Raw genomic sequence first — 144,179 nt, 5'->3', positions numbered from 1 at the left:
CTAATCTGGTCATTTTTAAACCCTGTGTTTTATTCAGGAATCTATCTTGACAGCTATTTGTGTCTGTAGGCCAGATTAACCACTTTTTCCAATCAGGATGTGTTCTGTTGAAATGTAAAATGTGTGACACGTCGAACTCAATATCTGTGGTTGTATTCTCAGCTATTGGCTTTGGTATGGACGGTGTTCTAAGGTCTTTGATCTTAGCTAGGCCAAGACAAGATGTTTGGTGTATTGTGTCATTTAAAAATAACATTTGTTCTGGTATCATGCAGGTTCTAAATAGTGCTTCTATGCCTTGCACCTGCCAATCTTTTGTACCCCAAATTGTTTTCGTTTCAATATTATTTTTCCAATAATCGAAACCAAATGTCATCATTTTGTCATAAAATGCTTCTGAATATATCAATTTAGAATTTGTCAGCATTGTTTTCATTCCTGTTTTATCTAACAGTTTATAATAAAACGTTTCTGCATCACTGGTGTTAAACCCTGAAAAATATTTGAATTTCTCAAAAAATGCTTTAGAACTGCTTTTAGGTGGTGTAGAACAATGTTCCCATTGATTATACATAAAAACATTTCTAGGCTGTGCAGATTTATGCAAGTAATGATCCCCATAGTGGGTGTAACAGAATAACTGCTCATAACTAGATGAACCTTGTAAATAATCATGATCTGTGAATCTAGCTGACATTACTAAATCAGACATCATGTCATTAATACTGTTAAAGTCCCAATCATCAGAGAATGTACTTGGTGTCACAAAGTCACTTAAGGAAACCTTCAGTTGATGCGGATACTTCAGGATTTCGACCGGACCATATATCTCAGTCTGTTTTCTCCCATACTACCCCACCAGGTATTGGAATTGCTGTGACATTTACTGTTGACAGTTCTCTTTTCTTCACGTGGGATGATCTGTGTGGTTTCAGGACTAGGTTGATGTTCTGACTTGCTGTGTCCATTCAATTGTAATAAACTTTCCTAAAATTAAAACTAACATTAGGCATAGTAGGAGTATGAATACCCCTGAAATAATCCAATGCTCAATCAACGGTGAATCCAGATATAATTCTTTGATTTGTTGAAGGAGTCCTGTTGTATTTTCTTTAGAATACTTTTTTATTTCTGGCATTACTTCGTGGTCGTTCAGATCTTCAGAGAAGTTGTCGAAGTTGTTGAAATAACCAGAGGCAGTTCTGTCAATTGATGGGATTGTTCTTTCAATCTGTCTCTCGGTAGCACTTTCTGATGCCACATCGTTGTAGACTGGTGTTGTTTCTTGACGAACTGTTTCAATCTGTGTTTCAAGAGGCACGAGTTCCATGGCATTATTGCATAGTCCTTCATTGTGCACTGCAGGCTGATCGAATGTGATTAGTCTTTCAGTTTGAACCTCTTGGATTGTTGCAAGTTTGGGTATTCTGTTGTTTCTTGGGAGTCCACTGGGCCTACTGTTGATTATAGGCCACATGCTTGTGGTTTTACCAGATCGATAGACACGACTCTGTTCTCCTTTTTACCAGCAAGGGGCGGTAGCACAACTGATCTTGTTCCGGTGACTGCCAAGACAGGTACTGCTTTTCTGTAAGAAGGCCCAAATTCCTTCTTAACCGCGATCTTTTCTCTGACTAGATCCCCAATCTTTGGAATCCAGACAGGCCTTGCTGGGGCTGTTGCGGGTGGTGCCTCGTCAGTGGTACTTGGCTGTTGCTTTAACTTTATGTTGCTTAATGATTTTCTTGTTTCATTCAGTTCCTGTAAAACAGCCAAACGATCCTTTACATCAAAGTGCTTTCTTTCTTCTTGTACCACTGACATCTGACTATCGAGGTCCTGAACGCGCATTCTAATTCCGAACAATAGTTCGTATGGGCTGAAACCTTTTAGAGAATTTCTTGGCATGTTGTTAAGACTAGTCTGGACACTTATTAAATGTTTGACCCACCCAGCGCCTGAACCTAATACCTTCGCTGTTATAGATTGCTTTATGTCACGGTTTTTTCTTTCTACCACACTATTCCCTTCGGGATGCGACGGACAAGAATACCGCAACTCAATTCCCATGCTGGCCATGGCCTCCTTATAGGCTCGAGAGCTGAAAGCAGGACCCTGGTCAGAATGGAACGTGGTAATTGCGTATGTGCCGATAAAGACTCGCAAATCTTTTATAACCGTTCTAGTGTCAGCCGAGCGCTGGGGGCCTCATTTTTAAAGTGCTTTCCGTCTTAACTAATTAATAGGACGCAGGTTGGGGTGCAGGCAGCGTTACGCTCTTTCTGACTGGTAGCCGGTAGCAAGGTTCGCTACTGCGATCCCTATTGCAGTTTTCACAGTTGTTTGCATATATTTGGTGTTCTACACTCATTCCCGGCCACCAATATACTGATTGTAATTCAGTCAGAGAAACCTTAATTGTTTGGTGTCTCAGACCCAAACCCATATGTGCATCTGCTATTAAAAATATTCTCCTGTTCGTGTTTGGAATTACTCTATCCCCCACTCCAGGGATTCGAGCAAAAGGAACGGAGTTTGCATCGATTATGTATGCATAATTGAGTGGATAGTTTACGGGTAGTGCTGCACAGTCGCCTTTTACGGTCGTTTTTACTGCCAGCATGGTTTCCCCGTCTATGTATTTATCTGTACGCTTTTTTGTGGCTACGGAAGCCGGTTTAGTTGCTTCCGCGGTGGCTGTATTAGCCAATGAATTCCCTGCAACGTGAACGCCATCACGTCGAAGACTCTGTGCGTGAATCACGTGAGTCTTTTGTAGTTCTTTGTGTAAAAGAGCTACCTCGTTCCAGAGCTTTTTATGCTTTATTGTGGCACCTGTGTCATCTTTGTAGTTGTTTTCGATCCAACTCTGCAGTTTATTGTTGTAAGAGTTGACGCAAAAATGAGAATCGCACACTATAAGTGTGGGGAATTCGCGTTCTGCATTTTCGAGCGCCATCTTTAAACATCTGATTTCAGTTCTTTGAGCCGAACAGTACTTTACTGATTCAGTTTTTGTTATTTTCGGTTTGATTTTACCGCACAGCCAACGACATTTAATGATCGCACATGCTGCATCGTAGGATTTTCTCTCTACGTTGAAATGCTGTACAGAGCTATCTGTATAGATTATACAGGCATATAATGGGAGAGGCAGAATTTCGATTGGCAGAGGATATTCTTCTTCATACTCTAAATCATTCAGTTCTTCGTATTGCGGGGCGAAATAGTATTTTACGTCTTCCGCTCCTAGAGAATCTATGCACTGTATCCATTTTGGATCCAGTGACACTGTAGGCAGGTTTACTGGGCTGAATAGCGCTTCGAAGGCGGATTCCGCTGTGAGGATGTTAATCCTTTTGCCGTGTGCTAGTTCTCGTTCATTTGCTAATGCGATTTGCACTGCGTTCACAGTTCTTTCTGTGTGACTGAATGTTTTTTCTGCTTGTGTGTACAAGTGAGATTTAATTGAAATTGGTACCTTTTCTCCCTCATTAGAGGTTAGGTATGTGAATCCGCATCTTCCTGGGATGACTCGGATTACAAGATCGATCGTGTTGTCACGTGTATCTAATTTTGTTTTTGCTAACATGTCTGTTTGCAGTGATCTCAAAATTTCTGTGTGTTTTTGAGTCCAATTGAGTTGTTTAAAATCAGGTTTAATTAGTTCGTAGAGAGGTTTAACCCTCTCTGCGTAATTTAGGATGTAAGTTCTTCCGAAATTCAGAAAACCTAGAATGGATTGTAAATTCTTCAGCGTTCTTGGAGCCTGGAGTACAGCGCACTTCTCTAAGAAGTTGTCCGCTAGGCTTTTCCCTTCACTTGATAATTCGTACCCTAAAAATAGTACTGTCAGATGGGCAATTCGGGACTTTTTAAAGTTGAATTTGTAACCCTCTGCTGCGAACCCAAGTATAATGGTGTTCACTCTTTTCAAGTGAGTATCCAAGTCGTCGTCTGTGAGATAAATATCATCTACGTAAGATAATGCTTCATCATCATAGATTTGTAGCAACTCTGTTACCCTAGCTGAGAATAGTCCTGGGCTGTTCTTGAACCCCTGTGGGAGTCGACAGAATTTTTTCTGCGACCCAAATGCGGAGAAAGCGGTCAAATATCTGCTTTCTGGTGCCATGTTTTGACAAAAGAAACCGTTAGAAATGTCTAATGTCGTTTTGTATTTTTTCCTAACTATGTTATTCATTAGGGCTGCACTATGCGAGTTTTGTACTGCAAAGGTTTTGCAACATGTATTAAGATGTCTGTAGTCCAAAACTAGACAATATGAATTGTCTGGCTTGGAGACAGGAAACAAAGGATTGTTCATTTGAGAGGTGCATGTTTCAATCACCCCCTGGTACTCAAGTTGATCTAAGATCTCCCTGACTTGTTTTTTAGCTTCTTGCTTTATGGGATACTGCCGTTGGGCAGTTGGTTCACTTTTTAGTTGGATTTTGTGAGGAGAGTCCTCATCCCATCCTACATGATTTTTATATAATGCAGGTGCCTGGGCTACTGCCCATTTCCGTGCATATGTATATTTTTTGTGAATCGGTATGTGATTCGAGAAGGCAGGCATAATTACTTCTTCGCCACGAGGGCACTCCCTGACAAACTCCGGGGGCCAATCTTTTTCAGCTAACAGAATATCATAGCCTTTTGAGAGTTTATCCCAAAATAGACCCTTAATTTTCCTAGTCTTATCACCCTCCATACGCAATGTTATTTCGTATATTTTATGGGGCTCGCTAAGTCTGGTGTCGGCAGTTTCAACCTGAATGTACTCATTCGTGTCCACTGTCTCCAGATGACTCATCAAGATTTTGCGCGCTATACTGATTTCTGCTGCACTGTCCAACATTGTCAATGCCCACTCCCCGTTTTTCAACTGTGTCCTCAGTATTCTCGGCATGGTTGATTACTCTAATACTGGCTACCTTCTTTTTCTGAAATTGAGATTTCTTATTTTGAGCAGGTTCCTTGTCTTTGGACTTGGTGTGCTCTCCTGGGTCTGACCGTCCTCTTCTTTCCGAATTCTGTGGAAAAGATCGAGAGGGACGTGTATCAATACTTTGATATCTATCAGGTTTTTTCAGATTATCCCTATTTCTAAGGTTATATCTTTTCTCAGAGGGCTCCCTCTGGGGAGACTGGCGTTCTCGAGTCGGAGTTCTTTCCCTCCGTCGAGGAGACCTTCCTCTGGACTGGAAAACTTTTTCCTTGGGAGTGGATTGTTTATTTCCATCCCAGCTTTTTTTAGGAGTGTTTAAATTATTTTTAATAAATAATTTTTCAGGATTTTCGAGCAGTTGGGGCTTAACTGGTTTTCCACCCAAGCTGTCTCTACCTAACTCTTCATAGCATTTTTCTATGATTTTTGCAAGCTCAACAGGATCTTTTATATCTGTTTCCCTCAACTTCTGGCGAATCGCCACAGATGCTGCTTCTCCCTTTATGTTGGCTAATAATATAGCCGTGACCTGCTTGAAATCTTTCAGTAATTTCATACCCAGATTTAAAGCGGGCTCTGGACCGAATTCATTTTGAATCTGTTTTAGCACTTCTGGTATTACCGCCATAGACGGCACACCGTGTGTTTTTGTGTAAATGGAAGCAAAGACTGTACCCCAAGTGTCACAGTCCTCCACGTGTGATGCGATTCCCATAGGAAAGCAAATGGTCAAGATTCTGTGTTTCTCAATAGGGGTAGTATCAGGAAATACTGCCTCTATTTGAGTGATTTTCTGTGCTAACCAGAAAGGAATTTGTTCCCGTTTTACGGGTGTTTTACCAAGACATGACTGTATGTTCTGTGGTGTAATTTTATTTGTGTTCCCCTGATAAGGGGTCAGCTGGTGTGAATTAACAGCTGGCTGGACTATTGCAGTCCGCATTACATATTGGACTAATTGCCTATGTATTTTTATTAATGTGTTTAGCTGTACTAACAGCTCTTCTCTTGACATTCTTGCAATGTCAGGATGTGGTGTGTAGCTGGCTAGAACCGGCCACGTTGCTCCTGGTCTACCTAGTGGACCGAGCCTAGTTATGTGATCATTGTGTTTTAGGGCGCCATTAAACCAGAGCAGGTGCTCTTGAAATTTAAGTGGGATTTCAATCTCCTTGAAAGGAGCGTACTCTCCCGGAGGTTCCTCTATTTTGTAATAGGGAAACTCTTGTGTTGCAGCGTTTGCCGCTGGAAAGTTTATCCATGAATAGAATACCTCTGTCTGCCGATACTCGTGAGCCTCTATCACGAAAATTACTGTACCACCCTGAGGTGTCAGTCCGTTTTCTATAAGTTTTAAAGTTATAGATCTTCTTAAGTGAACCCGGATGATAATAGCATCCGGGTCTGCTTGTTCGGGACCTTGCTGAGTCGCATCTACTGCGGCCCCAGAGGTTCCGTTTTCTACTGACATGTCAAAAAATGCAGGTTTGCAGAGTAGGTCTCCAAGGAGACAAAGATTAGGTGCACAATATTTTGGAACACTGTATCCTTCAACGTTGAATAAACCGGAGTTTTACATAGGAATCTCTTCCTACTAAGGTCGGGCGGATTTTAACCTTTCACCCACTCCAGACGTCTATTGGAGTTTTTACGGGAGAAAGGGGTCTGTGAAATATGCACGACTGAGTTACTCTACAAGTCTTGCGTTAGTTTATCGCCTTACCAAACGTTTGGGCGCCATGTAGTGTAGTTCCTAGTTTCCCACTAGGCCCTGCGCATTGGAATAACATAAACAGTAGTATCGACGTGGAACTGCTTATATTCCAGGCCTCCACTGACTATGCTAAACTTAATTGGGTTGTGTTACCAACTAGCTCAGAGGTCACTGGAAACTTTCTTCTCTGCATAGGAAGTGATCAGCTTCCTTGGCACAGACAAGAAGGGATTCAGTTTTCCAACAACCGTGCAACATGACAACTTTGCTCCTCAGATTAAGAGTCGATCTCTAGGGTCGTGTGAAACAATAGACATAGATTTCACTCAGTCAGTCTAGTGCAGTTTACTTTCACGAGATGTAGAGAATAGAGAGACGGGCGTGTATCAATAAAGGGTTAACATTTATTGAACAGTCTTTCTTCTCGTACAAGAGAAATGTATTGCCACAATTGCAATAACTGTTATTATAAAAAGTACGTACAGTAAGATAAGTATTGCGAAATAGAACTGTAAAAGCATTGATATGGTTTCTTAGCCATACAATGGTTTAAAAGTAATAAAACATATATACAGTCATATATACATTAGGCTAACATACTCAACTGGTGCTTCTAACTAAGCCTACCCCAGTGTGCCTGACCTAAGCCTAACACGTGAAAAGGGGAGTAAGTAAGTAGCTTAAGTTAAGTTGGTTTTGCCAAGGTTTGTTTCAAGAATTCTCATCTAAGGGTTTAGTCAACACCATACCTCTGAATAGAATGATGGAGGATTGGTATCTCCTTCAGGGGTCTCTCTCGATATCCCAGTCACCCGCGAGGGTAAACTGGAAGCGCCGGGACTGGATTTCTCTGCACGAGAAAGGCAGCGGCTCTCTTCAGCGCGTCGAGGAAGGAGGCGGGGGACAGCGTCCGCGGGCAGCTGGAATCTGCTGGATGTCTTCGCAGAGGACGGCTGCTCGGCTCCTCAAGCGTACTGCACCATAGGTCGCGCTGTAGCGGCGATAATGGTAATCAGCAGCTTCACCACCACAGGATAGCAGGCTGCAGCGACAGAGTGCTAGATTTACCAACACAGGGTCATGCAGGCAGCCAGCATCAGCAACAGTAGCTTGTAGCTCACAGCTCACATTGCTTAAGGCAACGTTGGTAATATTTATACCTGACAGGTGCCGGGTTTGACGCAAGTTTGCTGGACATAAGACGTCAATTAAAGATGTCACTAGGAAGTGACAGTTATCAGTTGCTCATTAGAGTTCCATTACTAATCAAAACATAGCAAGCGGGGATTTCCAGGTTTGCTAAGTTTTTATCTTGTTGAAGAACTCGGAGTGTTATCTAGGAATATCAGATAGTGACTGCTGCTCTGTCATTGCACTAATTGGTCGCAAAGGAAGTAGCAGAGAGTCATGCTGGAATGTGGCTCTGTTCGTGTGAGGCCAGAGATGACTTTTCAGAAAATCGCACTTGAACGGTTATGCCAATATAGGGAATAAATGGATTTATAGCCGAATAGGGGCATAAGGTCACAGTATCGATCAGGAACCTAGATAAGCACGCAACACAACGCAGTCTCATCCTCCTGCTTCAACGTACTTCGCATTCTCAAAAAGATCTTCCGCTGGATCCCCCTCGAGACAAGAAAGACTGTCACCCACGCACTGGTCACGAGTCGACTGGATTATGGTAACACACTATACGCCGGAATCACAACAAAATTACACAAAAAACTCCAACGCATCCAAAACGCATCAGCGAGACAGAAGCAGTGCCAACTAGTCTCATTAGACTGTGCCCTCACCATGTGTGACACAGTCCCCCCCTACACTGCCTTTAATGTATGCAAGGCACCTCTAAGGCAGGCCGCCTCAGCCCTAGAGGCAGGGTGCTTAATAAAGGTGTGGACATAAGTGCAAGCCTTTAAGTCCCTATTGTGTTCCCCCATTGGAAACCACTGTGTTGGCTGTCCATAGGATAACATGGCCAAAAATAAAGGAAGATACCTTGATTCTATGAAAAAGGGACTGGATAGCAAGGTAAGCAAAATCCCCAAATGTCCCTTTTCACTGAACTATATTATGGGTAAACCATATCCAAGAGCCTGTGAAAAAATTGATTGTGTTATATATTCATACCATCCAACCATTTTTTATAATAAATTGTAACAGAACCTTATTTATCTGCTGTGAGGTTATAAACGAGTTAACTTACAATATACAACATTTTATTTATTTATTATTGTAAAAACAAATTTGGAAGATGCGAAGAATGACAATTCAATGACTATTCAATTTTTCAATAAGTTAAAAACATCTTCTCACAGAGAGATTGTGATGCAAATACATAAACGTATTACAAATAAAAGCTTGTTACGAAAAAATGTCTGCGGCGTTTAGGTGAACAATTATCACAGTGCAGGCAATGTTGAAAAATGCAGAGTGACTGGTGATAGCTGAATAAAATGGTATATCAGATTTAATCTCTGGTCTTTAGATTCTAAATGAGATCAGTGCCCTCATCTATAACAACTTTTACTTGGACCGCTGGCTGCTCTATCCTACTAGCTGGAGGTTTGCTTTAAATCAAAGATAATTCTCCACATATACCTTGTTGGCTGAGTTTTTCCTTCTGACTACGGGCTATCAAGCCATTGAAAGATTCAAGATGACTTACATATTGGGCCTTGTAACAACTGAAAAATTTTGTCCTGAAGAAGGTGAAGGAATAATTGTTCACTGAAACACCGCGTCAACATTTTTTCGTAACGAGCTTTTATTTGTAATACGTTTTAAATGTATTTGCATCACAATCTCTATGTGAGAAGATGTTTTCAACTTATTTGAAAAATTGAATTGTCATTCTCCGCATCTTCCAATTTTGTTTTTACAATAATAAAATAAATTGTATATTGGAAGTTATTAACTTGTTTGTTTATCACCTCACAGCAGATAAATAAAATTCTGTTACATTTTATTATAAAAAATTGTTGGATGGTATAAATAATATAGAACACATGATCCATTTTTTGACAAGCTCTTAGATATGGAGGGTTTACCCATAATATAGTTCCATGAAAAGGGACATTTTGTGATTTTTCCTTACATAGGATAACATGAGCATGATGGTACCAGTAAAATAAGTCATGTTTGGTATCAACCAACAAGCCTTCTTACCCGAAGTATTTCTCTGCCCTGGGTAACGTGGCATGCACCCAGAGGGCACCTCCGAAGTTGCCCGAAGCTGTATTATGCTCTGTCTGACCAGCTTGCACTTTCCTGCACCTGCTGCTTTCAAGGCAGGATTCTGATGACCTGCCAGGTAGCGTGATCCCTTCCAGGTGTTGGAGAGACAGGCTGAACAGGAAGGAGGTCACACTGCCCTCATGGCTAGTGAATTGGAACACCAGAGCGGTGAGCTTCAAAGGCTACACCACCTCTCATATGCATCTAGGCTTTCCCCATGAAGAGGAACGACCCTCCCCTTGCCACAGGCATGCTTGCACCTGGGCATGGTGGGAAATTAACTATGCAGAAGGTGTTAATCACCAGGAAGGATGGGCACCAATCTACGGTGGGCAGCCTGGTAAGTTCACCTAAAATTGAATTCTGTTGTCTTGAAGAGGGCAGAAATTGTGGGTTTTGGGTAGGAAAGGTAACATATGCCACTGGATGTTGTCACCTTGGGGGCAGACTGGCTGCAGAGACAAGCTGCCCATTGACACCCCTAACTCTCCCTAAATTTAGATTTAAGGGATCCCAAACACCAGAACCGAACAACTTCAAAGGAGGACGAAGAGGTGACCCATTTCGATAACAGGACTTCATCTACCCAAACCTTCCCTGCCCACCCGCAGCACAAATCATAAGAGATACTATGTCCCTGAGGTAACCGACTTGGAACTGAGTGAATAACCGTTGTCTGTGGCCAAAACTCGACACTCCTGTTGAGAGGGACCCTTGTGGAAGCCAGAAGCACCATCCGTCTCACCTGCAATAGTCCCCTGCAAACTGCAGGTAAAATCGCTGAATCACAGCATCGCTGGCCATCGGGCCTTCCGAGGGATTGCCCAAATCCAGGTGGTCCAATGCATTGTGGGACTTCTAGTCTTACCTGCCTCAAAGTCTCAGGCTGCTATGTTACTTCCCTGGGCCTAGTAAAATTCCCAAAACGTTCTGTTATGCTTACTGCTGTCAAGGCTTGTTGGCCAGCAGTCCGGTAACTGACCCCACCCCCACCTTGATGCTGTATCTATGGAGAACACTGTGCAACCATCATCCAATGTCAGTACATGTTGTGTTTTTGCATTTTTTTCATGCAGCACAGTGTAAGCTGTGAAAATGGCACTACCCTTGGCTGCTGTTCAGGACCCAGGACAACCAGAACATCTCTACACTTGGATTCCACAGGCTAGGTAAAATTAATCTGGCTGTGGCCTGGTCCTGGGACCCACATGGGCTTACCCCGATAAGGGTTTCAAGTGTCAAGTGATACACAAAAATAACATTGAGGTCAATGGCAAAATCTACTAAAGAATCTATGTATCTTAGTGCATTGATTTAATATTGTTTCAAAAATCTATAACTGGTTATATTTATGATATACCATTTGTTTTGGTGTCTAAGAAAAATACGTTCTATTTTTTATAAATTGATGTTTGGATTTCTCAAGTTGTGTCCATTACTTATCGCCTTTGTTGGTACTCTGAAATGCTTACACATGTTTTGCCTCACTGCTCTTTGCCACTCTACCAGGACTGAGCTAAGGATTTATTAGAGTGAATCTAAGGACCATCCTTGGAGGTATTGTGATATTACATGCTGTTGGAAATGGTCCTTTTTGCAGGGTTCTCCCCGAACCTTTTGCTTCTTCCTCCTATTTTTTCTCTGACTTGTTTGTGTTGGTTTTAGGACTCTGGGCACTTTGCCACTGCTAATCAGTTCTAAAGTGCATATGCTCTCTGTGTAAATTGTGTTATGGATTAGTGTTTCAATGATTGGGTATTTGATTTACTTGTTAGTCCCCATTAAAGTGTACTTAGGGTGCCAGGGCCTGTGAATCAATTGCTACTAGTGGGCCTGCAGCACTGATTGTGTAAATGTAAATTGATACTTGTATAGCGCACTACTCACCCGCAAGGGTCTCAAGGCGCTTGTACGAATACCGCTGTGGAACCCATCCTGGCTTTCCCGGTGAGGCGTCTACTCCTGGGCACCCCAAAGGTGGAGGCCAGACATCCTTAGCGTTGTGGGGGCCGTTGTGGAGATTAAGCAAGCTATTGCCCAGAGTTGCAGAGTGGGACTCCATGATTGGAATAGGCACTGAGGCGAGAATGATCAGGTCCGTGGAATTTTGAGCCCAAGACCCGCTGAGGCGGGGAATTGAACCCTGGTCCCGGGCCAGACCTCTGCATCAGGGTCTGCCGCTCTAACCATTAAGCCACACTTCTCCACCCAAATGAGTATCCCTAAAAAGGTAACTCAGACCTGCCATTGCAGAGTCTTCGCGCAGTTTGTAACTGCCATCTCGACTCGGCCAATGCACACAATTGCCAGTCTCTAAACCTTCCCATTTCTACATGTTAGTCACCCTAAGGTAGGCCTAAGGTAACCCTGTGGGCAGGGTGCAGTGTATGTGAAAGGTAGGACATGCCCTGGTGTGTGTGGCATGTCCTGATAGTGAATTACAGCCTATTTAGTTTTTACTATTGCAAGTCTGCCTGTTCCCCATAGGACAGAATGGGAAGTTTGTTTATAACATCTTATAAGCATAACTGGCACTGGGAACTAGGTGGGAAATTACAATTTAGTATGCCTAAACTCAGAATCTAATGATGCATCTTTTGGTAAAGGTGATTTTTACATTCTGTGTTTGAAAATACCACTTTTAAGAAGTAGGTATTTTCTTGCTCAGTCATTCCATGTGCCTCTTCTGGCATGTGGATTGCCAGTCTGGGTTTTGGGCGACAGGTGGCTAGGAAGCAAGGGTGGCTCCCGATAGTCTAGGTAGATCAGGAAAGGGCTGAATAGACCTGCGCTGCAATGGGGGAAGAGGGAGGAGATTTCCTTGCACCTCAAAGGGCCTGGTCTGCCTCTGACAATGCCGTCTCCACCCCCTGCCCGGAAATCACACTAGAGAAGGCAGAATTGGTTCTGGCTGGGCACAGCCACCCTCTGCCTAGAGGGTCAAAGGCATTTTGGATACAAATACTGGGGCCCAGACCCCTGAACTTTAGAACTCTTTTGGATCAAGAAGACTGCCAAGAAGAAGAGCTGGAGAAGCTGTGAGAAGGAACTACCACTTTGCTGTGTGCTTTGCTGTGTTGGCCTACAGTGGCTGCTTCTGTCTTGGGCAGTGAAAGGATTGGACTGAACGACTGAACTTTCTGCAATCTACTTTTGTGAATGTCTCCAAGGGCTTGAGGTAGAGCTTGCCCCCTGTTCATGAAGTCTCAGGAACAGCAAAGACTTCAAGCTCTTCTGCCCTCAGCACTGGGGACTGTGTGTTTTGAGCTGCAACAGAAGATAAGCAACACAACAACATCTATGATGCCGCTGCTGACTCTGTGTCATGAAGGCACTGCAGAGGGCAACGCCGCACCGCAACCATGGTCACACCGACAATGCCGCCACCAAGCCGTTGCTCGTACCGCGACCTGTGGGCACTGCACCGCATTCCGCACTGCCTTGCTTCATGACTACTCCTTGGCACTGCAGAGGGCACCGCTGCAATGCCACACCGTGACCCTGGTCTCACCGATGATGCCTGCTGACGCCGCCACCGAGCAGCTGCTCGCACCATGACCTGTGGGCACTGCACTCCGCATCACCTCACTTCAGGACAACACCTTGGCCTCCCTACCGACGTCCATCCACGCCAAAATGTATGCCGCTGCTTGCACCGTAGTTAGAGGGGACCGCTCGTGATATTACACAACACAGCGCCCTCATCCCGCACCGCAGCCTTGGCCTACCCACTCCGGCGCCATCAACTCCAGTTTATCAGCCGACGACAGTGCTTCTGCAACAACGACGCTGCTTGCACCGTGACCTGCTAGCCCCGTGACAATCACTGCCTTCATCTCGCACCGCGACCCTGGTCTCACTGATGACGCCGCCACCGAGCTGCTGCTCGCAACGCGACTTGAGGGCAACGCACGCCGCACTGCTGCTTTACGCACCGCAGCACACAACGCCTGCCAACCCCAGCGCTCCTGACTCCAACAGGGAGGAGATCAACCTGCAACACGTGTGACTTCAAGGGCCCCAACGACTCCTGCACAGACCTCCGGAACCAACGCCTGTGTTTTTGGAAGCTCAACAAGAGGTCGCCTACCCCCTGCATTTCTAAAAGGTACCAATTGTGCATCGTTCCGACACCGTAGCTGGACAGCGACACCGCGTTCAGCCAGAACTGTTTGGATTTGTTTGCTCATGACGCCGTGATAGCCCCGGACAGAGCTATTGACATCAAGGAACTATTTTTATAGCATATTTTGATAAGTGAAGATTTTGAAGTGCTGTATTGTGGATTTTTATCATTGTTATTCTTGTCTTAAGTATATCAAAATATTGGATATTTTCCTAAACTGGTTGGGGTCCTTTTGTAGTACTTACACTGTATTACTGGTGGTTATGTGCAAATGCTTTACACACTGCCTCTAAGATAAGCCTGACTGCTCGTGCCAAGCTACCAAGGGGGTGAGTAGGGGTTATTTTAGTAGTGTAACTCCCTTATCCTGACTAGAGTGGTGTTTTCTGCCTGGCTTTGGCACATTCCCTAGCCTGCCAAAAATCTCATTTCTAACATTGGTTGTCAGCAGTGAGAATAGGACTTGCATTTGAACTTGACTTACAGTGATTGGTGTGCACCACTGCCATATCGCAGACCATTATGTGCCACATACTGGTTCTTTTTATTTTTGGCCTATTTTTTTATCTTACCAGTTTGAACTTGCTACTTCATCATGCCTGAATCAATTGCATCATCTGTTGCATCCTTGGAAGTGGCCTTTGAGGAAGAGAGGCTAGAAACCTACAATGTGAAGGAATTGAAGCCGATCTGCAAAAACCTCAAAATCCAAATCAGGGGCCTCACCAGAAAAGAGGAGCTACAAAAGGCGCTGAGGGCCTGGGTAGCAGCCAGACATGCTAATGAGCTGTCTGGAGATCTATCATGGAGGCAGAGAAGCCTATTCCAAGGGTGGAGGTGCTTTTGGGAGGGGGCACCCTCTAAACCAGGCAGGAGCAGTCTGTCCCCAGAGGAGCTGGAGGACAGTCTGGAAGCAAGGAAGTTCGAGTTGGAAAAACTCAGGATGGAAAGTGAGAGGGAAGATAAAAGAATAGCCATGGATGAAAGGAGGATGATGTTAGACCATGAGTTTAAAATGAGAGAGCTGGACTGGGAAGCCAGTGGGGCTAGGCCCAGCCCAGATGGTGGCAGCAAAAGAGTTGGGTCCAGTACTGAGGATAGGTAGACACACACACAGATTTGGGGCCCTGCTTCAAGGAGGGAGTTGACATGCACCAGGGGGTTCAGGATTGTGAGGTAACTCCAGTGGTGCTCAGAGTCCCTGAGGTGGATTGGGGAACTGGCACAGGGGACACTTTTTTGGTAGTGGGAGATACACTCTACGGACTCTAGATGAGAGGTACAGGGAGAGGGGTTCCCCCATGATAGAAGCTCTGGTAAGTGAGTACGGAGATGAGCCAGAAGAGTGTGGGTTAAAAGACAGCAAAAGTCAGACACTGTCTCACCAGTCTTGTGAGAAATATGTGGGGGTACTTTTCTGAGGCACTGGATGATTGGGTGAAGGGTCGTTTGGTTAACACCTGTGTGGGGCTGTGTGATTCAATTGTTGGAGAGCATATTTTAGGTCCCTGTTTCCAGAGCAATGCAACACCCACTGGAGTGTGGGTTCTCCGACTGGAGGGAGCTTGCACGGAGGCATACCTTTTGGTGGATTCCAGAGGGTCTGGAGAAGCATCTCGGGGTGACGCAGAAGGAAGTGGCTTAGGTATTTTCCAACCAAGGGTGGTCGGAAAGGTTTGTGGTAGCCCAGATAGGTCCCGGTGTCGTGGGAAGGGTGTAGGGACTCACGTCCTGTCACTACGTCGAAAGAGTGGGAATGGGCTGCGGCCCAAGGTGCCAGAAACCCGGTCCCAGAGCCTGGGTGGTTCCAGGAGGGAACACCCGGTAGGGAGCCTAGGCTGTACTGGTAGGCCATCCATTGAGGGGGATCCCCTAGTCTCAGGAGAATGGGGAGTGTCTGTAAACAGAGCTCCAGTGGTTCAGGTGTCTGGTATGGCCGCTCCTAAGTGGCAGGTGCAGAAGTCCAGATTGAGGGGTGAGAGGGGGATACGTTCCCTAGTGGGTGAACCAGTGGGTCAGGGGCCAGCCAGAATGGCAGAGCCTCCTAGGAGTGACCATGGTGACACCACTTCTATCCTGGGGGATCTTCACGCACTGTAATATGGACAGGTGTTGGGAGATCTGCGCAGGCAGACTGTCACACAACACATGAATCATGTGTTACCCTCAGGGGGGCATGCGGGCTCCCAAGGAAGTCTTGGTGCCCCGGGCAGGTGCTCAGCCGCAAGGGTTAGTCCCTGGGTTGGAAGGCCAGGTTCAGGTCCTGCTTGACCTGGAGGGCAGGACGACTGTAAGCAGTGTCCTGACCTGTTTATCTTCTAGGGGTACCACTTCAGGTGGAAGGGTGCAGAACTCTGGAACGGGGTGCAGAGGGAGGGAGTCCTCACCTCTGACCCCGGTTCAACCCGAGATCCTAAGGTGGTGGATCAGTTGCAGGGTCAAGGCCCAGAACTGGTGGGAGAATTGTGTTGGAGGTCTGGTTCCAGCGTCCTGATAGTTTTGGTTCTGAGGGTGCTTCTCCCGGGAGTAAGTGCGGAACCCCGGAAGGAGAGGTAAGGGGAGGAGACCCTCGCCTGAGACCTCTGGTCCGCTTGAGAGTACAGACCCTGGGTTGGAGGACCAGGTTTAGGGTGTCTCCCCTGACCTGGGGGAAGGGGCGACTGCTAATAGTGCCCCTACCAGTTTGTCTTCTGGGGGTGCTGCCTCAGGTGGGAGTGTACAGAGCCCCAGGGACAAGGACCGGGTGTGGGAGAGCCCACCTCAGTCCCTTGTTCAGCCTCGGGGTAAAGACCCTGGACTGAGGTACCAGTTGCAGGTTAGCTCCCCTGAACTGGTGGGTGAATGAGCAGGACACCTGCAACAGGTGGCCTGACCATTCTGGAAGGAGGTAACAATCCAGGTGGGAGGGTACAGAGCCACAGGGAGAAGAAGATGGTGTGGGGGAGCACACCCCGCCTCCTGTCCCCTTGCAGGGTACAGACCCGAGGCGGGTGGACCAGTGTTAGGATGCCATACCTGACTTGGCAGGGGGGAAGGTAGAGAAAGGGTGCCAGGCTCCTGGGGCTACCGCCCCCCAATCTCTGATGCCACAACAGTTGGAGTGGCCTGAAAAGCATAAGACCTGGCTCTCATCACTGGCAGTTGTCAGTGGCCACTGTGGCTGCCACCCTTAGGGACAGAGTTGCCCCTGGGAGAGGGAAAGGAGTCACCCCCCGGGGGTGGACTGTGCCACAACCTTGTGTTGGCCATGTGGGTACTGTCTGCCTGTTGGGACACATCTGTGAGCAAAGTCAGTTTAGGTGCTGCACAGATGCGGTCCACAGGTGAGGAGAAGAGTTCCCCATGGGTCAGCTTAGTGGACCCTGAGAGTATGGATAGAGTGATCCAACTAGCTTCAGGAAGGCGTAGAACGGGAAGAAAACCCTGCTGTTGCGGGCCAGGTACATGTTCTATTGCCCCAAGCAGGAATGTCCATAAAGGTATGGATTGGTCTACCCTGGCTTTAGGCTGGAAGGGGGTTGTGGTGGAAATGCCCCTTTTTGCAGGGTTATCCTCAAACGTTTTGCTTCTTCCTTCTATTTTTTCCTGACTTATTTGTGTTGGTTTCAGGACTCTGAGCACTTTACCACTGTTAATCAGTTCTAAAATGCATATGTTCTCTGTGTTAATTGTGTTATGGATCAGTGTTTCCATGATTGGGTATTTGATTTACTTGTTAGCCCCTAGTAATGTACACTGAGTGTGCCAGGGCCTGTTTAATCAAATGTTACTAGTGGGCCTGAAGCACTGATTGTGCCACCCACGTGAGTAGTCCTAAAATGGTAACTCAGACCTGCCAATGGCAAAGTCTGCGCGCAGTTTGTAACTGCCATGTCAACTTGGCCAGTGCACACACTTGCCAGTCCCTAAACCTTCCCTTTTCTACACGTTCGTCACCCCTAAGGTAGGCCCAAGGTACCCCTGTGAGCAGGGTGCAGTGCATGTGAAAGTTGGGACATGCCCTGGTGTGAGTGGCATGTCCTGATAGTGAATTACAGCCCATTTAGTTTTTCACTATTGCAAGGCTGCATGTTCTCCATAGGACAGAATGGGAAGTTTGTTTATAACATCTTATAAGCATAACTGGCACTGGGAACTAGGTGGGAAAATAACATTTAGTGTGCCTGAACTCAGAATCTAATGATGCATCTCTAAGTAAAGGTGATGTTTACATTCTGTGTTTGAAAATACCACTTTTAGGAAGTAGGTATTTTCTTGCTCAGTCATCCTGTGTGCCTCTGCTGGAATGAGGATTGCCTGTCTGGGTTTTGGACGACAGATGGCTAGAAAGCAAGGCTGGCTCCCGGAAGTCTAGATAGGTCAGGAAAGGGCTGAATAGACCTGGGCTGCGATGGGGGGGGGGGAGGAGATTTCCCTGCACCTCAAAGGGCCTGCTCTGCCTCTGACAATGCTGTCTCCACCCCCTGCTGCAAAATCACACCAGAGAAGGCAGGGCACAGACATCCTCTGCCTAGAGTATCAAATCATTTTTGGATACAAATACTGGGTCCCAGACCCCTGAACTTTAGAACTCTTTTGGATTAAGAAGACCGCCAAGAAGAATAGCTGGAGAAGCTGTGAGGAGGAACTACCACATTGCTGTGTGCTTTGCTGTGTTGGGCAGCAGTGGCTCCTTCTGTCTTGGGCAGTGAAAGGACTGGACTGAACTTTCTGCAATCTACTTTTGTGAGTTCCTCCAAGGGCTTGAGGTAGAGCTTGCCCCCTGTTCAAGAAGTCTCAGGAACAGCAAAGACTTCAAGCTCTTCTGCCCTCAGCACCAGTGACTGTTTGTTTTGTGCTGCAACAGAAGAAAAGCAACCCGACGACGTCTACTACGCCGCTGCTGACTCCGTGTCCCTAACGCACCACAGAGAGCACCGCTGCAATGCCGCAACGCAACACTGGTCTCACTGACGACGCCTGCTGATGCTGCCGCTGAGCAGCTGCTCGCACCGTGACCTGTGGGCACCCCACTCTGTACCGCCTCACTTCATGACGACGCCTTGGCACTGCAGAGGGCACCGCCACACTTTGACCCTGGTGTCACAGATGACGCCTGCTGACACCGCCACCGAGCCGCTGCTCGCACCTCGACCTGTGGGCACCACACTACGCACTGCACCACATCACAACGTCACCTTGGCACCACAGAGGGCACTGCCGCAACGCTGCACTGTGACCCTGGTGTCACCTACGATGCCTGCTGATGCCGCCACCGAGCCGCTGCTCCCACCGCGACCTGTGGGCACCGCACTCCGCACCACCTCGCTTCACGACAACACCTAGACCTCCCCGATGACACCACTCCATGCCGAAATCAACGCCGCTGCTTGCACTGTGGTTCAAGGGCACCACTCGTAAAGTTACACAATGCACCGCCTTCATCCCGCACCGCAGCCTTGGCCTACCGACGCCGGCACCATTGACTCCAGTGCATCAGCCGACAACAGCGCTGCTTGCAACGTGACCTGCCAGCACCGTGATGAGCACTGCCTTTATCTCGCTCCGTGACCCTGGTCTCACTGATGATGCCATCTGATGCCGCCACCAAGCCGCTGCTCGCACCGCGACCTGAGAGCCCCGCACCCCGCACCGCTGCACTTCACATCGCAGCACACAATGCCTGTCGACGCCAGCGCTCCTGACTCCAACAGAGAGGAAATCGACCTGCAATGCGTGTGACTTCAAGGGCCCCGACGACTCCTGCACTGACCTCTGGAACCAAAGCATGTGCACGCCGTGTTTTCGGAAGCTCAACGAGAGGTCGCCGATGCCCTGCATTTCTAAAAGGTACTTTTTGCTGGTCTTCCCGACACCGTAGCTGGCCTGCGACGCCGCAGTCGGCCAGAACTGTTTGGATTTGTTTGCTCATGACGCCGTGATAGCCCCGGACAGAGCTATCGACATCAAAGAACTATTTTTAAAGCATATTTTGATAAGTGAAGATTTTGAAGTACTGTATTGTGGATTTTTATTGTTTTTGATCTTGTCTTGCGTATATAAAAGTATTGGATATTTTTCTAAACTGGGTCCTTTTGTAGTGCTGAAACTGTATTACTGTTGAATATGTGCAAATGCTTAAGACACTGCCTCTAAGATAAGCCTGACTGCTCGTGCCAAGCTACTTGAGGGGGTGAGCAGGGGTTATTTTAGGAGTGTTTCTCTCTTATCCTGACTAGAGTGATAGTTTGTGCCTGGCTTTGGCACATGCCCTAGTTCATTTATTAACAGAAAAATAACTGTGGGTCTAAAACAATCTGCCTGTGTTCTCTGTACATGTAAAACCTATACTGTGTGTATCCTATGTGTAATATGGAGTACAACAGGATATTTCACAATGTGAAAAGATTCCATCAGTTAACGTTCTGTACCGCCCTTTTCATCATCTGGGCCACTTCACATAGTGAAGAGTCCATGTTGTGACCACTTCTCAAGGTTCTGACAATGAAGTGTGTAACCCAGTGTGAGCTAAAATTTTATCAATTTGAAAGTGGCATGTACTGGTAACTGAGAGCAGTGCATAGAAAAAAGTGAAAGTGATCAGAGTGAACTGTTATTAAAATTGGAGAGTGAAGGGAAAAAAACTTTATTCAGTGACCCTCAACTTCCTTTTTTTTTTTTTTTAAGTTTTATTGTTTTATTACAGGGAAATACAGCAATACAAATGAACCAGCAGCAGAAGAAAAAGTGATTTTTTTTCGGATGCCTACAGAACATAAGAAAATCATAAAAAGTCCTGAGGTTGATTAAATCCAATTCGCAATTGGGGCCCAAATTTTCTCCCCCAGAATTCTTCTTTTGATACCTTTTAACTTATATATGGCAGACTCAATATTATACATAAACAATAATTTTTCACGCCAAGTAAAAAAAGAAGGGGGATCTGGATTGATCCACTCCCTAGTAATACATGCTCTGGCCACTGCCATACAAATAAATAAAAAGTAAGTTACAGATCTTGATCTAGAAATAGAAGAGTCAATTCCTAACAACACCATCTCGATGTTTACTGAAATATCACAATTAAGAACAACTGCAAGAAAACTTTCAATTTGTTGAAAAAAACTCCTAAGTTTAGGACATTGAAAAAACATATGCAAATCATTAGCTGCATACAACCCGCAGTGACTACAGGTCGTTCCAGTGGTAGAGCTCCACTTGACAACCTTGCTGGGGGTATAGTAAAGATCGTGTATGCACATAAAGTGCTGAGATTTCATCATCCCTGTGATTAAGCACCATGAAGCACATTTAACTGAAGACAAAACATCAATACCAGGGAGACCTAATTTAGTAGCCCATTTAAGCTGACATTGTTCCATATCGTCTCCACATTCTTGAATCAAACTTGTAGAAAGAGGACCTATAGGCGTTTTTTTATAGAGAAGCTCCAATAAAGAAATTTTTGTCATTCTCGCTGAAGTAATAAATGTATGGCTCTGTAGGTAACTGCGGATCTGAAGGAATTTGAAAAAATCATTTCTTGCCAACGAAAATTTAGTCTGTAGTTCTTGAAAAGATGCAATTTGACCATTGTTAAACAAATCACCTAGATATAATAGTCCTTTCTGTTCCCACCTGTAGACCGTGAGATCACAGAAAATATTTGGCAGAAGCCTGGGAGACACTAAAGGGGTGTAAGGATTTAGTTTAGATATGGACAAAAACTTACATACTTTCTGCCAAGCTCCAAAGGCCGACTTCATCGTCTTATACTTTGTCTTTTTATGGTAGCTCGGCTCTATAACCTTAAGAAAACTGCCTTTCACTTCTTCACCCATAATCAATTCATAAATAGATGGAGTTTGACATTCGGTAATTTCTGCTCTGTCACCAATTATGAGAGGTCTAATAAATTGAACTCAACTTCCAATGGCTAAAAAAACAGTGCAAGAATATATATCAGTTGTTTAAACAAATAGCTACTGGTTGGAATATTCAGGTCAACATGTTTCTGCAGTTTTAGCAATCCAAATAGGTATCTACTGCTTTCATCAGGACCGTGGTTTATATGCTACTGCTTTATATATCGAAGTGCAAAACAGAATGAAATATTTACTATATCACCTGATTTGTCTTTTCAGTCCTCCTTCGTACTGAAGAGATGTCCAAAATGGGAGGAATCAGGGCAAAACAGGACACAGGGAACACAATGGTAGAAATAACATTATTCATCTTGTTAGATTACCAACAAGCAGCTGTTCTCGTAGTAACAGCTTGTGTGTTAATTCAATATACACTACCCATCTAAGTCTATTGGGCTACCCTCCGGCTCACCTTTGGTGTCGGAGGAACGTGCTTTTCCTCACCTGGCCACGGCTCAGGTTTCTGGGGCACCGCTCTGTTTACAGAAAAACACATGTATGAGGAAAGAAACGCGATAGCTGAGTCTTGATTGTTCACTCTTTAAAAAAAAAGAATATAGTACAGTGAGCCTTTTCGTTAAATGCACTATGCCTAATAATTATTCATGCGGGACTTAGAGATAGGAAGGAGTTCTTCTCTGTCAGTGTTCCCATGGTCTCCATAGCGGTACACGTTTGTGCATGTAGACAAACAACTCTATTCTTATCAATAGCCCTGTATCCCGCAAGCGGCGGAATATCGCTATTGTTGTCTCGATGGCCAGAATATGAAGCCTCTGGCACCAGCGCACCCTTAGAGTGCATGAATACACACGAGTGTTGTTCACCGAATTGCTCGCCTGTTTCAAGAACCAGCAAAACGGCTGGTTCTCACACGCGAGCCAGTATTTAGAAGCAGAAGGATACTATGGAGAATGGGACAGCACTCACCTATCCGTCGGTACTCCTCACGTCCATCTTGGCCGTTTGAGGAGGTACCCTAGTTCCCCAAAAATCCAATTTCTAACACATGGTAAGGCTACTCAGCCTTACCACATAATTTTCCACTTTCCTACACTGCTGCTCCCATAAAAAGTTGTGTGGATGTCAATGTAGTTTTGAAACCTGGACCAGGGAATTCAGTTTGCATCAGGTTAAGCTTTGGAACCGATTCATTGGTAAGGTACCATCAGTGGCATTCAAAGAGGTTATGTCGTGCATCTTTGGCACCCTTCTGGCGTGCCTTCTGACCCCAAGGAGGCCTCCAGGTGAACTAGCATTGGTTCAACCTCAACATTCTATGCCTCTTGACTTTGCTGTGGGGGGTCAATCAATCAATCAAAGACATTTATAGAGCGCGCTACCTACCCGTAGGGTCTCAAGGCGCTGGGGGTGGGGGGTTGCCGCTACTGCTCGAACAACCAGGTCTTCAGCTTCTTCCTGAAGGAGAGGTGGTCTTGGGTCAGGCGCAGGTCGGTCGGGAGGGAGTTCCAGGTCTTGGCGGCCAGGTAGGAGAAGGACCTTCCTCCTGTAGTCGCTCTTCGGATGCGGGGGACGGCGGCGAGGGCGTGGTTGGCTGATCGGAGGTGGCGCTTGGGAGCGTAGAAGTTGACTCAGCTGTTGAGGTAGCTCGGGCCTTGGTCATGTAGGGCTTTGTGTGCGTGGGTGAGGAGGCGGAAGGTGATTCTTTTGTTGACGGGGAGCCAGTGAAGGTCTCTCAGATGTCCGGAGATGTGGCTGGTTCGTGGGATGTCGAGGATGAGTCTGGCTGAGGCGTTCTGGATCCGCTGGAGTCTCTTCTGGAGCTTGGCGGTGGTACCGGCGTAGAGGGCGTTGCCGTAGTCCAGTCGGCTGGTGACGAGGGCCTGGGTGACGGTCTTCCTGGTCTCGGTGGGGATCCACCAGAAGATCTTCCGTAGCATGCGCAGGATGTTGAAGCACGCCGAGGAGACGTTGTTGACTTGCCTGGTCATGGAGAGGGAGGAGTCCAGGATGAAGCCCAGGTTGCGTGCATGGTCTGTCGGTTTGGGTGCGGTGCCCAGGGCGGGGGGCCACCAGGAGTCGTCCCAGGCGGAGGGTGAGGAGCCCAGGATGAGGACCTCCGTCTTGTCCGAGTTCAGGTTCAGGCGGCTGGTCGTCATCCACTCGGCTACCTCTTTCATCCCTTCGTGCAGGTTGGCTCTGGCGGCGGCGGGGTCGTTGGTCAGGGAGAGGATCAGCTGGGTGTCGTCGGCGTAGGAGATTATGTTGAGGTTGTGCTGGCGTGCGATGGCCGCGAGGGGGCTCATGTAGACGTTGAAGAGGGTGGGGCTCAGCGAGGATCCTTGAGGGACGCCGCAGATGACTTCGGTGGCCTCTGACTTGTACGGTGGTAGGCGGACTCTCTGTGTTCTTCCGTCGAGGAAGGAGATGATCCATTCCAGCGCCTTGTCCTGGATTCCGACGTTGCTGAGGCGCTGTACTAGGGTGCGGTGGCAGACAGTGTCGAATGCCGCGGAGAGGTCGAGGAGGATGAGGGCCGCTGTTTCTCCGTTGTCCATCAGGGCTCGGATGTCATCGGTGGCGGCGATGAGGGCGGTCTCGGTGCTGTGATTGGCTCGGAAGCCGGACTGTGAGGGGTCGAGGGATCCATTCGTCTCGAGGAAGGCGGCCATCTGCTTGTTGACGGTCTTCTCGATGACTTTGGCTGGAAACGGGAGGAGCGAAATGGGGCGGTAATTCTTGAGTTCGGTGGGGTCCGCTGTGGGTTTCTTGAGAAGAGCGCTGAGTTCGGCGTGCTTCCAGCTCTCAGGGAAGGTGGCGGTGTCGAAGGATGTGTTGATGATGTCTCGCAGGTGGGGTGCGATGACAGCGTCAGCCTTGTTGAAGACGTGGTGAGGGCAGGGGTCAGTCGGTGATCCGGAGTGGATGGAGTTTATCGTGCGGATGGTGTCTTCGGTGCTGATCGGGGTCCAGGCGTGGAGGGTGGTGGTGGGGGGTGGTTGTTCGGTCTTGGTGTGCGTTGGTTGGTTGTTGAAGCTGTTGTGTATGTCCGCGATCTTGTTGTGGAAGTATGAAGCGAGGGAGTTGCAAAGGTCTTGCGATGGGGTGATGTCGTTGTTTCCTGCGCTGGGGTTGGATAGCTCTTTCACAATGTTGAAGAGTTCCTTGCAGTTGTGTGCGCTGTTGTCCAGCCGGTCTTTGAAAGCAGTTTTCTTGGTGGCGCGGATCAGCTGGTGGTGCTTCCGGGTGGCCAGCTTGAAGGTGGTCCTGTTGTCCGGTGTAGGTTCCCTTCTCCAGACTTTCTCGAGGGCTCGGCAGTTCTTCTTGGAGTTCTTGAGTTCGTCGGTGAACCACGGGGCTTTCTTGCTGCCGGATCTGCTGGGCGGGGTCCTCAGCGGGGCGAGTTCGTCCGCGCAGTTGCTGATCCACTTCGTGAGGTTGTCGGCGGCCTGGCTGGGGTTCGCTGAGCTGGCGGGAGGGTGCTGGCTCAGGGAAGCGGCCAGTTGGTCTGCTGTGATCTTGTTCCAGCTTCTGCGGGCGGCCTGATGCTGGTGGTGGTGGGTCGTCGTCCTCTTGAAGGTGAAGTGGACGCAGCTGTGGTCCGTCCATTGAAGCTCTGTGGCGTGGCTGAAGTCGATGTCTGTGCTGGAAGAGAAGACTGCGTCGAGTGTGTGTCCGGCGAGGTGGGTGGGGGTGGACACCAGCTGCTTGAGTCCAAGATTGGCGAGGTTGTCGAGCAGGGTGCTGGTGTTGCGGTCGTTGTTGTTCTCCAGGTGGAAGTTGAGGTCCCCCAGGAGGATGTAGTCGGCGGAGGGGAGGGCATGCGGGCTGACGAAGTCGGCGATGTCCTCGCTGAATTGGGTGCGTGGTCCCGGAGGTCGGTAGATCAGGGTGCCTCTGAGGGTGGTGTTCGGGTCGGTGTGAATCTGGAAATGCAGGTGTTCGGCGGTGGTCATGGTGTTGTCGGTGCTGGTCGTGAGACGGATGGTGTTCCTGTGGATGATGGCGATGCCTCCTCCCATCTGGTTGGCGTTGCGGTCCCTCCGGACGATCTTGTAGCCCTCTGGGATAGCGATGGCGATGTCGGGAGCTGAAGAGGCGTTCATCCAGGTCTCCGTGAGGAAGGCAACGTCAGGGGCAGTGGTGTCTAGGAGGTTCCAGAGTTCGATGGCGTGTCTGTGGACGGATCGGGTGTTGAGTAGGATGCACTTGAGGTGGGTGCTGCTGGTGTTCGACTTGGCGGGTGCTGGTGCGAGGCAGGTCCGGATTCTGGTGCTAATGCCCAACTCTACTTTGAATCCAGTGCCTTGATGTTTGTGCCTGGGACCGCACACCAGTGACTGCAGACAGGAGGAAGAACCGATTTATTTTCATACTTTGAAGCAAACCTGGCACAACCTCATCCTTTGGAGCTGGTCCAACCTTATTTCGACTTAGATAGGCCTCTGCCTTTATCAAAAATACTCTGTTCTTTTTACTTCAGATTCAGAACAGTCAACATGGCGATAGAGATCACTAGGATGATGCACCCCATTTTTATGATGACCCCCCTTTTTTTTTAATGAAATCTTATCTGAATGATGCAAGTGTATTAGACACTACCGGAATACTGGGTTGAGCTCTCCCTCTTGTGCCTGCATCGAGGAATCCACTTCTGTTGCTGTAGTGATCAACCTGGCTGAAGAACTACACCTGCAACGTCCATCTTTTGAAGCAAAGATTAATATATTGATGGACATCCTGGGCAGATTTCCACAGAACCACTTCTCACTTTAAATGAAGCGACGATGGACACACTGATGGGACTTTAGTCAAGCTGAACTCCTGCCCACCAGTCAAGAGGCTGGTTCACCTGAGTTTTAGACCTCTGTGTCGTAGTGAAGCAATGAACACCAGGTAAGTCGTCGTAAGTTTTATTTGGGAAACAGCTGAGACATCAAGCAAAGCAGCGGCAGCAGAGATCTCCAAGACACCAATTGACAATATTGGAACTCCCAATCCAGAACACTCACGCAGTGAGGCTCTGAAAAGTGACATTCTAAACAAGCATAAGCTACTACATGAGTCTTCCCTTAAACTTACAATGCAAAGGGAAAAGGAAAGAAAAGAAAAGAAAAAAGAAAAAAGGGAATACCTTTGGAGGGAAAAAGAAAGTTCGCAAAAACAACAACAGATGCAGCATTAAAAACGTAAACTCTAAAATGCGGAGGAACTTGCCTAGCTCAAGTACTCCGCATAAGAACGAGATAATTAGTATGATTGGTACTACCAAAACTACTACCTCCACTCCCACTACCAGAACAACTCTCACCATTATTCTCACCACCAACATCCTCAGGAAGCACACAACTCTTAACCAAAAACCAATTGTTCCACCACTGTTCATTGTCGAGCTTAACAGAATTCTCTCTTACATCCACAACCTTAAAAGGTTCACCAAAGTTGAAAGATCCTTTCCTAACATGGACAGGTTTTTTAACACAAATCAAGTCACCCACAGTGATTTACACACTTTTGACACTTTTTTTAGCATCAAAATACGTTTTTTGCTTACTTTGGGCCAGTTTGACATGACTTCTAACACTCTCATCTGTCCAATGAGTGCCCTAAACACACCTGCTCATCCAGCTAGGGCAAAAGGCAGTGGCAGCTCTCCGACCACGTAATAAATCATAAGGTGAGACATCCATGGTTGATTGGGGAGTGGTACGGTAAAACCAAAGCATGCTTTTCACAGAATTTGCAACAACACATTTGTTGGCAAGAGCCCACTGAATACATTCGCCAAGCACTCTGTTCGCGCTCGACCAGGTCATTGGACTGGGGGTTGTAAAGAGAACTTTTGAGGTTCTTAAGCCCACAGGTGTTAAGAAACTCTTCAACTTCACGCGCAACAAACTGGGCACCATTGTCCATGACTAGGAATTCAAGAAAACCTTCCTTCATAAACACGTCATTAAGGAATTCGACAACAGGTCTGGATGTCACCTCCCTCACAAATTTGACCTCGGGCAACTTGGAATAGTAGTCCATGAGAACTAAAGCAAATTTAGAAGAAGGAAGAAGGGCATGAAAGGGACCCACAATATTGAGCCCCAGCTTCACCCATGGCGCAGATGGCAAATCAATGGGGGAAAGGGGAGGAGTGCGCGATTTGCTAGACTTGGACAGCTGGAACAAATCACACATAATTTGACCATTTCATCAACCTCTCTGTCCATAGAAGGCCACCAGAAAGAAAGACACACCCTTCTTTTTGTTAACGTGGAACCATTATGTCCTTCATGAGCATCCATTGTGCTTGCATGCATGGGTTTGTATCCCATCCTCGTCGCCACAAAGGATGTCGTAGTGAAGAAATTGCAACCAGGTAAGTCGTCGTAAGTTTTATTTGGAAAACAGCTGAGACATCAAGCAAAGCAGTGGCAGCAGAGATCTCCAAAACACCAACTGACAACATTGGAACTCCTGATCCAGAACACTCACGCAGTGAGGCTCTGAACAGTGACATTTCAAACAAGCACACGCTACTACACTCTGCCCTCAATTTCTTCCTGGAAAAAGGCTCAACTCCAGATGCTCATGTTGGCCCAAGTTCTAAATGCCCTGGATTTAGAAGACCATGGTGGCACTGGGCTTGCTGGATGTTTAGTTTCACATTCCTGTCCTGTGTCACCTGTTTTCAAGGTGGAGCATGGAAATTTTCAGTTGTGTCTCCTTTTAGCCGTACTGGTGACTCTTGGGTGTTCATGAATGTGATGGTAGTTGCAGAGTGTCTTTGGATGTTGGGTACACCAATCTTCTACCTCGAAGGAGGGCTTGCTATAGTCAGTTGGCAAACATCTCCAGATGATGATGAACCTCTGAGCACCCACGGGCCAAATGCATACCTGAGTCTTTTGCAGATGCTTCCATTTATCTGAGCCATTCCTTATACAGTGCAATTTCAAGCCTTCTCTCTAGATCCATGATTCTAGGAAATTCTGGCTATGATTGCATTGTTTCAGCCTCACAACTGGGTCTCAGTCGTAGTTATGAGACATCTTAGCTTCCTACTAGTGATCTACACCAGATAGCACATGCAGGCTCTGCAGTGGGATAAAACGTCTCAGAGGGTTCAGCACCTAGGAAATCTATTGCATTCCATCTAGATTTTTGCTTGGACTGCAAAAGACCTGCCGTGATGACTGCTTGACTGGCAGCAGAACCCTCACCTTACTTCTGTGATCACCATCAGCTCAGTGTGGGGAGATATCACTATTTGGTTGTATGCTCATCTGGGAGAGCTGAAGATCAGGACTCTGGTCTTCAACTGAGACCCAGCTCCATATTAATCCGTTAGAGTTGCGGGCCATCCACTTGGTGTTGAAGACTTTCCTACCATGCATCAAAGTGAGGCTGGTCCAGGTATGTATGAATTCCATCACTGTCATGTGGTACTGCAACAAGCAGAACGGATAGAATCCTAGGGGCAGATTTATGAAGGACTTGCGCCACCCGTGCGTCACTTTTTCCCATGTTAAAAATGACGCACCGGCGGCGCAAGGCCTTCATAAATCTTCCCCCTACATCCCCAAGCCAGAGGCCGTGCACCTCTGCAATTGGCTGAGGTGCCATGGCATCTCCCTTGTTGTGAGCCACCTGGTGGTGATCTGATCTTTTAAAGTCAGGGAAGATTAACTCCATCAGCGATGCCTCTCGGATCACAAATAGCAGCTACTTCATGTGGTAGTGCAAGGTGTCTTCCAGTAAGGGGACATCCCTGGCTAGTTCTCTTCTCCAAGGCTGAGAACGTGCAGCATAAATACATTTGCACACTAGAGTTCCCAAGTAGGCAAAGACACATTCCACTTAGAGTGCAACGCTGGGCTCTTCAATGCCTTCCTGCTACCGCCTCTCCTGTATTAGAGCAGACGTTAACTTGTGGGGACCCCATGGATCCATTTTTTCTGTTTATGAATCTCACAGGGTCTAATTAAAGCTTATACTCTCATTCTGTAGATAATGTGACACTGCTCTCATTTTGAGAGGCCCATGCAGACTTCAGAGGTATTTACAAGTAAACATTTCTCAGCAGTGGCCACCACACTGATGACATACAAACTAATCCATAAAGAGATTACTGTTATGTTTAAATATGTTTTATTGATTTCAGTGATAAAGGGAAACAGTATAGACCATCTCACCTACATCCACCAGCCGGTGAGGGACAAGAGAAAGTGAGTGAGCGATTAAGTATAGCTCTAACAGTAAATAGAGAAGGGAGGAAGTATAGGGAGAAGGGGGCAGCTAACTTATCAAATTGTGAAGGCATCCTACGTTTAGTAAACCTGACGTTGCCTATCTCATAGTGCGGATAATGCCCATACCCCTACACAAGTGTTCACCTCACACCTGCAGAACACATCATTGATTGAAGTACGTGCAGGTACACGGGGCAAGTCAGTTCTCTAAATTCCTCTGAGAGGAACTGTGAGTAGGGGCCCCATGTTTTGCCAAATTGGGGGAAGTCTTTGGTTGGTGACAACTGTGACTTTTTCAATGCCCAGAAGGTCCCAGATTTTATGAAGCCAATCTAAGTGGGTGGGTATTGTGGCCATGCCCCAGCGTGCTAATTAGGTGTGTTTGGTGGCACATAAAAGTAAAGTGATAGAACACCTCATGCAGATTTCAGGGGATATGCTGTGTCACATGTTTCCAGCATATCTTCCCATATGCATAAGATGGAGAGATGGAGTTTAGTGTCCCTGAACTCAGAATTTAATAACACATCTTTTTGTGAAGATGGTTTCTGAATTGTGTGCTTAGAAACCTCGCTTTTAGAAGTGGCTGGTTTCTTGTCTTAAACCGTCCTGTGTGCCTCTGCTTGTTTGTGTATTGACCATCTGGGTTTGGATGTGACAGGGTCTGGGGAATGTCCTGACCTCAGAGAGGGGCAGGTGAGAAAGCAACAGGATGGCCTGCATTGATGTGAAGGGGGAGGAGTAGCCCCCCTGGATGTGAAGAGGGCTGTGTTGCTGCCACTAAAGGATGGCTCCACCTCTTGCTGAACGTCTTGGGCCCAGACCTGCACTATCAAAGGAAGAGGGTGTGCACTGGCAGGAAGACACCCAGGTCTGGTATGGACTGGGGTCAGGGCCCCCTGAACACAAAGACGTCAAAAGCATTTAGGGGTATAAGTGTTAGAGCTGAAACCCCTGAATTTAAGACTGAAATCCAAATGGAAAAAGGATTGAACCTACTTCGTGCTCAAGAGGAGCCTCTGCCAAAGAAGAACAGCAGAAGAGACTAAAGACAAGGACTGCCCTTCCTGTGTTTTCTGGGGCTGGCCTGCAGTTTTCTGGTTTGACTAAGGAGAAGACGAGGGGGCATATTATCAAGGGGGGTTATCTCCGCTTTTTTGGCTTTAAAAGCCAAGAAAGTGGAGATAAAATTATCTCCCTATTACCTAGCTGTCGCTAACACCAGTTAGCTACAGCTAGTAGGAGATAGCGACCATCTTGGGCCCCACTTTGCATGTCAGTGATATTTATCACTAATGACATGCAAAGTGGGCGTGCCAAGATGTTAGTGACTGAAAACAGTCGCTAACATCGCTATCTCCTATTACCAACTTTTGGAGGTGTTCGCGCTAAGCCCGAATATCTCCAAAAGCTAACACCTGCCCTGAGCAGTTCTTAGCCATGCTATCCAATGGGAGGTGGATAACATGGCTAAGAGCATTAGCTCGGTAATGCATGAATATCGCTGACTTTTCAGCGATATTCATGCATTGCGGCGATTTTTATCGCATTTGCGATAAACCTTGGTAATACCAAGGTTTATTTGCGGTAAAACTCGCCGCAGCTCAGCGGTAAATTTTTGTCTCTAACCAAGCAATAGCGATAATTATCGCTATTGCTTGGTAATATGCCCCAAGGGACTTTGCTGTGTGGTGTGTCCCCCTGCTTGTGAGAACTTTGCTGTGTGCTGTGCCCTGAAGTAGTGTGTCTACAAGGGCCCGAGGAGAGCTGGTCCCATGTTGTGGAAACTCAGGAACATAAAAGTTTCCAACCGTGTCTGAGCAACGCTTGGTGTGTGGTGCTTTTGCATGCCTGAGACTGCTGTGTGGTCCGTGGTACTGTTTACGAGGTGCCCTGTGATCGCATTGTCCCCGCAGCATGAAACATCGTCCAAGCTGCTGTATTGCTGTTTGTGGCCCGAGCCGTTATAGTAACTGAGGCTGCGAGTGAGGGTCACTGCCGCCAGCCCAAGCCGCAACGTGCTACAGGATTTCTGAGACTACCGTGTGGTCCGTGGTTCTGTTTTCGAGGTGCCTCATGATCACATTGGCCCCGCAGGGTGAAACATCGTCCACGCTACTGTATTGCTGTTTGTGGCCCGAGCCGTCATCGTAGCTGCGGCTGTGAGTGAGGATCACCACCGCCGGCCCAAGTCGCAACGTGCTAAAGGATTTCTTGAAGCTAAGAAAGCTGCAAGGTGAAAGGGATCATGAGTGTTGGTCACCGAGAGGAATCTGCCCAAGATCGTCAACAAAGGAGAAGGCTGTCCTGTAACCCGTCCGGCTACAACGTCGCCCAACAACGGAGCTGAACGTCATCGGGGCAGCCCAGCAGGATGTCCAACAAGCGGGGAGAGGGAGAGAGCGAGGCAGCGCACCCCCCTCAGGTAAGGCTTAGACTCCAATTGGGAGCCGTAAGCGTGTGTGGCCTGGGGAGGCGTGCATGATTACAAGAGTGCTCCGATCTCTCTCCCGCTGAACCACGTTAGACGCGCTGAGTTCCCGAGCGGCCAGTACCTGCCCAGCAGTACCGGGGCCGCCCCTTTATGATCCTTGTCTCTGGTGATGGTGCCTAGTGGGGGCCCGAGTTGACAGCGCAGATTGGTGTACAGATTTATTCCTTGCATTACGAACTGACTGATTCTTGCATTACGAATCACATTATTCCTTGCATTACGAACTGCCTGATTTTTGCATTATGAATCACATTATTCTTGCATTACGAACTGCCTGATTCTTGCAATACGAATTGCATTTTTCTTGCATTACGAACTGCCTGATTTTTGCATTACGAATAGCATTATTCTTGCATTACGAACTGCCTGATTATTCTTGCATTACGAATCTCATTATTCTTGCATTACGACCTGCTTTATTCCTGCGTTACTGTTAGACCTGACATCATTGGCCTGAGTCTCTCCTCCATTTTTTTCTGTTTGCCTCCTCTGTTTACGATGTTTTTGCTGATATATTGCTTTGGGCACTGTGCCACTGCTGATCAGTGCCACAGTGCAAGTGCTCCCTATGTGAAATTGCTTTATTGATTGAATTCCATGTTTGGGTTATTTGGTTTACTGTCAGTCCCTAGTCTAGTGCACCAGGAGTGCCAGGGCTTGTAAATACAAATGCTGCTAGTGGGCTTGCAGCACGTGTTGTGCCACCCACAGAAGCGGCCTGGTAAAATATGTCTAAAGGTCTGCCATTGCTAGACCTACGTGCAGTCTGGTACTGTCACGCAGACTGTGCAAGTACACCTACTTGCCAGTCCCTAAACCTTCCCTTAACTTCATGTTAGTCACCCCTATGGTAGGCCCACGGGCAGGGTGCATTGTAAGCATAAGGTAGGACACGCCTGACTAGGTCGGCATGTCCTAATAGTGAATTACAGCCATATTCGTTTTTCACTATTGTAAGGTTACCTGCTCTCCATAAGTTAGAATGGGCTGCCAGGATTATTAATGGTATAATCCTAGCGGGCTCGGGGAGCATGGTACAATGTCGAGTTTGGTATCCCTGAACTCAAGGTTTAATAACGCATCCGTTGGTGTGGATTTTTTTTGGACACTAGGTTTGAAAATATCACTTTTAGAAAGTGGCTATTTTCTTGTCTAACTATTACTGGTTTCTGCTGGTTTGGTGTGTGTGTGACAGGGGCTGGGTGGCTCCAGAGTTCTGAATGAGTCAGTGTGGGGTGAGTGAGGCATTTGCATTGAGAGTAGGGGAAGAGTAGCTCCTGATAGCCTGCCCTGCCTGACACAATGCTGGCTCCACCTCCTGCTGGGCGACTGATAGCTCTGCTCCTGCCAGTGACAATACTGGCTCCACCTCCTGCTGGGCGTCTAAGGACCCTGCCCTGCACAGTGAATAGGCCAGGTGCCTCTGCCTGGCTACACCCACAACAAACCCAGGATGAGGGGAATTCCCCTGCATGGACAAAGGGATCAAAGCAGAAAAGGGGTATAAGAGAAGGACCCCTGAACCAAGAATTTAGATCACTTCTGACAAGGAAACCTGAACCAAGGACAAGAAGCCTGCTGATCCAAGGACTTGTCTACCCCTTCTGCCAGTGTGCTGTTTTCTAGGGGGAATCCTGCAGTCACTTCTTTATTTTTGCCAAGGAACCAGGAGAGAGGAACTGTGTGTGTACTCTCAAGCTTTGCTAAGGAAAATCTCCAAGGGTTGGAAGAGTGCCAGCCTCCTGTTGAAGTCACAGGGTCAAAGGACTTCATTTATTTGCTGTAAGTGCTTGTTGCTGGAACCTGAAAATCCAGCATCTCTGAAGAATCTAGCAATCTCGACGCCGACGGACGCCGCCGAATCCAGCTCGACATCGTGAGTAACGGCACCAGTGTCCCGCTTCCTCAACGCCGGCCGCCGGGCCCGATCGATGCAAGCAGCGACGCCAGTGAGTAGCGAGTTCGGCTCCAGCTCCAAGTGACCCCGTGTCGACGACGCCGCTGATCGCATCGACCCCGAGCCCTCTCGACGCCGTGAGCGCTGCTCACTCTTGCAACATCATCATCGACATCGACGACAATGCTGTATCCTGCTTCACCTCGTGAGCGCTGCTCCTGCCTGACATCTGTCGACGCCGCTGCAGATCGCCCCGACTCCGAGGCCCGATCGACGCCGAAGACGCGACGCCAGACATCTCGACGCCGCTGATCATCGTGTGCTTCGCTTTTCCAAGGTACTGTGTTGTGGGGGTCTGTGCGACTCCGGGCTCGACGTAGCGCTCCTCGCGGTCGACGCCGAACCTTTGGATTAACTTTGCCTCGACGTCGTGTGACTCCTGTGTGGGTTACATTGTTGCCAAGAACTGTGATTTAAAGAAGAAGAGTTGCTTTTGTTACTAAAGACTTTGTGCTAAGAAGAAACGACGCTTGAACTATTATTTTTCCTTCCAAGAGTATTTATTAAGATTGTGGTATATTTTTGTCGTTATTTGGTCTTGTGCTAAACCTTATATAAAAATCTTTATTTGTATAATACTACTGTGTCATGTCCATTTGTAGTGTATTCACTTTATTACTGTATGTGGTCATAAATGCTTAACGCACTGCCTCTGAGATAAGCCTGTCTGCTTTGCCAAGTTACCAAGGGGGTGAGCAGGGGTTATCTAAATGTGTGATCCCCTTGCCCTGACTAGAGGAGGTGAGTCCCTATTTGTCAGAAGTGTATACCTCTGCCAACTAGAGACAGCCAAGTCTAACAGTTACGAACTGCATTAGTACATGCATTAAGGAGTGTGTCAATACTACAGTACAAACTGCATAGCATTGCAATAGGACAGCATGAGATCATTGTGAACTGTTCATTAATACCGCAGGAACCTATAAGTGATTGCGGGCCTAATAACCGGCAGAGTGATGTATTACAAATACGCACATGTTGGATTTCTATCGTTTGATCTCATCATATTCCTTTTGATAAAGATACCGCTATTTTTATAAAAACCAGTGTGGTGTCCATTTGTGGTGTTATCACTGTGTTACTGGGAGTGTGGTTGCAAATACTTTACACCTTGCCTTGGAGATAAGCCTGGCTGATCGTGCCAAGCTATCGGAGGGTGAGCAGGGGTTATCTAAGAGGGTGTCCCTCCTTTCCCTGACTAGAAGCAAGGGTCTCTATTTGGACTAAGGTACCTACCTCAGCCAACTAGAGACCCCCAGTTCTAACAGTGGGCTTAACATTAGTTTGGACGTTTTAAGATCTATTAATAGTTTTTTCTAATTTTAAAGTGAATTGTTTCGCAAGCCCAATGATCAGAGTTTAAAGGTAGATACTTGCTACATCCAGCTGAGCACGTTAAAATAAAACAGGGAACTGAACTGACGCCATATGAGTTGTGTGTGTGGAGCGGGGTACCAGGAGTAAAGTGTGTCTTTTCATGAGCATCGCTTCGGGTACATTGTGCTGCTGGCTGCTAAAAATGATGGTACTATGTCCAAATCTGACGTCAGTATCCTTCCCAGGCACCACCCATACAGTGTTGTAAAAACAAATTGGCAACAGTCCCTAGGCGGTGACCCAGTTGGTGAGTGGTTAAATTACGATTTCTTTATAGGGATTCTCATGAACCTAAAATCATTCAATCTCAAGAACAAATGAAACATGACTACCCTGAGCCTGACCCAGGCCTAACCGCAAGCGGGTTGAGTAATGAGACTTATTTCTCAATATGCTGCCCACACCCTGTGCTTTCCTGATATTGGTGTGCGGTCGCACATTAACACAGGGGGACCGTAAATATATCTCCCCACCCTTGGAAGTCCTATTTCCCCAATGGAAGGAAAGTTACACAATCGCTTATATTTCGTGAATGCAAGTCAGCATAGAGGCTTAGCACAAAGAAGTGAAACTGTGACTGCCCCTTCTGATTTCCTCTTTGTGCCCCATTGTGTAAGTTTTCTAAACATATATATCAGTAGAGTAGTGTTGTATCGCAAAGTACCTTAAACAGAAACTGAAGGCTCTCAGGTTCCACTTGAAGGCGTACAAAATGGAACCTCGCAGTTCTCGCAGGTCCTGCCTGTTGGCAATCTTCATTCTAATCTCTATTCCAAAAGGATTTTCTACAGACCAGGCTGAGTCAGACTGCTGTGCTAGTAAGTGCCCTTTCATTGTCTTTCCTCACCTCAGACTTGCCAGGTTCTCTATGAAAATGTCCCAATGTTTTCCCTTCAAAGCAACCGAAATTTTGATCCAACCTCAACAGGGTATATTCTTAGACTGATAGGGGCCCCTTTTTCCTAACCTTGCGATCTCTTGTCATTCTAACACTTCACGGAGATTCCTTATTATTCATTCAATTCTACTGGATGGTAATAATTTTGAACATTGTGGGCTTTGTCTCTCTGACATTAGTAGGGCTACCATATTCATCCATCGTCTCTGGGTTCCTGTAGGCTTATCTCCCTCCACTGTCTTGGGCAGTCAGAATGGTGCAGACGTTTCTTTTTTTCTGTATGTTATAAATGGGCTGACAAGTGGTTGTTTGCTTTTTATCTTCATACGTTGACCTCTACCCTTCTGGAGGTATTTCGCTGTCCCCTTATTTCCTTCAGTTCTTGGAGTGTCTCCATCCGCTTCCTGTCTCTCTGAACACGGTCATTCCATCTGGATTATGAGTTTGTGTGAATTTCTATTTTTTCGCCTTCGCATTGGGGGAGTTTGTGTTCTATTTGTTCTAAAGGTAGTTTCAGCTTGTGGCGTTCGGGATTAAAAGGAAGAGCCAATCCTGTCTGCCCCCTGAAAGCTGCAAGTACCTAAGTCTTTCCATGTACAACATATTTACGTTTTTTGCAGTCATGAAATTGTTTGCACAGTAATGAATGTACAAGTTTGGTAAATAAAAACCCAGGCTTGAAGTCACACGTGCTGCATGGCAACACCTAGCTAAGCCCATTTGCCGATATTTCAGCGGCATAACCCCTTCCCTTTTCTTGTGCAGAGCTGAAGGGGGTGTCCCTGTGCAGCACGGACAAGAACATCTTTCTCCAGGGACAGCCAGGAATGCCCGGTGTGCCAGGAATTCCAGGAACCAACGGGAATGCTGGCGTCAAGGGTGAACCTGGAGCCCCAGGCCCCAGAGGTGAGAAGGAAGTGGGAAATCCATGGGCTAGGACTATTAAGATGGCGACAGAAAGTGGGGGCGGATGGCGTGTGACAGAAATATAGGTGGCATCATTTCGAGAGGCTGGTTGATAGATTGGAATCAACTCGATATATTGTCAACATGTTAGTAAATGACCGTTTTAAAAATAATACATGCTGTTCCACTAGGGCACAAGCTTCTAGGCTGAGAAAGAATGATTGGTCCAAGATCACACTCCCTGGCAGAAACTAGACCTGAAGATTTTGTACTCACCCCTAAGCTTGAAATGTAGATATTGTGTTATTTAACAACATGTAAAACAGATCCCAATGACCCGAGGGTCAGACTGAAGCCCCTCCCCCCCCATCCTTACATGGCCCAGCGTCTGCCAGGTAGAGAGCAGTCTCTGATCTGCCCACCCAGGGGCGGCCTTAGGCATGTGAAAGCACTGCGCCCCTGCACAGGGACACCAAACCCCAGGCGCCTCCACGCCAATATATATCCTTAATATAATAATCCTCTGAGGATGGATACGCTCCCTGCCCAGGGCCGCCATGAGCTTCGAGCCGCCCCAGGCCCACCGTTCCATGACCTGGGCATTACCATCTTATTTTCACCCTTCCTGTACTACCAGTGTATCTCACTCCCTCCTTCTCCACCTTTCTCAAATCTCTGTTGGACCCTCCTAGTGACCCTTGTCTGGATGTCATTCATGAATTTGGGACCTTACAAATTCCACCGCACACTTTTACCTCTTTAATAATGCCATCACACTATGCTCCTGGGGGGAATTTCCTCATCAAGAGCTTTCAGTTGTTATACATCATACAACATTATGATGCTGTTATTGTTTGTATCTAATAAATTTGACTCTGCAATGTCGATTACAATGAAGTCACGTTGAAGGACGCAACATTATTACTGCAACAATTTCATTATTACCCATGACAATTCCAAAGATGTCGAATTACATGTATTCTTTAATTTATATAACTGTGTCCCAATAATCTCTTAGTACTCATCCCTGAACCCTCAAAACCCAAACTACCCCTTAATGCTACCCTTCACTTTGCTCCTAAAAAACCCTTACTGCTCCTTTACGCTATCATTCCCTAAACCCTAAAAGCCCTAACTACCCCTAGAGTTACTAATTGCTGAACCCTAGCAACCCCCTACTACCTCTGAACACTACCCTTCCTTGAACTTTAAAACCCATTACTACTCCTTAACGCTTCCCTTCCCTAAACCGTAAAAACCCCTTACTATCACTTCCCTGAACCAAAAAACTTCCTATTATCCCTTATTGCTACCATTCTAATAACCCTAATAAAACCCTTACTACACTCTTACCCTACTCGTTCCTAAATTAAAATAACACCAAACTCCCCCTTAATGTGACCTTTCCCTGAACCCTAAAACCCCTTAGTTCTCTTTTTGCTACTCTCCCCTGGACTCTAAAAAATCCTTTCTACCCCTTGACACTGCCCTTCCCTGAACCCTAACCGGCCCTACCTGCCCATTAACGCCGCCAGTCCCTTAGCAGAAGCCGGCAGCACAAGTGTAACAGTCTGCAGTGCTGATGGGGGATGGGTGGCATATATTCCATATTTATTTTACTGTCAGGTGACAAATCCAACACATGCTCCTTGTTCATTTTATACGTGACGTCATCATGAAGAAGCCCTGTTAGCCTTGCTATATAAATACAACAAATAATAATCATTAGTGAAGAAGCACACCTAATCATTTCTTCTCTTGGACTTCATAATCCGTTTTCTGAGATGCACTCAATTGTGTTAATGCTGTTGGTCAGGTACTACACACGGGCCGCTGAAAGTCTTCTTGCTGTACTGCCCTGCGCTAATGTGAAAGGGCAGAAATGCACCCCATTTAAGTAATATGGTGCACACCTGTCCTTTTCCCCTCTGCTTGTGCACAATTTGCTGCATAGCGCCAACACAGGCACCCCTGCACCATGGTGCAAGGGTGTCTTCATTGAATGCTACATTGTTTTTGTGCAGGAAGAGGCACATTCCGGCACAAAAACAATCCCGAGAGGTGTTTTCTTCTTTCTGTGTGTTGCAGAATGCAGCACACATGGAAAAAGGAAAAACAAGGAGAAATCAAAATAGTTCTCCTTGTTACGCCTACTCTGGGGAGGAGTAAGATTTTGGCGCTGCCTCAGCTTTACATGATTAAGTAATTCTGGGGCAGCTTTACTGCCATGGGTGTTGCGTGGGAAAACCCACCCCATTCTCTATGTAATATTTTCCCTGGGGCAGAGTAAGGCAATGCAGCGATTTGCACTTCTTTGTATTACTCCATATCTATGAGGCCATGCACAGCCATGCAAAGTGGCTTTGCGTGGCCTGATACATGTGGTTGAGAGTTTTGCGCTACAGCAGCGTCAGAAAAAGTGACGCTCCGCGGAAATAGTCTCTCATAAATAGGCCGCACAATGAGCAAGGAAAGGTCAGGAATGCGCGGCAGAATGTTAAATACGGTGCATTCCTGCCCTTTCACTTTCAAGCAGCACAGCAAGTTGGCTTCCTGCACTGTGTGAAAGTTTGATAAATGTGCCCCTCTGTGTCTATGGAAGGTTCAGGAAAGCAGCCTGTTTAGAGCCAGCCCAGGGCGTTGACTGCCCAAGAAAGCTGTTGCACCGGTGAGTGGGCTACTATAGTAAGGGAATGTAGGGGGAGTGCATTGTGGTGGGCGAGAGGGTTTGGTAGAGAGAGTGTGTGCACCTATTGTTGCATGTGTGTGTGTGTGCATGTGTTCTCCCACTTTTATATGTGTAGTCAGAAATATGTCCACAAACTTTTAATCAATTTTCAGCTCTACAGCCTTTAATTCACACAAAGAGGGATGTTTGCTATAACCCACTGGAATGCCACAGATTCCTTCTGCCACCTGTTGGTGGGCCAGGAGCGTCTCTCTTGAAGTCAACAGCCCTGTTCCAGCCACTGGGGTCATCAGCACAGGGCTCTGGGGCCCAGGCCTAACCTTGATTACTAACACTGGCTGGTCGAGATCTGGTGTGATCTAACTGGCCAGGGTACCTTGACAGGCAAGGTGAAAGTCACGACCCACCTAAGGGCCCTTGGTCAGTCCCGGTAAGCAAAGAGGGCGCTGCACCTGAGCGTCAGCACCCCGGTGTGCTCTGATGTGCTTAGAGCACAACACCTCTTGTCCCCTGAGGTGCTTGGCTCTCATGGAAAAGATGAGTGCAGAGCCGCCCCTGTCAGACCCTCTGCTGCTCGATCAAACCCGCTAGCTCCCTTTCCTTGGTAGGAACTGTGAGGGACCATCCCCAGGAGAGGCAGAAGTCCGCAGAGAGGCAGCCTTATGAAGACTAGAGTGTCTGAGAGCAACAAGCAAAATCAACCATCATAATTTGGGAAACTTTCGGTGGGCAGTATTTACTCGACTGGCAATAAATAGTCCCTCTGGAGTCTGGAGGCTTCAACGGCAAATCACATTTTCGAATTCCTCCACAACACACCAGGCACAAAGCATGCCAGAAGAACTCATCGAGGTCCACTCACCATTTTTTGGGAAGGTTGGTGCAGGCTGACCTAGGGGAATGCAAGTGGAGGGCAAAGTTCAAGGCTGCCAAAACATACAGCTTTGAGGGAGAGGAGTGTGGTGTTTTGGGCACCTATGAGCAGCACCCTGTCCCATCAACGAAGGGGTGGATTGGGGCTTGCATGTGTGAGCAGAAGGTGTATGCTGGGAGAAATGTTTCTTATATTTTGTAGGAAGCTGAGCTGATACCAGGCTGTCTGGGCATTCTTGGTACCATGTTTCTCTAAAAAATTCAAGTTTTAATATATGAGCCCAGGAAATTGGCATTTGAGGAGAGGGAAGGGGAGAAGCCGTTGAGCTTCATCATGTTCTCCCCATGAGTGTGAGAAAGGAGAGTATCTGAACAGGTGAGGGGCGGAGAACTGGGTTGTTGCAAGTTTGTAAATTCGAGTGGAGACACGTGAGAAAGCCTCTCGTGGCTTCTGGGTTCAGGGGTCAGCATTGTACATGTATGTGGTGGAGATGAGACTGATAAAACAACAACAAGACCTGATGACATGAGGCAGGGTGAGTGGAAGACTAGGTGAATAGACTGGCCTTACTCTTTTTGAGTGGCAATGAAGAGGAGAGCGGTGAATGATAGAAGAGTTCATTATTTATGGAGCTGGTGGCGCCCGGTGCGACAATGTTTGTTGGCACCCTCCAATGACCACCTCCACCACAGATTCCCTCACCACCACCCTTTAACTGTGCCCGAGTCTCCATAACCACTCTGTCTCAGATGCATATATAGCGCCACTCACACCAGTGTAGGGTGTCAGAGCACTTTGCATCACACTCACATTACACAGAGACAATCAATCATACGTGTGTAACCCATCATATAGAAAATGTTACATAAGACTGAGGACTACAAGGTGTAGGAGTCACATGTCATCACTACTGGTAGGAGGTATAGTTTAATAGTGCTTGGTCTAGAGAAGCACAAACTCGGATTGTAAAAAGGAACACGATAGTTGGGGTGTTCTCTTTAATAATGTGAATAGATTTCTGCCCAAATTAATCCATTTGCAACAATAATCTTTGCTCAGATCTGTACTTTGCAGAAAACAAGTACCGAGCAGATACAAAGTGCACAAAGTGCATAGAATGTAAATAGGTCAGTGGGTTTTACTCCTTTTTAAAATGGACATCATTTTGTTACTTGCAATTTATAAGTTCAAATCTTATATTAGAATTTTAGCTTATAAATTGTAAGTAACAAAATAATGTCCATTTTAAAAGGAGTAACCCACTGACCTATTTACATTCTATGCACTTTGTAATCTGCTCGGTACTTGTTTTCAGCAACAGGTGTATTAACCCTCTGCGCTACTTTATAGTCAGTCAAAACCCCAACTAAACAAAGCTTCATCCCTCTTCAGGAAGAACATTAATCACAGGATTTATCCTGACACTTTTTTGTTGCCTGGAAATTGATGGAGGGAACTAACTTGGCAGCAGGTGCTTTAGAATAAAAATAAACTTGCAAACACACTCCCGCCCGCCCCGCCCTCCAACCCCCCCCCCCCCCCCCCCCCCCCACGGAAGCCAGCACCCAGTGTGGTGGCACTGGTCGCACCACCCGAGAGCCGGCCCGCCCAGCCATGACTAATTTTGTGCAGCAGGTAGGTGAATGCTGATTCAGTGCTTAATTTGAGCCGGTGGTTTCCGGTGCTCGGCACCAGCACTTAATTGTCAGCACCTGGCAGCCACATGGGAGGGCAGTCTGCCTAATTTATTTATGAGCATAACAAAAGCTGTTTATTCATTCAATATACTTTAACAATGGCTAATAGCTGCCACAGAAGCCATTCTTATAGCTTTGGGGGCCTGAAATATTATTGTACCACTTGTAAGATTGTAATGGATTGTAGTCGTGTTGGGACAGTCATTGGCAGCGCTGGCAGGGACAATGGACAATACAAGCTGCAGTGTCCTCTTGATGAGGGCCCAGGCACCTACTTTTTCACAAATTAAGCACTGATGGTGATGTGTCATTGAAGAAGATTTTGCCAAAGTGGGTGAGGATGTGAGGGGGAGCCAAGTTTCTGTGATGAACATGTAGCCTGGGAAGGCGGATGCCAAGGAGGACGGGTGCTTGTGTGTTAGCATGGTGTTCATTGGTGAGCACAAGAGTGCGGCAGGAAGGGGGTTGTGGTTGCTCATCGTGTTCAACCAATAGTTAGGGTTGCTTATGACTGAGCTGGGTAATAATTTGCTGTGTGTGTTATGTACAATGGGATGTGGTGATATACAAGGATGGGTTTTGTCACAGTGTCATGACAGAGGCGGTAGGGGTGCAGAAGATCAAGGTGCTCTGGGCAGTGGTTTCAGAATGTACTGACACTAGTTACTCAGAGGCAATCTGTGCGTGGTTGGTTTATGTGAAAACATGGCAGCAGCTTCTGCTCAGGAGGTCTTGGGGGATCATAAGAGAATAGTAGCTGTAGTTCCTCAAATGCAGGTGGGATCAGTAAGTCAACTGATGGAGGGTGGGAGTTCCTTCACATCCTTTCAGTGCTGTCTGCTGTCTTCAAAGCTGCAGGACAGGATTCAGTGTCAAAAGAAAGCAATACATATAGTCTTGAAATTCTAATGTTCTTTCTCTCACAGGTGAGCAGGGTATTGGCGGGGTCCCCGGAAAGTTTGGCCCACAAGGACCCAAAGGAGAAAAAGGTCAGTACATGCTCATACACTAGAAAGAACACTACATTGTATTTATTGTGTATTATTTATTAAAAGCGGCATCCAGCGAAAGGGCAAAAATATTTCCTTTTCCCAATCCTACATCACCGCCAACCAGGCTTCGGAATCTGTTTGATTATGAATTTTGGGGTTTGCAACATATTGTGACATCTTTCACTGGATGGCTCCTATATTGCGCCTTTCACTGGGGTTGTGGAATGCTGTGCATAGGAGGTAGGTGGTCCAAGGGACCACTGAAGCAGCCAGTAATAAGAGTAGACCTGAAGCAGACATTCGAATGGGGCACCTTTGCCTTCTGCCCGTTGCAGAAGGGTCGTGTCTAGCCATGGTTTTTGCTCATCTCTCTGGCTCACTAGGGCAGCCACGTGACACAAGATACCAATGCACTGACACACACGACTCATCTGAAGGCCGAGTCTGGTGGCTTAGTGGACTACTGTGTCCACTGTAGGGGTCTGTGTTTGACCACATGGTCACAGCTTCAAATCCCAGCAGATCCACTTAGCCTTACGTCCTTCTGAGGTCGAAAAAGTGAGTACCATTGAGTTGGGTAACAATAAACATCTGTTGTCCAGCGCCAAGATATCCTTAGGTGAACGTGTGCTTTACAAACACTCGTTATGTTACCTGTATTACAGCTGACCACCCCAGCAGTGTAACAAAGGTCCCTGCTGCCCCTGCAGAGCGTAGGACCCCCGAGCTCCCGAGAGCACCCTCAGCACAGTGCCCTTGCCTGAGAGCTTCAGAGTGAGATTGAAAGGGGGTCCCTCCATGTACTTTGCAGTCCCCCCCTCAAGTTTTGTCACGACACTGGACCACCCTTATCTGTTCCAACCCTCTCCCTAATCTCTCCCTAAACTCAGAGCTATTTTCCTATCCCAGAAAGTCTGTGTGCGCATTGGGTATATAGGGTGGCACATCTCAAACCTTTCCTGTTCTCATAATGAGCAACTCTCCGTTACTCACCGGATTTTCAACTCACAATCCCCTGAAATTGTTGCAGATCTTCTTACACCATACACGCCATCCCGTCTCTTGCGCTCCTTTAACCCCTTGGGCGCAGCCGCGATTCTGCGCCTGTGCGGCCGTTTTAAAGAGTGGGCGGGTTCATGACGGCCCCCAGCCGTGATCAGCAAACGAGCACCGTGTTGCATGACGGCTGGGGGCCATCATCAGCCTGGAAGGGGTTAATTAACACCTGGCGGTTACACAGCGTGTTAAGAAAGCCGGAGGACGTTTGTTCCGAGCTTTAGCTCTGAAACTTTGGAACTCCCTCCCTGTGAACATTAGATGCATTTATGATCATATAGCTTTTCATAAGGCTATAAAAGCCTGTCTGTTCTCTAATTAATGGATTGGGGCGTTGGCTCCGCTGGCCTTCCTTTTGCTGTCTGTGATTAGCGCTGGGACGCCCCTTTGCTGGGGCAGCCATGCGCTCTCAAATTATATAACATAACATAACTTGAAACCTTGCCCCTGCTAGCCTTGCGCCACCCCCATACCTATTGCGCCGAGGGCCATAAACACCATTGTGTATTGCATACCAACGCAAACCTTGGACCTACCTAAAGGGCACTGGAAGGTGCTTCTCTGCTACTGGAGACTTGTTTTGAGCTATTTAAATATATATATAAAGTACCCAAACTAAAAGTGTATACAATAATGAATGCATCTGATCTTTACCACAGTTTGACATTTCAGGAGAGATAAAATATGAGAACCTTAGCAGCTCGAAGGTCGTCCTGTAGGTGTTAACACACACTCGGATTTCATGTTCTGTCATGGATGTGGACAGCTTTAACCCTGCCATAGTCCAAGTCAGCACAACCCACAACAGACATCATGATATATATAGAAGGGGCTTTGGGTCAGCCAGGCCCGGTTCTAGCGGGTGGCCCAGGTGGGCCAGGCCCACCCAAACATCAGCCTGGCCCACCCAAACAGGATCCTTGACCCTCGCAGTGAGGGCTTGAAGGCAGGCGCGCAACGCCTTTGGGATCAAAGTGCCCCGCTGTGTGTGTCAGCCCGAGTACTTCACAGACCATGTTAATGAGGCTTGGTTTATTTTTTCACCCCTTCATTTCTGCAAGGCGAAAGGCGACAAATCTTTTTTTGACAACGGTAACCTTTGGTAACCTTTGCCTACTGTCCTGCTGCGTTGATATTTATTTTTCTAAGCACCACAGAAGAAAATAAGTTTGTTTATTCCTATGCACCTTTCCTGGACCCTGCAGCCGCTTATCACATCAGGCTGTGACACAAAGTTTGACTAATGGAGTAGGTAAGAGAATGTGTTACTATATTTTTTTCTTTTAAAAATATGCACAGGCCCAGCACGACACATTCTTCATGTGTGCTTCATTTAAACAGCATTTATCATTATCATGGCCGATAAGGGACGACAATACAAAATGCCCAGATAACGCTGGTGATAATAATCCTGCTGGAGAGCAATAATTTGTCAGTTAGTAGTTTTCAAATGCAGATGAACTGTATTTTATGTGGATAGCTCCAGGGCTTTAAGTGGGATGAAAAAACTGGGGGGGGGTCTCTCAAAGGGGCGTGGCCAATGTAATTGAGGACGTGGCTTAAAAACAGTATGCTAAAAATCTGTGTTAAGCAGTGTGTGGCCTGACTTGTATTATGCTGTTTCTGTCATTGCATCCAGGTATATGATACAACAAGTAACATCATACCTACAAGTCAGGACTATTGACTTTCTCAATGGTTGTTAGTTGCATAAGATAAATAACAGCAACTATGGCTTGTATATAATATTGCAAAAGCTTTCACTTAAAGCACTGGTGACATCACAACAGTGTTGCTGTTCCTGAGTTTCAAAAAGAGAAGGGAAATCCAGAGAAAAAATGACTCTCTTTAACCACATGGCTGCTGCGGGGATTTTTGCCCTGTGCTGCAGATCCTTTTTTACCATTATTCATGACGAGCTCAGCTCGTCATCAGCACACGACACCCGTGGGTGATGACGAGCTGAGCTCGTCATCAGCAGGGAAAGGGTTAAAGGATTTCCCTTCCCCCTACAACGCTCACCTGGCATGACGTCATGCCGTAACTTTCCACTTCTGAGTAGTGTGAGCAGGGTACACCGATGTGCCTGCTGTCTCGAAACGGGTCTCTATCGGGCTCTGTTTTGTGCCCTGGCACTTTTTTCCAGACTGCTGTCACTGCAGTTCGGGAAAAAACGGACTACCTGTGACCAGCGCACAAAACAGAGCCTGATAGAGACCCGTTTCGAGGCCCCCTCAAAAAAGTCGCCGGTGCTCAGACCCAGTGAGACCCGGCCTACTTAAAGCCTGGATAGCTCAGTGGGTTAGTGTCTTTGTCACAGAGATCCTTGTGTTACTTGCAGTTCAGAAGTTACAATCCTAACATAGGACAGTAACCAATGAACTGTCATCAAAGAGCTGCATACAAACACTGATGGTATAGTTAGAACTTAGCTTTTTTTGTTTTGTGATATAGTTAGAACTTTCCCAGTCTTTCATTATTCTAATGTTGATAAATTGAGTATGTTTGGGCAGATATACATTTTTATCAGTAAAGCTGACCCCCATGGAATAGTCTTTAAATCCTAAGGTTGTTTTTCCCTAGACCAAACCCTCTTAAAATATCCCACCCACCAGTATGGATGACATGTGATTCATACACCTTGTAATCCTCATTGGCTTATGTGACATTCCCTATAGACTGATTTACATACTTGTATGATTCATTGTCTCTGTATAATGTGCGCGTTGAGTAAAGTACTGACACATGCTACACTGATATGAGTAGCACTATGCAACAAATGAAATGCATATCAGAGAGGGGCTATGTAAAGATAAGGGGCACTGTTGGAGGTTGGCAGTGAGGGAATCCGAGGAGGAGGTAGTAGAAGGGGCTATGGAGCGATGAGGGGCACTGGTGGAGGATGGCAGTGAGGGAATCTGAGGAAGAGGTCATGGGGTGGAGGGGGAGTCAGGGAGAGCTGAGGGGCACTGGTGGAGGGTGACATTGAGGGAATCTGAGGAGCAGGTTAATAGGGGGAGGGGCTATGGGGAGATGAGGGGCACATGTGGCGTGTGGCTTTGAGGGAAGCTGAGGAGGAGGTCAATAGAGGGGGCCATTGGGAGATGAGGGGCACTGTTGGAAGGTGGGGGTAAAGGTATTTACGGAGACAGAGGTTATTGGTGCGGTGCCAAAAAAGACTTTCGCATCAGCGCTGAAGCCGGCCTTTCTGTTTTTGTTTATTTAATTAGGAGTCGGGTTATAAGGGCTACTGTGGAACATACTTTAAAGTGCATGCTAATTATATTTACTGCTATATTCAATGTTTTAATGTTTTTCCGGGAAAAATGAAAGTGGAGCCTGATGGTGCCTGATATGGGGCTGGGGCCCAAGGTCAGCTGTGAGATAAGGTGTACTGGAGAGGAGTAGTGGGTAATCAAGCCTGTAAAGGAGTGCGCTGCAGAGTCCCGGGTCAGGTGGAGGTAGTAATGAAGAGGGATTCTCCCTGAAGGCTTGCACAGGGGGAACCCGAGAAGTGTCACTTGCCTGATACTTCCACCGCAGAAACCTCCTCTTCCCATCAAAGGGACATTACATGGAAAAAACACTTTTTGAGAGTGATCACATTTAGAAAGAGATTTGGGAAAGAGTGCATTTTAATGGGCCTTGTAAGACTAAGAAGAGATAAAGGAGGGCTCTGAAGCAGGTCTGCCTAGACATATATGCGACAAATCGAGCCTGCAGTGGCCCACCCGAATGCACCCTTGGCCCACCCAAATAAAAATTCCTGGAACCGGGCCTGGGGTCAGCCCCCTTAAGCCATTAGCTTGTTTGAGCGAGCCCCCTTTAAGCACTGATTTGATGGGCTGGTTTATCAGGTTTTGGACCAGTCTCCCACATTTTACGTATGTTTACAGTTATCAGCAGAAATCAGTGATCTGAGGGGAGGCCACAGAGCAGGCACAGTGATTACCATTTACATTTAGCACCTGCTCTTTTTTGCCAGACCAGTTACACCCTATTCAGTATTTTTTTTTTTTTTTTTTGCTGCATGTCAGGCCGCTCATTTGACCACATAACGAGGCCAATAGTATCAAGTTACTTACGCTCCATGCCAGAGATTCAGTTCCATTTAATCAGAGGCCATCTGTCAAACGCATCGTAAAATGAATTGTTATCACATCAAGAAGCTTCGCATCATCTAAATATAAATATGGAATGTAACCTGTTTTTTTTATTATGGTTTTAGAGACACAGGGTTTTCTTTTGTTAGAAAATGCTAAAAAAGAAATCCTCGCTCAAATATCAGTCATTTTAAGTGCAGAGTTTGGCGTTTTTTTTTTTTACTTAGCCAGCGAGCCTCGCTCATGCCCACTACGGTCTAAGCTAGAGGTTATTCCAAGTTGTCCTTCCCTCTCACATGCCTCATACCCAGGGCTTTAATTGGGCCGGGTTTTGCCCGTGCTCAGCACCTGCAGTTCTTACAAGCAGGTGCCGCGACGGCTCCTCATCGGGCATCCCGCTTTTGGCCTCACCATGAAAAAAATAAATCTCAGCTCTTCAGCAGTGCCACCCTTCACTGCCTTTGATGTAACTTCAAAGAGACTCGTTACAGTTCGTTCACAGTCCCATCGTTTCAGAACTGGAGCATTTTCAATATGCTATACTACGAAGGCATGGTTGTTGCTTATTTATCTTATGCAACTAACAACCATTGACAAAGCCAATGGTATTGGCTTATTGTACGTGTAATGTTACTTGCTGTCTTAATATATCTGGATGTAATAACAGAAGCAGCAACATACCAGTGGGGTGGTACACCAAGCTAAGCATAGATTTCAGCTGGACTGTGCTACTTAGCCACGCCCTTAATTACATCGGCCACGCCCCTTTCAGAGACCACCCCAGTCTTTTTATCCCACTTAAAGACCTGCTCGTACCCTGAATGATTGTCAAGTCACATTTCCCCATTCACCGCTCTCGTTCTAACCGCATTTTGCTGCGCAGTAACAGCCATGGACCCAGCCAGCCGCGCTGGGAGTCTGTGGCAAAGTCTGTCTGGTACTGTCTAGCTCCTGCCTGGCTCCACCTGCATTCTACACTTTCTCAGTCAAAGCAGTGGCGTACCGAAACTTGAGGGACCCCCCTGCAAAGTACATGGAGGGGGCCCCCCATTCTTTGTGCCAGTGAAGAGCTCTCATGCCCGCGACCTTCCATACTGCAGGGGCTGCGGGGCTTTTGTTACGCCACTGGTACCAATACGGCTGCTGCAAATAACCCTGGATGGTGGAGTTAATGGTTGGGCTTTGTCTGCCAGCGTGTATCATAGGTGGTGGTCTATCCACTACAGGGTCCCTGTCATCAGTACGCCGGGGAAGTTTGCCCTATTTCAGGTGGAGTTCCTGATGCAGACTCCTGTAATGATATACAATATCGGGCAGGTCTTCGTTCAGTTTTGACAAAAGTGCATCCACTGCTCCTTCTCTTTCACACCTCCATCCTCCCTCCTGCTTTCTATTTCTTCCTTTCCATTATTTCTGAGCATCCTATCTTTTCTCCATTCACAACCCAGCCTTTTTCTATCTATTTCTGTCACGGTTATCTCCCATCACGTCGAAATCATGCTACTATGCTTTTCCTATCTCCTGTCAGGTATTTATTTCCCTTTCTCTGCTGTTTTATGCTCTCTGCTTTGTATTTCCTTCGTCCAGTTTCACACCCTCCTCCCTACTTCTCTTTTCTCTTTTCCTCTTTTATACCCCACCCTCTCTTCCTTATCAGCTTTCCAGCTGACCTTGCCCTTATGGCACCTCTTGATTTCTTTCCTGCATACTTTCTCACTTTGTCCCTTGATTGGCGCTCTCAGTGCATTCTCATCTATCTCTATGCTCTTCATTAATCCTGTACAGACCTTATTGCCCTTCTTCTTCCTCATACTCTCTCAGAGCCCCTGGCCTCAAAGGTTATATTTATTTACTCCAGAGTCTTCACGGGTGTCTCTATAGAGACCAGATGGTGCCAGTTCCCCAGTGCTATTTGTCCTGTCTCCCTTAGTGGCGACCACCACAGCTGATCAATGTATTGGATGACAACACAGAAAAAACTGACACTGCATTTTGCCACACACATTAAATTGTCCAACTACCTTTTCTAGCAAATCATTGTTGTTTGATTAAAATGTTTGAATCTCTCTCTCTCCATCTACATGCAAACACAAACACGCACACACAGACACACACATACAAAAAGGCCACTGATGGAGGAGAGGAGTTTGCTGGAATGGGGGACATATCTCTACTACTGACCCACCACAAGCCCTTTTTGTTTTGGGCCATGTATAATAGCCTTGTTCAAATCCATTCACTTCCCTTATCACTCAGACAGCATTCTAGTTGTATTCTGTACAGTGACATAGCAATGTTGATGTGGACTCTTCTGCAAACAAAAACAAAAAAAACAGGAGGTCAATACCTCAAATACAGAGACATCCACATTGACACAACTCCCAAAAAAACAGGCATATTCCAACATAGGAAAAGGTAAAAAAAGAGCATGAGGTGCATTCTTAGGTCAGCACATTGGCTTAAAGAGGATGTACTGTCAACAAATAAATAAATAAATAAGAGTAAGCTTATCAACATTTTCCATCAGCTGTGAAATTAGTAAACCTGGTCTTGGAATCTCTCACTGCTGCCTTTAAATTTTTGTAAATTGATTGGTTTCCACACTCTGATAATCAATTGTAAAGACCAGGCAGGGCTGAGGTTTTCAACACATGCAACTGTCTGTTACCATTCTTGGAAAGATGTTTTTAAACAGTCCATTGTTCTATTTCCTGGATGATAACAACTGGCTCTTGCTTCTTTTTCAATCTCCACGCCACTACCTCACAAAGCCATTTACTGATAAGCACCACTTTGGATCAAGGACAAAATCACCCCCAAAAATATGCTGTGTTCCAACCCCACACCGTCTTCCCAATAACTCACTTTAAAATACTCTGCAGAGGGCTGATCCATTTAATGTTTGCCGACAGCCCTTGAAACAAACTATACAACCCGTCCAACCTGCTAATGTTCAGAGAACAACAGAAGGATCTCCAGCCAACACCCAACCTTCCAACATGTGATCCCGCTACTCAAGACTCACTAGATTCCCAAACTCCTGGTTTATTGATAATCAGCCCAAAACTAAGACCGACCTCTTTCTCCAACCTACTGTCCTGCAGAAACAATCCAAGGGGTCTTCCCCAAATTTCTCTAACTCTATCAAGACAAAGACAACCAGTCACAAACCTAATCCTTCACACTGTGCAGCTTTCTCTTCCAGGGTGTCTGAGAGATTGACAGACAGACACACGTTCACTGTAGAGTGAGTCTCAGCACTTCTCTTGTCAATTGACAGAGACAAGTTTTTTGATCAAGTGCACTGGCCTTTTTCTGTGGGAAATACTGGATATGGCGGGTCTGGGTACACGATTCAAAACATGGGAACTGTGCAACTATTCTAGCACTGCAGCTCGGAAGCTGAGCAGGACTTTCACTTCATCTAAAAGAAATGGAATGACATCCTCCACATAGAGCACACCTCCTCATTCTGCGCTTCAGGAAAAGAAGCAATGCTTAAGGTGACACACTATTGGTACTACACCCCAGCCAGAAAGTGAAATAGAAACTCAACAGTCCTGATGGCTGTTAATGCAACTTTGGCCACCCAGACACACTGAGTCATCTCCTCTGGTTCTGTCCCAAACTCAAGCACTACTGATAGGCCGTCTAAAAGATATCAATTAAATGTTTGAAACAGATATAACCTGTCTTTCTAGTTATGTCCCACTGAGAGTCCCCAATGCCCCAATACACCCTCTACACTCTAACAAAGGGAAAGCAATAATAATGGGTTTAGCTTTGTGCAGGGCTAAACATGTCATCAAAGCCAAATGGGGCACAGATGCATTGTTGTCTCACTTTGACTTGCTGCATAATCTATGGGACCTCACAGGGATGGAAAAGCTTCCTGCTTCCCTGCAGAACAAGTTGCTACACTTTGACAAAATGAGGCGCCCATGCATCCAATCTCTGGCAGAGGACTTTTGGGAATTTACCAGTCCTCTTTACTTATGAGTACACCAGTTTACAGGACGAGGAGGCACACCTGACCAGCAAGACAAAGACTGACCGCAGTGGGTACAATGCACTAAAGGACCCAGCCTGCTGACACTGAATACGTTGCGAAAGAGCTAATTCTGGCGAGAGAGGCTATGCTCCCTGGGTGACACCCCTGATATTTTATCCCCCTGGTATCCTCCCTTCCTTGCTGTTTATCGCCTTCTTCTGTTCTCCCACTGTTAAATCCCACTGTTCTACTTAATCGGCCTTTGGATTTAGGTAAGAGTATTTGTACCTGGATAAATTAATAGAAAGATCTGAACGATAAAAGATCAATAGGTCTGCAAAATATTAAAATTTTAACATTAATATAATATTCCATCAACACAAGTAAAATTCAAAGTTGTCTGCGGCAATAAGAAGCACTATTTACAAGGAAAATAAGCGAATTAAAACGTTTCAGGGAAAAAGCCAAGACCTCATTATACCAAGCAGAATAGAATATGCCACCAAATGCTTGGTTTATAAACAAATATATTCTAAGTGCATCAAGATAGATTAAAGAAAAGTACATTGATGTTGATTAGTGTGATGGTAAATGTGAGTCTTAAATGTCAAATCATCAATGTATTAAGAGTTATCAGCTTGGGAAATGTAATCCCTGAACCCAGAGACCTGTACAATGCTGAACCCTCAATCTGGGGCCCACTATTACAAGTAGTTTTTAACGCCATCTTTTCTGGTGGCGAAATCCCGGCAACCTGGAGGGGTGCAGAGATTATTCCCATTCACAAAACGTGCAATAAAGGGTTGCCCTGCAAGTATAGACCGATCAGCCTTATAGATGTCTCTCAAAAAATGTTCGGCAAAATAATCTTGACTAGGATCCAAAATTGGATCGAGGATAATAACATCTTGTCAGACCTTCAAGAGGGATTCAGGGCCGCCACAAGTACCACTTATCAAGGTTTCAGATTTCTCCAGCTAATCTGGAAGGAAGTGACCATAAGAGGTGGCCACTTGTATGTTGTATTTGTGGATATAAAAACGGCCTTTGACTCGATAGACCACAGCCAACTATGGCTTGCTCTGAGCGAACTGCATATCCCACCCTATTTACTTAACATTTTGATTTGTTTACATCATAATACTTATGCAAAGGTTAGGTGGAACACTGAAGGCAGCCTGACAAAAGACATATTAGTATAGAAAGGTGTGCGCCAAGGTTGCGTCCTCGCCCCAACACTTTTCACCCTCTATATTAATGGTCTTATTGAAGAACTATACAATTGTGGTGGTGATCCCGCAAGATTAGCAGGCAGTTCTGTACCCTGTCTACTCTTTGCTGATGACACCCTGTTAATCTCAAGGACACCTAGTAGGATCCAGAACCTATTAAATACATTTGACAAAGTATGCAAGAAGAATTGGTTAGAAATGAACTGCTCCAAAACAAAATACATGACCTTTAATCCCTATAAATTAAATAAGGGCAAATTTATGCTGGGCTCGCAACCACTGGAGCAGGTCAAATATTTTGACTATTTGGGGGGTTTGTATTAGCGATAGGTTGGCCTGGACGTCCCAAATAGAGACGAGCGTTGTGACCCTCCAGCATGCTGATTGCGCTAAGCCAGGAGGGCCAGGGTGTCTCTTTTGGAACCTTTTTGTCGCCTATTTTGGAACTCCACAGAGCTAAAGGTCTAGGAGCAGCCTTTTATGGTGCTGAGCTATGGGGGTTGGAAAATTTAAATTATCTAGCCCTAGCTGAAAATAAATTCATCAGGGTGATCCTGAACCTATCTGCAAGCACCCCCTTATTGCCGTTAAGACTTGATCTTGGCCTTAAAGCCATAGACCACTTTGCTATCCTCCGGGCCGTCTTCTTTTGGATCAGAATCTGGACCAGTAAAACAAAGGTCCAGTTGAAGGTGGCTCTGGAAGAACTAACTGTTTTGCATAAACAATCAGGCCGTATAAAATGGTTCAATAAAAACAAGGACTGGCTTCTGGCACTGGGGTTGGGGTGCGCTTGGGAGGTTCTAGGCTCCATAACAAAATCAATGGTTCCTCTGTTCAAAAGAAGGTTTTGGGAGTACATGGATCACCAACATATAGAAGGTATTGCACATGGCACTTTAACTACTAGTTTTTTAAATTTTAATGGAGTCTTCGGCTTTGAAATATTTATGGACGATATTGAACCACCACAGGCAAAAGCTTTGTATATTCAATTTAGACTTGGGACCTTACCTTTGAATCACAGAAGTAGCACATGGGGAAATGCAGTTGTAACATCTCTGTGCCACACGTGGCACACCAGTGCGGAGACCACTGATCATTTTCTTTTTTACTGTCCCACTCATGCTGATTATAGGAAAACCTGGATAATTCCAGTATGCCGCCTTCTGTCGTTCAGATCTACTAGCGAAGCTCTACGCATCTTTAGATCTGATACAACAAGGTGGCTCGTATTTGCAATATCAAGATTTTTGCTGTATGGTTGGTGGAGAAGGTCCAAACTCCATAAAAGTGCCTCTGTAAATTTGACCGAATAATACCTACTTTTATATGTTTTTTGTGATGAAATCTTGATTTTATGTATTCCCTTTAGTGCTGTTATTGTTTGCTTGACATAGGATTTTTATGAAATATGGATTTTTAACCTTTTATCGTTTTACATTTATGAAATGTTTTTAATATTGTAAATGATCATATTTTTGATCGAACAAAGAATATATATATATATACCATTCCATCAACACAAGTAAAATTAAAACTTGTGTGCGGCAATAAGAAGCACTATTTACAAAGAGAATAAAGTGAATTAAAACGTTTTAGGGAAAAAGCCAAGACTTCATTATAACACCAAATCCTTAGTTTATAAACAAAGATATTCTTATTGCATCAAGATTAAAGAAAAGTACATTCATGTTGATTAGTTTGATGGTAAATGTGAGCCTTAAATGTCAAATCATCAATGTATTAAGCGTTATCAGCTTGGGAAATGTAATCCCTGACACAGAGTTGGATTTTAATTATGGAATATGCAGAAGTGGTCCATGAGTCTTAGTGAATGAACCTCGATCCCGCTGAGCAGTCTGAGAAGGGAGCACTGTGGGGGGATACGGCAATGGCTGATCAGACCAGACCAGTGTGAGCTATTTACACTTAACCATAGAGCTTCAACCTCTGTGCTCGCAATCCAGCATGACACACATACACTGAACACTGATAACCAACTCATGTAAAGGGAATACTGTTCTCCTCTCCCTCCGGGGTTTCCTTTATCTAATTTTTTTCTGATGTGCCTCCTTTACCCATTGTTTGGTTGGATTTCTTCTTCCGCATTATCTGTCTTTTGCAAAGTCTCAATACTTTTCAGACCCCTTCTCCGTTTGTCTTTCACTGGCTCTCTGTTTTACTTTTTCACACTCTTTGTGGGTTCCCGGTCTCTTCCACCCATTTTTCTATTTGGGATCTTTTTACCCTACATTTATAACGCTCTTTCGTCCTCTTTTTCAACATTTTTATCACCTCTCTCTGGGCTTGTTTCTTTCACCCTTTCTGCCTCCCTGGGACCCATACTATTGCTCCCCGAGGCCCTACTTCATCCATCTTTGCCCCATCTCTCAATCTATTTGAAGGGATTTATTTCACTCTCTCCTAGGTTGTCTGACATAACCTTTCTCTCTTTGCTCATCCATCCCCCCATTCCTCTCTTTATCTATCCCCTGACAATGGTTCACGCCACATAATCTACCATCTCTGACTTCTTTAATTTTCTCTGCACAACATATTTTGATGATGTTCAACAGAACGAGAATGTATTCTTTTACAGAGATCCTTACAAAACTCAAAATTCATTTGCTCTCTCTCTATTGTCTTAACTGCCTTTCTCCCTCATCCTCAAGGGTGCCTCGTTTGCTCTTATGGGTCTCTTTCAATCTTTATGTGATTCTCTGGGTTTCTCAGGCTCCTTTTATCCTTTATCTTTGGGGCTTTCTTTCACCTTTTGATCTTATATTCTTTCATACGCCAGAGTGTTTTTTCCTAAGTGCAAATTAATACATTTTCCATAGCTCTACTCCTGTTTTCTTTCTCACATGCACACATTTGTGCTCTTTAAATATTACCTTTTTCCTCTCTGTTTATTAAGGTTTCTCAGATTTATGGTCTTATATTTTTGCTGTTACTCTCAAACACTGTAAAGTTATTTCACTATCCTTTGGTCTGCGGAACTCTCTGATAACCTGCTTCACCTCAAGGCACTTCTTATAATAAAGTGTTTTTTCAAAGGCATTACTGTTCAAATTTACCAACCTCAAAAAGGTGAAACTATGACTTGGCCTAGCTGAGATTCAAATTCATGAAAAACACATACAAAACAAGTCTTCTCTTTTGATCTCACTGTGTCTTCTCTCTCACTTTCCCCCTCTCTCAAAGTCTGCTTCTTCTCTTCTTAGTTCTCGCACTCTCTGTGCCTCACTTTCATTCTTTCCATTTATCTCCTTCTCATTATCTTGCTCCTCCTCTGTTTTACTTTCTGTTTTTCTCCCTCTCTCGTTCTTCACCCCCTATGCTCTGCTTCTCCTGTCACCTAATTTTTTCTCCGGCTCGTCACATTGGTTTTCCCTCATATTGTTACACTTCTCAATCACAGGTTTCCCTTCTCTCATGTTCTTGTTCAGACAGACGCTCTTTCTGCTCTCATTTCATCTTCCACTCTGTCCCTTATATTTCTCCCTGAGAGTTCAGACTTTTTTATGTGTAGACGTCTCACTTTGCACTTGAGAATGAAACTATAAAATCAGGTTAGAATCCCATACCGAAGAAATACTTTAAATAGCTCCAAGAGCTGCATCACCTCATGGATAGGCAGCATTCTAATATACCTCTGCATATAGGTTTTAACAACATACTGCCATCTGAAAAATACAAATTGCAGTTTCTTTACCCCTACCTTCAAATATGCACTGGCTGACACTTCGTGTTCTTGGGTCCTCTGCAGTGTTTACCATGGAGCTCGGGTCAAGGAACCTTTCTCCAGCACAATTGCTATCCCCAAAGGGACTGCTGTGAATCTAAGCACATTTGTAACATTGTGGTAATGAGCTTTGGCATCCCCCAAAAAATGGAAAAGACTTTGCACCCAGGAGGGACTGTATGTACAGAGAACAAACTTTAGTTTAACGCCAGGTAAGTGTCTAAGTTTCTAGAACAAAAGCACTCACCTTCGTTTACCTGGAAAATCACGTTGTCTTCCTTAGATGTGTTTACTTCATCTTTCCACTACTGGTTCATTTTTATAAGTTCTTCTAGCATTTAAGGGAAAATATCCGTATAGCAATTGAGCTTGGGAGTGGTGAGCACGGCCGGCTTTAGGGCAGTGCGAGTGGTGAGTCCGCACTAGGCGCTGACCTGTAGTGGGGCACTATACTCAGGAGGGTCGCTGTGATTAGCAATTTCTTACGATTTAAAAACACCTGCTGCAGGGTTCCTTGTGCATCCAGCTTTCGGGCAGCAATAAAAATTTCAAGATAACTCTTATAATGAATTTTCCTGCTAGAGAAATACATCAGAGTTGTGTATGATGGCAGTTTTAACTTAACATAAAGTAGCACAGAGAGTTAATATGCCTGCTGCAAAGAACAGATCTATATTTTTGTAGGCTAGGTGAGTGGATTAGTAAAACTAGCCTTTAACAGTGCTTTAAAACAAATTAAATGTATGTGAGAGAGGGGCTATGGAGAGATGAGGGGCACTTTTGACAGATAGCAGTGAGGGAATCCGAGGAGGAGGTCATAGGAGGAGGACACCCACAAAATACTGTACAACCAGGCACCACCAGAGCTAAAGCTGGCCTTGGTGGTGAGTAACAAACTGAAAGCATTGCATGTGCCGAAAATGCCTAACCTGCCTTCTCAGCACCTCCTCTAAAGTGTCTTGATTATTAACTGCTCTGTCATTGAATGGCTGCTGCTGAGCCACTCACTTATAAAGCATCACAACTCCTGACAAGCAGCCAACGCACCATCGTGATACAGCCTCTCAGAAATAATCTACAAATTAAACCACTGCTCATTTCTGATGCCAATATGTGGCTGGTCAGTTTTTTTCTACCTTCCCTTCAAGTTTCTTTCTCTCCAGCGAGTGGCAACAGAGATGTTGGTGCAGGGCAGATATGAGGAAAAACACTGATCTGAGCAGCCAATGAGTAAAATACTGCATTCTCCACCTGCAATCAAGGTGAGCACCGCTGCACTGGCTGCACCACTGATAGCTCTGCCCCTGATTTTTTACCTACCAATGCATCTCAGCAGATCCAGTTTTTTGTGTGGCGTTTTATATAGGGCGAACTAGACCTGAAGGTATCAGAGCGCTTTGCATGAGCACCAGGGAGATTAAGTGATTTGCTCAAAATCACAGAATGTTGAGCGTCCCTGCCGAGACTTGAACCAGGTTCCCCAGCTCCAAGGTCGACCGCTCTAGCCGATAGGCCACATTCTCTCCCCCCGTAGTTTTACACAAACTACTTTACTCTATGAGTGTTAATAATATGTTGACTAGTGCTTCAATTAAGACTAAATCAACAAGTGTTGGTTAATACATTTTTCAACAGGAGCAAGTCAATGTGCATACATTATAAAGCTTTGCATGTTGCATACCGATAGGATTCCTGGCAAGAAAGCCTTGCCAAAGACTGTGCCCCATAATTCCACATAATTTGCCATTGCTTAGCGCACCAGCGGGACCCGCCACCTGCATAGGAAACTGCAAGGGGGGTTGGGTAAGTTGGACAGGGTGCATCTGCACCCCAATGTACCGACAGCAGTGGTCCCTGTTCAGCAGAAAAACATCTGCAACATCTGCACAACATTCAAAAAAGCGGACCCTTGTCCACTAGAGTCACCCAGCAGCAGAGAGGTCACAGGGAGTCAGATGCGATTCAGTGGCTAAGTGCAGACAGTGGAAACAGGCGGCCTGGAATTCAATCCTATTACACGCTTTACCCCATGTGTGAACCTGAGCAAATGGATTCGTCACTTTATCTCCCAAATGGAACACATAGAAAAAGACGGTTATAATGGGACAAAATACGTTACAGTTTTTTACTTTACATATAATTGCAATGGGGATTCGATTTAGCTGACAAGGTAAGGCAATCCAATGTCTGTCCCATAAAAAGTCAGTTGTGCACTTGTAGGACGCTGACTGTTGAATTAATGGTAATATTTTTTTAATCACAACTCCACTACTTGGAAACACGGTGTGATCAGAGATTGGTATAGTCCCATCACCATCACTCTACAGGAGATGTAAATGCTTAAAATAATAACTGTACCATTCATGGATTCACAATGTTAAGCGCTGTTTCAAGTTACTGTATGTGCATTTGCAGTAGACCAGCAAGGGTGCCATGTGCCTTAATGCAAGCAAGGAATTGCTACCGCCATCGGGCATGGGAGCAAAACACTGCTTTAACAGCGATAGAGTGGGCCCTCACACTGCTGGGCCTGGTGCCACAGTACCTGCTGCACTTTGGGCAACTGCAACTAGTGCATTTACAGTTCCGAACTGCGCAAGGACAGCCCCTAATAGCACTGTGCAGATTCCTAAATTCCACAGGAAGAACAGCTTTATAACTTGCCTTGTCAAATCTATAACATCTTCAAACGGAACCCCTTAAAATGAAAACAACAGTTAACCTCTTCGCTGCTGATGACGAGCTCAGCTCGTCATCAGCTACGGCAGTCGTGTGCTGATGACGAGCTGAGCTCGTCATGTAACCCAGCTTTTTGAAAATTGCCGCACACAGCAGGAAAAGCTGCCGCAGCGATGCGGTTAAGAGAAGCATTGCCCTGCACAGTGCAACTGCCTGGTGCTTCCCTTATGTACGGCTAGATGGCGATACACACCTGGACCGCACACCTTGATTTAAAACAATTAATTGTAAGCAACGTTATAGAAACTTCGTTATTCCCCACATAAAATTGATGGGGTTGGCAGGCACCCATCTCATCTGCTCCTGTCCACTCTTACCTCTTTTCTGCTGGCACTGCACCACTCCTGCCCAGAGCAGTAGCAAGAAGACGGTCCTTTGGTGACACATCTTTGACAGGCAGGCAGGGTCCGACCCTGCAGTAGGCAAAGCATGATGAATGTGCAGCCTGCATGTCGCCAGCGACCCCCCAGGATTCACAACTCTCCTGTACTTCTGCCACAACAGCCCTTCCCACAGCTCTCTCCTGTTAATTCATGGAGGTGCAAATATTCTCCTGCTCCAGTCGGCACTGTGCTGCCTCCTCCAGTGGCGTCACTAGGGTTGGTGTCACCCGGTGCAGGTAACTCATGGTGTCACCCCATCACAACCTACCGGATGGACCATCTCACCCTCTGCCTGCACCATGTCCCCTCTGCCTGCACCATCTCCCCACCGCCTGCACCATCTCACCCCCTTCCTGCACCATCTCTCCCTTAGCCTGCACCATCTCACCCTCTGCCTGCACCATCACTCCCTTTGTCCACACCATGTCTCCTCCGCCTGCTCCATCTCTCCCTCTGCCTGCACCATCTCCCCCTCTGCCTGCACCATCTCCCCTCCACCTGCACCATCTCCCCTCTGCCTGCACCATCGCTCCCTTTGTCCACACCATCTCCCCTCCGCCTGCACCATCTCTCCCTCTGCTTGCATCATCTCTCCTTCTGTCTGCACCATCTCCCCTCCACCTGCACCATCTCTCCCTCTGCCTGCACCATCTCCCCTCTGCCTGCACATCTCCCCTCTGCCTGCACCCTCTGCCTGCACCATCGCTCCCTTTGTCCACACCATCTCCCCTCCGCCTGCACCATCTCTCCCTCTGCCTGCACTAACCCTCCCTCTGCACCATCTCTCCCTGTGCCTGCACCATCTCTCCCTCTGCCTCCACCATCTCTCCCTCCGCCTGCGCCATCTCTCCCTCTGCCTGCGCCATCTCTCCCTCTGCCTGCACCATCTTCCTCTGCTTGCACCATCTCCCCTTCTGCCTGCACCATCTCCCCCTCTGCCTGCACCATTTTCCCTCCGCCTGCACCATCTTCCCTCCGCCTGCACCATCTCTCCCTCTGCCTGCACCATCTCCCCTCCACCTGCACCATATCTCCCCTCTGCCTGCACCACCTCCCCTCTGCCTGCACCATCTCTCCCTCTGCCTGCACCATCTCTCCCTCTGCCTGCACCATATCCCCTCTGCCTGCACCATCTCACCCCCCCTGCACCATCTCACCCCCTTCCTGCACCATCTCTCCCTTAGCCTGCACCATCTCACCCTCTGCCTGCACCATCACTCCCTTTGTCCACACCATGTCTCCTCCGCCTGCTCCATCTCTCCCTCTGCCTGCACCATCTCCCCCTCTGCCTGCACCATCTCCCCTCTACCTGCACCATCTCCCCTCTGCCTGCACCATCGCTCCCTTTGTCCACACCATCTCCCCTCCGCCTGCACCATCTCTCCCTCTGCCTGCACCATCTCTCCTTCTGCCTGCACCATCTCCCCTCCACCTGCACCATCTCTCCCTCTGCCTGCACCATCTCTCCCTCTGCCTGCACCATATCCCCTCTGCCTGCACCATCTCACCCCCCCTGCACCATCTCACCCCCTTCCTGCACCATCTCTCCCTTAGCCTGCACCATCTCACCCTCTGCCTGCACCATCACTCCCTTTGTCCACACCATGTCTCCTCCGCCTGCTCCATCTCTCCCTCTGCCTGCACCATCTCCCCCTCTGCCTGCACCATCTCCCCTCCACCTGCACCATCTCCCCTCTGCCTGCACCATCGCTCCCTTTGTCCACACCATCTCCCCTCCGCCTGCACCATCTCTCCCTCTGCCTGCACCATCTCTCCTTCTGCCTGCACCATCTCCCCTCCACCTGCACCATCTCTCCCTCTGCCTGCACCATCTCCCCTCTGCCTGCACCCTTTGCCTGCACCATCGCTCACTTTGTCCACACCATCTCCCCTCCGCCATCTCTCCCTCTGCCTGCACCATCTCTCCCTCTGCCTGCGCCATCTCTCCCTCTGCCTGCGCCATCTCTCCCTCTGCCTGCACCATCTTCCCCTGCTTGCACCATCTCCCCTTCTGCCTGCACCATCTCCCCCCTCTGCCTGCACCATTTTCCCTCCGCCTGCACCATCTTCCCTCCGCCTGCACCATCTCTCCCTCTGCCTGCACCATCTCCCCTCCACCTGCACCATATCTCCCCTCTGCCTGCACCACCTCCCCTCTGCCTGCACCATCTCTCCCTCTGCCTGCACCATCTCTCCCTCTGCCTGCACCATATCCCCTCTGCCTGCACCATATCCCCTCTGCCTGCACCATCTCACCCCTGCCTGCACCATCTCCCCTCTGCCTGCACCATCTCTCCCTTGCCTCCACCATCTCTCCCTCTGCCTGCGCCATCTCCCCCTCTGCCTGCGCCATCTCTCCCTCTGCCTGCACCATCTTCCCTCCGCCTGCACCATCTCCCCCTCCGCCTGCACCATCTCCCCCTCCACCTGCACCATCTCCCCTCCACCTGCACCATATCTACCCTCTGCCTGCACCATCTCACCCTCCCCTTGCCAATATAGGACACAATTGAAATATGCAGTCCAATTAATTCTAGTGAACATTCAAAGAGCACGTGTTCACTGAGCATGTGTCATTCCCATGCAGCAGCCCAACCACAATTAGATTTTGACCACTTGCTTTCCTTATCATCAAAAGCACCCTAAAAGGAACCCCAGCCACTATCCAAGTTACTAACCCCAGAGCGTAATTACAGTATGTAGTGGCAAACAGGTGCCCTCTCCATTTCTTGCCCAATTTCTCCACCAAAATGTATGTCTCCTGTAACAGTGCAATCTGACTTTTAGAGTTCAGGAGATGAGTACAACCTTGGGCACTTGGGCAATTATTTAGTCACCTAACATTCCAGGTTATTAATATCCTTTGCATCGTGGTTGCAATGCTGTAGGGGAGGGTCCTGCCAATAACTCACCCCTTCTGAGTTTGGAACGTGATCTGGTTTCATTATCTGACTCAATCATGGTTGACCTTAACTTGCACCTAGGTACTGGTCAAGCACAACCACATGCCAGCTTTTATGGTGCTATTTTTATATTTACATTTTAAATTTCAGTAACTCCGATTTTCTCTTATTAGATTCTTGTCTTTCGAGTGCTATTTTGTTTATTAAAATGAAATCTACGTTTCTAAATTGGTCTGGATTTTTCTTGAGCTCTTTTTAAAATTATTTCTAATTTGGTATTGTATGAATAGTTTATACTTTGCCCCCAGGTTAAACCCGCCTGCCCCGTGCCAAAACTACCAGGGGATTAAACTCCGGTTTATTTAGTGACTTATGTGGTTCAACCCGACTACAGTTGAGATTATTGCTTGTGAGGAACCCTCACTCCCTCAATTAACACCCCAATGTATTAAAAGCTGCTTTATTTGTGAAGATTTCACTTAAGAGGGTATGAAAAATGCGTCTGTCAGCTCTTTTAAAATGTGCACCGTGTTCCGCGATTTGGAGTAAAAACTATTTGCACAATACAGAAAGAAAAGGTGCGAAAAAATAATTTCTGATTTTTTTCTAAAAGTGCAGAGTTTACGTTTTTGTAGCCCAACATTTCATCAGGTGCTGGGCACTAACTGTACGAAGCCAGGTTTCACCGAGGGCAATGGGAAAGCCCTGAACAAAACGCCGCTGCTCATTGCCTGGTGGTATATGCATGCATAACTGGGTTCGGCGGCTTCGGTTTCGAATCGTCACACTCATGACTCACTCACAGAACAATTAAACCCTTCGTTGTTGTGTGACTGTGACTCATGTGACGGTGTGATGTGCAGAATGTAGATGGCGGATGGATGGTGCACATGCGATCAGCTACAGGTGGTGACGTGGAGCGCTTCTTACTAGTCAGTCAGTGTGAGTGTAGTAGATTGGTGTCACCCCCAGATGGGGTGACACCCGGTGCGGTCCGCACCCCCCGCACCCCCCTAGTGACGCCACTGGCCTCCTCCCTTCTAAGACCTTGAGCAGTAGAGAACTCTCTCTCTCTGAGGGCCCCCACCCTTGTCAGAGGCCTGGCGCACTCTGACTGAAGAGAAACAATGTAAATTGTTTCTTTGTTTCTCTTCAGTCCTGGGTCAGCTGAGGAGCTCAGAGCAGGCTGCAGACGCAGCTGCTGCTTTAGAGCCTCTCACAGCTCTCTGCAAATGAGCTGAGGGGGCCCCCTTCGTGTACTGGACACTGGGGACCCCCCCCCCCGTACAGCGGGGGCTGCGGGGGTGTTTGTTACGCCCCTGAGTCAAAGTGATGAAGCACTCATGCAGCACATTTAACGGGCCAATCAGAAGCCCCTCCTAGGGCATACTGACAGACAAGCCAACGCTGCCTCTAGATCACCAGACCTTGCTGCTAAGTGAAACGTTGCTGCATCCCTTTCTCCGGAAGTGCAGCTGCATCACTGCCACCCATCACTGGAACCCATAGGCTCTCCCTTCCCTCCTACATGCACCTCGGACCTGTCACCTGACTAGGATGACCAACCGTCTTAAATTTCACGGACTGCCTGTTATTTGGGCCTCTTGTCCATTGTCCGTGAGGAATTCTTTCAAGGACGCCTTCTGTACGTAAATTCAGAAATTGGAGCGAGCTGTCTCCCGTCAAGCAGCTGAGAGTTCTGTAACTCTAACTGCATGGGCCAGCTCCTGCTGTTATCAGTGGCCTGCAGCAGCCCCACCCGGACCTGGCACAGGCTGCTATCTGCCTATTATAATTCTGTATGTCGGCCTAATTATCACAAACGGAATGATAATGAGCCTCTTTGCGCAGTGACAGCATTTGCTGGGCCTCCTCCCTCCAGAGCCCAGGACATGGCAAACTGCTTTTGTTTATTGGCTCCTGTCATGTCACTAGGGGCCAAGCTCTGTGGAGATGGAGGTTTCATTTTGGCACGTGTTACCCAGGTGCATCCACTGTTAGCCTCTTAAACTGTCACACAAGCAGTGATAATGGTACAAATACAATTGTCCTTTATTACTTATTTCTTTTGCTCCAATAGTTCAAAGTATTTTCATGTTTACCCTGACCCTCGAGCCCCCTTAGCTTTTACACATCACATCCCCTTGGGATGATTGATCGGATCGGGTGTTCTTTTTCAATGGGGGAGAGGGGGCATGTAAGATCTGATAAGCCTTCAGCTTTGATCTTTTTCTTCATTTTTTTGTTGTTGTAAATATGCATACTCAGGTGTTTAAGTTTCACTCGCACACACGACAGATGGAGAGCAAGGTTGTCTCAATCTAATATAAACTTATTTTGACTTGTGTTGGTTGGCTATTTTCTTATGTAATATTGCGCGGCCTCCTCTGATGTGTCTGTAAAACGTAACTTTTGTCCCGAATTTTTGTCCTGAATTCTGACATGTCCCGAATTTTTGGCCTGAATTTTGACCCTTTGTCCTGAATTTTTACACTCACAGTCCTGAATTTGCACCCATACCAGTTGGTCACCTTATCACCTGATGCAGCACGCAGTCTCACGCAAACACACACCTGCATTGCCATTTGCATCCAACATGCTGTTTGAAGAGGCCTTACGTTGGGCCTTGTGTTGTCATAAATGTACATTATTTGAAACCTCTGGGCAGGATAGCGTCAAGGGTCTTTCACAACAGAGTCCCTCAGTTTCCAAGGCAGTGATCCAGTCTTGGCAAAGGTGCATGGCTGGCAGAATAACTCTGGTGTCTGGACTCTGCAGCTTGAGAGACAGATTAGCTCTCTGGCGCTTTGGGATCATAAACATAGATTTTAATGAAGATATTAGTCCACGCTCTGTGGCATCAGCCATGACTTTACTTTGAGTCTGAAGGAAATCTCTGCTCCCTAGGGAGGGAACTTGTGGTTTCAGTCACCCTATCTACACCAACGGTGCCTTCTGATTATCATGAGCTCCAAACTTTAGTTGGGACAGGCGCCATTTTGAGGTTGAAAAGATGCAGTGCGAATATGGAGAGTGGAAGGGTAATGCGGTTGAAAAACATGTAGTGACAAAGAAATCCTCGTCTTAATTCTGGCCTCTTCTCTTCCGTCAGGCGACGCATGCAGCTCAGAGGCGGCTATCACCTGTTCCCAAGGAACTGGAGTCTCAGGTACGTCCGTAAGCTTCACATGAAATCTGAAATCTGCCCCGTTTCCCTGAGGAAGGTTAATGGCACAATGGGGAGCAGTCAGAGGGACCGATGGGGTGGGTTTCAGGGGCCACACAGGCGGCACATGGTCTTGAAAGGTAAAAAGGACCAGAGACCTCATCTGGAACCCTCATTCACAGAGATAGTTAATATGTGGGGTACGCTCTGAAGGAAGTGAATGTAGTTCATTGTTAGCTAACACGGTTCCATAATTGACCTGTACAAGGAACACGATCCTCCAGCCCATCAGAAGAGGCAGTCCAAGAATTGCTATTTCCAGTGCTTAATTTGTAAAAGAGTAAGTGCCTGGGCCAAAAGCTTTGCTCAAAATCCCGCTGCCACGTTATTGTACGTGGGCATGCCATAGGCTGCATAGTCTTAATTACACCTCTTTAATCCACCACCAGACAACCCCTTTATCTCACAAAGGTACTTGCTTTCTACGTTTATTACGCTTTTTTGTCTTTTTCTTCGTCCTCCTTGTGTGTTTTTCACTCTCTTGCTGTGGGTTAAAGTATGCTGAGAAAAAATGAGAGGCAATCACCTAAATATTGGTGCCAGTGGGCCCCATCATGACCCACCGGCTCAAAATAAGCCCTGGTCATTACAAAGTAAGAACTGAGTCAAGACCACCCCAGAGCCCTAAGAGCTTGCAGTTTAAGGGATGGTCTGCCCTACAGTGAAGCAGGGTTGCACCCCTTTTGAGCTTAGAGTGTATCTTTTTTAAGTTCAAAAAGAATTTTATTTCAGGGAAGGAAAGAGGGACAAGGTGTCAATACAAAATACAATGAAAAAATAGAAAGTACAAGTGCATCAGTAAGCAATGGGCATAATACAGTTATAAACAATAATGAAAGCTAATCATGAGCGTCAAAACTAAATAAAATAAAAACCACAGTTGTAGAGACAAAATTATACAAAAGGAAGTATGTACAGTTGATAATGTAAAAGAAGCGGAATGCGGGGGGCATTCAAGGAGGCTTGAGAACTTCTTGCTGTGAGGGCTGTGGGTGAAACGAACGTTTAGCACATACATCAAGATAAAGCGTAACAGGAAGCCATAAGTCTGTGCGTTTTGCTGCCATGTGGGCCGGAAAAACAAAAGCAGTATCCAGTCTATGATTATGGCAAACGTTATACCACCATGCTTTAAAAGAAATGTTAGAAAAATTCTTCCAGTTGACTGTAATTTGCTGAAACGCAACAGCTAACAATAAATCAATAATCTGAGTGTTAAGTTCAGCATCCTCCCAACAAGGAGAAAGACTTCCTAAAAAAACATTAATGTAAGAGAAAGGAATGCAAGTATGAAGCATTACATTAATTTGGGCCCAAACCTGCAACCAAAAGTCATGAACAGATTTACATAGGAATAACATATGAAACAAAGTCGCTTGCGGGGAAGAAAAGGACCAGCAAATGTGTGGAGTGGTTGGAAAGCGTTTATGAAGATCAAATGGTGTGAAAAAAAGTCTATTGTAAATGAAGAACAGGGTTTGTGTCAGGGTCGCTGCTCTAGAGGATTTGCGAATCTTATTCCAGATCTTATCCCATAAGGGGATGGGCCATAGAGTGTATCTTGAGTAATCAGCACAGGAGAGATAACAGCGACAGACCCTTAGCTTCGGTGTTCTGCGTGACGAGTGAGCGCAACAGAGGAATAGCTCAGTACCACAGAGCACTTGCTTTTTGGCAGGTGGTTGGCTCACCAGTGGAAACCTGGCCATGGAGCACTGGACGGCCCAGAAGAAACAGCTGCCGGAACCTTAGGATGCAAGATTAAAGTAGGAGGTTGGCCCAAGAGAGGATATGATCCAAAGATCCATGACTTTAGGCTACTTTCTGCTACAAAACTATCACATGTTTTGCCCTGTCAGATCAATTCAGATTTGTCTTCCTCTTTTCATTTTCAACGCTTTGTAGATAAGTTGTAGAGTTACAGCCCTAAAGATATAGTCAGGACACTGGGCTGCTTTGCCCTTCACTTAGTATTTTCCATATAGACAAGGTCACATTATTGGAATGTAATAGTCCCATTCCCTGCTCATCTTTTTATTTGGTCCTGTTACTGTCCTTTGTAAAATTTGGTCTTTGAATTGTTAATAGGCTTATTAGTCCCTCCTTAGTACCTCCCTTTCTTCTGTTGTTACCTTCCATGAGGACACCCCTGGTACATGCGTTGTTACTCAGTAGGTTTTAATGACAGCCTCCAAGCACTTTTTTATTTAAGGGCTTCCTCGCTCTCCCGCAACGGTTTATTATTTTTTTAATGTAACTAGTATGGCACGCCTCAGCACTAATAACAGCGGCCACGCTTTCCTTTAGTTCCTTGCGATCGCTAAAGGTGCCCCCATGCCTTTTTTTAAATTAACTTTTTTTTTACAATTGCAGCACCCTCTCTTTAGCTTTAAACATCTTAAACTAAAACGCGGGTGCCTCAATTTCTTCCAAAGTAAAGAAATAGAGAAAAAATGACTTTTTTTCTATTTCTTTACTTTTGATGCAATTGTGGCACCCACACTTTAGCTTGAGATGTTACAAAGCCTAAGCGCCGATGCCGCGATTGTAACAAAAGTAAACAAAGAGAAAAAACAGTGTGCCCCCCCCCCCATTTGTTTTTTCTTTGCTTACTTTTGTTAAAATCTCGGCACCTGCGCTTAAGCAGTAAGCATCGTAAGCTAAAGCGCAGGTGCCGCAATTGCTTCAAAAGTAAAGAAATTGAAAAAAAAGTTACTTTCTATTACTTTACTTTTCAGGAAATCGCGGCACCAATGCTTAAGCTTACGATGTTTACAGTTAAAGCGTGAGTGCCACAAAGGTCTCACATTTGCAAGAGCTTGAGGTACCACTTGCAGGTTTTCTAAAATCATAAATAAAAGGCAGTGTCATTTACAATGCCATTACCTCAAACTCTCACGAATGCGAGACCTATTGCATTGCAAATGCTTGTTTATTGTCTTGTGCTTCGGTGGACACTGTTAGGTATGTGGAGTTCCTCACTGCCAAAACTGCACGTTGAATGGGGACGCTGCAAAACTATCTGGAGCCATTGCAAGAAATTCGTCATAATTGTTTTCAAATATGAATCCTACTTTGGGCCCACTACTGAGCTGGTAGAACTATTATTATTATTATTATTATTATTGGGACATTTGTAGAGCGCTGCGTTACGCACACCGGCGTGTCCACGCGCTAAAAGAGGGAGAGGCAGCGAGCGGGGAGCACAAAGACAGAGCGAACAATTATTTTGCGTAGAGGAATGTTTTCAATCTCGCTCGGAATCTGGCTTCCTCCGGTTCCAAGCGCAGGTCCACTGGTAGTTTGTTCCAGTTATTAGCCGCTAAGCATCTGAAGGACCTGCCTCCCATGTGGGCTTTCTTAACTCTGGGGATCTTGAGAAGACCGCCCCCTGCGGATCGGAGCGCACGTGTTGGTTGATACACTTCGATCAATTTATTCAGAGGGTCGGGCGCCCTGCCGTTCAAGATTCGATGACAGGTGCAGAGGGCTTTGTATTCCACTCTTCTCCTCACGGGGAGCCAGTGTAACTTCTGGAGGGCCGCCTTGGAAGGCGCCCTTTTGGCAGCCTGAGAATCAAACGAGCTGCCGCATTCTGCAGCACTTGCAGGCGTGCCATGCTTTTTTCAGGAGCCCCCAGGTACAGCAGGTTCCCATAGTCCGACCTAGCTGTCACCAGGGCGTGGACCAGGGTTTGACGGGCACCGATCGGGAGTAAGTCAAGGACCTTTCTCAGCTTCTTCAGAATCCCGAAGCAGACTCCTACCACCCGGTTGATCTGGGGGCCAAAAGTAAGACCCGCATCAAACCACACCCCCAGATTGCGTGCCTCTTGACAGGGGGTTGGGGTTGGTCCAAGACAGGGTGGCCACCATGCCGACGACCAGGCAGACTGGGCTCTCCCCACCACCAGCACCTCTGTCTTGCTGCCATTAAGCTTCAAACAATTGATAGCCATCCACTCGGCAAGATCTTTCATGCACGAACGGAAGCTATCGGCAGCAAGGCAGGGCGCGTGCGATAGGGAGATCACCAGCTGCGTATCGTCGGCATACGAAACCAATTGGAGACCATGACTCTCCACAATCGAGGCAACTGGCGCGACATACATATTAAAAAGGGTCGGGCTCAATGACGAACCCTGCGGCACGCCTTGGCCCAGGGGAACCCCTTTTGAATAGCAGTCTCCCTGCCTAACTCGAAAGCTTCTCCCCTTGAGGAAGTCCGAATCCATCTCAGCGCGGTGCCAGAGATGCCACCTCTGTTCAGACACTGTAGCAAGATGTTGTGAGCTACAGTGTCAAACGCCGCGCTGAGGTCCAACAGGATCAGAGCCATAGTTTGGCCTGCATCCACCCCCTCCCTCAGATGTTCCGTAGCCATAAGGAGGGCAGACTCGGTGGAATGGCGTGGCCTGAAGCCAAACTGCGTCGCGTGGAGCAGTCCCGTCTCTTCCACGTGCTTCATGATTTGGGTATTAACCACCTTTTCTGCCACTTTGGACCGAAAAGGCAGGAGGGAGATGGGCCTCAGATTCTCTAATACCTCGAAGCCTAAGTGGGGTTTCTTCCGGAGCGGGAGCACCACCGCCTGTTTCCACCCCTCGGGCAGCTTCCCCGATCTGAAGGAGATCTCTAGGACGTGCCTCATATAAGGCTCCAGAACTTCAAGGCTGTCCGCCAGGCGTTTGGGTGACACTGGGTCCCACGGGGACCCTGATTTAACAGAGCGACACACCACTACTAAATCCTCAGATGGAGGGGTGTGGAAGTTAGTAAGGTGCCCTGCCAACTCCGTGTCCACAAATGCTGCCTCGAAGTCAATCCCTGTCGGCGGATAGGGGAAAGTCGAGTAGATCTTCTCGACTTTAGTTGAGAAATATTCGGCAATTCGGTCACATGACTCCGTAGAGAAATTCTCCGGCTCAGTAGGTGAATTTACCGTGGTCAGAGACTTGTAAATACCGAAGAGTTCTTTGGCCGAATTCTCCGACCCCAGGATTTGTTCTGCATAGTAGGCTGCCTTAGACTTTTTGATCAGCCTATGATGTAGGCGCCTTTTTTCCAAGAACAGTTCTCTAGCTTGATTGTCATAAGACACCCTCCAGACTCTTTCGGCTCGCCTGCAATCTGCCTTAGTTAACCTCAGCTCACCACTGTACCATGGGGCAGAACGTTCTTTCCGAGCACCTGTGGATGTGCGGCAGAGTGGAGCTGTCTGGTCAGTAATGCGCTGATTCAGGTTTGAGACCGCTGTTTCTATATCTTCGCCACCAGGCTGACCACCCTTACTTAAGGCTTGGTTGAAATCCTCCACCGAGAATTTAGCCCACTTCCTCCTGAGGTAGTTAGGGGGTGCCTGACTGGCTTTGTTGGATTTTGGGCTCTGTATGGAAAATGCCACCAGAAAGTGGTCTGTCCAGGGGATAGGCTCTATTCCGGACACCTCCACACCTCCCCAGTTAGCATAAACCGGGTCCAGAAGGTGTCCCTGGCGGTGCGTGGGGACCGATAGCTTCAATTCCAGTTGAAGAGCTAACATATCCCAGCAGAAGTCCTTAACCCCTGTATCCTCTGGGCAGTTTAAATGCAGGTTCAGGTCTCCTAAAAGGAGAAATTTATCCCTGCGTAGGGTAGCCTCCATAAGGCTTTCTAGCAGGCTCTCTCTGAACTTTGTGCAGGCCCCTGGCGGCCGATATACCAGACAGCCTTTGATCGTCGTGCCCCCGTTGATTTGAATCGTGAAAACTCCTGCCTCACTCTCCACAATCATCGTGCGCTCTAGGCAACAGCCCAAAGTTTTCCTAAAAATAATAGCAATCCCCCCTCCCACCCCCTCAGGCCTATCCAGCCTAACCCAAGAATAGTTCTCCGGCGTGGCCTCGATAATATCCGAGTCGGAAAACTGGTCTAACCAAGTTTCCGTAAGAAACAGTAGGTCAAACTTTTTATCTAAAATCATCTCATAAACATCGAGTCTATGTTTACGTAGCGATCTTACATTGAGGAGGCCACAGGAAAGTGCTTGCTCCGTGGTATCCCGCAGCAGGGTAGTAAAACGGTAGCCGCAGTGAGGACATTCCCTATCGTCACTCGTCATGCCATGCATACAAATGGATGCAGTGCGCGGACGGAAGCCAAGGAGAAGCTCCTTAGACCAGCGGATCTTACGACCAGGGGTTGTCGCCCTAACCCGCTGTCGGCCGCGGACGGGCGCAGACGGGCTCGACTTTGGCGACACTTCGGCGCGCCTTCGTCGCGCCCGCTGCGCTCGTCCGCTGCGCTTCCGGAATGACATCCTCCTTTTAAAGCCCTCAGCCCGTCTGCCTCACCGCGACTAGACCGCTAACCGGTCACTCGCAGGCGGAAGCGGAAGTGACTGTCTCTCACCTCCACGCCCTCCGCTCAACGGTGCTAGCCACCCTGTCGGACCGAGGCGTGGAGGCGGGAAGACAAGACAGGCACCCCAATGCGTCTGGTGAGTCAGGGAGTCCAGGGGGGATTCAAGAAGCCTAAGCCCGCTAAGGGCTTGATTTCAGCGGAAACACCGCTAAAAGTGCATCCGTTTTCCGTGCAGAAGAGAAGTTTTAAGATGAAGTATGCTGTGCAGCACAGTCCGTAAAAGCGCTACGTGAGCACAATTAAAAACACATTAACAGCGCGCAAAGCAGCTGTGAGCCCTGCCACTGCTCACTCACCGCCCTATCTATGAACTATCACTCATATATAAGTACACATTCAATGTACAGGGAACTTATGTCTGATCTACCACTAGACCCTTTCTGCTTCCTGGGTTCTCTATCTTTTAATTTACAAATATCTACAAGAGGACACTTGTCCCCTGCTCCCTGCTGCACTGCTCAAGGTGCCGAGGATCTGATGCTTATTGTGTGTTTGTGTGCCACACTTCTGGCGGCCCTTCACCCTTGTAGAGTAGTCATGAAGGCCTATAGGCAGTGTAGGCAGGATTCTGATTTCTTGATGCTGTCTCCCTTAGAATCTCTGTTTCAGCCCATGTCTCCTTCTTCTAGTGCTAGTGGCTCCTTGTCGAGTCTCAGCGCTTTCATGAAATATTGGTGGCGCCCTGCCCCGTTGTCCATATTGTTGGCTTGCTGTTCCATCCAGTGCCTCTCTGTCCCTGACTACCTGTCTCTCTGTCCCAGCGTCAGTGTCCTACCTCAGTGCCAGTGAGTTCCTGTTCCATTATTGGTGTCTTCCAGTCCCAGAATGTCTGTGTGAATGTCTTCCTGTCCCAATGTCAGTGTCTCCATGTCCCAGAGTCCACCTGAAGTCTTTTATACTTGTATATGTAGCTTGTCCATACCCTATATCCCTACACAACTACACAGCTTATTTACACCATGTGCGACTCTGTATAGCTTCTTGTACCCCGAGAATCTCTATAGATGTAGCGCCTTGGTATCCCTTTGCCTGATGTTAATGCACCTTGGTATCCCTTTTCCTTATGTTAATGCACCTTGGTATCCTTTTTCCCAGCTGCCTCACAATGTGTAGCTCCTTGAAATCACACATCTTAATTTATGTAGCTGCTTGATACACTGTGATCCTGTGTTTCTGGGATGATGTCATGACGACGACTGTCACAACAGATAATACCATAACAGAATCCTGCACCACGAACAGTAGAAACTTCAGCAAAGAATGATTTATCACTGTATTTAATGGGACATGTTTACTACAATAAGGTTTGGGTTAGGCAGTATGTTAAAGTTTAGACTCAGGATTAGAACAGGTGTGTTTGTGTTTTTTAAGTCAATGATTACCAAGAGGGCAAGGGTTAGAGAAAGGAAATGACATAGTTAGGATTAGGAATAGACTAACATTAGGAGTCAGGGGTAGGAAAGGGGTTAGGGCAAGGCTCAGGAAAAGGGGTGGGTTACAACTCGTTTTAGGGTTAGGGCGGGGTCCAGGGGTAAATAATGGTTAAAAAGAGGTTATTGGTAGGGGGGAAGCTCATTAATGGTTAAAATAAGAGTTCTGGTAGAAGACATGTTCTTTCTTACCTGTGTAGGTCCTTTTAGTGTGCACATCATTTTGACAAGCATTGCAGGTAAAACAATACACGATTTGGCCCAAGGGTGTGTAATCGCTGGGAAGATAGTTCAGTGCCATGTAATTTTGTGTCATAACATTGATCCCCAGCTGTAGCGCCTTGAGGCTTTCTATCTCTCTGTATTTAGATACCTGACACCTGAACCCCTTTTGGTGCAACTCCCTGAATGAGGCAAAAAGTAGGTGACTAATGAGACAGGGTCATACCACAGATAAGAGAGGAGAGCACATCATCCGACAGAGGAGGGGCGTAACCCTGGCCATGGACAGAGGAGCCTCGTGTCTATGGCACGTGGCGGATGAGAGGACATCCAGGTACAAAGGTCTGAGAGGGAGACACACAACAGATGAGCGAATGGAGTAAAGGGCAAGGTCAATGAGCGTGGGCCTCAGATCACCAGTCTAAAGTAAAAAGTGAACCCCAACACAAGATGGATGACAGAGGAGACCAAGGCAGATAGTGGGCTATAGATGTGACTGAGGTACAATTCCAGTGAACAAGTGGAAGGATGAGAATAAGGTCCTAGCCAGGTGGGATAAGACAGAAGCTGGATAAGAGAAGAGGCAGGCTCAAGTAGGAGACGAGAGTAGTCCGAGACACAAGAAGGACGAAAGAGGAATGAGGCACAGGATGACTGTAAGGGAGGCATCAAGCAGATGGGATTGGGATAAGAGTATGTAGGACCTTGACACCCTGTAGCCGACTGTTTGCCTCTCTGATGCCCTGTGTCTGTTATGAACACAGCACCTTTGAGACAAGTATCCATTAGAAGTGTAAATAATCTCCTCAAATTCGTTGGTTTCATCATTTTCTCTGGCAGAAATATATCTTCTGGTGGTGGGGATTGAAGGAAGTAGGGGTAGGTGGTGTGTAGAACCCCTGTGTGGGATGGTAGTGTCTTTAATTGGTGGGAGTGACGATAATCTCTCATCATTTCTTGTTCTGTGCTTTTGGGCAGGTCCAGGTCCAGCAAATTGTAAGGAGCTGTTCTCGAGCGGGCACACACTCAGCGGATGGTACACAGTGTACCCGGTCGGTGGGCGAGGGATGACCGTCTTCTGTGACATGGAGACCGATGGAGGAGGCTGGCTGGTGAGACAACCGGGATGAGACTTTCTTGACATGTGCAAATGATCAATAGAAGGGCCAGTTGTCATTTCATGGAGGTCTCAGGTGGACGAGGACCAGACATGTGGGACCCTCCATCCTCCACACACAACCTAAACCACATCCCATACTTATAGAGGACTAATTGTCATGCACCCACCTGCATTATTTAATGTAACTTCCTTGAAACCTACATATTCCTCAAATTATGTCAAATACTCAACATTTCTCCCTCAAGTTACAGATTTCGATAAATTCAGAATTTCTTAACCTACTGAACCCTGTATGATGATTTAACTTTTTTGGGAAATGTCCTATAAGATATACTAAAGTAGAAAGTCGAAGTTAATAAACAGAATACCTGAGAATTATGAGAAAGTGCCACAAAGAGAAGCTACAAAGCATGAATTCTGAAACATAGAATATTTTCCCTACACAAACCACAACCAGAACATCTAGTTACATGATGTATATTTGTAAAACACATTTTACCCTGAAAGGGTGGCTCTGAAATAACAGATGGCTATTGCTACTTAACTCAATAGTAATATTTGATCAACTTCAGAAAGATTCAAACCTGTAACCATGAGGTTAAACATAGACCAGTGCATTGTATAATTGTGTCTACCGAGCCACCAGACCCAGCTATAACCCCCAATATAACTCACCTTCCCCCTGAAATAAGAATTATGATATATATCTACAACCAAGCTATCTTATGCTATTTGCAGTTGTAGTGAGTGTGCACATTCTGCCAGTGGTGGGGCCTTGTCGTGCTTATGGCAGCCCAGTGACTTTCCACTTGGTTCTGGGATTTCAATTGCAGAATGGAGCCTGATTTAGCTTGTGTTAAAGTGTTAGGGGCAATGCATTTCTAATTTTGGTTAGGTGGTTATGTCCTATTCAGTGAGATAAGGGTCTATGTTAATGTGTGGTATATCATGGTAGTAAGTGTAGTTGTGGACACTGTGATAGCTAACTATAAAAGGTATCTGGACTGTGTTGGGTGTGTATGATTTTCCCCCCCTAATCTGTTGTGCAGGAAATGTGCATTCTCTTTATTAGTGATCAGTGTTGTGAACCATATAATAGCAGACCAAGTGACATTTTGGCATGTGTTCAGTGTATGGATGGAGGTCTGTCCAATGTGTCATGTTGGAATTTTGTGTACTGTTTTCTATTAGTTAGTGATGTGTTGAGCCAAATAATAGCTGCCTTCGTGGCATGCCTGGTGTGAGAAATTGGGTTGCTGGTTGAGGGGGATGTGAGCCCTTCTCAGGTAACAACCACAACCCATGTCAGGGTGAACCAGCAAATGTCACTAAATTAACTTGTGCTCAACCCTCTGATAGCTTGTAATAAAAGCAGGCAGGGTTAACTTAGAGGCAAGGTGCAAAGGATTTATGTAGTACACAAAGAGTTTTTTGTCAGCCAGACAAACTCCTCAGGATCGATGTGATGCTAGGTAATTCCACCTCTTGGTATCCCCAGCTTATGAATGTTGTTATAGCACAGACAGCTGAGGTGGCCCAGTAAGGGAGGGGAGGCAGGCACCTAAAAGAGTTTCAAAACAATATTAAAACACATTCCTCTACAGCTTAACTTCCCTTCCGTGAATCGTTTTCTCACCATACCCTACCCTTCAAGGGAATAAAATGTAAGTGTTTCCTCATATCCTTTTCTTGGATTCACTCATGTATCATCTAAAACAGAAAACCTATATCACTATGCAACTAGTGCCCGTGACCTGCACTGTGAAACTCCATTGGGGTTTCTCAACCAACCTACCTATGCATTACTCGCTTGTACTTCACAGGGGGACTTTCTTGTTCTAATTTCCCCTGTTAAGCGATATAAAATACAAGGATGCCTAATCATGAAGAGTAATTCACTTTCACCAGTTAAAAAAAAAAATATATTGAATTTTAACACAAAAGAAACAAAGAACAATGCAAATCTGTCACAGTGTAATTACATTCACACAAGGAACATGCTGATTACAGGTGTACAGATGCGTAAGTCAACAACTCAACACAGTGAAAGGAAGCTATCAGACCCAGAAGACCCATTACCAACATGTTTGGAGGGGTCAGATGATGATGCAGGGTAACTCTGTGTGTAGACTAATTAAATGGTATGACCCAGTGATGACGTACCGCCGCCTTATATCTAGACAGTGCTAAGAAGCCCATCTCTTAAGGAGAGATCATTGTTGCATCATTTATGTCTCATAAGGTATCCTCATGAGAAGGGGAGGGAGCTCATTCCCCACGCCCCCGAATTACTCCTTACTCGTTAGATAATCCTGGTATCAGCTCCAGAAGTTCTTGGGTCGGCTTTTAGGAGGGAGCAATTCACTTAGGGCCAGATGTAGGCATCCAAATACCGGTCGGTAACGGCCGAAAATACCGATTTTCGGCCGTTACCGACCGGTATTTCGACACTGAGATGTAGGGCCACCTAAAATACAGAATTGGTAATTTTACCGAATCGGTAATTTTACAGAATCAGTAATTTTACAGAATCGGTAAAATTACCGATTCTGTAAAATTACTGAATCTGTACTTTGAGATGTAGATAGCACTATTATCAGTGCTACAGGGCTTTAAGAATTCGTTATTTACCACCAACTAGAAGTTGGTGGTAAATAATGAAAGTCCTCGAAAAAGCATATTTTTTGCTTTTCAAACGCTGCCATGTTGCAGACATACATGCCCTTAGGGCATGTATGTCTGCAACATGTGCACCCATACACGATTGAGGGGTGCAACAGGGTGTCAAAGTGACACCCTGCCACCCTTCAATGTTTCCCCCAATTACCGAATCGGTATTTACCGATTCGGTAATTGACATTCATTCTTATGGGCCTCCAAGCTCATAGGAATGAATGGCAATTACCGAATTGGTAATCTTACCGATTCGGTAATTTAAAAAGAGAAATTACCTACATCCCATTTACCTACTCTTAAATACCGAATCAGTATGATTCAGTATTTAAGAGTAGGTAAATCGATATCACCTACATCTGGCCCTAGCACCTTAGATGCGGCGCAAATATCGCTCCCCAGTGCTGCGCTGTCCATTGGAACTAGTGCTGAATGGACGTCCAATGGTCGTGCGCAGCACTGGGGAGGTAGTGCTGCCGTTGGCCAACGCCCTGACGCAGCACTTAAGAGGCTAAATACCTCAAATTGAGTATTACAAAATAACATGTCACAGGAACATTGCGCTATGGTGGGGGAGGGACCTCTGGCCCAATGTCTTGCTACCACCTGCTTAGCAACCAATAACCCCATCTCCACAAGGCGCCTAACGCTCTTGTGTATATGTTTTGAAAAACCCAATAGAGCCAACAATAGGTCCAGACTCAGGGGCACCCCGGTGACTTCTCGAAGTTTCTGAAAGACAGATATCCAAAAATTGACTACATCAAGACATAGCCATGCCATGTGGAGAAACTCTCCTGGCTCCACACCACATCTCTCACATTTCGCCGTGTCTCGAAGCCCAAACCTATGTAATCGGATCAGGGTATAGTAAACTCTATTTATAAATTTAAAATAAATAAGCTGATGCCGTCCATTCAAGAAAACTCGACGGGTAGATTTCGAAACAATAGCGCCAGGTGTCATCGTCTATTACTGTATCTAACTCAGTTTTCCAGTCAAGCCAGGCCTTAGTGAAGTTATTCCTCCTGTAGTCCTGTACCAGATTGTGAATACTGGAGATTACCTTCTGGGTGGACTCTGCCCGCAGTAGATGGGAGAAGGGGAAAACCTCTGGCAGTTAAGTCAGTTCGTATCCCAGCATATCTCGAAGGGCATATCTAACTCTATAATAATTGAACGTAACCAAAGGTGAGACCACTTGCCCGTCCAAGACCAGACTTTCCCATCCTCGTCTTGCACCATCCTCAAAAAGGTCACCTATGCTGGGAGTATTAAGAATTGAAAGTGCTCGCTGCACCTCCGGTTCCGCTCACACAGGCAACCAGTAACACACGTCGACCGGCGTAAGTGGAGAATATAAGATAGAGGCCGCCTGTCGCTTCAATATATTATACAATGCATGTGCAGTGGCATTTATAGAATCAAGTATGCCAGCGTGTCTGTGCGGGGTTTGAAACAAAAAAGAAGCTGCATGGACGGTCCCGCAGCTACCCTCTCTATATGCAAATGAGGAGGGGGTTTGTTGATGTAGCCAATCAAAAGCAGGCAAACACTGCGCCACATAATAATAGAGGTACATGTCCAGAGCACCAAGTCCACCCATAGAGTATGGGAGCATAAGAACCTCCCAGCAGACACAAGATGCTTGCTGGCCCAGGTTAAATGGGTCAACAATGATCTACGGCGCTTAAAGAGGGGAGCTGGGGGGGACCATTGGTATATTACAAAATAAGAACAAAAATTGCGGGAAGACCACCATTTTCATCAAGGAAATGCGGACCATTAGGTATAGTGGCAATCGCACCCCTCTATCGATATCGCCTTCCAATTTCACCTACGCTTTGCCATAGTTCTCAGTTAACACTACTTCGGAGTTAGTGTATACCTGAATGCCCAAGTACCGCACAGAATCAGTCGTCCACTGAAGCGGGAAATCAAGTTCAATGGGTCCCAACGTGAGTGGGAAAATTGCGGATTTGGTCCAATTAATGCGGAGGCCAGAAAACTCACCGTAGCGCACCACCTCCCTCAGAACAGGGGACAGATTGGTCTCGGGATCACTAATATAGAGGAGGGTGTTATCTGCGTAAGTGGAGATAATCAAATTATATTGGGGGAACCGTAGCCCCCTATGACTGTGGTACTCCCTGAGTGTGCATGCCAGAGGCTCTGCCACCAGAGCATAAAGGAGTGGAGATAATGGGCACCCCTGACTCGTGCGCCTGGAGATTCTGAAAGTTGAGGTCACCAAATGTCCTATTCTACCTCTAGCCGTCGGTTCATTATATAGGACAGATACTAACCTAATGTGACTAGCCACATGAAATCCCACTCACCGAATCAAAAGTCTTTTCGGCATCTAGGAATATTGCAGCAGCCTTATTCTCGGGGCTAGTGTGTTGAATGGCTCAGAACAACGTCCGTAAATTATAAGTGAGGGTGCGTCCCGCCACAAACCCCGACTGCTCAGGCCCGACAAGTATCGGCACCAAGGGGGCCACACATTCACCAGTTGGGTTACTAAACAGATTCACCTCTCTCTGGTGATGTATTGTCTGTACGAGTTTTTTCACTCTTCGCTGCTTCTGAGTTTTCACAGTTGTCTTTATAGTAAGAAGGAAAACTGAATATGTATCTTGTGCACTGAAAGTGGAAAGTGGAAGTGGAGACCAACCGCTTTACAGCGTAATCTCAAAAGTCTTCACATTGTACTAGCGGAGCCCACCGGCGTCTTCACAAGAATAATGCCATCACACAATGGTGGTTTAGAAAACGGAGCCCACCCCCATAACAGCAAAATGTCAATGTACTAAAAGTGTATACTGTAAAGAGCCCACCCCATCATGACGTCGCAATGAGTTTAATCAAAAACAGAACACGTTTCTGATACACACTCCAATGACATCAAAGGGACTTGAAGCGGTGCAAGTGCACGGTTAGCACACCATCTGAACAAACTGGAGCTGCTTGAAAAGAAACCAGACCTGCACTGTAACTCTTCTCCTCTGCTCGCGACTACGAGTAATAACAAGCGGAGTACACATGTGTGGGGCCAGTTTTAATACAGACCCCCCTCTCAAAATGGCTGTAAGATGCTTGCCTGGTGCTGTGTTGCCTACAAAAGTATAAGGCATCATAGAAAATGGAGTCCAGTTACATGTTCATGCAGATTGTCTGCTTCTGTACTGTATCCTGCAGGCATATTTAAACAAACTCTCATTAGGTTTACTCAGAAGCACTTTCTGAGGGCATATTTGTCAAACATACTAGATTAAGGGTGTAAATAATGTTCTAACCAGGATCATGCCCTTTCATAGAGGCCGGTACAAAAGGGGGTGGTGATGGACATAGCATCTGAACCAATCAAACACTCATACCCAGTCAACAGATCTGGGTTTAATCCATCACTGTTCTTTAGCCCACTCTGCCACCCCAGTTCAGACATGGCCATATGCAAATCAGTCTGACCCTGTGCATCCTGGGAACAGTCCAGCCCGAACTGCCAAGCCATGCCTTCCCTGGACCAGAAACAAACTTCCTAGGACCGGTTTCTGGCATTACAGCCGTCTTCAGCCAGGCTTGCTTGAATCCACTGGCAAATTTACCATTAAACAGGATTTAAAACTACAATTCTTTAGAGGCCAAACATGATATTTCCTTCCTGTTCCCAACAAAGGTTTTCACTTATTAAATGTTATAAGGTAAAGCAACATTATCCCTAAGGCCTCCCAGAAGTCCCCCCCCCCCCCCCCCCCCCCCCCCCAGGACATGAAAAATTGAAAGCTACTACATATCCAACCTTTAATACATGCACCCTGCCCTACGGGCTTTTGAGGACGTACCTCTGGGTGACTTTTATGTATTAGAAAGGGAGTTTTAGGCTTGTGTTTTTGTATGTATACTGCCAAGCCTAATTGGAAGTTTAAAAATGCACACAGGTTGCAATGGCAGGCCTGGGACATGTTTAAAAATGCTACCTAATTTTGGGGGGGGGGCACAAGAAGTGCTGCAGACCCTGTGGACATGTAGTACCACTTTACTAGGGACTAATGAGTATATTAAATGTGCCAATTCGGTGTAAGACAATTTTGCCATCTTTTAAGGAGTGAACACAAGCACAATAGTACTGTTTAGCAGCAGTAAAGGGCACAGAGTCCTATTGCCAACAAAACCTAATTCAGATAATAGGAGAGGTGAAGGAAATAAAAAATGTTTGTTGGTGGCCCTGCAGAGAGAGCCAAGTCCAACATCTGGCTGTGTTGCATGTATGTGTTTTCTGTAATGTGTTCTGTTCAAGGTTTCTGTGTGTTTGTTAGTGGTTAGTGCTGTTATTAGGCCCCTATTGCACAACCAAAAATACCTAGTTGATGTTCAGCCCCATAAGAGGACATATCTATCAATGTTCATTCCAAACCAGGAACAGACGATATTCAAATTACAGGTTGTCACAGGGCTAGACATCCCCTATTTCTGATTCTTTCACTCAGGCACCTAGCATCATTTACCACCCAGCTGCCTTCCTCCTCAAACCATCCATCAACTCCGTATGTACATAGAGATCTTTTCAGAGGCACAGCCAGAATCACAAACTGAAATCTGATCCCCAGTAGCTTCTTTAACTTCCGCTGCAATCTTTATGCCTTATAATGTACCTTATCCATCTGCAACAAATCAACAAATAGTTACATAAGTCACATTTCCCACTTCTCTATGAACAATCCCTTCATTGCTGATCTTACTCTTTTTCACCTTTGACCTCATCCACTCAAAAGGAGATTCATCAGTCACCATACGTGATGTGGTTCAAACAACCCAGAGCAAATCTCCTGCATCTTTCTTCCTTTAGACCACTCAATGAAAACAGAAGCACTCTGCCCTAATAGACCGTAGGTATGGTGTGAGAAGTTGGCCTGGTATATTATGTCCACTAATTAAAGTGGGAACCTTGCACCAGTCCAAATGACCCTGATGATGTATGAGGTCAAAGATAGCAAAACCAAGGTTAGCCTGGCTAATGACGGCTGATTAGCCAAAAACCTGTCCCAGGGTGCTTGTTTCCAGTCCATGGAAGACATGGCTTGGCAGTTCGGGCTGGACTGTTCCCATGAGGCACAGGGTCAGACTGATTTGCATATGGCCATGTCTGAATTGGGGTGGCAGAGTGAGCTCAAGACTGATGATGGATTAAACCCAGATCAGTTGACTGGGGGTGAGTGCTTGTAATGTTTAACACTTCGTCCATCATCCTCTTTAGTTTTGCTGAGGTCAAAGATAACCTTTAGAAAGCTATCCTAGTGGTAGCTGTGGAGAGCAGCCTTCAGGCTTAATCTTGAAGGAATGTAAAGCAGCTTGTTTTACCAGAATACCACCTCCTGAATTAATCAAATCAAAGGAGACCCACACAGTAGTGACATAAAAATATGTATTTATTAATATAACACTCTCTAGTATCATCTAACGAGGATAGAACACACAATACAAGATCCATAGAACAGTTTTAAGTAGCACAATACACAGTGGGCTCCAGGGGGAGATCAAACCATATACTAAAATGGCATAATAACCACGACTCGGGTCAAGACAAGGTCTGGCGCACATAGAATCATTGGGACCCCAAGGAACCACCCAAGGTGAGTAGATAGGGACCCCACTGAGGACGGGTGCAGTGTGCTAACATGACCCCGGGCTCCGTACAATTCTATGGGGAAGCCACGGTTGCGATTTTACAGTTTAAGGAACCTTCTAGGAGGACTTCAATCAATTCCTTTGAAACTTATGAGGTTGGAGAGTAACCCCACTCGTGGATACCATAGTACCCGAGTTACCTATCCCAGAGTAGCAAGGTGCATAGATCTGGAGTGGTTTCGGAAACCACTGTCGTTCTAAATGGAGGGCTGTGAAGAAGTACTGCTGCAGTGAATGTGAAAAGGGGCAGGTGGAATCCAAGCCTGTATTCTGAAAGGGAAGAACCTGAAAGCAGAGGGGATAGTCTGAGTCACTTCAGAGTGACCAGGGGCTTGGTAGACGGATGCCCACCGATGTCGGGTGTCTCAGGTGCGAAGAAGGGATGCTTGACTCTGCAGCCATGAGGAGCAGAAGTCATTGACGACAACCAGGAGCCACATGCGAGCTGTCCCATGAAGGATGTCAAGTGCTGAGGGGTCAGTGTCTGGCTGGAGCACCAACAAGCTTTGGCAAAAGCAACCCATGCAGGAAGGCCAAGCAGGTTAAAGTGTAGACCAGCAAGGTTCACAGGACTCACCAAGCAATGGGGAGTCAGGGCACATCTGGAGCAACCAGGAAAGCCCAACAGAAATCAGGATGACCCTCAGGAGAATCCACAGGCCGAATGAGCAGAAGTTGCGAGGGGACCTCGAGCAAGATTGGAAAGTACCAGCTCACAGCACTCGGTGCAAGGAGGCCAGAGCTCTTTGGTGCAAATACTGTTCAGGGTCAGGCCTACACAGATTATAATGCACAAGCTCTGGAATTGCAAACAAGCATATGCAACTGCAAATGGATGCGGTGCACTGGGGTTCAGATTATGCAGTCCCCTCGAGGGATACTGGCTTCAAACTTGCTGAAAGGGCAGATCAACCACAGGTACCTTCATAACCCACCTCCTGTGTTGTCGAAATCTTCAGAATCCGCAGGAGCTCAGGAGCAGCAGACCGGTCAGTTGCATTGAGGTACCTGCAAACTCAGGGGAGTGACTCCTTCACCCCAAGGAAGATTCTTCAGTTGTCCTTAGTGCACCACAGGTCCTGCACAGAGCCTGTATGGAGCAAGGGTACAGACAAAGCTTTGGACGGCAAATTACAAAACACTTGTGGCAGCCCCATACTTGACAATTACATTTCCAGCTCACAGAAAACAGAAATTAATGAGACTCCGTTTGGGGAAATTCCCATCGATTATGGACCAACCAACCTGGGTGCATAATGGACCAAAAACCTGCAGACTATGCGGGAGGAGCAACGAGGACTTTATTCATCTTGTCTGCATCTGCCCGAATCTAGCTCAAGCTCGAAGCTCTCTGTTAAAAAAGTCTATGAACGAGCGGGGTATAAGAACGTGCAGATCTGCAATTATGGCAACCTTGAACCCAGCAGACACGCGATTGAACTGCCTATTACTAAAGTTCCTTGCAGCCCACTCCCAAGCGCTAAAACACACCATGGCACCCTGTCAACAAAAGGATAACACAACTGTGGTAGCTCGGGCAGAGAGCGCTCTGGAACATAAAAGAGGAAAAAATCAAGAACTTCAGAACTAAGCTAGACATACTGCATTTTTATTACACTTCATTCGATTTTAAATAACAAACTCGATTTTAGACGGAGAGTGTTATAGAATATATTAACAGAGATTGTACATATATGTTAAGAAATTTTAAACACATTAGTCGATTCCTTTAAAATGTATTGTTGTGGTTTTAATTAACTGAAACAATAAAAATCTTTCATTCATTTCAAAAAAAAAAAAAAAAAAAAAAAATTTCACCTCCTGTGTTGTCGAAATCTTCAGAATCCGCAGGAGCTCAGGAGCAGCAGACCGGTCAGTTGCATTGAGGTACCTGCAAACTCAGGGGAGTGACTCCTTCACCCCAAGGAAGATTCTTCAGTTGTCCTTAGTGCACCACAGGTCCTGCACAGAGCCTGTATGGAGCAAGGGTACAGACAAAGCTTTGGACGGCTAGGGGGACAAAGTCGGGCCCAGTCAAAGTCCAGAGTGTCCAGACAGTCAAAGGTCAGTGGTTTCTTCTTGAAGAATCTTCTCCACGCAAAATCTTAAGAGCTACAGTCAGGTGAGCCCTTTTGTACCCACAGGAGAGGGTTGTACAGACTCAGGGGACCATCCTATTGGAGGGGCGGGACAGAGGGGAGGTTACTCCCATGTCCTTTGTCCAGTTTCACACCAGAGCAGGAGCCAATGGCTCCCAGAACTGATCTGAGCTGGCCAATGCACAGGGACACCAAATGTGCACCAGGCGCAGACTTTCAGGCTCTCTCAGAGTGCACCCACCCAGTCCCAATACACTAAATCCTGTCTGGGAAGTGGTCACGCCTCCCTGTGACAGGATGCCTATTGTGCTGCCTTCCTCTGCTCGAGCTTGGCTCAGCAGCAGGCGGGCAGAAATGTGTCTCTGGTTGGCAGCATCCATTTTGTGCTGTCCGGGTCGAGAAGACTGGCACCAGATAGACCAGTGACCCCACGAAGCGGGGTAACCATGAGAAGCAGATCCTACTTTCCAACATATGGTAAACTAAGCTCCTGTTTTAACAAGGGTTATGGAAATATCTGGTGACACATGACACCTTATTTTCTCAGTAAATTGTGCATCTCTTGTACAAATTTGAACTCTGTTGCCTCTTAGAAGATACTTACGTAAACATGCATTCATTCTACAAGAAGTCTGAGGGCCCGATTCACAGAACTAACTTAGGACAAAATCCTAAACTTACTACTTTTGGTATTCACAGAAGTTAGGATTTTGTCTTAAGTTTGTCTTAAGACAGACTTAAGATACAATCCTAACTTAAGTCTGTCTTAAGTCTGTCTTAAGACAAACTTAAGACAAAATCCTAACTTCTGTGAATACCAAAAGTAGTAGGTTTAGGATTTTGTCTTAAGTTAGTTCTATGAATCGGGCCCCAAGTGTACCACATAGTCCTCCTGGCACTGATATTATTTTGAATTAGTTAGAAGAGTAATCATCAGAAATGAAAATATATAGGACAGAAAGCCAAGCATCCACGTAATACCCACAACCTCTTTAGTCACAGTTCCCCAAATGCAGGAAGGCACAATGATGAATTGCATCAGAAGTACTGTATTAGGTTATGACTATGGCACAAGTGTGGCACCTGTTGTCACCACACACCTAAGTGCCTCATCCATTGTGGATACATGATACACGTAGTACAAGTCTCCTCAGTCTGTTTGTCTTTCCCAGATGACCAGCTTCTGTCAAATGCTCTAGCTCCTGTTCCTTCAGGAGGCACCACACAATGGGCTTCGTTGACAAGAAATTGACACATTGGCATCAATGCGTCAGTTTCCTTGTGCCTGCACCAAATGTCCTTGCGATACCATCGATGTGCTGTATTTATGATACAGGGCTCCATGGTGCATGAATTAAGAGATGCGTAATAAGTTCTGACACATCTGCTTCTGCAAAAGGGACTCATAGCTGGAATTGGTCGCTAAACTCACGAACCCCAGCAATGCGTCAGATCACATAGGCAAGTCCCATTGCAAAAAGCCCTGTGTCATTCGTATGCCTGGTCTGGGCAGGCATAAAGATTTTGACGCAGTTAACTCGTAGCGTGACACAGTGAAATGTTGTCAATTTCACTGTGTTATAATCACAGAGAGCTCTACTGTTGAAAGAAGGTTTTTTTCTTTCCACTCTGATGTTTGTTAGGAAGCTGGTGGTTTTCCATAAATAACCCTCACCCACCATGGTTTCCCCTTGGTGGCATGCTTCATCATCAGGTTCTTCCCATTCCGCTGTGGAACGGGCCGTGCTTTAACCTACGTGTTACATGGGAGCACTTATTGTTGGTAAAATGTATTTTAGCATAGTTATTTGGAGCACAAGCACTCTTGTTCCTTTTTCCTCTACCTTCCCCTTTTTTTTAGCATAAATTTCACTGCACCAGTTCTAAGTCGCTTTTTTGCATGGGAACGCCTACTCTGCATACATTATACCTGGTGAATATGTAATATGACGCAGGGCTCTACAAACTGCAGCAATGGACCCAATGCATCAGTTTGTAAGTATGGTGCAGTGTGGAGCACTGATTGTGCCGCTGCTGCGCCAAAAATAAAGTGATGCAGTGGCAATGCAAGGGGCTTGTAAATGAGGCCCAATGAGTCCTCATGGCAAAATATCCTTGATGAAGATACATTCATACATTTCAACACAGTCTTTCACCTCAGTCATCCTCCTTTAGGCACATAGGGCCAGATTTATCTAGGGCTTGTGTTGCCCTTGCATCATGCAATGTGACACCAGGACCATGCAAGCTCTTAAGTAAGATTTGCTTATATGCCTCTGTGTAGCATAGTAAAGCTGGAGTAATGCAAGGCAACGTAAGTCTCTGCTTTGTGCTACTGTGCCCTGGCAAAGCATTTCATGGGAAAAGCATGGGTGTTCCCACGCATCCCCCAAAGGTTTTTGATGCACACCCATATATTAAGACTAGAAAACCTGGAAATGAGTCGAAATGGTACGCCTTCTCAGGGGAGGAGTAACAAGGAAAAATATGTGCATTTCTCCTTGTTTTTAACTCTTTCTACATGTGCTGCATTCTGCAGCACATGTAGAGAGAGTAAAAGGCCTCAGAGCATTGTTTTTGCTCAGGAAGGTGTCCCTTTTTGCACAAAAACATTCCTGGCTGTAACACAGACAGAACAGAGAACAAAGGACGTACCCCGCCAATTGATGAGGTGGTCCCGAAGCCGGGATCCCAATATATGTGGGGTGATAAACCTAGGAGGCGGCTTGTGGCTCCAGAAAATACGGCATACTATGTAGTATTAAATAGGGACCGTAGTAAGATTAATTGTCTGGAATATTATTCTGCTCTATGCCACATATCTACCATCCATGTGTGGCATACATCAGAACGATGGGTATGAATTGAAGAATGTGAGTGGAATGATTGAACTTTAGGTAGGATTAGGTTTTGAAAAGCTGAAAGAATGAAAGTATGATTGAAGTATGTAGTGTTACTGGGTAGGCTCCAAAGAGGAATGTAGTTTTGTCACTTTTATCTTTTCTTAATTTACTATGTATATTGTGCAATATTCTTAAGATAACCATGTGTTATTTATGTATATAAATGTTTTCTACACCAAAATAAAAATACCTATATATTTGCTAAAAATCTTCTCTTGCAAATATTTGAATTGCGTTAATCTTGTAATGTGCAGTGCCAACTCCTAGGTTTATCACCCCACATATATTGGGATCCCGGCTTCGGGACCACCTCATCAATTGGCGGGGTACGTCCTTTGTTCTCTGTTCAGTTTTTCTTCCCCCTCGACCTGCCTACATCCAACAAGAAACCCATTGGGGAACCCCCTTCTTTCGCTTTGTAACACAGACACCCTTGCACCATTGGCCCTTGGCAGCCACAAGTGCGCCAGTGCAGTAGGAGAGCAGAAATGCACCATACCTTACTAGAAATGGTGCATTCCTGCATCCTCCACTTGATACAGTGCAGTAAGTTGTTTTGCTGCGTTTCAACAAATATTTGTAAATCTGCCACCAGCCAATAATGAGTCCTATCAGCCTCATACTACTCACAGTCACTCAACAACCCAACCAGTACAGATGTTATTCTCTCGCTTGCAGATTCTCTGTCGCCGGGGCCTCTAATACCTTCAGCTTAAGGCTTGAGGAGTTGTATATTCTAGAGTTCTTGAATGTAGTTGCGTTTGGAGTTGCAATATTCTGGAATCGTAATATTGAAAAGAATTGCATTTTGGTCCCCCCATGCGAGTGCTAGAGGACTTGATATGGATATATTGCTTCAGTTCTCGAAAATTCCACCAATGGTCTGTCCTGCCTGTGGTAGATCAGTGATGGTCTGCGTCACGTCCAACGATCCAGGGCCCAAAAGTAGTTCTTTTGTTGTGAGCTGAGCGGGTTCCTCGAGTCATGCTTTGAATTAGTCCTAACTGTAAGATTTGCTTGCTTAGAATCAAACTGGTGACAGAATCACAGAAAGTGTTTGCCTGTGAGGTACTCTGAGGCGATGGGCAGTAGATAAGCAAGTACAGTGAGAAATTGGGCAATGGGCAGGATTTGAAAAACGACTAAAACTATAAAGATTCACCTCACAACTTATCCTTCCACAACCAGGCTGAATGAAAAACTACTTCGAGTTCTTTTGACTGCATCCTGCTTAAGACAGTCAGGCAACATTTTCGAACATTCGTTTAAAAATAGGCATATACTCAGAAAATCAAGAGCAGAAACTTAACACAACTAATGCACAAAGAAAAGAAAAAAAATACTAGCTATTAGCCTCTAACCTTGGGTTCCAGAGTAGCGTGCTACTCGTTGCAAAGTGTTTCAATGCCTCGTCAGGGGTAGTAAGCGCTACATACATACAATTTACAATTGCAATTTGAATAAGAGAGGTCCGCATTCTGGTGCCAAGCTGTCTCATCGGTGCAAAGTGTTTATGGATTCCCTACGCTTGGTAGCAGCCCCTAACACCTTTTTGTTGGGGTGATTTTCCATGACAACCTTGTGTCCAGGTGATATTGCTTCATGTATAATGGGGGTGAGTCATCTACCAGCAAGTTTCAGTTACTAATAGCGAGCCTAGTTGCATGTCATGTATGTGAAATGTATTCTTTTATATAGCTCTTGCATTGAGGACTGTGTATTTGTTCCCAATGGGAAGTCTCTTTTGTTTGCTTAAATGGCAGTTGTCTAGCTCATAAGGTCTGCTCGTGCATTTAGAGATTTAATTATTCAGGGTACATTGCCCATCAATCTGGTGTTTGTTAAGCGCGACAACTCACCCGTAAGTGTGTCAAGGCGCTGGGGCGTGGGGGGGTCACAGGTTCCAGTCCATCAAGGAGGGGGTCTGTCGAAGAGCCAGGTTTTGAGGTTTCTTGCAAAGACTGGGAGCAATGTAATCTGTCTGAGGTGGATCAGAAGGTCGTTCAAGGTTCTGGCCACGCCGAAGGAGAAGGAGTGGCCTCCCGAACTGATCTTTCTGGTGCGGGGCACCCCGGCGTAGGAGAGCTGGGCTGATTGTAGGATCCTTTTGGGTACGTGGAATTTGAGTTGGCTGTTCAGGTATGCTGGTCCGGATTCGCGGAGGGCCTTGTGAGCATGGGTTAGCATCCTGAAGGTGACTCTAGCTTCAATGGGGAGTCAGTGAAGTGTGCGCAGGTGCTGGGAGATGTGGCAGTGTCATGGCAATTTGAGGACTAGTCTTGCGGCGGCGGCATTTTGGATGTTCAGTAGCTTGCGGGTGAGGTTTTTGTTTATTCCGGCATAGAGAGCGTTGCCATAGTCGAGCCTGCTGGTGACCAGGGCGTAAGTGATGGTCTTTCTGTATTTGAGGGGGATCCATTTGAAGTTCTTACGTAGGAGGCGGAGGGTTTGGAAGCAGTAGGACGAGACGGTGTTGATCTGGCGGTCCATTTTGAGCTCTGAGTCCGGGATGATGCCCATCAACAGAATGCACTACTCTTGATAACATTGTAAGCTGGCCTTGATGCACACACCACTGTATAGGTATACTAATAAATGTTTTATTGAACAACAGGTAAATAGAAACTTAAATACATAGTGGCAGATATTTTCAATATATAACAATGCATTCATCATGCATAAAAAACTATAATTTGTTATCTATTTTCTTCCACATAATTTAGATGGTCTAAAAACAGAGTACACTAGGTTGAAGGAAAGCTCAAAAAAGAGAGAAATAAAGCATTAGGTGCAGGCTGCATTCACTCCCAATTGTATCCATCCAAACTTTACAGATTAGGTGCAGGCTGCATTCACTCCTACTTGTATCCATCCATACTTTACAATCGGTTTACCACTCTGTGAACTCCAAAGTTACCTTTTAATAGCCCATCCATCATAATGTTTTTCCCCATGTCGTTTGGGGCTAATTTTTACAAGCAACCAAGTACACCATATACATTCCTTACAGCAAGACGGTTGAAGGCTAACCACTCACTTTTCCTACACAGCATATGTTTTCCGATCAATGCCTATGTGTGCAGAACTTCCTCTTCCCAGTCTTCAGCTTCATCAGATCCTACTTACCTGACAGCAAACTGGCCCTTTCTGTTGCATTCTCTGCACATAGACCTTGCAGTCAGCTCTTCCTAGGCACTGGTCAAGTGCCCCACATAGCTACAAGGGAAACCAACACTCTTGCATGCGGCACCACCATTTCACACAAATAGCATCCCCACCTCCTTTTCCCTATTCCATGTTTGCCAGCTGTTACCATTGGGGATTCCATTTTTTCTGCCCTATCATAGACATCTGTATTTCATCCTCAGGGTGACATGGTTCCTTTCCATCGACCATCTTAACCACTGGTTACGATGCTCCACCATCCCATAAATACCCTGCCTCTCCCACCCATTTAACACTCACAACCAAACTCATCGTCCTTCCATAACTACTTGATCAAGACCACCTGCATCCAGACAAAGACCTCACAATCCCATAATATCCCACTGAAACATGCATTCATTCCAATCACTGTATTTAGAAGACACCAGCACCATCATCAAATTCTTAAATGATAACGTCATCCCCTTCTCCTTTATTATTGTTCCAATCTAAACTCACTCATTTTTATCAGCAACATTAAAGTCTTACTCGCTACAGCATCATTCCAGCCAATGCTTAAAACTTGCTGACTTCATGAAGGTTGCTATCCAACGACAACCCAATAACTCACCCTAAAGCTGGGAAAACTACTTGCAGGAGAGCAATAGCAACCCACCTTCAACCCCATCTACTCATGCTGCAATATGGGAATGACCATTATTTCCCTTGCCCATTAATGATTACAAATCACTGACATGTCGACCACTCTTCGTTGAGATGCCAGCAAAATCCACCACCACTGACCACTGGAGCCATCCCTATCGCCTGGCTTTGCAAATTCACTTTGATCATTCAATTGGTTAATTTCCTTTCTGGCAGACAGAGAGAAGTTTGTTCAGACCAATACAAATTCCTTCTTTGTCACTGGTGGCATCCACCAGGCTACCATCTAATCACCAATAATCCTTAACCTTTATGAACTCCTGGGGCACACTTCACAAATGAGGATATCTGCATACACCAATTGGCTGATGACATGTAACACTAGCTCAAGGTTTTATTAGCTAAGACATCAAGTGAGTAGATAACCTACCTCTCGCTCATTCAAACATGGATGTGAGCTGTCTACTTCAAATGTGACTGCTACAAGAAGCATTTGTAGTCGAGAACTGCTGAAGTTCCAGGTCCAACTGTGATTCTCATTAGTTAGCCATGATGGCTTTGTAAGCTCCTCTCATGCACTGCACAACGTTAGTTGCCTGTAATTTGAGTGCAGGACTTCAAATATTGTCAGCAAGATGGCCCAGGCCTCCTTGAACCAACTTATGGCCTTATTTAGAGGTTTGGGGAGTGGGTACTTTGCTGATTGCTGAAAACGAGGCAGAGGTCCTGTTCGCCAAATTACAAGTGTATTACAGCCATTGGTACTCTAAAAACATGGGACGGAACATCTGCCACGTTGTAATGAAGTACCCTGTCTACTAAACTCTAATAAGGCCCTTATTTTCCTCCAGAACATCAATCCTTGCCTCACCATAGAAAGTGTGACCAATCATTTGTTATCCTCTCCCACAAAGATCTGATCAATGGAAAAAGAAATGCATCCTCATCACCACACCCCCCCACTCTACTTTAAGTGGATATATGTTACATTATTGAGGTCAAGAATATCAATCTGCACATGCATGGACTCCAAAGAAACATTTTGTAATGGTATTCACGGAAGTATAAGATGTACTTATCTGGACTCCACGTTTACTTAGAATGGCGATTTTTTCATAGTCTATATTGTGGAGTTGACATAAGTGCAGGTCAATATTTAAACTTTGATACTCTAATAAAGCAACATTCAAGCGAACATTGGATTCAAATCCCATTCTACAGAGCAACCACCACCAATAAACAAAAGTAGCTTGTAGAGAACCGTGCCATCCAAGACCACCCAACACTACACGAGTCAAACCACTGCAAGAGTCAAAACCCGACAATGTCAAAAATCAAGAAAACGTCCTTACTGTGTGCTTGCAAATATTGAAATAAGGTGTCACAGACAATGGCACTTCCCCCCATACCTGCAAGAGTTCAAAAACAAGCCCGAAGTTATCTGTTGACACTATACCGGCTCCAATTCAGCTGAGTCCCTGGACATTCTCAACCCATCGCTATGGTGCTAACTCCTCTACACCACCTTTTTCTACGCCACTAGCCCACTGAGCAGAAAGCTGCTCATTGCTCACTGGCTATGGGCAATGTCCATCCCTGTCAGGTACAATATTTAATGCTGTGTATGGGGCTATACAAATTTTGGGGTCTCGTGTTTTACCTTACATTGTGCTCTTTGGGGCTTTGACCTAGGCTTACAATGTAAAGATCTCTTCAATGAAATAAATAATTAAATGAATCCAGGATGCCCGGGCATGCACACTATGCCCCACTCCCACATATCCTCCATTGTGCAAAGTAAAAATGTTAAAGAAGGCATGAGGCACATCTAATTATAATGCCCTCCATAATGAGAAAAATGCTGAAGCACTTTTGCACGCTAGGCTCCATAAAAACCTTCCACCAATCAGATTCACAGTTGACTTGCGATCGGAATCATTGTAGACCCCAATGTTGTGTATGCCTAACCTTGCAGTGTTTCACCCGCTCCAGGGAGCAAGGAGATACAGGACTAGCTGAGTGGTAAGAATTGCCATCATGTCCAATGCTCCTCTCGATGGCAATAGAGGGTCATAATGCCTGTGAGACTTATGTGCTTCCAATATGGCAATGTTTGCATTAAAGAGCACTAGGTGAAGTTTCTAAATGGTCTTTTCCTGTTCTGATCTCATCTATAGCACTCAACCCAGCAGCATTACATACTTTTGTAGTCAATTGTCTCCATTAATGTCTACATACTACACTTCCCACTTTATATTTGAAATTTGACATATTTGACACATTTGGTAACATCTCCTGATGGACAATTTATTTCACATTCCCAATACTCCCTGTAGTGTATTATTCCTTTTTTACAGGTCATTACAACGGTCTCATCTCACCATAAACTCTGCTCTGGCAATCATTCTCTCTAACCTCATGATAGGTTAAATAACCTAGATCTGTACAATGAACTGTTTAAAAAATCTGAGTGTCTGCAATGCACAGTTCCTGTGAAAGAAACCATGTTCGCCGTCGACTCATCTTCTGTTCCTGTGTCTCCTGCGTCTCTGCAGGTGTTCCAGAGGAGACAAGATGGATCCGTTGAGTTCTTCCGTGACTGGGACACCTACAAGAGAGGTTTCGGCAAACAGGAGTCCGAGTTCTGGCTTGGCAACGACAACATTCACCTCCTCACCAAGACAGGTGAGGCCTCCCACTGCCAGGGCCCGTCCCTTCCGCGCACACACCCTGCTCACAAGATACCTCGTCAGAGATGCAGGGTTCATCTACCAAACCCTGTCCCCTCACGCATAGGTAGTAATGTGCATGCGTACAGTCAGTGCTTAATTTGAGCCGGTGGGTTCCGGTGCTGGGCACCAGCACTTAATTGGTTTACGGTGCTCGCACTGGCACTTAATTGTCAATAACACAGGTATGACAGTCTGCCATGTGGTGGCGCTGCTCATCTAATTTAGAGAGGAGCAGAACAAGGGTTGTTTATGAATACAATATGTATTAAAAATGACTAATACCTGCCTCCCCAGCCATTCCTTTAGTTATGGGGACCTCACATAATCTGAACTATCTCACTTGAGGGCAAGACAGAGAGATGTTTTAGTAAAGTCATTGGTAGCGATGACACAGGCAATGGGAGGTGCAATGCAGTGGCCTCCAGCCCAGGGCCCTGGCACTTTTTATTTTACATATTAAGCACCAAATTCCCCTCATTAGCAGGGGTGAAGTGTTCTACAGCCGTGCCCTTTACCCTGATCCGTGTGCAGTGTGTGTCTGCTCACAGTCCTTCGGTGTAGTGCTCTACTGCCTAGGACTGTGCCCTGACGCTCGGACAGAATGTTCTATCTATCAGTCCCTTTCCTCTTACCCACAGGAGACGTGTTCCACTACCAAGCCCTGTGACCTGATGCACCTCTTTACAATACACCTTCTCCAAGACTCAGCGGTTGTGTTCCACTGCCAGGTCTAGACGAGGTGGTCCTGCTTGTTCACATTGATAGGTGTAGTGTCCCTGGCACTGGGTTTGGATCCAACTGTAATGACACCCCCTCTTCAGGTTAAGGCTGTGGTGAGTTGTCCCTTCTGCCTCTGTACACTGATGCACAGCTTCTTTCTTAACGGGAAGGGTTGTCCACTTTTCTGGCCCAGCACAGAGGGACTGTATGACGTTACAACACATACATTTACAATGCATGCCTTTACAACGCAGTTTTTACATCCCAACATCCTTTACAATGCATTCTTATACATAGCATACAATACATCACATTTTCAGAAATTACCTTCACATCGCATTATACCTTTACAGCGCATTATACCTTTACAACGCACACCATTACATTGCATTTAGGGTAAGTGTTGGATGGTATAGGGCTAATAATTACTCTTCTAAATCCAGTGAGTGCAACAGTAGGGTGAGGTTTGTATAGTGTAGGGGTAAAAATGACTATTCTAACTCCAGTGAGTGCAACAGAAGGGTAAGTGTTGGATAGTGTAGGGGTACTAAGAGTGGTAATAGTATGTGTTGTAATGACTTGCGATGTAATGCCTGCGTTGTAGTGACATGCATTGTAATGACATCCGTTGTAGTGACATGCAATGTAATGGCTGACTTGTAATGACATGCGATGTAAAGGATGTTGCGATGTAATGACTGCTATGTAAAGGTAGTGCGATGTAATGACTGTGTTGTAAAGATTGTTTCCCGCACAGAGGCATCCTCTATTCACAAACATAAACACTGCACTCATCCCCTACTTGCCATTCTCTGTTCCCTGGTTCTGAATATGTGTAGTCTGGACAGATGGCATGGCTACTTACCTTGTGTGTGGAAGTGCTAGTAACCAGGTGGCTCCAGATGAGTTCCAGTGACTCCAGGTGAGACCACCAATCTTCTGACTGTTCTGATGGCAGCTGCCCTGATCTGGGTTGACATTATTTGGCAGAGTATTCTAAATGCTTCCCAAATTGAAAATACATTTTCAAGTGCTAGGTAGTAGCACCTCCTGCCATCCTCAACATATATTATTTGTTTGTTTGAGTGATTTATTGATTGATTGTGGTGTTTTATAGAGCACACGGTTATCCCGTAAGGGTGCTCTGGCATTATAAAACTCTTTAACATTGTCAGAAAACAAACCTCATCTGCCCCACATGACTTAATTGCCTCCAAAGAACGATGTGAGGAAATTGCCAGCTTCCTCACAGGCAAAATCGCTAAAATTGATCAATCCTTCCCTCAAATCACTTTCCTCCTCGACCAATCTCTCTTAACATCACCCCTCTCTCCACAACAACCTGGCCTCCTGAGCCTTTCACTAATCAATCAAAACCAATTGGAGCAGAAGACAACCTTTTTAACACCCAATTGAAAAACGACGATAATTGGACACATTTCACACCCATGACTGAGCTAGAAGTCTTTAATATCATTGCGAAAATAAAGCCGACCTCACACACCAAAGATCCTTTTCCGGCAAATTTAGTACATAACCTAACCACATAATTTCCCCGTGTTGGAAAAAAATCCTTAATGCCTCCCTTGCCTCTGGGTGCATACCAGACTCCCTTCAACTAGGGCAAATCACACCCATACTTAAAAACCCCAGGGCAGACCCTAATGATCTCAACATCCTTCGTCCTAGCTCCAACCTCCCGTTCATAGCTAAAACCGTGGAGAAATGCATCTTACAACAACTCGACAGACACATAGTCAGTCAGTCAAAAATACTTTATTCGGTTAATATTAAAACCATAAAAGCATACTAAACATTACATACAATTGAGTTGTAAAAACCATAAATTACCTTAGAAATTTACAAACATTGAGTACATTCAATACAAATAATCAATTCATTTTGAGTAGTTTCTTAAAAACCACATTTCCAATTTAAAACATCATTACATTTAGTTAATTGAAATTAGAGCATATCTTGTTTATCACATATAGACAAATACAACCTACTTTACCCCTTCCAATCCAGTTTCAGGAAAGGCTGCAGCACAGAAACTGCCATGCTTAACATTACTGATGACATACATCGTTCTTTAGAGAATGGAGATGCCTACCTTCTCATCCTGCTGGACCTCTCAGCGGCTTTCGATTGAGTCAGCTACTCATCCTTACTGGAATCTCTGAAGACACATCTGGTCTCAATGGCACAATCCTAAAATGGTTCACTTCTTACCTCCAACACCAAACACAACAAATCAAAATCCAATCTCCCTCCTACTGTCTCTCTTAGTGTCCCCTAGGGCTCAATACTCTCCCCTCTCTTCAACCTCTTAATGGAACCCCTTACCATCATCTTGAAACAAGCAGGGATCAATTATCACCTTTACACTGATGACACGCAACTCTACTACAAAATCAAATCACACAGTGACATCCTTCATCTTAACATCACATTGAGTAAGATTCAATCCTGGTTTTACTCCAACCACCTAAAATTGAACCCCAACAACCCCAACAAAACGGAAATCATTCTATTCTCCCCCAAAAGTTACCACCTCCCAATCCAAGACAGGTTCACTGACCTCGAAGCCCTAAAGTGCCTGCTCACTCTATCCAACTCGGCTACATCCCTAGGACTCACCCTGGGCAAATGTTTGTCTCTGAAGGATCACACCAATAACTCAGTCAAAGGAGCATTTTACACACTTAAGCACCTCAAAAAAATTAAACCTCCCATCTGACGATTTCAAATGGGTCATTCAATCGCTAGTCCTTGCTAAAATCGCCTACTGGAATGCTTTACTCACCGGGACCCCAAAATCTCACCTCGCCCCCCTCAGATCAGTACTCACCATGGCAGCCGAGGCTTATAACAGACTGCAAACGATATGAACACAACACACCTGCCCTCAAGTCCCTTAGCTGGCTTCCCATCGAAGGAGGATGCACCTACAAAACCGCCTGCATCACCCACAAAGCACTTCACTCTCAATCCCCTGACTATTTAGACAATGAACTCACAAGAGCAGGAAGTGTCAGACCTATGAAAAGCTCCACCGCTCTTCTCCTCGTACCCCCGTTACTAAAAAAGAAATTACCCAGGCACGCTTTTTTCAGATAATGCTCCCAGCATCTAGAGCGCCCTCCTGAGGGACTTTTGTTGCAACCCCTCCTACCCAGGCTTCAAAAGAGACCCAAAACTCTATCCCCTTAATAAGTACTGGAGCCCATGAATCAAACCAAACTTGCTTTCTATTAGGCTCCTGTGATCAGGCCATTCCTCTGCTTATCTGCTGGCCTTTCTTTTCCGTGTGTACACCATTATTATTCCTGTTGTCCTGCTTTCCATGGTCCCTCATATATTTTTGTTTTGACCTAATTTCAGCAATTTTCCATTCTCCATGACCTTAAAATTGTTTCTATGTAAACAGTAACGTGAGCTCCTCTGTAGACTTACCCTTCCCCTATCTTATATTTTATTTATCTTTAACCTATGATTATTACCTTGCTCTTGCTTCTGTACAGCGCTCTGTTACCGATGGGTCTAGCCTAGCCAGCGATTTATGGCCCCTAAATTGTTAATTGTTATGACCTAATTTCAGTAATTCCATCCTTCATGTTCCTACAAGTGTTTCTTTGTATATATTAATGTGTGTACCTCTGTTAGACTTTCACTTCCCTTATTTTTAACTGTATGTAACCATTGATCCAATGATTATTGTCCTGCTATTGATTCTGTAAAGCGCTCTGATACCCCCGGGTCTAGCTTGCGCTATATAAAACCTTTAAAATAAATAAATAAAAATAAAATAAAATAAAAGCAGACAACAGACTCAAAAGGAAGGGTCTAAGAGAAATAGGGAACTGGTGAGTGTGTAACGTCTTGAGGATACAGAAAAATCACTGTTCCATTTAAAGAGGGACAGATTTCTGATTACAAAGTCTAGACCCAAGACAGGAGCAGAACTGGCCTCTTGCTCTGGATTTGTACATTTTGGGGACTTTAATAAAAATGGACACCGAGTGCAAATGGCGGGGTCGTTCATACATTTTCAACTTACTTATACTAGAGAAGGACCAAACCCATAGGTGGCTCTTTGTCATAAATAAACAGATTTAAGCACGATTTACTTCCCTACAGGAAGTCCGTAAAGTTTAGGCAAAAATTTAGTAAAACGAGCATGTTGGGGACCCTCATAAGAAGACAGGTAGCTGAGTTTTGAAACATGTGGAGTTGTTTACTCAAGAACTGAGGTAAGAAACGATATGTGGATTCCCTGTGGCACTGCTGGGATAGATTCTCATTGCAGTTGTTATTTGTGAAGCACGCAAACATAAACTTTTGGCTCGCATGTTCCAGAGTTTGGTTGCTGCTGTGTTGAACAATCTCCCCCAGTAGTACTTTGTGTGTAACATTAACATGGAGAAGGAATGGTCTGCTGGTCTTGAAGAATGAGGAGGGTGAAACCAGCTGAATTTAGAAGCTAGGAAAAATGGAGAAGAAGAAGAAAATAGAGCTTTATATGTGATGGGTACGGATTTAAAATATATATGTTTCCTGGTGGGGAGCCAGTAAAAGCTGACTTAAGATAAAGGAGTTATGTTTCCACTTCTTGCAGTCATGATATGTCTGGCAGCTGCATTTTGAATGAGGTTAAGATGTTTTGAGTATTTCTCTGGCAAATAGATACTAGTGCCATGGATTGTAGAAGTGCATTGATGATTTTGATATGGTAGTTGGAATCAACAGCAGAGATCTAGGGTTATATTTTTCACTTCTCATCCAAGATTATAGAAAGATTGAACGGTACAAGGGTGGAGGTCCAGCGAAGCAGGCCAGCTTATGTTCACCTAGAGAGGATAGGCGAAGCTGTTTAAAAACACCTGTGTTATATATGGATCAGTATTATAAAAATTGTGGACATTAACCAGTGAACTGCGTTGAGACAGATGAGAGCATTAAAAAAGAGGAGGCATTTCTTGAAAGGTTGAAAAAGAGCTGAGTAACATCAGCTTAAATGTCAATCTTAATGCCTAAGTAGTGCTGGAGACAAGCAAGGGCTGCAAGTATATGTTGAAAAGCAAATGGGAGAGAGTAGCTCCTTATGGAATGCTCCTCTCAACATTTTGATCAGGGAAAGAGATTTTAGATAGTACAACACTCAGCAAATGATCCTGCACAAAGGAGGCTGACAAATCCAGAAATGTGACTGGAGTCAGAATTCCCAGCAAGGAAATTAAGGAGGGAGCTGGAGTTGAAGTCTTTTGTCCCTGAGACTTCAGCAGGAGGCAAGCACTTGGAGAATATTCTCTAGATTTTAGATAGTACAACACTCAGCGAACGATCCTGCACAAAGGAGGCTGACAAATCCAGAAATTTGCCATGGCAGCCACTGTTGTGGAGTCTCAGCAAAAAAAGAGCTGATTGTCGATGGTATCATAGGCAGCGGACAGATCAAGGAGCATCAGTACTTCTACATCCTCATCATCTTTTTCTCCGCAGTGATCGTCCAAGGTGGAGAGAACTGTGAGCTCCATGCTTCGGCCGTGTCTGAATACACTTTTGGCAGAGACAAGGATGTTATTGCTTTTCACAAATCTTTGAAGCTGAAGAGAATGAAGGCTTGAACTGCTTTCTTTTAACAGGCATGAGAGAGGAGGCATAACATTTCACAAAGCACTGATTGTAGAAGAAGCAGTTGGCAGCAACTTTATTGTGGGCTTCCACGTCAAACCAGAAGGCCACCTGGCCTAGGTCCAAAAGTAAGTAACACTGCATATGATCAGTGCCTCTGTTTTATCTGAGTTGTTGTAACCAATTTTTCGTCACAAGGCTACTTACGGTCGGCAATTGTGAAATGTGGCTTGAGAAGAAATTACGATACCATCAAGTCTAAAGACGAGTTGGGTGTCATCCGCCAATGACATCAGCGTGAGGTATGGGAACCAAACAATTTGAGTTAGAGCAGTTACACACATTTGGAAGAGGTGGGGGCTAAGAGAAGAGCACTGAGGAACCCCACAAGATAGAGAGCAAGAATCCGAGCACAATGGGGGAATATAGAGGCCTGGATATCACAAGTGAAAAGAGATGAGATCTAGGCATTTGTCTGGATGCCACAGGCAGCAATTTGGTCAGCAAAATAAGATAAGATACTGTATTGAATGCTGTGGGCAGGTTGAGGAAGATCAGGATGGTACTTCGACCCTGGTCCACCGCATCCCTAGTTATCTGGAAGCAGAGATCTTCCTGTACTATGCAGAGGCCAGGAGCCAGATCTGGAAGGGTCAAGCAGTTGTTGACAGATCTGATCAGCAAACTGTTTGTTAATATGCTTCTCTGGTAATTTGGAGGTAAGAGGAACAGGAAATATTGGATGAAAATTGCTCAGAACAAATAGATCAGCAACTTTTTTTTTAAAGAAATACATCCTGATTTTTTAAAATTTGGAGGGGATAGTAGCCTCTCTGATGGAAGAACTGAATAGGTTGGCTAGAACAGGACATACAAATGAAGAACCTCTGACAAATATATCGCAGGAACAAGGGTTGAGTGAAGTCGCTAGTTTCATAGTATACAGAGGAAGCTCAACTTAAGGAGGGGCAATGGGATAACACTCCATAAAGGTTAGTGAGGGGGGCTCCAGACCAGGTCACAGAAAGTGGGAGAGAAAACAGGCTGCTCAAAGAAGCAAAAATCTCAACCTACAAGCATTGTAATATGTCAGCTGAAGGCTGGAACAAGGTGCAGAAGGGTGACATAAGCGTTTTACTGTTATAAATACTTCACAGGAAGAATTAGCACTTCGATAATGTTTGAGGCATGGTACACTCTGCAGGCTTTCTGAAGCATTTTCTTATAGTCCTAGAGGACTGCAATACAGAACAGTTTACCCTACAGGAATATGACAGACTGCCGGCACGTCTGAGGGATATGCACCTGCATTTGACAGCATGGAGGTCTCGAGGGACGAGAAGGTCTAGACCTGGAAATTATGTTTTAATGAGGATTAACACCTCAACCCCAGTATTCATCCCTCAGTTGTAATGTTCGTGATACCGACTCACCAAGCTGCCTAAGCAGCAGGAAGAGGTGATTAGGCATTCTGATGAAGCGAGGTGAATGTAGAGCAGCCCACGAAGTCTTCTAATGAAGAGGACATTGGAGGTTCACAGGGAGACTTCAACGTTGAAAGAAAAGGGACAGTCAAAATGTCTCTCAAAGACAGACTAAAGGGTGGGCCTTAACTGATCAAAAAAAGTGAATCAACTAGGTGTCATAATGTAGGGAGGGTAACACGTTGTGTCAAATGAAGGCCATATGAGTGAAAAAAAGTTTGCAACAATTCAGCCATATGAGGAAGATATGGGTTGTCTACCATAAATTGAAATCCCATAGTATCAACAAATTGAAAGCTAGCAAGGTAACTGGCAATAGAAAGTTGCCAAAAATTGACTCAAAATTCGAGGTGAGTCCCAGTGTTCGATAGCTGGGACAAATACTCTGTGTTAAGGATGGAGAGAGAGTAATATGACAATTAATGTATTCTGGAGGCAGACTGTTGTCAATTATTGATCACCTTGAAAAACAATGAAGTAAAATACGAGTGCCCAAGCTTTACGACCAACCTACATGGAAGATTTTATAATCCCTGGAAATGGGTATTCTCAAATTAGGGCTAGAGGAGTTGTGCAACCATGTCTGTGTGAGAAAAGGTAGATCCAGTTTAGGGCCACGTAACAGTCGCACATTTCAATTTAGTGATGTGATAATGGACCTGCGAAAGGCGACAGGAGAGCTCAGAAGATAGGAAGTTAGATGTAGGGACCTTTAGGAAGAAACATAAAGTGCAACAGTTGTCTACTGGCTTTTGAGAGGTCTCACAAGAGGAAGTCACAGCATGGAGATATAGGCCCTACCTTGGAATTGAGGTTGAACTGTGTTTGCTTAATGTAAGAGAAAACTGGAGATTTTGGGGCAGTATTTCGGACCCTGTGCTCAGACTGTGTATGAAAGGACGTAGACAAGCTTGCTTTGCGTTTACAGTTGCACCAGGAACAAATACACCAATTGACGCAGAGATGGAGGGTGGAGGCAGAATGGTCACTTAGACAATAGGATGTCCCAGCAACATCAGGTATATATGGAAAGGAAGATAGGGCAACCAAAGAAAGGCAGAGCCCAGGGTACTCCATGCTGCTAAGGGCGGTTGTATGACCTTACAACGCATTCCCTCGCATCGCATGCCTTTTCCACGGATGCGTTACAACGGGAATGCCATTGCCACGCATACTGTTTACCACAAAAATGCTTTTACCAAGCATACCTTTACAATGATTTTCGTTGTATAACTATGCATGATAATGGCATTTTCATTGTAAACCGACTGCAGGGCTTATTATTTAGTTAAAATCTATAAATATGTTTTAAATAAATCCTAACCTAATAAATTAGTATAATAAAAAAAGATATACTCAGTTTCTTTGGACGGAATTCTCCTTCTTCTAACACTGTTTTAATTGGTCCTTTTTAGGTCGAGGACCGTAAGCTGCGCTTGCGCAGGCTCGGTGAGAGATTTAATGTTTTGTAGTATGGGGACTTGAACCCGCCTCTCTCCTCCATTGGCTGGCTTCCTAAACAGAGGCCAGCAATTGGAGGAGAGGGGTGTCACTCCGTTCAAGCCCCGTCTCTTCCGGACTCGGGGCGTGTTTTTTGCGTTCTTTCGCCCTGTGACATCATCCGTCACTCAGAACGCAAAAAACACGCCCCCGATTCCAAAATTTTTGGAGCTTTGCGGCCACCATTTTGCTGCTTGGTAAAACCAGGAGAGCAGCGTCTACCGATGACATGAGGTAACTATCCCTTGTCTTGCCTCTGCCACCCTTTTTGTGCCGTTTTTCGTGCCCCTGCCCCCCTGTTTGTGCCGTTCTTCTTGCCTCTGCCACCCTGTTTGTGCCGTTTTTCTTGTTGAATTTGCATCGCTGTGAGCAGAAGCCGGTGGCTGCCCCACCTTACAGCTGTGACATGGACTAGAGAGCGAGCCACCGGCTAGTACCCAGACCTGACTGCACACTGATGTACAGTAACAACATTGTAACACCTGTAAGAAGTCCGGACAGTGTGGGCGTACGGAAGTAGTAAGTGATAATAAACCAAATGAGATCAGTCTAGAAGATGCGATGGCAGGCCCATCAATGGTCTCCTAACAAGTGAGGGGCAGAACTAGAACTTGGCTTGAGAGTTATTGCTTTGATGGTGTCTGGAGCCATGCTTTGCTGGTGGAGGTGGGACAGACGGCACTGTGTCAACGCCTTGTGGGTCTGTGCGGAATGACAGGATCACAGTTTATAATGTTCTGTTGTTGCACTTTCTCTTTTGGTCCCTGAGGCCACATGTGTGACATTTTGGCGAATTGCAAAAGTTGTGCATATCTCATGTCCTGCACAGGGCCGCCCACGGGCTTGTAGTGTTATGGCCTCTTTAGATCTGGCAAGAGCTGCGACTGAACACAACATTGAGCCTTCCGTCTGCCCAAAACTCCCCACTGCATCAGTAAGGCCAGGTCCAGCGTTAGGAAACGAACAAGATCCGAGGTGATGGCACAGCCTCTGACCCCACTGACCCTTTGAGTGACCCATCGCCACAAAACCGGGCATAAGCAGGTGCCAGGATCACATCTCTAACAAACTCGTACATTTTCATTATTTTCTTGGAATTGCTTGATATTTTTGGAGGCAAATTATGTGAGCCCACCCACCCTTGGTGTCTGCCATGCCATCATCAGTTTTTGGGAGAGGGTGGTACAGCCAACACCTGTTTCCATAGAGCAGCCCTCGCAACGCCGCCGGCCCCAGACTGAAGGAAACATTGTGCCTTCAGGCTGTGGGCTTCTGGGACTCCCTGCCACGGCCCTCGTCAGCAGCAGGCCAGCGCCCTAGATGAAGGGGGTGAGTGGAAGGCAAACGAGCCCACCCCCACAAACACACATCCGCATTATAGGATTTACAACTCACGTGATCGTGGGCAGTCACGCCCATTATGAAATCAGCAGGACATCCCAAAACACACGCCTCCATTTGGCTCCACCGCAAAATCCTTTGTGCCCGGTAAATGGGAGAAATAACAGAGATTTTACCCAAGCATCACTCCCAAGTAGAATAATGTTACCGACGGGTCCACGTGCACGGAAAGTGAACGTCCTTCTCATACAGAGTCATTTCGGCACATAAATTGAACTTAAACGTGGCAGTGTCTCTGTGACTTATGTCCCTTGAGCAGGGCTTTATGTGGGATGAAGAAACTGGAGGGGCTCTCAAAGGGGTGTGGCCAATGTAATTAAGGGTGTGGCTTAAAAACACGAAAGCTAAAAATCTGTGCTTAGCATAGTGTGCCACCCAAGTTGTATTTTGCTGTTTCTGTAATTGCATCCATATATATGATACACCAAGTAACTTAATACCTACACCAAGTCAGGACTATTGGCTTTGTCAATGGTTGTTAGTTGCATAAGATAAATAAGCAGCAACTATGACTTGTATATTATTGAAAACGCTTCCACTTAGAGCCCTGGTGTGTGTGGGTGGCTCTATGTGAATGGATCTGTGTGGGTGGCTCTGTATGTGTGGGTGGCTTTGTGTGTGTGGCTCTGTGTGGGTATAAATGCAATAGGTCATGCATTTGCGAGCGATTAAGCTATTGGCATTGTAAATAACAATGCCATTTATTTATGATATAAAAAAATCACAAAAAAAATGTCATGAGCAATGCCAATAGCTCTACCTTTAATAATGCTGAGACCATTGCATTGTAAATGCTTGTTCTATTTTTTTGACAATGCAGTACATAGATGCACATACGTAATTACGTCGTTAGGGAGGCTCACGTTAAGGACAGGAGGCACAGAAGAGCGCTTTTTAGGTAAGAGTTTTTTTTAAACCCACTCGGTTTTTTTGGGGGGGAGACACCCCCAACACCCCCCAAGCCCCCTTTTTTATTTCTACCTTTAACTCACATTCCTTGACTACATATCTCATGGTAAAGGAATGCGTGGTAAAGGTTATCCGTGGTAACCACGCATGCATTATAAGGCATGCGTGGTTAGTGTATTCGTGGAAACGGCCGCGTTGTAGTGGCAGTTTCCCGCAAAGGGCGACAACTGAGAACTATTTGGAAAAGAATCAAAAGGCAAATAAAAGTTGAAAATCAATAAAAGGGAAAATAAATATCAACAAGTGTGATCGGCACCAAACAGCATAACAAAGGCAAAGGCAGGTGGAAGAGGTCAGGCTTCTAAAACTATAACGGAATAAATAAAACGGTCAAAGAAAGAAAACAACATTAAAAGTGAAGCGTCTGCCAATCGCAGTCACTGCACAGTGTCTAATAGCTAGTAAGAGAATAGCTAATATATAGAAGGAGGAAGGTGAAGCTAAGTTTCCTTGTACCTATAGGGGCAGTATGTATGCAGTCTTGTGTCTAGAAAATACAACATGTTTAATTCTAGGTTTGTAGAGTAGTGGTTCAGGTGAAATGAGACAGGGTGCTCTGAATCACCAGGTTGTTATCTATCCCAGAGGTACTAAACGTAGGTCCTCTTAGTCAACAGTCAAAGATGTTGGAAATCTCCCCTTATGATGTCTCACAGCGGTTTGACTTCTACTCCAATTATGGGTTCGCACTTGCAGAAACCCTGATTCTCACATGTATCCCTTATTGTATAGTGGACTATCACAGATGAACTTGTGATCCCCAGTAATTCTGTTACTAGGTGTTACGACACCCATGACATTGGTAATAACAGATGTGGAATTATTACCCTATTACACCAAGCCACTAATAACGAGTGCCTAAGTGACAAGCTGGAGAGGATTCTTAGATTGATGTGGATGGTGTGAAGTCCTGTTTAATTACTGATAAGCCTCTGCTTTCTTGTTGTTCATATCTATTAACATTTTCTGTTCATATATGCAGAGCAGTACATCTGAAAAAGGGAATTGGTGTAATGATTCAGGCAAATTTGAGGGAAGGATGAAAACTGTTGACAAGACTAGCAAATTCCCCCCTTTTTTGTCCTGCATGTATTCCATCCTACAAATCTTTCTTCTTGTGTTTTATCCACACAACAGTTGAATAGTGAAAGCAGCAAGCATGAGATCCTCCAGAGAATGGTTTAGTTGTTAACAGTCCCTCAATTTACTTGTCTCTCTCTTTTCTTTCTGTCTTCTCACAGGAGCCTACCAGCTTCGTATCGATGCCGCAGACTTTGAGGGTCAGTCGTGGTTCGCAATGTACAGTACCTTCAAAATCCTTGGTGCTTCAGAACTGTATACATTGATTTTGGGGGCCTACTCTGCTGGGACCATGGGTAAGCTTGTGCGATTTGGGGAGGGCAGATGCAATGGGAGTGTATTATTGTCTATGTCTTTGGCCACATAGCGACACATGCCATTTATGACACCTTCGGTCCATTCTGGCGCCTTCACACAGTTTTGTATCTCTGATAATCCTGAAGTTCACAGTTTTAACACTCTATGAACACTTACAGTCATCTCCACTACTAGATTACAAAACTAGTATGCAGTCGCAGTGCAACCTCAAGTAAAGTTCTTTTGGTCTCGGCTGCACTACTGTGCCCCTCTTGGGTACTTTCTACGATCCCTGAAATCCAGTTGACGGTGCTCCATAGTTGGCTTTTGAAAGAGCATGCATCATTGCTCACCACAAGCTTGTGCTACACAAGGGCAAAAAAACAATAACAACAAAACATCCTGAAAATAAAGTAGTAATGCTGGTGCACCTATGACACTACATCTTGAAAGTAATAACTGAATTTTCCCTTTACATTTGGTCTATAGGCCTAGCACTTTACAATACCTTAAGAATTGTAGACAAGAGCATAGGCTGCCGACTGGTCATGCTTGTTGTCTCCACCGCTGTATTGCCTCTGTATTCCAAAGCAACTCCTCTAAAAATAAACTCCCTCAATTATTAGTTCTAAAATATAAAATTTGAAAAAAAACCACTTCCCAAATTGTTTCTTTCCAAAATATATTGAAGTAAGGAGTGGGTAAAAGGGGTTAAGGTGTTAAGGGTTTGAGTAAGGGTATTGGGTTTAAGAATTTGCAGCTAATTATGGGGCTAGGGATTAAGGGTATATGGTTTGGGTATTGAGTTAAGACTTGGATTTATAGGGACCAGACATTAAGGGCTCAGGGCTAAAAGTCAAGGGTTAGAAGTAGATCCTTAACGGTACGGGGTTAAGTGGCAAATGATTAAAAGTGTAGTACTAAAAGTATTGGTTAATGAGTCTATGGTATCGGGGTAATAGTACAGAATTTTAAAGTATGTGATTTTGGGTTAAGGGTGTAAAGATTATAGGTGTACGTTTAAGAGTTTGGTGTACAGGTTAAGGGTTAAGGGCTTAGGGTTATGGGTACATGGAATATACGTTAAGGCTATTGGTTTAAGGGTTAAGGGTGTTGGGCTGGGGGTTTGGTGGTAGGAATCAGTGTTGGGGGACAGAGTTAAGGGCTACAGGTTTGGGAAAGGCATTAGGGTGCGCTGTTAAGGTTTAAGGTTGAGGAGTCACGGCTATGGGGTTACTGCCTGGAGAATAGGGCTTAAAGGTATGGGGTAAGATGGAAGGGTTTGGTTGTAGGGTTCAGGGGTTGGCGGAGAGGGTTAAAGTTACATGTTTAGGATTGATGGGTTAGGTGTTATCTGAATAGGAATTAAGGTTTAACGGTGAAGGCCACAGGGCTAAAGATGTTGGGGTTAAGGCCGTGGCTACTTATTAGAGGATGGGTATGGTGTACAGGCTTTGCAGGTATGAGGATAAGGGTCAGGGGTACAGTGTTAACGATTTAGTGGGGATTAGTATTATGCATATAGGACTAACCCATGATTGTATTTGTTTAGTTTTCACTTTCAGAAATGTGTTTTTTAACTTTTCCTCCTCCAATACTGTCTTTTGAGGATCGCCTTTATTTGTTACGTGTCTTTTTGTTTCACCTTGTCATTCCTTTTACTGTAAAGCGCTCTACTACCTTCGGCTCTTGTTAGCGCTATAGATAACTTCTAAATAAATAAATCAATAAGTATTACAAATGCCTTTTACAGCAACAATTCATGTAATTAATATAAATCAAATAAATCAATTTCACGTCTGCAAGGTTTGACACTGTGAACTTTCCTACCCTTTTAAATAGAGGAGCCGTGCTAAGGAGCTCCCCTCTTAACTGGCTCCACTAATCTCTGGAACACCAATTCTAGAAAATGCCATTGGGCCCTTTCCTCTGCCTGGAAGGGTTCCCTTCGTGTGCCGAACCACATCCTCCTCAATGTATTTTTAATCATTTATCTCACCCCCCCCCCCATCACAAAATCATTACAGATTCTCAAGTCCCGTGCAACCATATGTTGATGATACCAGCTGATGGTTTCCAGCTATTTGTTACAAATTGTCTCTGGAAGCCTCATCAGAGACTGAGTTATTGAAAGTTCTTGATAGAGTGAGTCCTGAATGCAAGATAATTATTTCCAATTAACAGTGCTTAATTTGTAGAAAAATAAGTGCCAGGGCTCTTGCCAGAAGGCTGCGGCAACTTGTACCGCACATTACCCCTGCCACGCTGCCAGTGATAGTAACAACACAACTTCTAATCATAACACTCCTACAAGTGTGACAATTCGGACTATATCAGGCCCCAAAAGCTATAAGGATGGCTTGGTTGGCAGGTGATAGTCATTTAAATGCATAATGAATAAATAATTAGCTGGTATGGTCATCTCTAAATTAGCCGGACACCGCCACCTTGTGGCAGAATGTCACAAGAACCTGCGTTGGTAATTAAGTGCTGGTGCTGAGCACCAGAAACCACTGGCTCAAATTAAGCACTGCAATTAAACAGCCTCAAGGTTGAGCTCATTAATTTCTATTCCAAAGCCCATCCCAATTTGTCATGCTTGCCTCCTGCAGAAATCTTTAAACAGCAATTTATTCTGCATAAGGAAAAAACATGAACGCTTGTACATTGAGGTCAATGTTTCTCTGAACATTCAAACTGGGTCTTGAAAAATTTCTAACCTCCCCCACGAACAAGGCTACTGACATCTTCTCATAACCATCATTAAGACAGACTAAAATGATAACATCTGTACTGGTCATGTGAGCTTCTCGCTAGCACTCAAAAACCCCAGTCTAAATTCCCACTCAGTGCACAAACTAAAAATCCACTACCATCACTACTATCAGAATGAGCACATAAATCCTACCAAACTATATTTTCCCTGGTGTTCCAAACAGTCTTCACAATCACCTCCAATGAAAATACTACAGCAGACTTGGCACAGCAGCCCCACCAAACAAAAGAAGCAAAACCAAATTACTCATTAAATGGTTTTACCATGACCAGTCTACACTAATGATAGGGTGTCCAACTTTGTACCTATCTGGTGTGCATTCAAAAATGTACTTCCTTTAAGGAAAACCGGTTGAATAAAAAAAAAAACAATCACAAACATGTTAGTCTGCTGACCCCAGCATGCCCCCAACCGGCTGATGGCCACCAATTGGACTGAGTGGCCATTTGCAACCTACCTCATGAATAGTAATTAGGTAGGTCAACTCACTTTGAGTGGTGATTTTACGAACAGCCCTCCCTGTACATAGGTGCGCAATGTATGACCACTTTTGGCAAATGCAATTTTTGTACATCTGGCCCCAGATTGTGACGGCACCTGATTTTTAGGTATATATGGTAAGTGTACTTATGAGCTCACACGTACCTTACACAAGTGGCAACACTCTGATTCAACTCTCAGTATTACATTTTAATATTTGTTACTCTTCTTGATAGTTTCATCACTAAGTTTAGCTTGATAAACATTCTAGCATTTCAAACAGTCGACCTATGACCTACTGACAAATGCAAAATAATTATTACATTACTTCCTGCCGAAAAAACAGTACTCTTCTCATTTTCGTCACCTAATGAGGATCTATAGTTTGCATTTACCTTTTCCTTTGTGATTAGTGCCATAATCAAAAACAAATTTTGGATGCTATTATATGTTTCTTCATTTCTAATGTACCTTTCTGACACTGCTGCTGCCTCACATCATTTTGGGATTTCTGAAAAATGCCTCTCTGTTGAGTCCAAATCAGTGTTCGTTTGAAATATGTGGGATTCACGTATTTTGTCTCCTAATAGCTACATGTGCCTCCAATTGTATCCTGTATCACATGTATTTCCATGTCTATCGTGTCTCTCTCTCCCTGTGTCGAAAATGTCATCTGATTTGGTGTTTTGCATTTTTTTTTTCTTATTGTACCCCTTCTTTCTTACGTCTGCTATGGACTGAGGAATGATAAATCCTCTTCATCCTCAATATCCTTTGTATAAAACCACCTTTTCCTTCATCTTCAAGTAAGCCCTGCTACTGTGGGACTGTGTGACATGGGCTCAGGTCACTAGTCTGAAAAGGGATGTGTAAAATATTAATAAATGCCATAATGTAAGGTAACTAGATGAGTGGTGTACCGTGTAGAGCTACATATATGAAAAAATAGTTATCGAAATAGGATTTTAATCTTAATAATCTTAAATTGTTCCGTTCTGACCTACAGTACCACACTGCAGGCTGATATTTTGTAGCAGTGTTGCCCTATCTGACAAATGCTACACTTAGGAGCCTATTCAATTCACAAAACTAAATATACATGTGAATATTTACTTGTGTGTACACATAGGTGAAACGACACCCTTTTTTGCTTTTCACAAATTATGATGTAGATTTACACCTAGGAGTAGACTTACTTGTCTCTTCCCCCTCAAAACAGGAGGCAGAAGGAGCCTCCTAAAACATGATTTACAAGTGTAATTTTACTACTAGTAACTTTACACACGTAGATGTTTATCTCCACGACTGTGAAGGAACTCGCCCAATGGGAAAGTATAGTGAAAATTATTAAAGTTTTTTCGTGTTTAATATAACCATAAATACTGAACTTATAATATAAATGTGAAATACTTTAAACTATGGGAGATCACATCACCTCACTATGAGCAGATTGATTGAATCGAAGGTCTTCCCTTCTGCATCAAGCTTTCTGCGTCCATTTCCTGTTCCGGCCTTCTGCTCTACCGACCTCCTAACTCTAGCCCCACTCACTTGCCTGACTTGACGGATTATATCACGCAAGCTTGCATGTGGTATGCCAACCTCACTCTACTGGGGGATCTGAATTTACATGTGGATGACGTATCTTGCCCATACAGTTCTAACTTTATTGCCACACTCGCAGGATGCAACCTCACGCAATTAGTTACCTTCCCCACACATAGAGCTGGCCACACGCTGGATCTGATATGTTCCAACCTCCCTGACATATCGGTCTTGGCTCCTCGGCTAGTAATCTGGTCCGATCATTTTCTTGTTCCCTTTTCTTTTCAATTGACCCACATTGAGAGAGCCATCTCGACACCTAAGGAGTTTGGAAGGAACTGGAGCAAAATCTCCCCAGAATCACTATCCAATTACTTGAAGGATTCCAAACCGTCCCCAGCTCATGATCTTGAATCAAGCATATCTAATCTTAATAAGTGGGTGGGCACAGCTATTGACTCCCTAGCTCCTCAGAAATTGATTAAATCTCCCAGATCCTCCCCCTCAGCTCCCTGGTTTTCTGAGGAACTTAGACAAAAGAAGTCCACCTGCAAGGCTCTTGAACGTTGCTGGAGACTTACATACTCTCTAGAAAGTAAGGTTGACTATCGTGTTGCTCTCAAAGAATATCGCAAACTTCTCATAAAATGCAAGAAAGCCTTTTTATCCAATAGAATTGATAATACAAGAAACTCCTCCAGAGAGATTTTCAAAATTGCCAAATCCTTTACCGATCCCCAGGCCCTGACCTGCTCTCATCCCACGTCACAGACTCTATGTAATAAACTCTCTGAATTCTTCGAAGACAAAATTGCACTTATCTATTCTTCCTTTTCCAAACCGCATATCAACTCCTATACCTGTGAAGTACCTATGGTGGAACAATTTCCTCCATTAGTACTCGCAGAATTCACTGAAATATCTGAAGAAACCTCTCTTAGGGAACTACTTAAATGTAAGTCTGGCTCTCCTAGCGACCCCTGGCCTGCTAAACAATACAAAGCCCTGGCAGGACTCCTCAATCCCCATTTAAATTCCATCTGGAACGTGTCTCTGAGGTCAGGTATTTATCCAGCTGCTTGAAAAAAACGCATTTCTACTTCCCATCCTAAAAAAAGCCAATGCCGACCCAGAGGCCCCTGGTAACTACAGGCTCATTTCCCTTCTTCCTGAGCCGGCCAAGATCTTGGAGAAGCTGGCCCACCAACAAGTGTCCAGTTTTATTGAGTCCAGAGGTCTCCTCCATGATTCTCAATCTGGGTTCCGCTCCGGTTACAGTACCGAGTCAGCCCTGATTGAAATGGCGGACTCTATACGATGGACTTTAGATGGAGGCTCCAAAGTGGTGTTAGTGCTGCTGGACTTGTCAGCAGCATTCAACACCGTTTCCCATCCCATCCTCCTGAACCGCCTGAAGTCCATAGGAATCCAGGGTACAGTACTGGATTGGGTGTCTTCCTTTCTTGTAGAACGCAAACAACAGGTTCAAACCCACCCCTACACTTCTACTGCAAGACCCCTTAAATGGGGTGTCCCACAGGGCTCGTCATTAAGCCCTCTTCTTTTTAATATATATCTCACCCCCTTGGCTGAAATGATCTCAGAGTCAGGAATTAAAATAACATCCTACGCTGATGATACTCAGCTCCTATTCACCTATAAGGATGTATTCATTGACACTTTTGACCCTCTCAAAAAATGTCTTAGGAACATTGCAGAATGGATGGACCGCAATTTTCCAAAACTTAATGCGGATAAGATCGAGGTCTTGTTTTTTAACCAACCATCACCCCTTGCCTCCAATCTCTGGTGGCCGGAAGAATTGAGTGTTGCTCCTCTTCCCAAAGATTCAGTCAGGAATCTGGGCGTCAGGTGGGACAACCGTTTGTCCTTTGCCACCCAGGTCCAGACAGTATCTTCCGCCTGTTTCAGGAAAATTAAAATGATTAAAAAATTCATTGACTACCTGCCTAGCAACACTCGTAAAACTGTGGTTCAGGCACTTATTACATCTCATTTAGACTATACAAATGGACTTTACCTGGGTCTGTCACAAGGCCTATGCCACAGACTCCAAACAGTCCAAAATGCTGCTGCCCGCCTGATCTGTGGCATCTCGCTAAGACAACACATATCCCCTTACTTGCGGAAGATGCACTGGCTCCCCATAACCAAAAGAATCAAGTTTAAAGCAATGACATTGGCTTTTCGGGCAGCCAAAGGCCTAGGACCAGCCTACCTTAGAAAGAGACTCTGTCCCTACAATCACTCTAGAGCCTTTCACTCTAATACCAAACTTCTACTTGTCACCCCTAGATTTAAAAAAACTAGATCAGGAGGTAAATCTTTCAAAGTGTGTGCCACCCAACTTTGGAATAAACTTCCACTCCTACTCCGTACGATCCAGCCGGAACCGTAGTTTCGTAGATCTCTCAAGACCTGGCTATTCCCCCACCAGGATTAAGTCTTGTGCAAATTGCTGTATGTCAACTAGCGCCGGGACACCCCGTTGGGGGTAGCTGTGCGCTTTATAAAATACACAAATAAATAAATAAATAAATAATTGAATAAATATGTATTATTAACCTAATAAAATAAAATGTAACAACACATATACCCATCATATATATATTTTAAATACTCTTTATATTTAGTGTTTAACAGAACAATTCGTTGAAGGCAAGCCACACAAAATTGGAAGTATACATTACAGTTAGTGTCTCAGCGTGTCTCAATATGAGCCCGTGCATACAATTACATAGTTAGTATATAAACAAATTATCGACGTTCGATCTCGTCCCTTCCCCTTCTTAACTCCTCTGTTGGAGAGATGCAAAGATCGCCCCTGAATGTATTCCATTTAGCCCATTTTTTGTCCCATTTCTTGGGGCATCCTCTATTCTTATAGACTTCTTCTTCTGCTGTCATGGATCTGTCCATTTCTTTTGCCCAGTCCCCAATTCGAGGCTTATCGCTTACTCCCCTTTTCTGTGCAATATTTCTTTTGGCTATGGCCAGACCCAGAGATACCCAGGTCTGCTCAGTGCTGGTCAGGTCAGTGGTCTCCCATATGTTGAGGAGATATAGTCGTATGGCGCAGGTAATTTCTTTCTCGCAGACCTCCTGTAATTTAGTGAGGATTCCCTCCCAATAGAGTCGAATCTTGGCACATACCCCATCATATTTAATGTGTATTAATGAATGTGTAAAATATGAATTCAAATATATATATATAATTCATAAATTCAATTTATATATATAAATACATTTAATTTATAAATTATAATTTTTAAACTTTTGTTTAAATGCCGCCCTATTTATTGTCTAGTAAATTTTGTTCAAAGTTGATTTAATTCAGGTTATTTTTATATTTTTAGTTAATAAAGTTTATCATTACATTTTTGAAATACTAAAATAATGTATAATGATATTTTTTCTAACACTAGGTAGATAAATATATTTCGTATATCTGTACTTATGCATATAAGTAGGTATTGAAGAAGAAGATTCGAAATGGTCCATCCCACGTCATTACCCCCCCATTCGAAAATGGTCTGCAAGGGCAATCCAAATCAATGCCCTTATCAGGGATCACAAACTAAGAGCACTTAACGGTAGGACCATGTCCGACCGCGCAGGTGCGATGACCTTTAATAGGCTGACAGGGCTGTCCAGAATTGATTACATCTTAATGGACGTTAGTATGTGGACTGACCTAATTGATATGGAGGTGGTATCTACTCAGGATAGTGACCATAACCCCTTGTGCAGCAAGTTTAAGTGGGGTAACCTTAAAGATAGGGGGGTGAGTGCCCCCATGAAGTTAACTAAAGAGATTATCCCATATAATAATAATCGTAGACTGAAATGGGATAAGGCAAACTTGAAGGAGGACCAACTAGGGACCATTAAATCCCTGGTGGTGGGCCTGCATTTGGATCTGGAGGTTTGGGATCGGGAAAACGGGAGTAGCCCGAATCCTCCCATTACCCTTGATACAGTTTATAAAGCCACAATAGAGCAAGTAAGTCACTATTTTCTCTCTAAAGGGAAACGTTGCAGAATGAATACACCCCCCATTTCAAGCAACCCTTGGTATTCGGCCCAGTGCAAGGGTAAAAGGAAAAACCTGACAGAAGCCCTTCTCTCAAGAGATCCTTTACTAGTTAGAGCGGCTAGGAAGAATTATTTGAAAGTATTAGCGCTGGCTAAACGTGAATGGGAGGAACAGCATTGGCAGGATTTAACAGATGCTGTGAGTATGAGGAACCCAAAGCTATTTTGGGACTTAATCAATAGAGCTAGACAGGGGAGATCGCAACCACTAGCAGCTCATATAACTAGCCAGCAATGGTTTAATCACTTCTCAGCTTTATATGGCGGAACTGAAGATACAAATAGCCCCGTGGTAGCCAGCGGTGGGGGTTGGGAACCTACAGGGGAGGACAAGCATCCATTTACGGCCTCAGAAGTAGCAGTGGCTATTAGACACTTGACCCCAAAGAAGGCAACCGGTCCGGATGGGATCCCAGGGGACCTCCTGATTGCGGAACCTATGGCCTGGGCCAACTTAATTGCCATTATAAGGAATTTGATTGTAAGGGGCCATCCTGTGCCAGATTCCTGGAAGGGGGCTGAGGTGGTTACTGTGTATAAGAAGGGGGCAAGAGATGACCCTGCCAATTACAGACCTATCAGTTTGATAGATGTAATTCAGAAAGTGGTTGGCAGGGTCATTATCTCAAGGGTTGGCGATTGGATGGAGGAGGCTAGCATCCTCTACCACCTCCAAGCAGGATTCCGCCGGAAAGTGGGCACGATGGACCAGGTCTTTCGCTTTTTTGTTATCTATTGGAAGACAGTTACCATCAAAAAGGGCAGTCTTTATATGGCCTTCATAGATCTCAAAACAGCTTTTGACCTGTTCCCTCTGGCTAAATTGTGGGAGATTTTAGGAAGTATGGGCTTCCCCGGTAGACTCTTGAGTTTAATTGTAAAGCTCCACGAGGGGAACTATGCGAGGATCAGATGGGGTACCCAGGGACAGCTGTCTGATAGGGTCCCCGTGAGGAGCGGAGTACGCCAGGGCTGTGTTATGGCTCCGACTCTTTTCTCCTTGTTTGTGAATGGAGTGGTGGATCATCTGAGAGGGGAAGAGTCGGATGCTCCATCCCTGGCGGGGGAAAGAATCCCCACTCTACTCTTCGCTGATGACACTATACTGATCTCCAAATCCCCAGCAGGATTGCAAAAGCTTTTGAATCAATTTAGCTCCTTCTGCATAGATAGAGGCTTAACCATCAATACCTCGAAAACCAAGCTGATGGCTTTCTCACCCTCCAAAAGATTTAAAAACAACTTCTCGCTCAATGGGGCACCCCTGGAGATGGTCGATTCATTCGACTATTTAGGGGTGCGGATAAATAGTCGAATGAACTGGAAGGACCACTTGGCTAAAATGTTACTTGGTCACAAAAGAGTAACTGGGGTGACCTTGAGGGAGTATCGCGAGTCAACAAGTAAACCTGTGTCTCCGGTCATGGCCATTTATGAGGGCCAGATACTCCCGGCTGCATTATATGGCTCTGAGCTTTGTGGGTTCAAAAACGTTCTGGAACTTTCCTTAGCGGAAAATAAGTTTCTGAGGGAGGTGGTGGCTCTCCCCGCCTCTACCCCGTTGATGCCCTTGCGACTAGATCTGGGCAGACGAGCCCTAAAGGACCTAGTGAGGCTGCGTCCATTGCTCTTCTGGGTCCGCCTAAGAAGGACCAAGGAGCTTGCCAAATATGCTGAAGGGTTGGACGACCTAATATTGCTTGATACTGGCAACAAGATTGGATGGCTGGACAATGTCAGACACCTGGTTCTCCAATTGGGATTGAGAGATGTGTGGGAGACCCAAATGCCGCCGCCCAAACTAGTGATCAAGAAGTTATACTGGGATTGGGTGCAGGGCGAGGCAATACGCGGGGGGGGCTGGGGGTTCACTCACTGAACGGTTCTTAGAGTTCAAATGGGCTAGAAAGCTGGAACCCCTTTTTGATCTTATAACCAAGCCTCTAGACAGAGCGTTATATTTAAAATTAAGGTACGGGACCCTCCCGGTGCATGAATTCACCGCGAGGTGGTCCAACTCTGGTGGCCCTTCGCGTTCGTGCCCTGGTTGTGCAGCCCCTAAGGAGTCTGTGGCCCACTTACTTTTTGCCTGCCCCGCCTACAAAGTGGCCCGGAAGATCTGGCTGAAACCTGTATGCAGGGAGTTGGGGCTGAGGTGTCACAGACTGGCCTTACGTGTACTCTCTACTGACTCATCATCCACTGCCATGATATGCGGGGTGGCAAAATATTTGAGCAGTGCATGGCTGACGCGCTCAAGGATACTGAAGCTGCACTGTAGGCTACCAATCGATTGACTGTATGTAATTGATGGTTCTCCTATTATAACATAGTGAACTGTTAAGGATGTTTTGGCTAAGGTCCATATTATTTATATTGTCATATTTTATCATTGTTCTAGCGGGGGAAATGTACTTTTATTGTGTATATGTACTCTTTTATGGTGAGCAATTTTTACCGAATAAAGATATTAAAAAAAAAAAAAGTATGCATATAATATGCATATAATTTAAATGTCAAAATAATGTCATTTATTTAATATTACTTCCTATAAGGTATTATGTTATTTGAATGCCTCCATCTGTTTCTATGAGAGGGGTTCCACTACTAGTGGTGCTTGACTTACTCCAAGGCTGGGTTGTAGTTCATTTTAGCCTGTTTTGACACATTTTCAGGGCTTTAATGACTACAGATGATAATCTGTGAACAGCAATGCTCTTTTTTCGTCAGTGTGTATTTGTATCAGCATATCCCTCCCTAAAGCTCTCCTTACATTTCCGTAGCCTCCTTCCATTTGTAGTAGATGTACCCCATTGTCCCACCACTCAAACTGGCCTCTCACACATTTACTATCGAGACATAAACTTACATGTACAGAGCTCTCTGCCACTGAAAAGCTGGGAAGGGCAGAGATCGAGTTCTTCCTAAGGGTTACAAATACGTTTGGGAGTCTGAGAGAAGTGATACTGAGTACTACTTTACATATTTAAAAAATCAGTTTGTGAATGGGCCACTAACTCAAAACTTGTCTTGGGTGGTAGTGTTTGAGAAGAATTGTTCAGTGTATGACTAGCAAACAAAACAGAAGACTTATAATTGGCAGTTTTACTTTTTACATGTAGGGATGTAATGTTTTTACATTTTATCCTGCCATAGATGATTTTTCAGAATATCTGCATCCCTTGGCTGGAGGTAACACTACTAAGCTAGTTAACAACTGTGCTATGAGCTACTCAAGTGTCAAAGTTCAATGACTCCCTTGGCCAAAAGACATGAAGAGGGGACAAAGCTGAAAGGGGATGGGTTACATCTTCTGTGGCCTCCCAGTCACACTGGCACTAGCTCCTTGTTCGAAGCGTATCCGTTAGTTTCACCTGGAGATAATAAATACCTCTTTTCTCTTGAAGTGCACAGTTGATTTCTTTAGGCAAAGTGAGGGAAGGGCTCAGATTTGGGAGAAGGTTTGCTTCAATTAAGGATGCCCTCAACTGTTTTTATTTTTCACAGAAACTTCTATGAAACGTACTTGTTCAGAAATCAATTCTTGCAGGGTTTCAGTTATGTAACATCACTTGGCTTTAGGACATATATCTGTATGCCCACATATATCCAAATGTTAATGTTTCAGAAATCTTAGATGCAAAGATATTCTCCAGCTCAAATCCAACATCTTGTGGGGCAGCTCCATCAGTCTGGAACTCTCTACCCAAAGAGATGGGATTTCACAATACTATACCCCCTGTCTGAATGAAAAAAGCCAGAACACTATTTTTAGCTCATAATGTAAATACTTTGGGGCAGATTTACAAGCTCCTTGTGCCGCTTTTACGCCGCCGTTGCGTCACTTTTGTGACGCAGAGGCGGTGCAAAAGATGCGCCATGGTGCGGGGTATTTACAACGTGACACATCTCCCAAATGCGTCACGTTGTAAAGCCCTGCCCCAGAAGAGGCGTACCATTGCAGGGGGAGGCGTTCCGGCACAGGAACTCCTCCCAAAAGTGGCTGAGTGAAATCCACAAGATTACAATCAGTCACTTTTGGGCCCAAGCTGCGTCAAAACCCTGCGCCTGCTTGAAGGCGTAAGGATTGACGCAGCATTCTGCACATAGGGCCCCCCTGACCATTGCTGGAGCTGCGTTGCGCTTGCGACGCAACTCCAGCAATGCGCCGTTTTTACGGCACAGATGCGTGACGCATCTGTGCCGTTTTTGCCCCATGGTGCGCCGCATTGTAAATGTGGCGCATCAAGGGTGGCAGAGCTGCGGCGCACAATTACTGGCGCATCCCTGCCGATATGCAGGGATGCGCCAGTAATTGTGAATCTGCCCCTTAGGGCCTCATTTATGAGGCTGTGCGTCACTTTTACGCCGCTGGTGCGTCACTTTTTTTATTGCACCAGTGGCATAAAAAATGCGCCTTGTTGTGCCATATTTACAAAGTGACGCATCTAGGTAGATGCGTCACTTTGTAAACCCCTGCGCAACATTATACCTGCACCAGGTATAATGTATGAAAGGGGGTGTATTGACACAAGAAAGGGTCCTGGAAGTGACGCAGTGAAATCTATGAGATTTCACTGCGCCACTTTTAGGATGCAAATGCATCAATATCTTCGCCTGCCTCATGGCAGGCATAAGATTGACGCAGGCCTTTTCACATGGCGCATTGCTGGAATTGCGTCACTTTTGTGACACACTCCAGCAATGCGTCACTTTTGCGCTTACAGATACGTCAGAAATACTGACGTATCTGTAACTCCTTGCGACATGATGCATCATATTATAAATATGACGCATCAATCATGTCGCAAGGAGTGCGCACTGAGAAGAGACGGATCACTGCTTTCACGCAGCAATGAGTCATTTCTCATAAATGAGGCCCTTAGAAATGTGTTTTTCCCAACTCATACATAGATGTTTGATATATTGTCTCCATTACCACCTATTCACTCCTTCACTTTCTTGCCTATTCTCCTCTCAATCCTCTCACCATATATGTTTCTTACACCTGAAGTTCTGATTCTCTCTTATTGTTGTCTATTTTTAATTTTACTTTAGAGACTTATATCTCTCATTCTATGCAATTGTGAATCACACTGACACCATTTGCAGTCAAAGAAGTGCTAATAAATTAATACTATAGGAAAAGTGGATAGCTTGAGTGTAGGGAAAATCGAAATGAGAAGGTAGAATATCTGTAGCAATGCTATTTTCAGAGGCTCCAAGACAGAATATAGCCAACAGAAACATTGCAATACAAACTATTGCTCCAAATAAATTTGATGACACAAATATCCACTTTATATACTTTGGTTGTAAAACTAAAAATATCACCTACAAAAATAAAGAAGAATAAAAAATGTCCATAAAATATGTAAGCATATTAAATGTATATTATAAACACGTCATATAAAAAAGACATAAAAATGCATATATAGAATATAATAAATATATATAAATCTATTTAATATATGGCACATAATAAAATATAATAATAATAATTAATAATAATAATTACACACACGAACTAATAATATTTTGGTTTAATTTATTTTGGTATGGTGCGTAGTTCAAGCGCATATTACATTAAGATTGTCTTCCAGAACAGTGGCAGCACAATGTGAAATGCAGCAGTTTGATCCATAGAATAGGAAATAATAAATTCGCCAGCTACAGCGGAGTAATGAAGACAAATAAAAGGCAAATGATAAAATAATACACACTCTTAGGGCACTTTCAGGTGTCGGATTCGATCTTCCCACAACAATTTAACTGCAAGAATAATGTGCTGTGTCATTGGACTCCATCTTCCCAACTATCGCACTGTGAGCATGTGTCTCATGCCTTGGACCCATCGGGCATCATTAGAACTGAGGGATGAATGGAGGACGGGGGAGTGGGAGGAAGAGGTCAGAGCTAATGCCACAGGGGGAGGGGTAGAGCAGGTGGATCATGCCGTGGGGATCCCATAGGCTGAGTGAAGTTGTTCCAGATTTTTTTGAGTAGGATTTGTCACTGACGTTAAATAAGTTTGGAGGGGCTGCCAAATATGCTTAGGCCCAGAGGATGGGGCCTGAAGTGTGGCAGAATGCTCACTTGTGGTATCACAATAGACCAGGCCATGCAAGCCTGCTTTAATTGGTGGGGTGGGTGCCTTTCACCCCAATGAAGGGCAATGTCCGATCTAGCAAGCAGGAGGGCAATCACCGTATATCCACGGATGCCTTTTGAAAGGTCTTGTACATAACCCAGATGGGCCATAAGTGGAGCCAGGTCGATATCCTTCTCCACCATTTGAACCAGGCAGGAAAAGATCTCTGTCCAGTGGCGTGCAATATATGCCTACGAGTCCAAGTCATGTGTAAAAAGTTTGCTTTCATGTCATGTCATTTGGGACACTCCGGGATCTTGTGTGGTCATATCTGTGAAGGTTGACAGGAGTAACGGAAGCGTAGCGTAGGAATTTATAATGGATACGTTTATGATGATGGCTAGGAGAGACCTAACTTGTCTGTAGACAGCAGGTGGGCCATATTTTGTCCATCAGGGAACAGCCTTAGTCACTTTCCCAATGGGTGCAGAGTTTTTCATTGTGGGATCAAGGTGTTGCTAGCGGGACTGTAGTTCAATCAGATCACCTGTTCCCTATCATGGTGTAAAGGAACGCTGAGGTACTTACCCGAGCCGTCACACCAGTTTGGGGAAAAGTCACATTGGAACAGGGAGGTGGCATCAGTCAGTGGGAAGAGCTCGGATTTCGACCAGTTGATCATGAGCCTAGAATTGCTCCCAAAGCGCACCACCTCCTGAAGGATGGGTGCCAGGTTCTCTCCCGGGTGGTGGATAAACAGTAGGGTTGAGCGACAAATTCTGCTCTGCAAGCAGAGTTTTGCCCACTCCATGCAGAGCATGAAGTTCTGCCAAACTCTGAAGTGGAGGGGAGTTTTTTCTCTCAAGCTTTTGTGAGAAAAGAACGTGCGCTGGACCACCTCTCGTGACATTTCTCAACACCAGCAGTCATGCCAGGTCACAACCGCTCATGTTGGGAAATCTGCCACTCGCATTGAGGAAGCTGTTGCTCAAGTAGAATGTCTACTCAAGTGGTAGAAAGCAGCAGCATCCTCTGGCATGACGCATAGTGCCATTATGCTGCTTTTACAGTGCGAGACAAACTACTGGCACTAAAAATCAGTGTAAGCAGCATGACTTACCAGACTCATAGCAGTCCGACCAATGAGGCAGCAAACTACCGTACCCAGCATCTCCCGCAGCAGTGGGCTGCCCATGATCTTGCTTTCGCGCCAGGAGGCGCACAAAAGGGCTGCTGCACTCCCGCAGCGGGGGATAGCAGTCCGACCAGGGAGGCAACAACTGCGCCCAGCATCACCGCGGCAGGGGGCCACCCATGATCTTGCTTTCATGCCAGGAGGCGCATGAAAGGGCTGCCGCACTCCCGCAGTGCAGGATAGCCCAGCCAGAGAGGCAGCAAACTACGGCGCCCAGCATCACCAGTGGCAGGGGGCCGCCCAGGATCTTGCTTTCACGCCAGGAGGCGCACAAGAGGGCCACCGCACCCACACAGCACGGGATAGCAGTCCGACCAGGGATGCAGCAAACTACCACGCTCAGCATCACCCACGGCTGAAGGCCGCCCACGATCTTGCTTTCGTGCCATGAGGTGCACAAAAGGGCAGGCGCATTCCTGCAGCGTGGGATAGCAGTCCGACCACGGAGGCAGCAAACTACCACGCCCAGCATCACCTGTGGCAGGGGACCGCCGACGATCTGGTCTGAACCAAGAGCAGCTATTGGACTCTTGATTTACAGAGTTTGAGTCAATGACAAAGGCTCTTTTAGTACCAATAATGCTAAAAGTAGAAAAGGTTGAGAAATGAGTCCACAATTTGATTACTAATTTTAATAAGGGTGCTACAACACCTATGTCAAAACCAATGGGGGTAGGGGCGGCAACCCTATCCCGGAATAAGAATCATATTCAACTTCACCCACCCGGCCCATGTTTTAATGTTCTAGGGATTGAAGGAATACCTAGTGGGTTAAGTCAGCCAAACACAAGCAAGGTAGCAGGTCCTGTTGTCCAGAATCCTGAGGTAATCCAGCCGAGTAGACCACCTGAACCTGATCCTGAGAGGGCCCTTTTACCTACACTATCCAACCAAATCACTGCATACTTAAAATAGTGAACCAAAGCATCCTTGATTTTCCCCAATCATCTGCCCCGTTAGTAGCAGTTTTACTGGAGGTCCCCTCTCTCTCAAGAAACTAGGGAATCCACCCAGGATCGAATACATAAAGTGACTCATTGGTATACTAAAAATGTTATAAATGGCCAGAGCATATCATCTGACATTATTATGGCCAGAAAAGTGGGGCTGTTAGGTCATCAAACAAAAAAGATTGGTGTAGGAGACTGCATAGTTGTCAACTTCCAGGACTCAGAGAAAACCACAATGTTAAAAGGCAGTACATACCAGAGCAGTTCAAACTCCTTAATTCGAGTAGTCTCGCTACACCATTTCTACCCCCCAATCCGGCGCAGATGCCCTTTCTTCCCAGCCCTGGCTCTAGACTATCAATAGATGGTAGTCAGTCCTTTTTTGGGAAACAGGCCACTGCCTATTCAGGTGTAAGTGTCAGCTCCCCCTCTCTCTTCCTGCCCAGAAAGATCTATCAGAATGCAATTGAATACAGATTATTTCTCTGTCACACCCACCATTCCTGTGTTTGTGGCTGTCTACAGGAAATGAACAAAGTGTAGCTAACACCCACCCTTGACGTATATTGGAGACAGGCTGCAAGGCACACAAAGCAGTAAGAGCTGAGAAATGTCCAATTTCTAAAAGTGGCATTTCTAAAACAGTAATCTTAAATCCAACTTTACCAGTAAAGGTGATTTATCTTTACTATTCAAAAGATATGAAACATAACGCAACTACTCCTTTCTAATAAGGAATTACAGCTTAAAAGTGTATTAAGGATGTCCCAATGCTATCCTATGAGAGGAGTGGGCCTCACAGTGGTGAAAAATAAATTTGGATGTTTGTCACTATCAGGACACGTAAAACATAAAAGTACATGTCCTACCTTTTAATTGCACACAATTCTTCCCTTAGAGCTACCTAGGGCCTACCTTAGGGCTGACGTCTGTGTGATATAAGGTGAGTTTAAGACTTGGCAAGTGGTTTTAAATGCCATGTCAAAGTGGCAGTCAACTGAACACACAGTCCCTGAAATGGCAGGCCTGAGACAGGTTTGAAAGGCTACTTGTGTGGGTGGCACAATCATTGCTTCAAGCCCACTAGTTGGATTTAGATTACAGGCCCTGGGTATATTGTATACCACTTTACAAGGGACTTATAGGCAAACTGAATATGCCAATTGGGTATACACCAATGTCACCATGTTTTGGGGAGAAGCACATGCACTTTAGCACTGGTCAGCAGCAGTAAATTGTTCAGGGTCCTAAGGCCAACAAAAAGATACAGCAAAAAGAGGCGGCAAGGAGGCAAAAGGTTTAGAGAAGACCACCCTAAGGATGACATGTCTAACAGTGGTAATGTATACTTTAGAGTACTACAGTGTACTATGTGTAGGGTACTGAGTTACCAACATAAGTCATATTTGGATGTGGTGGACATAAGTTAGGAAGTGAGGGTCTTATTCACAAACTGCACTAAGTAGTTGTTGGACTTGGCCCTTTTTGCAGGGTTATCCCCAAACTTTTTGCTTCTTCCTCCTATTGTTTCCTGACCTGTTGTTATTGGTTTTAGTTCTCACGAGCACCTGAATAGGCCCAGTCTGCATTTAGAGTCGTGGGAGGAGATTTCCCTTGCACCTGAATAGGGCCTATCTACCTTACACAATGCTGTCTCCATCTCCTGCAGTGCAGCTGCACCAGAGAGGACAGAACTGGTTTGGACTGGGCTCAGAGACCCTTGCACCAAGAGAACAAAGACATTCTGGGGTATACGTATTGGACCTAAAACCCCTAAGATTTAGACTGCTTCTGAAATCAAGAGGAACCTTTGCCGAGGAGAAGAGCTGGAGAAACTGAGGAGAAGTACTGCCATTTCTGTGTGTCTGGGGTTGGCCTGCAGTTGCTGTTTTTTGCCAAGGAATGGAGAAGGATTTTGCTGTGTGCTGTGTCCCCCTGCTTGAAGAAAGTCTCCAAGGGCTTGAGGGTTGCCTTCTGTTTTGAATGCTCAGGAACCCAAAGACTTCACCCCCAGCTCCACTAGACTTCCTTGCTGGGAGTTCCGACCTGCCAAGAGGTGCCTGGGACTGTCTTGGGCCTCTGAGGGTTGTTTCTGCTGTTGGGAGCTGGAAAAGCAATGCAACAACAAGTAACCAGGTGCATCGCTCATCTTGCAACAGTTTTTCCAATGCAATGCTGTGGTGTGAGAAGAATCTCCCCACATTGCTGCTCTGCTGCTGAAATCGGCGCAGCGCCAGTCACCCCGGCAAGAATCGACGCATCGAGTGATCGCAGCTAAAAAGGTTGACACAGCGCTGCTCGCCGCCGCCGCATCATTTGCCAAAAAATCACGGATTTCCACACATCGTACCTGTACGCAAGTTTTCTCCGCGCATCACTCACAGATCTGAGTCGTCTCAGAATCGACGCATCACTTCCCCCTACAGACCTGACCTGACACATCGCTCCCCTATGTACAGCGGAACTGTTGCATCGCATCCACGAAGGTCTCAGGAACTACCCTTCTCTTTGTTTTTCGATGCTTCTCATCACTGCGGCTGTTTGGCTTGGTAAATTTTGAGGCAAGAAATCATGCATCCATAGTTTTCTATGGACTGACTTGCTAAAACCTTTTGAAAGTCAGTTTTCTTAATACTTGTATGTTGGATTGTTGTCATATTGGTTTTGCTAAGTTAGATAAAGCTACTTTATTTTTCTAAAGTGGTGTGGTGTCCATTTGTGGTGTTATCACTGTGTTACTGTGAGTGTTGGTACAAATACTTTACACATTGCCTTTGGGATAAGCCTGTCTGATCGTACCAAGCTACCAAGGGGGTGAGCACGGGTTATCTAAAGTGTGTATCCCTCTTACCCTGACTAGAAGCAAGGGTCCCGATTTGGACAAACGGTACCTACCTCTGCAAACTAGAGACCCCCATTTCTAACAGTAGTACGTTTTGTAGTACTATAGTATTACTGCAAAACATACTACAAAGTGCATTTTTGTAATAACTTACACTTTTGTAGTAACATATACTTTTGTAGTAAGTCCCCACCTCCATTATTTTCAATGGGAAGATGCTGCAGTACCAGTTGTTGGCCATGTGTAGTGATGCACTTACTACAAAAGTGTAAGATACTACAAAAGTCCACTTTGTGAATACCCAAAAGTAGTAAATGTACTCAAAAGTGTAAGTTACCTTTTGAATCAGGCCATATGTCTCAATATGTTCTGTTGTATGATGCTGTGTGTGGTGTGCCCTGGTGGCTGCTTAGCACCAGTGGTATCCCCCAACGTCTGGAATGAAAAGGCAGGGAATACATGAAACACATATTCTTGTACAATTTATTCACATTACATCCTGGGCTACTGTGGGACCATTCTCTTTGTGGGGAATTGAGGTACAATCCAACTGAGAAAGGAATTATCGAAAAAAAAGGTTTTCAGTTTCATTGTGGACTGCTGAAGGATGGAACTGTGTGAGAGCTCGGGGACCATGTTCCAAAGGTTAGGAGCATAAACAAAGAAGACTTCTCTAGTCATCTTTCATTTAAGGGTCCTTCTAGATTTCGAGTCGGCCCCTCCCTTGGGCCTCATTTATGAAAAGTGACGCATCGCTGCGTGAAAACAGCGATGCGTCACTTTTCACTGCGCACTCCTTGCGACACCAATGATGCGTCATATTTAATGTATGACGCATCATGTCGCAAGGACTTACAGATACGTCAGTATTTCTGACGTATCTGTAAGCGCCAAAGTGACGCATTGCTGGAGTGTGTCACAAAAGTGACGCAACTCCAGCAATGCGTCCTTTCACATGGGGAAAGCCCCATGTGAAAGGGCTTGCGTCAGTCTTACGCCTGCTGTGAGGCAGGCGCAAGATTTTGACGCAACAGCATCCTAAAAGTGACGCAGTGAAATCTCATAGATTTCACTGCGTCACTATTACGAGGCTTTTTGCGGGGGAACACCACCTCTGCATACATCATACCTGACGCAGGTATAATGTGGCGCAGGGGTTTAAAAAGTGACGTGTCTACCTAGATGCGTCACTTTTTAAATATGGCGCAACAAGGCGCATTTTTTACGCCGCTGGTGGATCACAAAAAGTGACGCATCGGCGGCGCAAAACTGACGCAAGGCCTCATAAATAAGGGCCCTTGTGTGCAGTTAACCGATGGCAGTCCCACGTCACATTGTATACAAGCAATCTACAAAATGAACAGCACTTAAATTGTCTTCATCACAGGGGTATGATGCAGAATGTGGAATATATAAATAATAATAAACAATAACGTGCTTTTATAGTGCTTCACAAAATGCTAGTCACTTTTAATAACAAGTATTACTGTTACCAATTTTAATGGCAGTGAATTAACCGAGTTTGGAAAGATGGCAGAATTCAAATATGGTATCTGCATGCAACTAAATTATAAACAAATTCCACACAGGCAGCATCAAATTCACTTTTTAGAAACTAATGATTGTATTGTGGCGTGTTTGAGGCTTGACAAACACAAGACTGACAGCTGAATGGCAATTTTATTTTCCTAGGAGACTCCTTGGGTGGCCACAGAAACACGCCCTTTTCAACGATGGACAGCGACAACGACCGGTCCGACGCCAACTGCGCCTCACAGTACAAGGGAGCCTGGTGGTACACTTCCTGTCACAACTCCAACCTGAATGGGAAGTACCACAGGGGAAACCACACCTCGTACGCCGATGGAATCAACTGGGCCGCTGGGAAGGGGCACCATTACTCGTATAAATATGTAGATATGAAGATTAGGCCTTTGTAAAAGGCGAGGAGAGAGAGGGCGGCCTTCAACCCACCTGCTACCAGGTAAATGCCGGTCCATGTAAGTGCTGGCACATTTTGATTGCCTTTTGCCAACACAATGGTTTTGCACCTTTTCAGTACAAAAACTCTGGGCCCGATTCACAGAACTAACTTAAGACAAAATCCCAAACTTGCTACTTTTGGTATTCACAGAAGTTAGGATTTTGTCTTAAATTTGTCTTAAGACAAACTTAAGACAAAATCCTAACTTCTGTGAATACCAAAAGTAGTAAGTTTAGGATTTTGTCTTAAATTAGTTCTGTGAATCGGGCCCTCACATTTGACATAGTGTAACACTTTTCCCACAGAGTGCAGCACACATACAAAGTTAAAAACGTTTTAAGATTTTTTTTTCTGCTCAAACCTCATGCCTGCCTCGAGGAGGCGTGAGTTTTTGTCGCAAAGCGCTGCCTACCTTTTTTAGCAGATAGGGTTTTGCATCCAAAACCATGGGTGGTTGCATGGGAACACCCAATTACCACCCAAGGAAAGCCACCTTGACGCAAATTAAGGCAAAATAGTGTATAGCGCATGTATGTGATAATTTAGGCAACTTTCCAATGCAAATCAGTATTTGCATCACACAGTGAATCCAAGCACAACAGGTTGTGCTGGGTTTGCATCAATTTTGTGACACAAACCCGACACAAAGTAATACTAGATTTCCCCCTAAGAATTAAGGAGCATATTTATTTTGATATCATGCAGCTCAGCAAGTCACCTTGTTGGGCTGCCCTGCGTGACAGGGAAAGGGGAGGAATGCACTGTGTCTAACAATATATGGTGCATTCCTGTCTTTTTCCTGCGCTGGTGCACAATGTGCTGTCTAGCGCCAATGCAGGGGCCCTTGCACCATGGTGCAGGGGTGCCTGCATTGTAAGCAGTTTGAATACAGATTATTTCTCTAAGCAGGATTGTTTTTTGTGCAGGAAGGGGCACCTTCCTGAACAAAAACAATCCTAAGAAGCAATTTTCTCTTTCTATGAGTGCTGCAAATTGCAGCACACAAATAAAGAGGAAGTAACCAGGAGAATTAAAGATATTTGTCCTTGTTACGCCTCACCTTTAGACGCATTCCAGGTCTACCACTGATGGTAAATCTGGGAATGCACCAACACCCATGGATGGATGCATAGAAGCACCCGCACTCCACATGTGGAATGCCTCCCTGAGGCAAAGTAAAGCAAGGTTTTGAATTACGCTGTGTTGGATTTCTGAGGATCTATCAAGGTACTCAGGGCCACAAAAGGTGGCCTCACTTGGCTTGACAAATCTGACTTACAATTTGCGCCGTCCTTGCGCCTCCTTGCGTGGTGCAAGGGCAACTCAAAACCTACATAAATGTGACCCTCAGTTTTCATTCGATGTTACCCTTTGCATTTTGGCATGCGCTGTTTGTACTCCCAATATTTTGCTATTGGCCATTATGACTGATCTTCTGAATCCTCTATCATACCTTCAATCTCCCGTTCCCGAACCTTGACCTCATTTCTGTCCAACCAGAATGCGTTTCACCACGTTTGTAGCTTCTGTAACGCGCCTTGACACACTATAGAGCGAATTATGCTGCGTTGAATAATGTTGTACATACAAATAATGTTATTGAACCATTTTCTTTGTGGTGTAATGACATGACAGGAATGTTGAGAAGTACGCCCGTGATTTCTGTGGCTCTCCAGGTAATTTTAAAGGCCAATCGAAGGCAGAGGAAGAGTCCAGTATGAATTCGGAGACTAATACAGCGGTGATATGAATGTACAAAAAAATACCAGTTCATTCATTCCGAAAGTGCTATAGCTTGCGATTAGGAATGTGGTGTAAAACTGAATCAGGATGAAGCACCAACAAGATGTGAAACCTTCCTAGCAGTTTGCTTAGCAGAAGAAAATATAATTTCTGAACTGTTCCTTAATAAAGATGTCCATAGTCAAAGATTTATCATTGGGAATTACATCATGGTGAATTTTACTTTGTTGACTGCCCTCAATAAAAATTGTTTGAATGTTGTCAATTCATTCTGTTGTTCCTGCAGGACGTCTGACCCTGCTGCCTGACTTATATGATTTCTAGTGTTAATGCACCCAACACCACCGCCACAGTTCTTTAGATGTCACACGTACACAGGTCCTCCTTCATCTCCATGATGTGGGCTCTGCCCTATAATCTTCCTTTCAGACCTCGCTGCCATTTTAGGGACACGTTGCACTGTTTTACGATTTTAACAGTACTTTACATATTTATGATCATTTTATCCCACGCGCTAATATAAAAAATAAGTAGGAGATGGTGTATTTAAAACACACAGGGTCAGATGTACTAAGGAATTTCTCATTGCAAACGACCTCATTCGCAGAATCGTGCCTCTTGTGAATGGAAAAAAGCCTTCTTAAATGTACCAACCCTATTTGGGATTTGGTAACCTATTACCGAATCGCAGATAGGGTTTGCGATTCGGTATTGGAAGGGGCGGGTTTAGGGCACCCCTCCCTAATACCGAATCGCAGTGGTATGAAAGAATGTTTTGTGATTGAAATGCGGTCGCAAAACATTCGCTTTTTAGATCAGGTGAATTTTAATACTGGAGGAGACAAGCTCAATGTTTTTTAATTTGCCATGAGTGTTGATGAATTGAACGGGTAAGATTGATAGAAAAAGGGATGAATACCATTGGTGATTCCAATATAATGGAGATATGATGCCCTGGAACACTAATAGAATATTTGTAGGATTATTTGAACCATTACATATGACCAGTCTAGTATAGTACCATCTGTCACTTCAATTTATCAATTTATGCGAGACAACTATGAATATATTTGGATGGTCTGTCACTCTGAAGTACCCCACATTACATCTGATTTTCCAGCTGCATGTTATGTTATGTTAAGTCTATTTGTAAAGCTCACTATCACCCTCAAGGATATTCTGGTGCTGCACAGGTGTCTGTGCCTAGCCCTCCCAATGGTAGTTTGGTTAATTGAAAAGCAAGGACTTCAACTTCTTGCTTAATTCAAGAATGAGGAGGCTCTGATGTGAAGTGGGAGGCCATCCCATGCATTAGGAGAGATATAAGAGAATACCCGTCCTCCTGATCTGGTTCTCTGTGTGCGTGGGATGTGTGGGAGAAGGAGTCCTGCGAAGCGGAGAAGTATAGATGTTTTGTGAAAGGAGGTGTGACTGTTCAGGTAGGTGGGGACTGAGTTGTGTAGTGCCTTGAATGTGTTTGAAGAGTTTGAATTTAGAATGTTTGTGTATGGGGAGCCGGTGGAGCTCCCTGAGGTGTGATGTGAGTTCTGTGTGGGAGGTTAAGGTTGACTCTGGCTGCCGATTTCTGGTTGGTTTGTAGACATACCCTGTTTTTCAGGTTTGTGGCATAATTGCTCTCTGCACTATGCACTGACTCGCCTATTTCACAAAGCAGTGCATGTGAACGGAAGTCTAGTTTTTCTTCGCACCCAGTGTCAATATGTACCCAGTGATTCCCTGCACTTTCTTCCTGGAAATGCGCTGCTGGTTCAAACTAGCTTTCTGGATCTGTGAGTACCAGTAAACCTGTTATTACTGTGTAGATACTGGGACCTAGAAGCCCCTGTCTTGCTTAATATCAGTGTAGGGCCCCAAGGAGAGCAAGGAAACAGCAAGTCTTGTCCTGGGTGACTTTGCAAAGTAAGTGCCACAGGTCAATGGACAGGATAGGTGGAGGGTGGGGATAGGATAGTTTATATAAGACAGGTATAAGGTGGGAAGGCACTTCAAAGCACCAGTACCAGTGTGAAGAAGTCAGAAAAGCAATTTGCATAGCGTGCAAAGCAGGTAGGGAAGATAGGGGAAGTTGGGACATGTGTTCTAAGACACCGTATAGGTAAAGAAAATGAACCATATGATGGAGGTAACAACGTACAGGGTATAGACAGTGCAGGCAAACAAAGAACAGGCCAATAGCTAGAGGTAGGAGGCACAGACGTCTGTAGCATACACAAGCAGAGAGCTGGAGTGGCCTATGGAGTCCCTGGTACTGGTGCACCTTTAGGTCTTAGCGGCATGGGTGTTTCAAGTTGGCCTATGCTGAGGGCGAGGAACGGTGGCAATTTACTTAGCAAGCAACAAGCCCTCCGGGACGCTGGCCTTAAGACAAAAGAAGGTCATCCCTGGATTTTCCATTGTTGATGAACCATAGAAAAGTTATGTCTGCTCTGCAATGGAAATTAAATGATGGGGAAGTTGGTGATAGAGAAAGGCATGGAGTGTGTGTTGAGAGTATTGAAAACACAGAGGATGAGTTAAAATTGAATTATGAAGAAGACCCTGTGGGGCTAGGTGAAAGATTGGGAATGTGATAGCAGTAGGCATGGAACAAACATGACTGAAATAAGGAAGAGAAAATTAAAGAGAGGAACAGTTTTCTTGGTGTCTGGAGCAGACTGAGCACACATGGAAAAGGTCAGAAGACAATGAAAAATGGACATAGCTGATACAGAAGAGGAGCAAAGGCGATTTTCTAAATTGGAAAAAGATAGGGAATCATGGTGATCTGTTTGGGAAGGAAAAGCTAAGGTTGATATAATTACAAAACATTCAATTGGGGTGGGGGATGAACTTTTAGTAAAGTATTTCTGTTTGGGGACCCAAGAAAAGAACTTCAACAAGACAGAACATCACAAAATAGATAAGAATGTTAAAGGGACGAGGTTAATGTGTGAAAAAGAAATACAAAGTGGCGAAAATGAAAATTCAGACAAAAAAGAAGGCCCAGTTGAGGATAAAGACAATGATGAGTCGCTGCAAAAAAGGTTACCATATGGGTATATGGTCCCATTTATCGGAAATAAAGAATAATATTTGGAAACATTCATTTGTAGATGTATTCACATTACTCCATAGGGAGATTCAGACAAAGGAGGGATCCAAAGAGGAAGAATGGGAACTGGCTAGAAGTCAGAGAGTTCCTACGAACATGGAAAATTGGACATCTGCTTTTTTAAATTTATGCAAGTGTTAAATGAGAAAAGCATACTGACAGAGCGATAGCAATTTTCAAATATATAGACATTATAAGATAGGATCGAATGCATTTTGGTGGATATGCATGGTCAAGTTCTGATGATGAGATAGAAATTAGAGCATGGGTCAGTTTAAATAATGACAAGCCATGGGGTGAAGTAGATTCTGAGCTGTGGCTACAGTGGATGTCATCCACACAACCTCCAGCAACAAATATACAGTCCGTGGCTGCCGGTGACTTACAGGTCCTTTCTGTATTGTTCTGTACCATGAAGGATAGGGAGGTATGGCAGGGGGCAGCCAACACCAACATGTTGGGGTTTCAATAAGGGATTTTGCCCAAGACAGTTCTGTTGCTACAAACTCAAATGCTCAAAATGTGGGGCAATAAATCCTCTCACTTAGTGTTTCTCAGCTGCTAAGTATGGGGAACAAAGGAGAATTGAAAGAGGAAGAGGACAGCAACTCCAGCTTATGCAGAAGTGCTCATACCCCAATTAAAATCGAAGTCTTGGTAAAATGGCTGCAGTACTATCCAGACAAGCAGGCAGCAGTAAAACTGTTTTGAGGATTTAAACAAGGTTTTCTAATTGGGGAACCAGGGACCAAAGATGGTCAGACAATCGAAATCAGCATAGTAATTGCAAGATATAGTGCAAAACGAGTTAAACAAAGAACTACCAACAGGGGGGATTGCTGGACCATTTGTGCATTGGCCAATAAACAATTTATTAACTTCTCCTTTAGGTGTTATTCCCAAAAAACAACAGGAGAGTATCGACTAATACATCATTTGTCATCATTGACTCTGGGCAATAGCTTGCTTAATCTCCACAACGGCCCCTAGCGGCAGGATGCCTGGCTTTCACCTTGTGGATACCCTGCCGGGGTTATCTCACAGGGGAATACCTGGACGGGTTCCCTAAGCAAGCGCTTAGAAACCGGTTGGTGATTTGCGCTATATAAATTCCTGTACATTTACATTTACAAATACATTTTTTTGAAGGCTGTTACCTTTTGACATATCAGATCAGCAAAATATTGGGCAAATATGGCATAAATGGAGGAGAAGATTGGAGAAAAATGTGTGACATGTAAAAGATACACCTATAAACAGGCAAAGGATTTGTTGCTTAATCTTGTGGGATATGATGTGGAAGGCTTGATAATTACATTTCCTAAGCAAGAACGAAAAGCATACAAAGGTTTCATCAAATGTTTAAATGAAAAGTTTGACCCTCAAATAAATCAAGATTTTGAATGATATAATTTTAATATGGCATTTCAAAAAGAAAATGAAACAATGAATGAATATGTCACAAGGCTAACAAAATAATACCTTTCTGTGAATTTGAGAAATTTAGCAATGAAGAAGCACTACGTTCAAGAATGATCCAGTGATGCAACTCAGTGAAGTTAGGAAAAAACTTCTGGAGGAAACTTATGATTTGCAAGAAATTCTACGTACGGCTAAACCGGAAATGCAAGCTCAAAAACATGCTACAAATATGGAAGAAAGCAGAATGAAAACTATAGAACAAGTAAGACAGATGTAAAGGAAAAGTAGTTATACAGAAAAAATTAAATCACAAATAAAAGGAAAAAGACTATGTTATAGGTGTGGATTTCAATATCCACATCAGAAAACATGTTCAGTGATCGGACAACAATGTAGAGAATGTTGAAGGTAAAACCAATTTGCAAGTGTGTGCAAGTTTAAAAAAGAAAGAAAAGAAATATGGAATAAAAATGAAAATTGGAACAGACTACTGTGGACACTAAAAAGAAAAGAGGAAATACTAAATATATTAGGCAAATGGAAGGTGTCAAAGAAACCTCTGAAGAGTATTCGGAAAGCTTGCATATGATGTGTGAAGAAAATGAAGTTCAACAACTCAATATAATAAAAAGGGACACATAAATAAAACAACACCTGTGGATTTAATGGTTGGTTTTCAGAAAGTTACATTTGTTTTAGATAGTGGAGTGACATGCAATATAATGTGTATAACCGAATATATGAAAATGAAAGAACAACCTGTATTAAGTCCATCGAATGGCAGTGTTTTTCAGTGGGGAGCTAAACACCCTTGGCTTGTGTAGCAACATTTGAAGAAACACTGCAATCTGGAGACACAACCAGTAAAGAAGGTATACATGTATTAAAAGGTGAAGTACCTGGACCTTGCTTACTAAGCAATGTCACTGCTCAACTCGTTCGTTTTTTAGCAATGACATGTAATATGACAGTAGATCATCCTGTGCTAAGAAAATATCCGGAGCTCTTTAATGGTTTAGGAAAGTTAAAAGATAAAACAATTTTCCTAAATAAGTATGCAAGCAACTTCAAAAAGCTTGGTTAACGCTCAATATAAAAAAGTGAGAAATAAGCAGATCAGAGTTAAAAAAATGTGGGCGCATATTTTCTTGTGATTGAATAAGGAATCCTATCAATAGAGTGGATTTAAATGAAATATTCAGGCCTAAAGACATGTCCGAGTTATGCTCATTTCTAGGAATGGCTAGTTATTGTGCACAATATGTAAAAAATGTTGCAACCATAAGTTCTCCGCTCAGAGAACTAATGAAGAAAGGACAGTGGTTTTGCTAGAATAATGAATGTGAACATGTGTTTAAAGAAATAAAGCAGTAGATATCAACTGCTGCCAATATAAAGTGCTTTGATCCAAAATTGTGTACAGAGTTAGTGGTGTATGCTAGTCCTGTGGGACTTGGTGCTGTTTCAGTACATAATAAACCTGGGAGGGAAACTCCTGGAGACTTGATTTCTCATGCAAGTAAACGTTTATTGGATGTGAAACAAAGATACTCGCCGCCGGAAAAAGAAAGTTTGGCAGTTACCTGGGCATGGTTGCACTACCATGATTTTGTTTATGGTAAACCAATTGTAATTACAACAAACCATCAAGTACTTACATCTATCTTTGGGAACTTAAAAACTAAAATGTCCCCAATAATTGGGAAATTAGACTAATGGATTATAATTTTAAAATTGTTCATGAAACAGGAAGAGAATATATTTAAGCGGATTACTTATCTAGAAATCCATTCAGAAATGAGATAGACAACAGTTAGGAGCAGAAGAATATATAAATTTCATAATTAAATCTACAGTACAAGGAATTGTTGCAGAGAAAGAGTTAATTGAAGCAACAGAAATGGATGACACAATTCAAGAAGTAAAGAGAATTATATGTGAAAATAACTGGAGTTTAATAAATAGTGCAACTCGATTTAAACCTAATATAAGAAGGCATGATTTATTAGCGTTTAAAAATATATAGTCTGAACTATCTGTAGCTACATCTGGGATACTTTAAATAGGCAATAAGTTAATTATTCCAACAAGTCTACTTCGACGTGTCATTGATTTGGCAGATGACCGTCATAGAGGTATTTCTACTACAAAGAATTTCTTGAGAGAGAAGTTTGGTTTCCGAAACTGGATAATCAAGTGGAAGAAGTGGTTCAATGTTGTCACTTATGTCAATGCACCTCCAAGGAAAAAGGGATGGAAGAGTTGTGAGGAAAAGTGTTCTTCTGATCGGCATCATTTGAACCGGGACTCAATTGTTTTTCCATTGCTATCTCGTGTCAAACACCTCCACACGACCCACCTGGTCGTTTCTGCTGATGCCTAAGGAAAATCTAACTAACACGACAACAGCCATCTTGCAGCCTGCATTTCTTCCCAGGAAGAATCCGGCTGCCTTTTACAGAGAATTAGGTCAGATTATATCTGCAGGTACTCTTGTTCTTGAGGATATAGATTTACTTTTTGGTACGGTTGTTCCCACTGAAATTTGGGACAAGATTTGACATACTGACTATGAAGTGGCGTTGGGAGGTAAATGGGCTGACCTAGAGGCTATGGAAGAAGCAAGGGTAGGAGGGACTAAACCAGAAGCTGCCATCCTGACTTTGCCCGGTAAAATAATGACGGTTATGAAAACACTTTTGCCGGAAATTGTCATTGACTGGGATAAAATAAACGCCTGTAGGCAGCGAAAAGATGAGAATGTGGCTGACTTCTTTACCCATTTAGAGACAGAATACAAGGGACATAGTGGTTTGGATCCCCGGCCCCAGGTTCTGGCCCAGTATTTGTCGATAAGTTTGTCAGCAACTTGCTTCCTGAGATCTCCGACAGGCTTAAGAAAGTTGAAAGTACGTGGTCTGCCCAAACTATGACTGGTATCTTGGCTATGGCACAATATCACGAGATTAGGGAGAATGAAGATAGAGACAAGGAAAGTAAGAAGGTTAGGGATCTTAAGACTAAGGCACTTCTGCAGCAGTCTTACCCTCCCTGAGGTTCCGATGCCCGCTGGAATTTTAGACCTCAACTCCAATCCCCTCCTAGGGCTCGCCAGTCTACCCCCTCCAGTTCTCAACGTACGGGAGCCCTCCAAACAGATCAGTGTGCTTATTGTAAGGGGTAAGACCATTGGATAGATGAGTGTCCTGTGTTAGCTGAAAACATCAGAACAGGGAAGACTCGGCCTCGCGCTCCCAGGGAGGGGAGGCCGACTAGGGACCATGGCCCGTCCCATCCACAGGATAAAGAACGTAAGCCCAGGGATGACAATCCCGTCCGGCAGCGCCCAGCCAATAGGTTTGATGGGTATGAAGCAACACGAACTTATTACAATGATGATTATGATGAAGTTGATGAGACAGGGTCCTACCAAGCATAGGACAGCCAGGAAAGGGGTATTACCAGAGTGCACATTCCAGTGGATCAAAGGAGCCTGTATGTTGAAATGTCAGTTGTGGGGAACGATCAGAATTTTCTTTTGGATACTGGGGCCATCAGGTCTTCTATTGCACGTCTGTCAGTCCCGGAGGCACCCCTTTCTGGCAATATGAATGTCTCCGTAGGTTTTGCAGGAACACCTGTGACCAGCCCTGTCTCCGAAACCCTCCCTCTCGATATTGGCCCTGCACATGTTGACGCTCCCTTGGGCCTTAATTCAGGTTGCAGTGAAAACCTGTTAGGCATAGATTTACTGGAACCTCTGTATGCAACCATATTATGTAGTCCTCAAGGTGTATCCCTAACAATTTCCCCCACCGCAGCTTCCTATATGTATCTATCAGGTCCCCTCCCACCAGAGTTGCAGTCTTTACCTTCCTCCCTCTGGCCATCATCAAACACTGATGTAGGGTGTCTCAGCATATCCCCTCATGTGGTACGCATCCAGCCAGGTGCATTTCTCCCCCGCCTCCGGCAGTATCAACTGCCCGGGGAAGGGTGAAATGGCCCTTTTAACAATAATATCTGAATTAATGGACAAGGGCGTAGTGGAGGAAACACGTGGCAATATCTGTAACAGTCTCATTCCCATTCTTAAAAAGACCAATGGAGTTGCTCTCTCCCCTAAAATATACAGATTCGTGATTGACCTGAGAGCCCTCAACAAAATAAGAATCTCTCAATATCCTGTTGTCCCGGACATTACAGCCCTCTTAACGATGGTCCCTTCTGACGCCACACACTTTTCTGTCATAGACCTGAAGAATGTTTTTTTCAGCATTCCTATAAATCCTGACAGCAGAAATTTTTTGGGTTTCTCCCTTGGTGGGCGGAGCTTTAGATTCTGCTGCGCCCCTCAAGGTTTCACTGAGAGCCCCAGTATCTATAGTCAAGCCCTAAAAAATCAACTAGATTCCCTGGAACTCCCTGATAATTCTACACTATTACAATATGTAGATGACCTCCTCATTGCTGCAAATTCTGCCCCAACATGTAAAGAAGCTACTCTCTGTTTGTTACGCCACCTTGCCCTCCATAATCACAAAGTCTCTTTGAAAAGCTTCAGTTTTGTCAAGAGAAGGTGACCTATTTAGGTCATCTCCTCTCGAAGGAGGGAAGGCAGCTCACCGCAGATCTTGTAGCCATTATCAATCTATGACGACCCCACGAACACAAAAGCAGGTGCGAGCCTTCATAGGCCTAACCTCATACTGTAGTCAGTGGATTTCCAATTTTTCGGCCATGGTCAAACCTCTTCTTGCCCTCACCACTAAAGACATATTAGACAGTTCCTTTCCTTGGACTAGAGTGCATGCGCAGGCCTTCCAAGATTTAAAGAGGGCTCTGTGTACTGCTCCAGTCCTCTGTACTCCTGATTATAATGAACAATTTTTTCTTTTTGTACATGAGACAGACGGCTGTGCATGCGCTGTCTTGACCCAGATGTTCGGAGGTCACCATCGGCCATGTGCCTATTTTTCAGCCACCTTAGATCCTGTTGCAAGGGCTCTCCCAGGATGCCTACGGGCGACCGCTGCAGCCGCCCTCATGGTTCGTCAGAGTGCGGGGATTGTAATGACCCCCTTGACTCTGATGGTCCCCCATTATGTAGATACCCTTCTTAATAACACCAAGACACAGTACCTCACTACCGCACGACTCAAAGGATATGAACTGACATTCTTTGCCAGCCACATTAACATCAAAAGATACACTGTACTAAACCCTAAACATTACTCCCACTGGATACTCAGGATGCCTGCTTAGACCCACATGACTGCATTTAAGGACAGAGGAGGAGACGAAGGGACAGGTTGACTTACAGGACACCCCGATAGCAGAACCAGAATGTGGACGGATCATATCTCAGAGGGTCAGATGGTAACACCTCAGCCGCCTACGCCCTCACGACATTAGGGCGAGTAGTAGAAACAGCTCAGATTCCGCTGTGCTCTGCTCAAGCAGCAGAATTAGTGGCCCTCACTAGAGCCTGTGAGTTAAGCAAAGGGATGACGGTAAATATTTATACTGACCGACAATATTCCTTCGGGGTGGCCCACAACTTCGGGAGGTTATGAAAAGAAAGGAATTTCCTTACTTCCCATGGGACCAAGATTCAACATGGCCCCCTAATTCACAGATTGTTAGAATCCCTGTCACTCCCCTGAAAGGTGGCCATTATAAAATGTAAAGCCCATAAGAAAGTGACAGATGATGTTGGGAAAGGTAATGCCCTGGCTGACCAGACGGCCAGACAAACAGGTCTTAGGAATAGGGAAGGAATGTATGTAGAAGGTCCCGCTAGGTGGGTGGCAGACGAGGACATGGTTGAAAACACAGTACAGAGTGTGATTGATATTCAGTCCCATACTCTACTCCTGAGGAACTAAGGGTGTGGAAAGAACAATTAGCAAAGGAGGGAATTGATGGTTGTTGGGTCCGTACGACTATGGAAAGACAATGGAGGTTACCTGACAGTCACGTGCTACCAGTAGTTACGATGGCCCATGGTCCTGCTCACATTAGTGCAAAAGGGATATGTAAACTGTTGGAACCTACATGGTACAACTCTAAGATACCAGCATATGCTGAAAAGCTGGTTAAAACATGCATGATTTGCCTAATGTATAACCCAGGAAAAGGTACAGTTACTCCTAAGGGAGGATTCTCTCCTCCTACCTTCCCTTTTGAAGTCCTCCAAATGGATTACATCCAGATGGACCGATGTAACAATTTGAAATATGTCCTAGCGGTGGTCTGTACCTTCAGCCGATGGGTGGAGGCCTACCCCGTCAAAGACTGCACTGCAATTACTACCACCAAAGTGCTATTAAAAGAGTACCTCCCGCGATTCGGTTTTC

General features: G+C 45.2%; 1 protein-coding gene across 3 annotated transcripts; it reads left to right on the top strand.

Annotated features, from left to right (window-relative positions):
• Nucleotides 1–36,608: 36,608 nt before the first annotated feature.
• Nucleotides 36,609–133,546, top strand: FCN3 (ficolin 3). Of its 3 annotated transcripts, none has more exons than XM_086956868.1 (8): nt 36,609–36,785; nt 37,631–37,771; nt 43,958–44,020; nt 67,291–67,347; nt 76,442–76,569; nt 96,303–96,432; nt 109,429–109,563; nt 131,252–133,546. In XM_086956868.1, the coding sequence occupies exons 1-8, from the start codon at nt 36,680–36,682 to the stop codon at nt 131,497–131,499; spliced, it is 1,008 nt and encodes a 335-aa protein (XP_086812994.1). In that variant the 5' UTR covers nt 36,609–36,679; the 3' UTR covers nt 131,500–133,546. The 3 variants fall into 3 exon arrangements, with proteins under 3 accessions (XP_086812994.1, XP_086812995.1, XP_086812993.1); XM_086956867.1 differs by having other exon boundaries at nt 36,622–36,785; nt 76,436–76,569; XM_086956869.1 differs by lacking the exon at nt 67,291–67,347 and having other exon boundaries at nt 36,620–36,785; nt 76,436–76,569.
• Nucleotides 133,547–144,179: the final 10,633 nt, after the last annotated feature.

This window comes from Lissotriton vulgaris, chromosome 2_1, assembly GCF_964263255.1.
Source record: "Lissotriton vulgaris chromosome 2_1, aLisVul1.2, whole genome shotgun sequence".
Taxonomy (NCBI): Eukaryota; Metazoa; Chordata; class Amphibia; order Caudata; family Salamandridae; genus Lissotriton; species Lissotriton vulgaris.
This window is presented reverse-complemented; position numbering and strand designations above follow the sequence as displayed.

Excerpts from the sequence above, each read along its gene's own strand:
- FCN3 (XM_086956867.1), top strand. The coding sequence starts at position 36,680 with ATGGAACCTCGCAGTTCTCGCAGGTCCTGCCTGTTGGCAATCTTCATT. Across the intron at positions 37,772-43,957 it reads TGGAGCCCCAGGCCCCAGAG|GTGAGCAGGGTATTGGCGGG; the intron begins GTGAGAAGGAAG and ends TTTCTCTCACAG. Across the intron at positions 67,348-76,435 it reads CCAAGGAACTGGAGTCTCAG|GTCCAGGTCCAGCAAATTGT; the intron begins GTACGTCCGTAA and ends GCTTTTGGGCAG.